This window comes from Staurois parvus, unplaced genomic scaffold (assembly GCF_062004578.1).
Source record: "Staurois parvus isolate SC_StPar_1 unplaced genomic scaffold, SC_StPar_1.0 ptg000235l, whole genome shotgun sequence".
In the NCBI taxonomy this organism is placed as follows: Eukaryota; Metazoa; Chordata; class Amphibia; order Anura; family Ranidae; genus Staurois; species Staurois parvus.
This window is the reverse complement of record NW_028318031.1, coordinates 1341975-1486153: the sequence shown is the minus strand read 5'-3', so window position 1 is coordinate 1486153 and position 144179 is coordinate 1341975. Positions and strand designations below refer to the sequence as shown.

Genomic DNA, 144179 nt, shown 5'->3' with positions numbered 1-144179 from the left:
ACTGTATTTGTGAGAGATCATGCTGAGCCTTCACCACCTCTCAAGGAAGGAGAGGAATGTTGGTACCTCCCATTATTTGGTGTGTGCCATCCTCACAAGCCTGATCAGATCAGAGAGATCTTTAACTTAAGTGGTTAATATTTTATGTATTTTTTATTACAGGTTCTTATGTAGCACCCTCCTAGTTAGCTAGGGGGAGAGCTAGACTCCAATGGTTAGACAGGGGCTGAGCAGTAGCCCAGGTGTATTAGCCAGAGATGGATCAAATTGTGGTCAGGGCTGAGAAGCTCTGCAGGCAAGCCCCTCTGGAATTTCCCCCTGTTCTAAAGCTTTTGGAGGAAGTCCTTAGAGGCAGTGGGTAAATCTGAGGAGTGGCTGGCTGCACTCTTGGAGTCCTAGCCAATCCTCAACAAGAGGTTGGCATGGGGCTGGACACTCTTAAAAAGTGTCGAGACCTGCTCAGTAGCAGGAGTGTGGGAGAGGAGTCGCATGGAAGTGTGAGAGAGGAAGATGTGAGGCTGACAGCAGGAGGCTGCCAGGAGGCCTAATGGGATGGAGCCCAAGAAAGGATCTGAGTGAGTGCACCTGCACCCCCTGGGCGGATAGGGGAAGGAGCACTCTGGTGGGAAACCAGATTACCTCCCTACTAGTGACTGTTCATCTCTAAATGGACAAGAGCTAGATCCCCTGCTCAGGAATACCTCCAGATTGCTGGAGAAGTTCATCTAGGGTCTGGGATGGTATATCAAGGAGATGCTGGCTAGCTCTCCAATAGAGACTGTGCTGCAGAGAAAAAGCTTGTAAATAGTTCCAGGTAGTTTGTCCTCAGTTGTTTGTTCCCTTGGGCATCCTATACCCCCTCCCCTTACCCTATCCTAATTCTAAATCCCCTAAATAAATCTAAAAAACAAGCTCAATCTCCGAGTTGTGACTCTGGATGTAAGTTTGTGTGGAGAATGCAGATTGCCAGGCTGTGCAAGACTATAGGGGGACTCAAATCAACAATTACCAAGGAGGTAGTGCTACACTTATATAGATGTCCTTCTCTGCATCTTAATAATGGCATGACCTGGCCCCCCCCTTTCAGGTAATGACATGACCTCATCCCCATCCCAGTAATGACCTGCACCTTGCACTCAGTAATGACATGACTTGGCCCCCTCTCCCAAGTATTGACAAGACCTGCCCCCCCTCCCCGTATCCCCAGTCCTCAACCCTGTTCAGGAAATGCGGACACACATGGCTTCTCCCCAGCCAATGAGAACGGAGGAGAGGTGTGGACTGGGGAGAAGGCAAACAACTGGAAGCTGATTACTGGTTTGTAGGGCATGGCTAGGGCCACAAGGTGGATTGGAGCTGGACTCCAGCTCTGGCATTTTGTGGGGAAATATAATATGACAACAGGGAGCGGAGCCACGAGCCCCCTGGAGCTAGGGGAGGAGATCACAATTGTGACCCATGCGACACCTGATGCTACGCCTAGGGCCTCACCCACAGGCAGGAAGCTACATGAAATGTTTTACACATGTGCTTTCAACAGGAGTTGATCAAACAATATTTATTTATTATAGGTACTTACAGTATATAGCGCTGTCATTATTACGCAGCACTTTACACATTTTACATTCACATAAGTCCCTGCCATCACGGAGCTTACAATCTAAGGTTCTTAACTCACATCCATACATACAGTACACATACTAGGGCAAGTTTAGACAGGAGCCTATTAACCTATCAGCATTACTTCGGAGTGTGGGAGGAAACCATAGTAGCCACTAGACTTCTATCGAGTGGGGACAGCCACACACTGATCATAATTCAGCCTTTCAGTGTATGGCCAGCTTAAGACATGCTTATGTGGTGTTCCCATATAGTATTTTGGGTGTAGTATAATAACATATATAGGGTGTAGTATAATACATTCATTTAAATCACCACTGTTTTTTTTTTATTTTTTGTTTCAAAAAATGAAAAAAAGACCAAAATGTTTGAAAAATAAAACCCTTTTCTTAGTTTCTGTTATAAAAATGTGCAAATAAGTAGATTTTCTTCTTCACTGATGTGCACTGATATGGCTGCACTGATGGCCTCTGATAAGCTGCATTGATGGGCACTGATGAGGCCCCAGCCCTTCTCACCAACTTGTGACCGAAGGACTAGCCAATCTAAAACCGCGCTGTGACTTGCGTAACAATGCCACTCTCAGCTGCACCCTGCACAAAGATTTTCCAGCTCACTGGACCCCAATCTAGGTACCAGCAGCCTGGGAGCGATTGTTACTGGGTCAGGTTAATTACACAATTAACCCTTCACACTGCCACCACCACCTTTTTAAAGAGAAGGAGAAAACGCACAAATCTTAGCAGTAACACTATGATGTTTGAATAAGCGTCTGTATACACACTGTCACCGCAGACAGATGTATCCAGAGGTTTTAAAACACACAGTAGCACTCTTCAGAGACAGGGATTAGTTTGTCTTAAAGATCTTTAGAAACAGTTCCACACTTTTCAGAAAATAAGATTTATTACTAAAAAGGTCAAAATGGTGCAATAAAAATATTTACAGAAAAGATGTAACCAATATATATATATAAATAGAGAGAGCAATCACACAACAGGATATTTGCAGAAATCCTGGTTTAAGCAGCGATGAAGTGTCTGAACAAAAGGGTGCCTTTTCTCCCAAAGTTGGTTGCTGATGTTAAAAGGGAGAATCTATTCATCTTCTCCCTCTCCAGGCATGACAGCCTTTTTTCTAGGAACCCAGCAGGGTGTCTCCTTAAAGCAGAGAACCAATCACCTCATTTGGGGAGGGGTGTTTAGGCGGGGACCTTAGCAAACAGTGACGTCACCTGGCCCCTTTTATTTGCTGGCTGGAAATCCCGGGCATATAAACAAAGGAGCAGGGATAGTGGCTATTATTGCAAAAATACCAGGTGCGCGAGGAGGATTCTGGGAAGCGCGGTGACGTCATTTCCGGCGTGGCGGCCATATTTGAAACCCCTATATCTATTACCCATGCAAGGCAGGCATAGCATGAGGTGAAGGAGCCATATATGTGCATGTTACATGAAAGATGAAGAAGAATGTGAGTAGATATCTTTCTGTATAATTTACCTATTAAATGCAGTTTTACACTATGGGAGTCTTCTGTTTATGCATGAACCGGAGAGGAATATAGAGTATACAGCGCTTGAAAAGATCCTGAGATATACCAGAGTGGTGTTTGTCCCTTGAGGCAAGGTGCCCCTGTGAGATCTATATAAGGAGGAACTGGAGAAGGAGCTGGGTATAGAGCATACATCGCTGGGGAGGATCCTGCGATATACCAGATTGGTGTTTGTTTCCCAAAGCGAGTTGACCCTGCAGGGTCGATGTAAGGTGAGGGGCCATTGCAGCTAATTTTGGATATACACAGTGTGGACACTTGACAGCACTTGCATGAAGATTGTGTATGAGATACAGTACATATATATATATATGGACATGTTTACACAGAGTGTCGTTTTTTTGAATATTTGTGTTATATAGTTTGTTTGGTCACTTGGTCACTTTGAATATTCCCGTATTGCACTTTATTGAGCAATATTGGTCACTTGGTCACTTTGAATATTCCCGTATTGCACTTTATTGAGCAATATTTGTCACTTGGTCACTTTTATTTCCCGGTGCAATACATGTGTTACACTTTATTTGCAATTTTGCACATTTACATGAAATATATTGATTTATTTATTTATTTTTATGTATTTGTCACGTGGTCACTTTTGATGTTTTCTGGTGGAATACACGTATTTTACTTTATTTGCACTGTTGCACATGTTTATGATATATATTGATTTGAATATTTATTTATTTACATGTATGTTTGTTTAGTATCTAGCGCTGCACTATTTATTTATATATTTAACTACAACTATTGTCAGCCATTGTGGCTGATGGCTTGTAGCTCTCTTGAAAGATGCACTTACACTTTAATGAGGCACAAAGGAAGATATGGTCAGTCAAGAAAAAGGCTCTTAATCAGTTTTGCGGGAACACGGGCTGCATCATTGGCTATAAAGGCTTATACTTTTCCTAGGACAAGGCCAAGGAATAAATGCAGACAAGTGGGAAACACCACCCACCCACAGGGGTACTGGTGGATGGCAAACAGTAAACTAATGAGACAACCAAAAAAGATATTTGTACTCACCATAAAATTGTTTTCTCGGAGTGCATTGAAGGGCACAGCTTGAAGATAATAGGCAATGTAAAATTACTGCTGCCTACAGGAGAAATTAACAATAGGCACAAGAGATGGAAGGCCAGCCCCCTAGACGTTATAACCTCTCCCACCTCATACCTACTCTGCTTGTAGCAAGCACTCCAAAGAAGAAAATGGCATATGGGTGTGTCGGTGGGTAGGTGGGGAGTACGAGGGGAAGACAGGAGAGCTGTGTCCCTTAATTGACTCAGAGATAAGGAATTTAGTGGGAGTACAGAAATCTTATTTTCTCCATCTTCCATTATTGGACTGCTTGATGATATTGAGCAACGAAGGGATGTTCCAAGAAGCGGGTGGGCACACAAAAATAACACAGGCAAACCAGCCCAACAAACCAAGGGCATGAAACAGCTGCCTTGCAGAGGCAGATACACAGACCTTGTAAAATGTAAAAAAAACCCAGGTGAACAGAAAACCCAGTTGCGGTCTGACAGAGAGGCCTGATATTGAAAAGCTCAAGACTTACTGATCTAGTGCAGTGGGCTTTAAGAGGATAGGGAGGCGTTTTAGCACATAACCCATAGGTTTCCATAACAAGCTGTGTACTCCACACCCTCCTTTAGGACATCCTGACACACAAGGATTCTGTTTGCCTAAAGAAATAATGGCCAAGAGGTAACCTTAATTTCCTTACCATGTCCAAACAATGGAGAAAGATTGCTTTGGGGCAAACGGAAACTAGACACAACAAAGGTAACACAAAATTCCTTATTAAGATGAAAAGTAGAGATCACCTTGGTCAAAAAAGGGCTAATTGGTTTCTAAAAAAACCTTGTCTTTCTGTAAAATCAAATGGGGCTTCTTACAGGGAAATGCTGATAACTTGGAAACCCTTCTAGCTAAAGTGGCTGCAAGAAAGGCTAACTTACGGGATAACACCCTCAAGAAAATGTCCCAAATAGGTTCAAATGTGGATCTTTGTAACATGACAAAACTAGGTTAAAATCCTATGGTTAGAGTGGGCCAAACCTGTGGAAAAACAGCCCATTGAATGAAGGTGAAGAAGTGAATGCGTTAGGCTAAACCTTGTTTTACTCCCCACCAAAGGAAAAAAGAGCATGGCCCCTAAAATGGTATGTAGGAGAACACCCAAATATGGTGGAAAGTAGATTTGCAACAGAATCTGCAATCCCTCTCTTGGAATATTGAGGTCTCACACTCACTTGGCATAAAAAAGGTTGCTTATACAGGCATTTGGTATTTTTTATTTCAGCCTGTAAAAGCAACTCTATGCTACCCTACAGTAGGTGTCCATGCACATTTGGGCATTTACAGGCATATTTGTAGAGAAGAGTTTACAGGCACATTAAGCATTTTTTTTTTAATTCTTTTTATTGAGCTTTGATGAAGCAAAAACGCCCACACAGGGGATATGTACGCAGACCAGGAAAGATTGGTTGCACACCTTTCATTACAAAATAAAACACTGAACAAAAAAGGAAAACATTGGATCAAACAACTACCTTTGTGTGTGGCTCACGCCATTATTTCTAGAATCATAAGAAAATGTATTGGTGATCACTGTTGAAGACCGAGTGGAGCCACAAAAACACCTTCTCCATGCTCCAATCAGTAAGGACTCTGAGAAATCTGCACATTATCAGGGATTATCAGACATGGCAGCAGTGGAGTCATCTCAGAGCCAACTACTCAAATTTCTTAGGGCATCCTCTGTCACAGTAGGTGTCTTTATATAGTGATAGGGCAGTGTTGACCAGTTGTTTCCAAAAAGGCACTGTGGGTGAAGTGAGCTTTTTCCATGAAAGGGTGATAACTTTCCTGGCATAGAATAAGAGATGTCCTCATAGGGGACGAATAAAAGACAAACATGGAGGGCATACCAGACTCTGCAATGCCAATCCAGAACTATGAGAATAACTGTCATGCCCTTGATTTTGATCTTTCAAAACAGGTGAATTATAAGCTTCAGTGGAGAAAAGGGAAAAATCAGGGCATTCTACTCCTTATGCCACTACAAATGCAGCTTCTTTGTGAGGCCCCATGTTCTAGAGACCAATGTGCCCAGCTTCTTGTTGAAAGAAGATCCACATCTGACAACCCCCAATATAAAAAAAATATGTCTTGAAACAAGACTTTGTGTGCTCAGTAAATCTAACTGCCAGTTCTCTACTTTGGGAACGTGCATTGCTAGATTGTTGGAACATATTGTTCCACTCCAAGACAGTATAGACCAGCAATGGGCAAACTACGGCCCGGCGGACCTTTTAATCCGGCCCGCGGAGCTAAGCTCCCGCTAGGCTCCTCTCACAGTCCGCCCTGAAGACCGGTGTAGCATGAAAATCTGTCTCCTATGAGGATCTGTCCCCCTCGACGTATCTGCGCATGTGCCGGAGATCGCCGATCGGCTGCTAATGTCTGAAACTGGCACATGCGCATATACGTCGAGGGGGACAGATCCTAATAGGAGACAGATTTTCATGCTACACCAGAACGGAACACGGCGAGAGGAACGCGCGGAGCAAAGGTAAGTGAATTGACACAGGGGGGACTTGGGGACTTAATATGGGGGATGAATTACTATATGGGGGATGAATTACTATGGGGGATGAATTACTATGGGGGACGAATTACTATATGGGGGATGAATTACTATATGGGGGATGAATTACTATATGGGGGATGAATTACTATGGGGGATGAATTACTATATGGGGATGAATTACTATGGGGGATGAATTCCTATGGGGGATGAATTACTATATGGGGGATGAATTACTATGGGGGGGATTAATTACTATGCTTACTATGGGGGAATATTACTATACTTACTATGGATGACACATACACATCATTCATCTACTCTTGGTCCGGCCCCCGGGTCCAATATATGAACCCATTGCGGCCCTCAAGTCAAAAAGTTTGCCCACCCATGGTATAGACACTACTTTTGATGATGCAGCAACACTCCTTGGACCACCCTTATGAATGATTTAAGCTACAGCTGTGGCATATCCCAACTGAACCCAGACCAGAGTAGAATTGAACAAATGTAACTGCTTCAAACTATCAGTCCTAACACTCGCACACAGCTCCACAGGGAAGACCAATGCAAGGTTGGGAACTCAGCTAGCAGCCGCATCAGTCAAAAAGTTCAACTTGCCAAAAAGTTGAGTGTTAATATAGCTGTAGATAAAATCAATGAGTAAAGGGTGAGGAAACACCTTTGTGGAATGTTTTTGTCTATGAGAACTGATCCCAAACTGTGGTAGAAGGAACTGTGGAATCCTTTAAGTATGAAGTGTACTGCACAACCTCAATTTGAAAAGAAACAGATGATTGTAGCTGTATTAGTGCACTTGCGACAGAAACAATTGAGTACTGTCCGTGATACTTTTTTTATTTGCACTAACATACAATTTTGAGGACAAGCTTTCGTGGTATGTCCCCTTTTTCAAGGTCCGAGCAGTACTATTACAATGTTTTAGCAGAATGTTAGAAGTTGGAGATGAGAGAAAAAAAAAAAAGCAGAAAGAAACACAAGCCTACGGTTAAACTAGAGACCCCTTACTAGAGATAAGATACAGCAAAGCAAAAGCAAAGACTGGGGGGGGGGGGGGGACAATCACAAGTCATAAAAATGTCGGATAATGATTGAGGAATCCCATGTCCAAATTAAGGCCCTTATCTCTTGTGTCAAATAGAATTATCATTCTTAGTTCAAAAGTTTTTCTTTCCTGAATGGATTTGAAATTTCCTTTCAGAACTAAAACATTGAGGTCTCCCAAAGTGTGGTCCGGTTGTGCGAAATGGTGTCCCACAGGTGTGCAAAGTTATCTTCTCTATGTTCCTTGATGGTATGTCTGCGCAAATTCATCCCCTCCTGCAACGTCAGTCCTGCTTTGCCAACACAGGATCCCCTGCCACACCCTCTGCACTGTACAAGGCACACAACATCACTAGTCTTTAGTCTGATACCCCTAACTAAAATCTAGTGGAACCAATTGCCTTCAGAAGTCACCAAATTAGTAAATAGAGTGCACCTGTAATTTAATCTCACTATAAATACAGCTGTTCTGTGAAGCCCTTAGAGGTTTGTTAGAGGACTTTAGTGAACAAACAGCATCATCATCAGATATAAAGTTGTGGAGACGTTTAAGGCAGGGTTAGGTTATAAAAAAATATCTCAAGCTTTGAACATCTTGTGGAGCACTGTTCAATCCATCATCTGAAAATGGAAAGAGTATTGCACAACTGCAAACCTACCAATACGTGGCCGTTCACCTAAACCGACAGGCTAGGCAAGGAGAGCATTAATTAGAGAAGCAACCAAGAGGCCCATGGTAACTCTGGAGGAGCTGTAGAGATCCACAGCTCAGGAGGGAGAATCTGTCCACAGGACAACTATTAGTTGTGCACTCCACAAATCTGGCCTTTATAGAAGAGTGGTAAGAAGAAATCCATTGTTGAAAGAAAGCCATAAAAAGTCCCATTTGCAGTTTAAGAGAAGCCATGTGGGGTACACAGCAAACATGTGGAAGAAGGTGCTCTGGTCAGATGAGACCAAAATTTAACTTTTTGGCCTAAAAGCAAGATGCTATGTGTGGCGGAAAACTAACACTGCACATCACCCTGAACACACCATCCCCACCGTGAAACATGGTGGTGGCAGCATCATGTTGTGGGAAGCTTTTCTTCAGTAAAAAATAGGAGTATGTGCCTCCATTGTGAGAACTCTCAAGATTTATAGAGTTAGAACTGCAGATACTCAGGGTGCCGTGATGTGGCTCTGTGGCTTACGTATGTATTTGCAAATGTGTGCTAACTAAACCCCTGTTTTTAAAACGCATGTTCTTAGACAGGTTAATTTGGTTTTTGATAGTTGGCTAACTGGCTGGCAGTTTGAACTGGCTTTCTTATCCCCCTCTTTTGATAAGTTATACTTTTCTATGTTCCTTGCCGACAATAGCCATTATTAGACTGGGGTAGGCTGGCAAGTTGAACTGGATAGTCCTATTTTTTACTTTGTGACGCCTTCCATGTTCACTGTTTAAAAAGTTATAGACCTGGGTAGGTGACCAGTTTTTTCTTTTTTTTCTTTGTAAGCTTTTCTTTAGCACAGACAAGAAAGCTGGTCAGAATTGATGGGAAGATGGATGGAGCCAAATACAGGGCAATCTTAGAAGAAAACTTGTCTAGTCTGCAAAAGACTTGAGACTGGGGAGGAGGTTCACATTCCAGTAGGACAACAACCCTAAACATACAGCCAGAGCTACAATGGAATGGTTTAGATCAAAGCATATTCATGTGTTAGAATTGCCCAGTCAAAGTCCAGACCTAAATCCAATTTAGAATCTGTAGCAAGATTTGAAAATTGCTAATCACAGAATCTCTCTATCCAATCTGACAGAACTTGAGCTATTTTGCAAAGAACAATGGGCAAAAATGTCACTTTCTAGCTGTGCAAAGCTGGTAGACGCATGCCCAAAAAGACTTGCAGCTGTAATTGCAGTGAAAGGTGGTTCTACAAAGTATTGACTAGGGGCAGTAGCATATCATCCATGGGTGCAGGGTGTTTACTGAACAACTCCTGGGGGGGCACTGTGCTTCGACAGATACTGCACCCATGGATGATACATGTTAGGGGCAGTGTCAGAACTACCAGCAGGGCTGAAATGGGGGTATCACTGGTCCTCCTGTCTCTCTATGTAGTATACACTGTGCACTCCTGTCCCTGCAATAAATACCCACTGCCATACACTCTGCACTCCTCCCCCTTTAATAACTACCCACCGCCATACACTCCGTACCCCTCTCCATGCACATGCTACCCACTGTCATATACTCCGCACTGCTCTCCCTGCACATACTACCCACTGTCATATACTCCGCACTCCTCTCCCTACACATACTACCCACCGCCATACACTCCACACTCCTCTCACTGCACATACTACCCACCGCCATACAATCTGTACCCCTCTCCCTGCACATACTACCCACCGCCATACACTCCGTACCCCTCTCCTACACATACTACTCACCACTGTACATTCCCTATTTAAAATGATCACATTCTGCACTATATAAATCATATCAGACTATTTAACCACACCCCCTTTAAGCCATGCCCAATATTTAGCGCAATTTAAGCCATGCCCACTTCTTGCAATGGTGTGCTTCGTGCACCGCATTTCCATTTTTCTTTATGCCTAGGGCCCACTTTTGATTTTGCACATGGGCCCACTGATTTCATGATACGACCCTGCTCAAGGAGGCTGAATACAAATGCAAGCCACACTTTTCATATATTTATTTGTAAAACATTTTGAAAACCATTTATCATTCTCCTTCCACTTCACACTTATGTGCCACTTTGTGTTGGTCTATCACATAAAATCTCAATAAATTACATTTATGTTTTTGGCTGTAACATGACAAAATGTGGAAAATTTCAAGGGGTATGAATACTTTTTCAAGGCACTGTTCAACATGTCATGGCCTTGGTCCCAACATACACAAGGGGGATCTTCAGACAATATGGGCCTGGCCTTAAATGTGAAATCCTTTGATAGCTGGAACACAGCTTGAGTTACACATACTCATTACATGTGAAGGCCCAGGACATGATATTATTATTATACAGGATTTATATAGCGCCAACAGTTTGCGCAGCGCTTTACAATATAAGGGAGACAGTACAATTACGATACATTTCTGTACAGAAGGAATGTGAGGGCCCTGCTCATGGAGCTTACAATCTATTCAGCAAGGAATCAATAGTCAATACCAGCAGTGCACTCACTGGGGGTGCATGGCTGCCACAGAGAGAACACCAGTATGGGAAAACGGGAAAAGAAAAACTGGTGAACTAAAGTGACTTCCAAGATTTAATGTATCTGGCATGAATCTACCAGCAGCTGTTGATAATGAAATTCTTCCGGGAAATTCCAGCAGAGAGGACGTAGACATCGATTCTCTGTAGACACTAAGTGAAACTGAGTGGGTGGGAGGGGTTATATCTCCCTAGGGACCTGGCCTTCATTTCTTGTGCCTAGAGTCTATTTCCTTTATAGGCAGCTGTATAACCCTACATTGCTAAATATCATTAAGCTGTGTCCATCAATGGAGAAATACACCCTTGATGGCCCAATGCTGATGATCCAGACCAGACTGGAGTAGCCAGAATCCATCCCACTGAGCACTGCCTGACAGGTGAATGGAACAATCCAGAGACTGCAACCTCATGTCCCATGCCACCTGAATGGTGAGCAGTAATGGTCTGGGGTGAAAATGAGGAAATTGGACTGTTTTTGAAGAGGCCTCAATCAGACCCAAGACCCTGATGCAAAACACAGTGTTGGTTCACTCCCAGAAACATGGAAGTCCAAACATGGAAGGGAAGAGTCTAGAGACTAAACAGTCTATCAGACTCAGATAATCCAAGCCAATGGATGGTTCAAGCACTGGCACACAAATTAATAAGGAAGACACACATAGGAGTTAAACGCAGTTCATTGCTAAGGCACCCTGGGTTGCAATACCAAAAAGTATGCAAGTGAAATCAAACTCACAATCCCAATGCAAGGCTGGAGGGATAGTGGCCTTCTGACTAGGCCTCAATAGGCCACAGTATCCAAGCGAGACATCACCAGTGGAACGACTGGGAAACAAGCTGAGTGAAAGGTCATTCAGGGTGAGTTCACCATAGGCCATTGTGCAAACAGTATACAAGTGAGACAGGACAACATGGATCATTCGCAGATCAACTGCAGAACAGCAGGGTTAAAAGCTTGATTGGTCATACTACTTATGTGGGTCACAGGAGTGCACTAAAGTCCACTGTTGGCTGACATCACAGAGCCAGTGTATGAATGTATCCCAATAATGTCAGTCACCACTTTGTGCTCAGTCCAGACCCAAGAAATGAGCGATCAGCAGTCACGTGATCGTAATTTTTTTGTGGCTTAGAGCAGGCAGGGGACAGCTAAAGCATCTGATCGATGTTGCAACCATTTAGGTGAATATGTACAGTGTATTTATTTTTTACTTCCCGCACTTCTTTCATAGCTGTGTATGCAGAACACTACTGACAAGGTTCACTCCAGAACAATAGGGGCTAATAGCCATGTATGACTAGTTCACTGTAGTCCACTGTACAAACTGTATACAATGAGACATTACCCACAAGGGTTGCTTACAAGCCAATGCAGAGCAGGAGGAGTTAAAGACTGTCCATGACTAGGTCACCAGAGGCTGTTGAATCGCAATACATATTGAGACATTTTCTTTTTTACTAAAAATTAATAACTCACTGCATAACAGAAGGGGCTATTGGCCATGCATGACTGGTTCACCATAGGCCACTGTACAACCAGAAAAAAAATACCAATGAAACTCACAGACCACTGGAGAGCAGGAGGGCCTAAGATTGTTTGTGACTAGGTCACCAAAAGCCACTTTTCAAAAGCACATAGTGAGACATTGCTAACAAGGTTACTCACAGAGCACTGCCTCACAGGAGGGATTAAGGGCAGTCCGTATGCCTCTGTACAAACAGAATAAAGAAAGATATCACAAACAAGGTTACCCACCAATTACTGCAGATCAGAAGGGGTTAATGGCCATCTGTGACTTGGTCACCATATGCTGCTAAGCCAGGGGTGGGCAAACTTTTTGACTTGAGGGCCGCAATGGGTTCATATATTGGACCTGGGGGCCGGACCAAGAGTAGATGAATGATGTGTATGTGTCATCCATAGTAAGTATAGTAATATTCCCCCATAGTAAGCATAGTAATTAATCCCCCATATAGTAATTCATCCCCCATATAGTAATTCATCCCCCATAGTAATTCATTCCCCATATAGTAATTCATCCCCCCTATAGTAATTCATCCCCCCTATAGTAATTCATTCCCCATATTAATTCATCCCTCATATAGTATTTCATCCCCCACAGTACTATTCCCCCCCAAGTAGTAAGCCAAGTCCCCCCTCTGTCAATTCACTTACCTTTGCTCCGTGCGTTCCTCTCGCTGTGTTCCCGTGCCGTTCCGGTCTTCAGGGCGGACTGTGAGAGGAGCCTAGCTCCCCTCACGTTCGTCACACTGCCCCGCCTACACACATCCTGACAGCCAATGTATCACGCTCCGCGGGCCGGATTAAAAGGTCCGCCGGGCCGTAGTTTGCCCATTGCTGTGCTAAGCCATAGTGAGACTTTCCCCACCATGTTATTCACAGATTACAGCAGAGCCACAGGGGTTAAAAGCTGACTGTGAACAATGGGGTCAATTCGCTAAGAGTTAAATAAGGACTGCAAAAAATGCAGTAAAATAATGTATTTGGTAAATGTTTTGCAAATATGCAATTCAATAAGAATTACGCGGTAAATAACTTGTGGTAAAATATCATTATTGTGGTAATTTTCATGAGGTAATTTACCGCATGGTAGCTGGTTGATAAATAATTTCAGAACTTTTTCCACCTTTAATGTGACCTATAAACTGTACAACTCAATTGAAAAACAAACAAATCTTTTAGGGGGAGGGGGGGAATATACATAAAACACTAAAATAATGTGGTTGCATAAGTGTGCACAGCCTCTTATAACTGGGGATGTAGCTGTGTTCAGAATTAAGCAATCACATTCAAAATCGTGTTAAATAGGAGTCAGTACACACCTGCCATTATTTAAAGTGCCTCTGATTAACCCCAAATTAAGTTCAACTGCCCTAGTAGGTCTTTCCTGACATTTTATTAGTCGCATCCTACAGCAAAAGCCATGGTCCGCGGAGAGCTTCCAAGGCATCAGAGGGATCTCATTCTTAAAAGGTATCAGTCAGGAGAAGGGTACAAAAGAATTTCCTGCTTCAGGCGAAGTTATTGCGTTTTATCTGGGCCAATAAGCAACCCAGAGTATCCAGAAATATGCTCTTTGCTCATAGATTTCAGGGTGGTCTTGAGGTGCCTAATGTAACTAAGTATTATCAGATTGCCCCGCTGTCTATGTTGCACGCTTCCTCTGACGTTCCTCTCTGGGTCCTGCAGGAACTATCTAATTGTGCCCCTATCGCACCGCCGACGCTTCTATGGCTTCCCCCTGCCCTGCGCCCTACGGTGCTGAGTCCGATGTTGCTCCATGGCTTACAAGTCTGGGACTCGGTACGTTACTCCAGTGGCCTGATGTCACCCTTTCTGCCTTTGCTCCCCATTGTTAACAACCTCTTTTCCCGCCGGGTTTAGATCACCCAAGGGCATTTTCTTGGTGGGTGGCTAATGGTTTTTCGCAGGTGCGACACTTTTTGGTTTTTCGGTCCTTCCCTACCTGGAATTTTCTTCGGGAGTCCCGGGATGCTCCCCCGGCGGAATTTTTTCGATACCTTCAATTGCAGCACTGGCTGCTCTCGCTGAGGGGCACTTCTGCTTTCCCATACCAGAAATATGCCTTTGAACAGCTTTGACAGCAGCGTCCGGGCGCCCCGGGCCTTATCTCCCTTCTTTATGCGGCTCTGAACAGACGCTCGTTGCATACTTCTCTTTCATATGTTGTTCAGTGGGAGCGCGACCTGGGAGTGGCTGTGGATCAGGAGGACTGGAATAAGGCCTGGTCACTCATAGCTAAATGCTCCTTCAATACGACCACGCTGGAGGCAACCTATAAGGTATTATTTCGGTGGTATTGGGTTCCGTCTCATTTGGCCCAGGCTAATCCTGCTTGTAGTGATCAATGTTTTCGGGGTTGTGGCCATCGTGGCGATGTGTTGCATATCTGGTGGTCATGCCCGAGACTGGTTCATTTTTGGTCTCGTGTGTTTGGCCTCCTTTTCACTTTGTTCCATCTCCCTATACGCCGGGATGCTCGGTATGCCTTGCTTCATTGCCCCATACCGGGCCTCTTGGCTCATCAGCAGAAATTGACTTCCTATTTGTTTTTATCGGCAACTCGAACAATTGCTCAGGCCTGGAAGAGCCCGGTTGTCCTTTTTCAGGGGTGCAGGATCGTATGACCGCTATGATGCTCAACGAACAGATGTCGAGTATATGCAACGACTCCCAACATAAATATTTGTAAATATGGGAGCCGTGGTGGCAATATGCCTTTCCCATGCTTCCCCCGGCTAGTATGGGGATGTAATGGCGTTTGGCATTGGCGTTCGATGTTGGCGTTCTTGGACCCCTGCTTTTTGTTTTGTTTTTTTCTTTTTTCTCTCTTTTTCTGTTAGTTTTTGGTGTGACAGTGGACAGCTGCATTTAGTTGTTATAGTCTGAGTTACATTAATGTTATTGTAACTTCTGTGCCATTGCTAGCCCCTGCGTGGGCGTACCTTTTCCTTTTGTCTTGTTGGAGTTAGAGCACTGTTTTCTCTATTATGCTTATTTTTTTTTCTATTATCGGTGCAATTGATAGCCCCTGTGTGGGCGTGTTTTGATGCCTCTGTTTATGCTGTTTATAATTAAAATTAATAAAAACCATTGAAATATAAAAGAATTTCCAAGGCATTAGATATACCATGGAACACAGTGAAGACAGTCATCAAGTGGAGAAAATATAGCACAACTGTGACATAACCAAGAACTGGACGTCCCTCCAAAATTGATGAAAAGACGAGAAGAAAACTGGTCTGGGAGACTGCCAAGAGGCCTACAGAAACATTAAAGGAGCTGCAGGAATATCTTGCAAGTACTGGATGTGTGGTACATGTGACAACAATCTCCTGTATTCTTCATATGTCTGGGATATGCGGTAGAGTGTCAAGATGGAAGCCTTTTCTTACATCCAAGCCCAGATGAATTTTGCAAAAACACATCTGAAGTCTTCCAAAAACCATGTGGGAAAATGTGTTCTGGTCTGATGAAACCAAGGTTGAACTTTTTGGCCATAATTCCAAAAGATATGTTTGGCGCAAAAATAGCACTGCACATCACCAAAAGAACACCATACTTACAGTGAAGCATGGTGGTGGCAGCATCATGCTTTGGGGCTGTTTTTCTTCAGCTGGAACTGGGGCCTTAGTCAAGGTAGAGGGAATTATGAACAGTTCCAAATACCAGTCAATGTTGGCACAAAACCTCCAGGCTTCTGCTAGAAAGCTGAACATGAAGAGGAACTTAATCTTTCAGCATGACAACGACCCAAAGCATGCATCCAAATCAACAAAGGAATGGCTTCACCAGAAGAAGATTAAAGTTTTGGAATAGCCCAGCCAGAGCCCAGACCTGAATCAGATCGAAAATCTGTGGGTGATTTGAAGGGGGCTGTGCACAGGAGATGCCCTCGCAATCTGACAGATTTGGAGTGTTTTTGCAAGGAAGAGTGGGCAAATATTACCAAGTCAAGATGTGCCATGCTGATAGACCTATACCAAAAAGACTGAGTACTGTAATAAAATCAAAAGGTGCTTCAACAAAGTATTAGTTTAAGGGTGTGCACACTTATGCAACCATATTATTTTAGTTTTTTATTTTTACTTCCCTCCACCTAAAAGATTTGTTTTTCAAATTGAGTTGTGCAGTTTATAGGTCACATTAAAGGTGGAAAATGTTCTGAAATTATTTGTCTGTCTCTTTTTTTACATCACATAAACTTGACATTTTAACAGGGATGTGTAGACTTTTTATATCCACTTGTAATAGATCAGGAACCTCAATCGGGTTCAGGTTTGGATGTCTGCTGCTGTTCCTAATTTTGAGAAATGGATTGCACGTGCACGCTGGAAAATGATCACACTGACAACATCTGCTCAGTTCGACCACTTCCTCATCTCTATTTATTGCAGGGCGGTGCTTAACCTTTTATACACAGAGAACAACAGAGCATACGTCACTATTATATAAAAACGGTCACAATCTAAAAGGCACATATTGGTTGGCTGAAATACAGAAAGAGTGCAGGAACTTGATGCTTGAGGCTTGGTTGCCGCTTGTTATCTCTTTACTCCCTCACATATCCAGGGCGTAGTTACAAGATCTTCACAGCTTGACGGGAAGGGTTGAGAACATTGCTGAACAGACATTTTTGAGTTAAGGACTACAAAGTCCAGCAGACAAAAAATATACACACAACACACACACACACATATATATATACAGTGGGGATCGAACGTTTGGGCACCCCAGCTAAAAATTTGTATTAATGTGCATAAAGAAGCCAAGGAAAGATGGAAAAATCTCCAAAAGGCATCAAATTACAGATTAGACATTCTTATAATATGTCAACAAAAGTTAGATTTTATTTCCATCATTTACACTTTCAAAATAACAGAAAACAAAAAAATGGCATCTGCAAAAGTTTGGGCACCCTGCAGAATTTATAGCATGCACTGCCCCGTTTGCAAAGCTGAGACCTGCCAGTGTCATGGATTGTTCTCAATCATCATCTGGGAAGACCAGGTTATGTCAATCTCAAAGGTTTTAAATGCCCAGACTCATCTGACCTTGCCCCAACAATCAGCACCATGGGTTCTTCTAAGCAGTTGTCTAGAAAACTGAAACTGAAAATAGTTGACGCTCACAAAGCTGGAGAAGGCTATAAGAAGATAGCAAAGCGTTTTCAGGTGTCAATATCCTCTGTTCGGAATGTAATTAAGAAATGGCAGTCATCAGGAACAGTGGAAGTTAAAGCAACATCTGGAAGACCAAGAAAAATATCAGACAGAACAGCTCGCAGGATTGTGAGAAAAACAATTCAAAACCCACGTTTGACTGCACGATCCCTCCAGAAAGATCTGGCAGACACTGGAGTTGTGGTACACTATTCCACTATAAAGAGATACTTGTACAAATATGGTCTTCATGGAAGAGTCATCAGAAGAAAACCGCTTCTACGTCCTCACCACAAAAATCATGGTTTGAACTTTGCAAATGAACATATAGACAAGCCTGATGCATTTTGGAAACAAGTTCTGTGGACCGATGAGGTTAAAATTTAACTTTTTGGCCGGAATGAGCAAAGGTACGTTTGGAGAAGAAGGGGCACAGAATTTAATGAAAAGAACCTCTGTCCAACTGGTAAGCATGGGGCTGGATCAATCATGCTTTGGGGTTGTGTTGCAGCCAGTGGCACAGGGAACATCTCACGAGTAGAAGGAAAAATGGATTCAATAAAATTTCAGCAAATTTTGGATGGTAACTTGATGCCATCTGTGAAAAAGCTGAAGTTAAAGAAAGGATGGCCTCTACAAATGGATAATGATCCTAAACACACCTTGAAACCCACAGGGGAATTACATCAAGAGGCGTAAACTGAAGGTTTTGCCATGGCCTTCACAATCTCCTGACCTCAACATAATTGAAAATCTATGGATAGACCTTAAAAGAGCAGTGCGTGACAGACAGCCCAGAAATCTCAAAGAACTGGAAGACCTTTGTAAGGAAGAATGGGCAAAGATACCTCAAACAAGAATTGAAAGACTCTTGGCTGGCTACAAAAAGCGTTTACAAGCTGTGATACTTGCCAAAGGGGGCAGTACAAGATATTAACTCTGCAGGGTGCCCAAACTTTTGCAGATGCCATTTTTTTGTTTTCTGTTATTTTGAAAGTGTAAATGATGGAAATAAAAATCTCCTTTTGAAGATTTTTCCATCTTTCCTTCTTTCCTTGGCTTCTTTATGCACATTAATACAAATTTGTAGCTGGGGTGCCCAAACTTTCGATCCCCACTGTATATATATATATATATATATATATATATATATATATTCATACTAAATATTTAGAGATATGAAAATGTATAAAAGTAGATATGTATAAAATGTATAGAAAATTGTATATATTCAACAGGAAACCAAATAGGCATTTTACCATATCCATCACAGTCCCCCCTTAAAATGACTATTTTACTCTGTCCCTATAAAACCTAGCTCATCTGTCTTTATGTACCTTGGAACTCTTTTATGCTGTACGTTAGACAGGTGATGACTATTTCATCACCCCCCTTGCCTTAGACTTTGTACATAAGGAAGTCAGATGCTATCCCTACAAGATTGTGAGATTACTATTGGCGGGGAGGGACCGTAGAGAGGTGAAGGGTTTATCCTCTTCCATCGTAAGGGGGTCCTCCTCTTCTTGATGGAGAAATGTAGGTGTGCTGTTGTCTACAGCTTTGCTCATTACCTTCTTTACAAATGGTAGAATACAGCATACACTTGCAAGAAAAAGTATGTGAACCCCTTGGGATTACGTGGAGTTTTGCATGAACTGGGCATAAAATGTGCTCTGAACGTCATCTAAGTCACAACAATAGAAGAACACAGTCTGCTGAACATAATACTACACAAACATTAGATGTTGCCATGGTTTAATTGCACATAACATGTAAGCATTCACAGTGCAGGGAGGAAAAAGTATGTGAACCTTTGGACTTAATAACTGGTTGACCCTCCTTTGGTAGCAATAGCCTCAACCAAATGTTTCCTGTAGTTGCAGATCAGACCTGCACAATGATCCGGAGTAATTTTGGACCACTCCTCTTCACAAAACTGTTTCAGTGTAGCAATATTCGTGGGATGTCTGGTGTGAATCGCTCTCTTAAGGTCATGCCACAGCATTTCAATCGGGTTGAGGTCAGGACTCTGACTGGGCCACTCCAGAAGGCGTATTCTGTGCTGTTGCAGCCATTGTTTTGTTGAATTACTTGTATGCTTTGGGTCATTGTCCTGTTGCATCACCCATCCTCTGCGGACCTTCAGTTGGCGGACAGATGGTCGTACGTTTTCCTGCAAAATGTCTTGATAAACTCTGGAATTAATTTTCCCGTCAATGACAACAATCCGTCCAGGCCCTGAGGCAGCAAAGCAGCCCCAAACCATGATGCTCCCTCCGCCATGTTTTACAGTGGGGATGAGGTTTTGATGTTGGTGTGCTGTGCCTTTTTTCTCCACACATAGTGTTGTGTGTTCTTCCCAAACAACTCAATCTTGGTTTCATCTGTCCACAGTATATTTTGCCAGTAGTGCTGTGGAACATCCAGGTGCTCTTTTGCAAGCTTCAAACGTGCTGCAATATTCTTTTTGGACAGCAATGGCTTCTTCCGTGGTGTCCTCCCATGTACTCCATTCTTGTTTAATCTTTTCCTTATTGTAGATGTGTCAACAAAAATGTTAGCATGTGCCAGAGATTTCTGTAGATCTTTAGCTGACACTCTGGGATTCTTCTTTACCTCATGCAGCATTCTGCGCTGTGCTCTTGCAGTCATTTTTACAGGACGACCACGCCTAGGGAGAGTAGCAACAGTGCTAAACTTTCTCCATTTGTAGACAGTCTGTCTTACTGTGGACACATGAACATCAAGGCTTGTGGAGATACTTTTGTAACACTTTCCAGCTTCATGCAAGTCAACAATTCTTGATCGTAGGTCTTCTGAGAGCTCTTTTCTGCGAGGCATGGTTCACATCAGACAGTGCTTCTTGAAACCAGTAAACCCAAAACATCACACTGATTGGAGTCAAGATTGGCTCACTCCTGGCTCCAATTAGCTCTGGGAGAAGTCATTAAGCTAGGGCCTCACATACTTTTTCCTCCCTGCACTGTGAATATTTACATGTTATGTGCAATTAAACTATGGCAACATCTAATGTTTGTGTAGTATTATGTTCAGCAGACTGTGTTCTTCCATTATTGGGACTTAGATGACGTTCACAGCACATTTTATGCCCAATTCATGCAAAACTCCATGTAATCCCAAGGGGTTCACATACTTTTTCTTGCAACTGTACATACATAGCTCTATTTAACACACCTTTCCCGAAATTGATCTTCCTCATATCCTTATCAACCATTTTTTTTAAAAACTTCAACCTGGTGATTATTATTCAACTGAGGATTAAATAAGGATTTATTTAAGTCCTGTATGAGTGATGTCCCCACTAGGGGCACGTAAAAGAACCTTTTTTGGCCCTGGGAGTCCAAAAAAATATTTCTTAATATTCAAATTATGGACGTATTTAAGAGTATCGACATAGATATTAAAACCATTAGCTAATTTCGGAGGTGCATTCTTTAATCCCTTATCTAAAACTAAAAGTTCCTCCATGGTGAGTGTGACCAAACGCAAATTAAAAACTCCTTCACCTATGATTCTCTTCTTTTTTGTCTTGTATCCTCCTCTACAACCCCTCCTCTGTCGGGGCTTCTCCGACCTGGGCTCATGTCCCTCCTGTCCCTCTCTAAAAAATCATGGTTGGGATAAGATCTCAAAGGATCAAACCGATTATGGGTAGGTAAAGGACTTCTTACATTAGGGTGATGGTAATTCCCCTGATGGTGAGGGGATCTAGGATTTTTCATAAATGGTGCTCTGAAATAAGGTCTAGAAGGTGCATCATATGTACTTTGATCGTGTCTGGGTGGTGCATTATAGGAATGCTGATCATAATTCGGTGGAGCATTGTAAGGATAATCATGTCTATAATTATCATAATAAGGAAGTGGTTGGTAAGCACCTCCACGGGGAGAATTATGATTATTATATGGCTTCCATTGATTTCCCTTGTTAAATGGTTTCTTATAAGAATGTCCCCCATTCAGTGGTCTCCACCCCTGATTAGGTGTATGATTAGTAGGTCTGTTCACATGGGGGCTCCTAAATCCATTCCTCTGTGGAGTTTGTGATCCCATAGTGTTGGCAAACGTAGTTTGCTTTACAGGAGTGGTGCTAACTGATCCTGCCTCATTATTGGTCAACGTATTCTGCCATTTGAAAACCTGATCCTTTTTAAAATCATTGCAATCTTTATGGAAGTTCTTAATTTTCCTAAATTTAACATCCTGGTCAACTTTTTCAAGATCTTTCTGTAATCTCTTCGTGAGATTAACTATTTCAGGAATATCCTTAAGGGGATTCAATTTGGTTTTAATATCACTAATCTGTATATCTAAATTTTTAAGTTTCCTCTGTTTCCTTTTAAGGAGAAATTTCACCAATTCTAAACCCCTTTCCTGAAAAAAGTTGAACCGTTCATCCACATCTTCCTTTTCCAGTAACCCATCACTAATGGGAACATCCCATCTCAATCTTCTAGGTACTAACTTCTCTTTGAGATATTTTTCATATGTGACCATATCTCACCAGATGGTCACCTTTTTCTCCATAAGGTGGCCCAGCCTCCTGAACTGGGTTTCTATATCACTATTATGGTCATTAATTGGTTTAGAGAAGATATCCTCAATATCAATAGATCTATTATCTATGAACCCAAATATATCCATAATTTGCAGCGGGAGGTAAAATGGCAGAGAAAAATACAAATATAGAGCAAAGATCCTCCTGCGCTCTTATGTAAAAAAGAAAAAGGTTAAACTATTCACAGCAAAGCTGCTGGCATCCCACCTAATACCATATAGGTCATGAGACAAAAAAAATGGAATATGATGCAGAGCTAATAAACACAAATAGATTATGAAAAACAAATAAATAATAAACACAATTATAATAATTGACATAAAAAATGTGACACTAGATGATAGATCTATGCACTAGATCAAAAACGTGACCACATAAGTAATCGTGACCCCAATCCACATGGGGATAATATAAACAGTGACCCCAAGTGCCCTAATGGAACACTACAATAGGAAGCAAACACAACAGTGAATCCCTAATAAGGGATCAAAAATGCAGATAGTCACACAGTAAAAATCACATCAATAAATCACAAGGTGTCACAAAATGTCCAAATAATAGTGCGGTGTTCTTCCTTTCCATGCATGAAGTGGATGCAACGCACCCTCAGTGCGACCCGACAAAAATAGCTGAAGTGGCCTCTCACCTTAAACTTCACGACCCTGCAGGGTCATAAAAGCACATAACTCCCCTCTGGATCCTCAATGTACCGCTCTAATGGCCAGATGATGAAAATAGATGGTAGGCAGGGGCAGGTCAGCAGATGGATAAGCACTCTCAAACCTCACCACTTATATCCATAAAACGACAAGAGAACACAATCCGCATAGTGTAATACTGTTTTAATAATAAGTGGTAAAAAAGCCAGTAATGCACTCACATATTAGAAACTTGTATCAAGGCAGAGTCCACATGAGCGTGGGTATGCAGCATACATCAAGGTAAAATCCACAATGCAGAGTACACAGCATGAAGAAAAAGCGTTTCTCAAATCCAAAAATGGCGCCACGCCGGAAGTACGTCAGTGCCGTCGATGCGTTGCATCATGTGACCTCGTGACTTCATCAGGACATTGTGATTGGTGGATTATACTTCCTAATAAAGGCCATGAGCCGCACCAATCAGAGATGCTGGGTGGTGCTACAGCGGCCATTTTATTGAAGCACATAGTTGCAGACAGTAGTCCAATGCAACTATGGCTAATCACTCCACAGCTACAGAAGGGGAAACTATTCAGAGGGGATATGAAGACTACGTATATACCGTATTTTTCGCTCCATAAGACGCACTTTTTTCCCCCAAAAAAAGGGGGAAAATGGCAGTGCGTCTTATGGAACGAATATGGAGCGGCCGGTCCGGTATTTCCACTGCCGCCGTGTCAGAATACAGGGCCGGCCGCTCAGCCCTGCAGCGGGACCTTATCTGTTCTTCTATCCAGCGCCGCGCTGTCTTCCCAGCTTCTGTAGTGTGGGCACTCGGCTTGACAGCCGGGTGCCCAATGCGCATACGCAGGAAGCGGTGCGCTTTGTGAATGGTAAGGCGGCACCTGGGACACATGGCAGGTCCCAGAAGCCACCAGACCAACCACAAAGCACAGCACTTCTTGCTCATGTGCACTGGGCACCCAGCTGTCAAGCCGAGTGCCCACACTATAGAAGCTGGGCAGACAGCGCGGCGCTGGATAGAAGAACAGGTAAGGTCCCACTGCAGAGCGGACACTAACCAAAGAACAACTCCGCGGAAGAGCGGGTACCTGTCAAATTCAGGTACCCGCTCACCCCCCTCCTCAAAGGTCAGCAGTCATCTCCTGTACTGTCTGCAGTCTCTGGTCATCTCCTGTGCTGTCTGCAGTCTCTGGACATCTGTACTATGTCCGCAATCTCTGGTCATCTCCTGTACTGTCCGCAGTCTCTGGTCATTTCCTGTGCTGTCCGCAGTCTCCGGTCATCTCTTGTACTATGTCCGCAGTCTCTGGTCATCTCCTGTACTATGTCTGCAGTCCACTGGTTTAGAATATTTTTTTTCCTGTTTTCTGCCTCTAAAACCTAGGTGCGTCTTATGGTCAGGTGCGTCTTATGGAGCGAAAAATACGGTACATATCTCTCCCCTCTGGTGTATACCATAGCACAAAAAGCAACATGTCAGGCCTATATAAAACATAGATGGGAATATATAATTAATAAAAGGACTATATATAAAATGCATCTTTAATAAGTATAAAGTATTTAAAAAATATATATTCCCAATAAATTAATATAATAGATAAAATGATGATGATGGCCAAATCAAAAATTAATAGAAAAATAAGATAAAAATCAACTCCAGACATAACGTTAAATATAGAAATAAAAATAAAATATAAAATAGAATATAATTTAGCAATCTTCGTTGGAAGCAGAGGAAATATATCCTGGAATGCCTTGATTTTTCTCTATCCCATAATTACTTTTGGTACAGGAAACAGTTTTAGAAACAAATAAAAGGCGTTGCCATGGGGGCTAGATTCGCTCCCAGTGTGGCCAATCTTTTTATGGCCCACTGGGAGGAGGAGGCAGTTTATGGTGATACCCCACAGCAACTCATCTTATTCAAAAGGTATATAGATGATGTATTTATCATCTGGGATGGTCTGGAACAAGACTTGGTTGACTTTCTGACTAAACTGAATAAGAACGAAAATAATATTAAATTCTCTTGGGAGGTCAGTGGCATTTCTATTCATTTTTTGGATTTATGTATTTATACTAAAAATGGGAGCCTATGTACTAAGACCTTTTTCAAGCAAGTGGATCGTAATGGTTACATTCCATTGGATAGCTGCCACTATCCCCCTGGTTATTAAATATACTGAAAGGACAACGGATTAGACTGAGGAGAAACTGCACTGATGTAAATGAATTTTATGAACAGGCTCAGATTATGGAAGAACGGTTTATCAATAAAGGGTATTCCAAAGATAGTATTATTGATAAAATTAAAGAGGTAGGTAACATTAATAGAAATAATTTTCTTGTGGATAGACAAAAGAAAGAAACTTTTGACAAGCAAATGGCGATTTGCCTTGATTTTACCACTAATTATAAGCAAATTGAAAGAGTATATAAGAAACATTGGTCTATCTTATTGATGGATCCCATCCTCTCTAAATTATTACCTTCGACCCCAAGGTTTATTTATAGAAAGGCTCCCACACTTAGATCTAAGCTTGTTCACAATGTGTTGGACCCTCCTATCAATAATCCTAAACTCACCTTCCTTGATCAGAAAGGGTTTTTCCCTTGTAAAATGTGTTACGCCTGCAGGGCCACTAAAGGACAGAATACTAAAAGGAGTTCCTTTATGGCCACGAGTAATGAAAGGGCCTTTAAGATTAAAGACTTTATATCATGCAGAACAGAGGAGGTCGTATATGTTCTTGAATGTAGTTGTGGCCTAAAATATGTAAGGAGAACAAAACGACCCCTTTGGGTCAGGCTAAGGGAACATATTCAGAATATAAAGAAGGGCTTCCCTAAGCATAGCGTTTCTAAGCATTTCCTGTATCATCATAATAAAGACTCCTCTGGTTTGAGATTTTGGGGAGTGGAGAAATTTCGGAAACATTGGAGAGGGAGTCATAAAGTGAGAACCCTTAGTCAAGCCGAGTCCAAATGGATTTTTAAATATATGGGTTTAAATATTGAGTTCGACTTAAATTGTTTCATTAGTGATTGTTGATTTTATGTTTGTATTTATTGGTCTATTGTTATATGGTGAGTATTTACGCATGGATAAAAAGACGCTTTTTATATATAGTCCTTTTATTAATTATATATTCCCATCTATGTTTATATAGCCCTGAATATTTCTTTTTGTGCCATGGTATACACCAGAGGGGAGAGATATGTTTATACGTTGTCTTCATATCCCCTCTGAATAGTTTTCCCTTCTGTAGCTGTGGAGTGATTAGCCATAGTTGCATTAGACTACTGTCTGCAACTATGTGCTTCAATAAAATGTCCGCCATAGCACCGCCCAGCATCTCTGATGGGTGCGGCTCCCGTCTTTATTAGGAAGTACGATCCACCAATCACAATGTCCTGATGAAGTCACGAGGTCACGTGAAGCAACGCGTCGACGGCGTTGGACGGCATTGACGTACTTCCGGCGTGGTGCCATTTTTGAATTTGAGAAACGCTTTTTCTTCATGCTGTGTACTCTGCATTGTGGATTTTACTCTGATGTATGCTGCATACCCACGCTCATATGGATTCTGCCTTGATACAAGCTTCTAATATGTGAGTGCATTACTGGCTTTTTTACCACTTATTATTAAAACAGTATTATACTATGCGGATTGTGTTCTCTTGTTTTATGGATATGAGTGGTGAGGTTTGAGAGTGCTTATCCATCTGCTGACCTGTCCCTGCCTACCATCTATTTTCATCATCTGGCCATTAGAGCGGTACGTTGAGGATCCAGAGGGGAGTTATGTGCTTTATGACCCTGCAGGGTCATGAAGTTTGAGGTGAGAGGCCACTTCAGCTATTTTTGTCGGGTCGCACTGAGGGTGCGTTGCATCCACTTCATGCATGGAAAGGAAGAACACCGCACTATTATTTGGACACTTTGTGACACCTTGTGATTTATTGATGTGATTTTCACTGTGTGACTATCTGCATTTTTGATCCCTTATTAGGGATTCACTGTTGTGTTTGCTTCCTATTGTAGTGTCCCATTAGGGCACTTGGGGTCACTGTTTATTTTATCCCCATGTGGATTGGGGTCACTATTACTTGTGTGGTCACCTTTTTGATCTAGTGCATAGATCGATCATCTAGTGTCACATTTTTTATGTCAATTATTATCATTGTATTTATTTGTTTTTCATAATCTATTTGTATTTAATAGCGCTGCATCATATTCCCTTTTTTTGTCTCATGGCCTATATGGTATTAGGTAGGATGCAGCAGCTTTGCTATGAATAGTTTCACTTTTTACTTTTTTACATAAGAGCGCAGGAGGATCTTTGTTCTATAAGTGGCAAGAATAGTACCCAATGGGTCTAGTCTGTCCTCCATGTGCTTGAGCTAGGATCCCCTTGGCATGGCCTTGCTTTTCTGACACAAACAGTTTGAAGGGTTTCTCATAATCTGGAAGGTCCAAGGCAGGAGCATTGGATATTGCTTGCTTCAGCAGAATAAAATTGTCCAGGGCCTCATTTGACAAGGTAAATGGCACAGACTTGAGAGCATCATAGAGTGGTTGCATGAAAACCGATGCATCAGGGATCCATGCCCTGCAGTAGGATAAGAGTCCAAGAAAGGCATGCAGTTGTTTAGCTGCTTTTGGTTGGGGAATGTCCTGGATTGCAGCTACATGGTCCGGTGTAATAGGTCTTGTGCCCTTGGAAATACAGTGGCCCAAAAAGATGACTTTCTTGGAATACCATTGTAGTTTGTCTTTGGAGGCCTTACAGCCTTGTTCGGCCAAGTACCAGAGCAGCTTTTCAGACGCGTCTGCTGCTAAGGGCAGGGTGTCAGCACACCGCAAGAGGTCATCGACATATTGGAGCAGGGTCACAGTAGGATTCTCTGCCTGCCACGTGCTTAAGATCCCTGCTATTGCTTGAGCAAATTGGCTGGGTGAATTTTGGGCTCCTTGTGGCACGACTGTCCAGGTGTACTGCCGGCCCTCATGGGTGAAGGCAAAAAGGTACTGGCTATCTTGGGCAAGAGGCACACTGAAGAAAGCATTAGCCAGGTCCACCACTGTGAAGTACTCAGCCTCTGGAGGTACATCTGATAATAAGGTATGTGGATTGGCACAATTGGGGTAACCAACACCATGGCTTCGTTAACTGCTTGCAGATCCTGCACCATTCTGTACCAGTCTGATTCCCCCTTTGGTGTTTTCTTCTTGACAGGGAAAAGGGGTGTGTTACACGGTGAGGTGCAGGGGACCAAAGCTCCGTTCTGGACTAGAGCAACTACATGTTTTGATATAGCTGCTGACTGCACCAGTTTAAGTGGGTATTGTGGCTTTTGGGGCAATGATGCGCCCTCTTTGAGCTTGACTGAAACCGGTGGCACCTTCAAGTGACCAATGTCTTTGGGTCCTGTGGACCAAAAGCATGTAGGGATTCTATCAAGTACTTGCTGTAGTATTGCACCTGGGGTTATTGCTTCATGTAATGTCATCATGAGGGGTAAGGAGCACAAAGCAGAGGAGTCCTCTAAGGATAGGGGAGTATGTAGTTTCACTTCCCCTTCAGGTGTGAAAATGATTGAAGCCTGCAGTCTGGACAGCACGTCAGCTCCTAGCAGATTTAAGGGACATGTAGAGGACACCACAAATCTGGAAAGCAAATCAGGAAATGTCCCCACTTGGAGTGGCTCTGTAAGTGGGCTGGAACGGGGCACCCCATCCACACCCACGCAGGAAACGTCAATAGTGGAAAGGAAAGAATCAGCAGGCAGGTCCTCAGCACGCTCCTGGCTGCATCCGGGTCAACGAGAAAGGTGGCAGGTTTTCTTGTATGGGTAATGTGACCTTTGCAAGGGGTCCCCCAGTCCCGTTTGAGGACACTGCCATAAGGGGTGACACGGGTTTGCTCATTTCCTAGCGAGAGTTGGCGCGTGGTGGTTGATGTTCACGCTGCCCTTCCCGGGGTTCCCGTCTTGTCTGGGATGTCTTGGGGCTCTGCATTCTCTTCTAAAGTGTCCCCGTTTCCCACAGTTATAACAGGTGATCCTTTCCCTGATATTGGGCAGTGGTGGTGGATGAGTGTAGGTAGGATCTTCGTCATTGACCACCATGAAGGGCGTTGTTTTTTTCCCTTTTTGGTTTTCTATGCCTCTGGCCACCAACAGTAAATCGGACATCTTCATAGAGCGGTACTCCATCAGGCATTTTCTGATATCCTCTCTGAGCCCTGAGACAAAAAGCAGTTGAGAGCATGTGTGTCTTTTCATAGTGAGAGAAGCCCAGATCATCAAAGGCCTGTATGAGTCTGGCATGATACTTCTCCCCTTTATCTTGGGTAATGTCTTGGATCGTGGTGGTCTGATCCACCAATTTCTCCTTTGTTCAGTTGTGGAGCTGGGCACAGAACTCCATACCTGAGGAATAGGAAGTAGCACTTGTCAGGCAGGCATCATTGAAGGCCGTCTGCATGACCGGCCAAAAGACATGTCCTGCTTTAATTTGGCATAGGCTGATCAAGTCTCTCCAGGCGGCTGAGTAAGTTTCTTGTATCTGCACTACCTTGCGGTAGAAGGGCATTGGCTGTTTCTCTGGGTCAGGCAGACTCGTCACTAAGGCCGCTGCTTGTGATGGGGTAAAAGCGACATACATTACCGGTGCCCCTTCTGGTAATCTTGGATGTCGGGGCTGTCCTGTGTACTGTTCCTGTTTAGGTTGTACTCCACTGTGCGTGGGTTTGGGAGTCAAATCTATCGGCGCCCTTGTCGCTTGCAGCTGTCGATTACTCCATTCAGATGCATCGTCATTCAATTGGACGTCTGGCATGGGTTTGGAAGTCATGCCTATCGACGTCCTTGCCGCTTGTGGCTGTTGATCATGCGACTCGAATGCATTGTCATTCTTATGTCCGGCTTCTGCTGTTGGGAATACGGGAATGTGGTATGAGCCATCCCGGTTTAGAACAGGGAGAACTGGGTATATGCCTTGGTTGGGCCTTCCGGGTGTACCAAAATGGCCACCAGGCAGAAGTGCACTGGGTGGGCAAGAAGTGACAATACAGGTGCAGCAAAATGGCTCCTACCAAAGGACTTAGATAGTGGGAGGAGATACCAAGAGCTCTGCAGAAGAGAAAGTTTTTGGATCCTAGAGGTTTAAATGATGACCTTGTAATTCACACTCTCATCTAGCCACTAGGTAGTGCTGATATAATTAGTTGATCTCTACTTTTATCATACTATTTTCATTCTGCTATTTATTATATTAATCTTATCCACTAATAAATTTATTGTTAGTATCAGTAGTGTGTTGAGTATAAGGAATGTGGTCATCTAATACTAGCCCTGACAATAGCAATCTCTCATCCTACTATACATATTGCAAGTACACATCTGGTCCCTCCAGTAGTTTGGTGTCAACCAGTGACTCCCTAGGACTATTAACATATTGTAAGCCCACGCTTCATCGTTTTTCATATGTGTATAGATATGAATCGGATATAAATTCTATCATATGTTTATTATTATTATTTCTTTGCATATATATCATTTTATATTGTTATAGCTAGATTATATATATCTTTTATACATGTTCTCGATATATATGTAGTATTATTATTATCCACCCTATTAACAAACAACAAAACCAAAACACAAAAAATAATAGATTGCTTCAGGTTTGAGGTGTGAGTGGTGGCCTTTTACGCTTGATCATAGTATCCTAATATTAGGCTTTTTCACGATCAGTAGTATTATCATTTTATTATCCTTTATCAGTACTATGGTGTCAAAGCGTTTATTATCGTGTTCTTTACCTCTATATCTAATGTGCATTTATGTGTATAGAGTCTTAGTTTTATTTTTTATTATTTTATCTTATTGTATTTATTATTCATTTTTATTTTTTATATATGATGCATGGATGACGTTCATGTGGACACATGCGTATATATTTCATATCCACCGGCAACACTACTGTCATATCCATCCAAGGTGATATACGCATATATACAGTCAGGTCCATAAATATTGGGACATCGACACAATTCTAACATTTTTGGCTCTATACACCACCACAATGGATTTGAAATGAAACGAACAAGATGTGCTTTAACTGCAGACTGTCAGCTTTAATTTGAGGGTATTTACATCCAAGTCAGGTGAACAGTGTAGAAATTACAACAGTTTGCATATGTGTCTCCCACTTGTTAAGAGACCAAAAGTAATGGGACAATTGGCTTCTCAGCTGTTCCATGGCCAGGTGTGTGTTATTCCCTCATTATCCCAATTACAATGAGCAGATAAAAGGTCCAGAGTTCATTTCAAGTGTGCTATTTGCATTTGGAATCTGTTGCTGTCAACTCTCAAGATGAGATCGAAAGAGCTGTCACTATCAGTGAAGCAAGCCATCATTAGGCTGAAAAAACAAAACAAACCCATCAGAGAGATAGCAAAAATATTAGGCGTGGCCAAAACAACTGTTTGGAACATTCTTAAAAAGAAGGAACGCACCGGTGAGCTCAGCAACACCAAAAGACTCGGAAGACCACGGGACACAACTGTGGTGGATGACCAAAGAATTCTTTCCCTGGTGAAGAAAACACCCTTCACAACAGTTGGCCAGATCAAAAACACTCACCAGGAGGTAGGTGTATGTGTGTCAAAGTCAACAATCAAGAGAAGACTTCACCAGAGTGAATACAGAGGGTTCACCACAAGATGGAAACCATTGGTGAGCCTCAAAACAGGAAGGCCAGATTAGAGTTTGCCAAACGACATGTAAAAAAGCCTTCACAGTTCTGGAACAACATCCTATGGACAGATGAGACCAAGATCAACTTGTACCAGAGTGATGGGAAGAGAAGAGTATGGAGAAGGAAAGGAACTGCTCATGATCCTAAGCATACCACCTCATCAGTGAAGCATGGTGGTGGTAGTGTCATGGCGTGGGCATGTATGGCTGCCAATGGAACTGGTTCTCTTGTATTTATTGATGATGTGACTGCTGACAAAAGCAGCAGGATGAATTCTGAAGTGTTTCGGGCAATATTATCTGCTCATATTCAGCCAAATGCTTCACAACTCATTGGACGCCGCTTCACAGTGCAGATGGGCAATGACCCAAAGCAGACTGCAAAAGCAACCAAAGAGTTTTTTAAGGGAAAGAAGTGGAATGTTCTGCAATGGCCAAGTCAATCACCTGACCTGAATCCGATTGAGCATGTATTTCACTTGCTGAAGACAAAACTGAAGGGAAAATGCCCCAAGAACAAGCAGGAACTGAAGACAGTTGCAGTAGAGGCCTGGCAGAGCATCACCAGGGATGAAACCCAGCGTCTGGTGATGTCTATGCGTTCCAGACTTCAGGCTGTAATTGACTGCAAAGGATTTGCAAACAAGTATTAAAAAGTGAAAGTTTGATTTATGATTATTATTTTGTCCCATTACTTTTGGTCCCCTAATAAGTGGGAGGCACATATGCAAACTGTTGTAATTCCTACACCGTTCACCTTATTTAGATGTAAATACCCTCAAATTAAAGCTGACAGTCTGCAGTTAAAGCACATCTTGTTTGTTTCATTTCAAATCCATTGTGGTGGTGCATAGAGCCAAAAATGTTAGAATTGTGTCGATGTCCCAATATTTATGGACCTGACTATGTGTAGTATATTATATACACATATTTATATATATATATATATACCGTATTTTCCGGTGTATAAGACGACTGGGCGTATAAGACGACCCCCCTACTTTTCCTGTTAAAATGTAGTGTTTGGGCTATACTCGCCGTATAAGACTACCCCTCTTCCAATGCACACCAGTGGGAAGAATCCTGCCCCATCATTAGTATCAGTGGGAGGAATAGTGCCCAGTCATTGGTGTCAGTGGGAGGAATAGCACCCCATCATTGGTGTCAGTGGGAGGAATAGCACCCCATCATTGGTGTCAGTGGGAGGAATAGCACCCCATCATTGGTGTCAGTGGGAGGAATAGCGTCCCATCATTGGTGTCAGTGGGAGGAATAGCGTCCCATCATTGGTGTCAGTGGGAGGAATAGCACCCCATCATTGGTGTCAGTGGGAGGAATAGCACCCCATCATTGGTGTCAGTGGGAGGAATAGCACCCCATCATTGGTGTCAGTGGGAGGAATAGCGTCCCATCATTGGTGTCAGTGGGAGGAATAGCACCCCATCATTGGTGTCAGTGGGAGGAATAGCACCCCATCATTGGCGTCAGTGGGAGGAATAGCACCCCATCATTGGCGTCAGTGGGAGGAATAGCGTCCCATCATTGGTGTCAGTGGAAGAATAGTACCCCATCATTGGTGTCAGTGGGAGGAATAGCACCCCATCATTGGCGTCAGTGGTAGGAATAGTGCCCCATCATTGGTGTCAGTGTGAGGAATCGTGCCCCATCATTGGTGTCAGTGGGAGGAATAGTGTCCCATCATTGGTGTCAGTGGGGGGTGGAATAGTGCCCCATCATTGGTGTCAGTGGGGGGGGGGAATAGTGTCCCATCGTTGGTGTCAGAGGGGGGGGGGGGAAAGTGCCCCATCGTCGGTGTCAGTGGGAGGAATAATGCCCCATCATTGGTATCAGTGATACCAATGATGGGGCACTATTGCTCCCACTGACACTTGCTGACCCCTGTTCAGTATGGTGCTGCTGCAGCAAGCATATATGGTTGCAGCAGCACCTGTGCACGGCACACTTACCTTCACTTGATTTTCGCGGGGCAGCTCGGCTCCGCCTCCTCCCCGGTGAAGGAGGAGCTGCGCTTCCTGGACCGGATCGTCGTGGGACCGGAGCCAGGTAAGAAACAGCAGCCCCTGCCCACCCCTGTACTTAGTTTCACTTCCGTTGGAAGGGGGGAGCGGCGGCGGCACCGCCCTCCTAAAAAGTGTCAGCATGCCGTATACCGGCGTATAAGACGACCCCCGACTTTTGAGAAGATTTTCAAGGGTCAAAAAGTCATCTTATACGCCGGAAAATACGGTATATATATATATATATATATATATATATATATGCTTATGCTGACGTCTTCCACTATATCACACCTTTGTATTGTGGCAGCCAGGGCCTTTCTGACCACCCCATTTGATTGGACATTATGTGGACTCAACAGCAAGTTCGTCAGAGGGGAATCCCCAGACAGTTCCCCCAACTAGAGCCTCGTTAGAGGGTGGGGGCGGGTGGCAGGTCTGGTATCTTGCCCAATAGAGCGGTGCCGTTGTACGCGTGCGCAGTTGCCGTCAGATGTGTGTGATGCGCGCTCACGTGATCGCGCCAACGGACCTGTTCTCCTCATACTGCGCATGCTCGTCCACTCATGCGCAGTCACGACCACGCTATACTGGCGTGTTTTCCACACATAGGATCAGTCTGCAGCTATAGAGGGAAGCACAAGATCTCCCTCTGTTGCTGATCATTCAATATTACGGATCCAATATTACTGATCCAACATTATCCACCAGAGACATGGATTCTCCATCATCCGATCATGAAGTACATGCAGTTGCCTGGTAATACACATCACACAGCTTTTGGTTGCAGGTTTATATATATATATATATATATATATATATATATATATATATACACACTCACACACACGTTTGTCACTGTATGGTCACCTGTCCATTAAGACATCTATTGACTAATAATTTATTTTTATTTTTACATTATATGCTATATACTCATCCAGCATCATGACAAGCTCTTTGGATGAATTGCCCATTTTATACATCGTTCACTAATGAATCATGTAATAATATTAACTATTTACTATTTATTATTATTTTTTACTATGTATTATCTATCATCATCAGTTCCATTGCTGTTATCTCTCAGTTGATATATTGCATGCATATTAAGTGCTTTATGCAAAATGTGGTTTTATATATTATATATTTTATGTTTTTTATATTATTTCTCTCTGATGGCATTACAAATAGCTATTGTCTGTTGACGATACCTTGGCCCCTCCTACTAACCTGAGACTGCCCAACCCAGCGGGGAGGGCCTATTTTCAGTCCTGGAGTATATATAGGAGAGAGCACTCCCAGTTCAGTTAGCTCTGATAAAAAAAGGACTCCCTTCAAAACGCATCAGCTATACTGAACACCCATTCCCTTGATGGGATTCACGCTATCTTCAAGTCCCTGTGAGGACCTACATGCCTGATTTCATTCACTGTGAGTATATTTTTTACAATTAATACATTTTGGTTACTGAGGTAATGGGCAAGGTTGGTGCGCTTCTCTTTTTCATTTCATTCTGCAGTATTGGTCGGGCTTCCCCAGCCTTGTTTTGGAGCCGCACAGCCCTTTATGCATTGGTGGACGATTTCTCCAGGCCTGGTTCCATCTATTCACCACCTGTCTGAGTCCTAGAGTGCAGGAGAATTCGTCTTTGATTTACTGTGGTGTGTGTTTTTTGGGGCTCTTGCAGCCTGGACTCAGCCTCTGAATACCTCTGACCTAATAGACTTCTATTTCAGCATTTTCAACTGTTACAAGACTCACTAGACTGTACTATTTTAAGACTCACCTAGACTGATCTATCATGGTCTTATCGATTGAAGAAAGGGAAGTCAGGAGAACTTCTCTAGCGAAAGGCTTTACATGCAGTATTAATGCATTTGAACATCAGCCAAAAGGATCTAACAATGAAGAATCTAGTGCGAATACTAATTTAGACATTGCTATGAGGGAAGACAAAATGGTGTCACTCTTTTACAATCTGAAACATGCCTTAGAGAGAGAAATTGTCCAATGGTGGGACATACTATTGTTGCAGAAATATCTAGAAACACACAGGATTCCTGGAGGCCTTAGAATCACTAAACTATGTAGCTTCTTAGATGAAGATCTAGATAGCAGTTGGAAGGAGGAACTCCGCAAATGTAACAGAATTTGGATGAATCTTATAATCCAACAAAGGGAAAGGAATCTAATAAACATTAAATCAGACATCGCCGGTTTACAAGAAGAACTGGCTGCATACACTGATATTCCTACCTTCAATGAATGGGACACCAAGGTCAACGATCAGATTATGCATTTTGAAACACTATTAGTAATAAATCAGACAAATTTGAAAGGGATAGATTAGACTACTCACATGGGTGTGAGTTCAATTGGAAACAGAAGTCTTCCAGTGCTCCTGCTCCACAGTCCAATACCCCATGGAACAATACATACCCACCCAGACCTAAAACCTCAAATAATATATCAGGTCACAATTCACAAGGGCCCTATAAATCTAATTTTCATAAGGGCTCTGAATCTACCTATAATCATTCTAAGACTCACCATTATAACTCCTATACACATAATAGAAATCAACATCCTACAAACAAGGGACATCATTCCACCAAGCAGTCCTATAAACCCACGTACTACAAAACTCATTCGTTACACACTAATCACCCCAATGGCCCAGCACCATCATCCACTAGGAACCACACGGGCACCCATTATAAGGGGTCATTAGCCCACGAAAATATACCATTGGAACCACCATCTCCTTATTATTATTATTATACAGGATTTATATAGCGCCAACAGTTTGCTCAGCGCTTTACAATATTAACGGGAGACAGTACAGCAACAATGCAGTTCAATAAAAGAGGGATAGGAGGGCCCTGCTCCTTGGAGCTTACAATCTAGGAGAAATCTAGTTGGAAACAACATAGAAAGGAAAAACCAGGCATCCAACACACCCAAATGTGTGTTAGATGCTTTGGAAGATTTTTTTAGCAGTGGTAAAACAGGTAAAAACAAGGTGAAAACAGAGGCAAGGACAGTCAAACAGATACAGTATGTATTAAAAGTATTCTTTTACAGTAAAGCCTTTTTCCAATATTTTTCCAGATAGCAACAGAATGGCTTAAAGCAAACTTTACCATGGAAAGATGTGGAACCACAAATAAAACCAACTGACGTGTATGTAAAGGGGACCACAAAAGATATCCAAAGAATATTCATGTATAAAAAAAATTCAGACACCAATGTATGTTGTAGATAAATAGATGCCCCTCTGATTAGAGCTACAGGAACTAAAGAAATAGTGTATAAATAACATTAATTAAAATTAGCATTAATGCAGACTTTTTTCATGCCAGAATTTTCTTTCGATATCATTTTCTTTCGATATCATTTGTGGTGCTTGTTACACTTGTGTTGATTAGCAATTCTGCACTAAGCTACCACACCAGATAAGGATACATATTTTCAAAAAAGTGACTTATTTTCAGTCCAATGGGGTATGAAAATGACAATCATATGGCGGAAATAAAATTCCTTATCCTGGCATTAAATATTCCTGAATTGAACATTATTAATCAGTCTTATTTTTAGATTACTTTTATTCAATGACTTGAAACAAACCACCTATACTTTGTGGAATTAAACTCAAGGGAATGTAGCTGGCACAGTCACTTCTGTGCTTACATCAGCAGTCAGGGGATGAAGATTTCTCTTGGGGTATATTCACACCAGATGTGGTGGGACTGCGTTGGGCGGCTATTCCAGCATATTCCCACCGCATGACAAGGCAAAATGTCTTGCTTTGCGGTGGTGTGTGCTGAAAAGTACTGCATGTGTACTTTCACCATACAACAGGCAATTTAACTTTTTGAAATGTCAAAAAAAAAAAAAAAAAAAAAAAGAACAGTGCGTTGCGCTGGACCTCACTGCATATCAACCACTGCATTGTACTTCAGCGGCTGGTGTGAATGGACCATTACTAATGCATGTTTATGCAAAACCACTGGCTTTGGGGCTGGCCTGATCTAAAAAAAAATTTAATTCACTATAATAGTCACTAAGATATTTTAACTACAAACTATTTCATGAAACTAATTTCTGTGGTTGTTTTGGTTGTGTGTATGATTCAATGCACAAGTTAGGTATATAACTTATAATTATAGAACAGCTCAGAACTATCCCAGTTTTCACCAAGATTCCAACTATGTGTCCAGTCACCAAAACTATATGGGCCCAAAGGGACCATTGGATACTGGATGGTCGTGGTCATATACAGTTGTGACCAAAATTATTCAACCCCCAATGCTGTAAAGGGGTTTAGGGACTATAGTGTACATTTGGAATTGTATTCAGAATCAAATCCTACAAGGACGTTGTAACTACCCAAATGCAACTAAAATGACATCAATTGTTTATGTAATACAGTAGTAAATGGTTCTTATGTGGTTTCTTCATTGCCACAATTATTCAACCCCTTAAAGACTACCACTCTGAAGAACAGAGGTTCATACAGGTGCTTTCCATCAGGTATTGAAAACACCTGTGGATGTCACCGAGCAGCAATCAAGCATAATAAGCACCAATTAGGCAGCTTTAAAATGACTGTGATACTCAGCTCCTTCTAGACATTTACTGGTGTGGTTACAAACATGGTGAAGGCAAGAGAATGGTCCAGGAAGACAAGAGAAGAGGTGATTTCTCTTCACAGGAAGGGCAATGGCTATAAGAAGATTGCAAAGATGTTAAACATACCAAGAGACACCTTAGGAAGCATCATTCGCAAATTCAAGGCAAAGGGCACTGTTGAAACGCTACCTGGTCGTGGCAGAAAGAAGATGCTGACTTCGACTGCTGTGCGCTACCTGAAGCGTAGAGTGGAGAGAAGTCCCCGTGTGACTGCTGAGGAACTGAGAAAAGATTTGTCAGATGTGGGTACAGAAGTTTCAGCCCAGACAATAAGACGCACACTGCGTAATGAAGGCCTCCGTGCCAGAACTCCCAGGCGTACCCCCTTGCTGTCTCCAAAGAATAAGAAGAGTCGACTGCAGTATGCCAAAAGCCATGTGGACAAACCACAAAAGTTGTGGGATAGTGTTCTGTGGACTGATGAAACAAAATTAGAACTGTTTGGGCCCATGGATCAACGCTATGTTTGGAGGAGGAAGAACAAGGCCTATGATGAAAAGAACACCTTGCCTACTGTGAAGCATGGTGGAGGGTCAATCATGCTTTGGGGCTGTTTTGCTTCTGCAGGTACAGGGAAGCTTCAGCGTGTGCAAGGTACCATGAATTCTCTTCAGTACCAGGAGATATTGGATGGAAACGTGATGCAGTCCGTCACACACCTGAGGCTTGGGAGACGTTGGACCTTTCAACAGGACAATGATCCCAAGCATACCTCCAAGTCCACTAGAGCATGGTTGCAGAGGAAAGGCTGGAACATTTTGGAGTGGCCATCGCAGTCACCAGACTTAAATCCGATTGAGAACCTCTGGTGGGACTTAAAGAAAGCAGTTGCAGTGCGCAAGCCTAAGAATGTGACTGAACTGGAGGCCTTTGCCCATGAAGAATGGGCGAAGATACCCGTAGATCGCTGCAAGACACTTGTGTCAAGCTATGCTTCACGTTTAAAAGCTGTTATAACTGTAAAAGGATGCTGTACTAAGTACTAAGATTGAATGTCACTTGGGGGTTGAATAAAACTGATAATGCTGTGAGCACAGAAAAGACATTTGTGGTTATTTCATTATAACTGTTATGTTATATTTGTCTGACCTACAAGTGCCTCTTTAATGTAAATGTAAGCAAGATGACTGAATGATCAAAAGCAATGTCAAACTGGCCAAAACACTCAATTTCAGTGGGGGTTGAATAATTTTGGTCACAACTGTACATTCAGACCAAAATCAATTTAATTTTTTTAAGGGAAGCGGCTGCGTACCATTCATTGTCCGCAGCCCCATTAGATCATACATTACCATCAATCCCCCTAAGGAAAAAGAGAGAAAGCGGACGAGACGAGGAAAGAGAGGGGGAAAGAGACACCAAAAGAGGAAGGAGATAAATATTAGAGTTCCCCTTTCTACTATTAAAATCTACAACCTATCAAAATCAATCTTTTCTGACTCAGAACTTGAACTACTGAAAAAGGGTCTCAATTTTTCCCCTCCCAACCCACCTAACTTGTTTGAACTGTTTGTGGACTTAAATAAGTTCATTCGGAATCTGACAGTTAAGAGATTTTTTCTCCTCAAAAATGATATTACCACGGATAGTGCTAACTGTGTACATCTTCCACTGAATTCTCCCGTGATAGACGTTTCACTTGAAACGTCTATTATAAACATCTTAGAAAACGGAAGGTGTATCTATGGACAGTGAATTAGAATATCTCACCCTCACAGAGATGGCAACGGCCTCCCAGGGAGAAATCATACATACCGGTTTCAAACCCAAATCCACGTTCTATCCGCATTGGGTTAAAGGTCATTATTTACCTACCTTCTATGAGACAGTACTAACGGAATTTAAGAAAATCTGTAACACTAACGCATTCACACGGAGACATTATCTACAACAGGACCCACTAAAAACCTCACTTAAGATTCTCAAAGAGAACAAAGATGTAATAATTAGGCAAGCTGACAAAGGAGGAGGTCTGGTCATTCAAGACCGGGATACTTACATTACTGAAGCCCTGAGACTCCTTAATGACCGTCAAACCTATGAAGTCCTACCCAATGACCCCACAGTTCAAACTCAATCCAAATACAAATCACTTTTAGAAACAGCACTAACAGAAGAAATACTAACCAAAGAAGAATTTCTCTTTCTATTTATAAACATCCTACCACCCCATTCTTTTATCAAATTCACAAAATACACAAGAATAAAGACAATCCCCCTGGTAGACCCATTGTCTCTGGCATAGGTAGCCTGACAAGCAATCTAGGCAGCTATATCGATCACTTTCTTAAAGATATAGTGTCAAATCTTTCATCCTATGTCAAAGATTCCAGTCACATACTGGATATACTAGCAGGCCTTTAAGTGGGGACAGGGGTACAGATGGCTTTCCTTGGATGTGGTATCATTGTACACGTCCATTAAACATGATCATTGTCAGAGCTCCAGGGTATGACCAGAGGTATGTGAACTGACGCAGGTAAACGCAGGCTTCAGATATGATATAAACAATATAATTTATTAACACTAACAATACATAAACGCAGTGCAATACTAAAACATAACACAGTGCAAACGAACCAAACCAAACCACCCACAGATAATACATACAATGCAAGCGTCGTCAGGCAGGGCGGGTCAATAACAATCGGGCAGGTAGGAACAGGGGGTCAGGCAGAGAATGGTCGGGGTCACAAGCCAGGGATAAAACAGGAGAAGTCAGCAGAGGTCCGGATCAACTGGCATGACCGCGGGCACTGGGTCAGACATTGGATCGCCTGGCCCGACAGCGGGCATCGGGTCACCAGGCATGACAGCGGGTACTGGGTCATCAGGTACTGGATCGTCTGGATCGACAGCGGGCATCGAGTCAACTGGCCTAATGGAATCATCAGGCTTGATCAGTTCATCAGGCTGGGTAGAAACATCATGCTGGGTAGAGGCATCAGGCTGAATGGAGGCATCAGGCTGGTTGGAGGCATTAGGCTGGGTGGAGGCATCAGGCTGAAATGTGGGCGCCAAGGCACCAGGCTGCACCACGGAAGGCAGGTTCTCATATGGGAGGCTGACCGGTTTGGATACTGGCAGGATGGTATTGGTTGGAAAGAACTTTCGCCTTTTCCCGGTTTTAGTTACTGGAGCACTGTAAGTAAGCGCAGGTTTGTAAACGGATGGAGCAGCTGGAGACAGAGAAGAGCTGGAGGATGGAACAGGGGAGGGAACAGTTGCTAAAGAGGGCTTCTTTACAGGGTTAAAGGCAGGATAGGTGCAGCGAGTGGGAACAGGGTACGGACATGCTGTAGATAGCAGGGTATACTGGGCTGTAACTGGAGGTGCTGTTGGGAATGCAGGAATAGAGCTTTGAAGAAATAGATTAGAAGCAGGACTGGGTTTTTGCAAGCTGACTGAGGCTGGGTGCAACAAGTCTGACCATGTCTGCAGTATGGGTTGAACAAAGCTCAGCTTACACAAAGCATGTCTGACGAAAGACTGCACTGTGTTTATACAATGCCTTAATACCTGTGGTGAACATGCAGCATAATGCTCCAAGAAGCAATCCACATCATCCTCTAATAACCATACCAGGGACTCTACCTGGTCTGCACTAAATGGTGGCAAAAAGTCATTCCTGCTTTCAGGGGTACCAGATGAAGCCAACTCTACACAAACCTGAATCAAAGGTTGCACCTCAGAGAACTCTGTGCCCTGATCTACTAGAACATGAGCGATCCGTATACATTCTAGCAGTTGATCCCGGGTATACTCACTCAGAGTCTGATAAGCATATTCTCTGTCATCAAAAACCAGCAGCGACAAATACACAACCTCATCAAGATCCATCCTTCCCAGCAACAAGCCAAGATGGCTTCCCTGTGCAGCCACTTCTGGTCAGGATTGGCCTTGGTGTAATGTCAGAGCTGCAGGGTATGACCAGAGGTATGTGAACTGACGCAGGGAAACGCAGGCTTCAGATATGATATAAACAATATAATTTAACACTAACAATACATAAACGCAGTGCAATACTAAAACATAACACAGTGCAAACGAACCAAACCAAACCACCCACAGATAATACATACAATGCAAGCGTCGTCAGGCAGGCTGGGTCAATAACAGTCGGGCAGGTAGGAACAGGGGGTCAGGCAGAGAATGGTTGGGGTCACAAGCCAGGGATAAAACAGGAGAAGTCAGCAGAGGTCCGGATCAGGCATGGTCAACAACAAATCAGTCAGACAGAGCCAGGGACAGGGACAGGGATGCAGGTAACAAGATACAGGGCCCAGGAAAACCACACACCAAGGCAGAGACTGCAGGTCTGGCCATCCCTTAAATACACCTGCATAATCAGCTTCAGGTGTTTGGCTGGCTGCAGGGTTGAGTCTCTGATTGCTGGGAGCACCTGCTGGCCAGCCCTGGTACTGCAGCCCACAAGGCAGGTGAGTCCCACCATTACTGGCAAGTCCATTCCTGACAATCATGGCCTCCGAGCCATTCAGCATTTTCTAGCTAAAGACTCACCACTCCATCACACACAAATCCAATTTCTATACAACTGCATCAAATTTGCCCTAGAACACAATCATTTTTCTTTTCTGGACAAACACTATCGCCAGATCCAGGGCACCGCCATGGGCGCAAGATTTGCTCCTAGCTACGAAAATATCTTTATGGGATACTGGGAAAACAACTATATCTGGACGAATAATCCCTACAGTGCAAACCTTATCCTATACGGATGGGTTCCTGAAACACTGTGGAAACCATCCGTATGATATCTCATTCACTCATGTGATTGACGATGACAATTTAGTGTTTCTAGACCTAGAACTAAGACATGATAGTAATGGCCAGATATGCTCAAAAACACATTTCAAACCTACAGCGGGTAACTCATACTTACACGCCAAGAGCAACCACCATCCCCAATGGATCCGTAATGTTCCCTTTGGACAGTTTTGTAGGTTACAACGCACATGTACTATAAAAAAAAGACTATATAGAACAAAGTCTGATCCTTAAAAAGAAATTTGAGGACAAAGGGTATGATGTACATCACATTGATACAGCTTTCAATAAATATCTAGCCCTTTATGATTGCAATCCCACAGACTATCGATACGGAAACTGGCCCTAACTCTAAGACCACCACTGGCACTTATAACAAGAACGAAGTATGTTTTTGTACTAGATTTAGCAACAAAGCCTGGGACATCAAACACATTCTGTCCAAAAATTGGAACATTTTAAAAAACGATCCAACTCTAGGAAACGCACTTCCTGATAAACGTACACTAATCTTCAGGCAAACCTAGAGATCTTAGGAGCATAACAGCGCCAAGTAGAATACGCAAAACTAATTACCAGTCGACATCCAACCCGAGTCCGTGGTCGGTGATATTTGATCAAAAGGGTAGCTATAGATGCAGTGTTCCCAACTGTGGGACATGTGGAGTCATATGGAGTCATATGGCATCGAAAAAGAGACTTCCTGAGCACAGACGGCAAAAAATATCCCATTAAAAAGTTTATAAACTGTGGGACGTCCTTTGTTATCTATGGCCTAATCTGTCCTTGTGGCCTATTATATGTAGGCCGTACCTCGCGTTGCCTAAGGACATGCATCAGAGAGCATAAAAGCAACATAAAATTGGAAAAAGATAAATACTCAGTCCCCCGCCATTTTAAAGTAAAACATCAGAGTAATCACGATGGATTGAAAGTCTTTGGAATTGAGGCCATTACAAAGGACTTAGATAGTGGGAGGAGATACCAAGAGCTCTGCAGAAGAGAAAGTTTTTGGATCTTTACATTGGGTACCTTGTCTCCTAGAGGTTTAAACAATGACCTTGAAATTCACACTCTCATCTAGCCACTACATAGTGCTGATATAATTAGTTGATCTCTACTTTTATCATAGTATTTTCATTCTGCTATTTATTATATTAATCTTATCCACTAATAAATTTATTGTTAGTATCAGTAGTGTGTTGAGTATAAGGAATGTGGTCATCTATTACTAGCCCTGACAATAACAATCTCTCATCCTACTATACATATTGCAAGTACACATATGGTCCCTCCAGTAGTTTGGTGTCAACCAGTGACTCCCTAGGACTATTAACATATTGTAAGCCCACGCTTCATCGTTTTTCATATGTGTATAGATATGAATCGGATATAAATTCTATCATATCTTTATTATTTCTTTGCATATATATCATTTTAAATTGTTATAGCTAGATTATATATATATATATATATTTTATACATGTTCTCGATATATTTGTAGTATTATTATTATCCACCCTATTAAACAACAAAACCAAAAAACAAAAAATAATAGATTGCTTCAGGTTTGAGTGGTGGCCTTTTACGCTTGATCATAGTATCCTAATATTAGGCTTTTTCACTATCAGTAGTATTATCATTTTAATGTCCTTTATCAGTACTATGGTGTCAAAGCGTTTATTATCGTGTTCTTTACCTCTATATCTAATGTGCATTTATGTGTATAGAGTCTTAGTTTTATTTTTTATTATTTTATTTTATTTCATCTTATTGTATTTATTATTCATTTTTATTTTTTATATATGATGCATGGATGATGTTCATGTGGACACATGCGTATATATTTCATATCCACCGGCAACACTACTGTCATATCCATCCAAGGTGATATACGCATATATATATGTAGTATATTATATACACATATTTATATATATGCTTATGCTGACGTCTTCCACTATATCACACCTTTGTATTGTGGCAGCCAGGGCCTTTCTGACCGCCCCATTTGATTGGACATTATGTGGACTCAACAGCAAGTTCGTCAGAGGGGAATCCCCAGACAGTTCCCCCAACTAGAGCCTCATTAGAGGGTGGGGCGGGTGGCAGGTCTGGCATCTTGCCCAATAGAGCGGTGCCATTGTACGTGTGCGCAGTTGCCGTCAGATGTGTGTGATGCGCGCTCACGTGATCGCGCCAACGGACCTGTTCTCCTCATACTGCGCATGCGCATGTTGGTCCACGCATGCGCAGTCAAGACCACGCTATACTGGCGTGTTTTCCACACATAGGATCAGTCTGCAGCTATAGAGGGAAGCACAAGATCTCCCTCTCCTGCTGATCATTCAATATTACGGATCCAATATTACTGATCCAACATTATCCACCAGAGACATGGATTCTCCATCATCCGATCATGAAGTACATGCAGTTGCCTGGTAATACACATCATACAGCTTCTGGTTGAAGGATTATATATATACATACACACATACATATATATACATATATATATATATACACACACACGTTTGTCACTGTATGATCACCTATCCATTAAGACATCTATTGACTAATAATTTATTTTTACATTATATGCTATATACTTATCCAGCATCATGACAAGCTCTTTGGATGAATTGCCCATTTTATACATCGTTCACTAATGAATCATGTAATAATATTAACTATTTACTATTTATTATTTTTTACTATGTATTATCTATCATCATCAGTTCCATTGCTGTTATCTCTCAGTTGATATATTGCATGCATACTAAGTGGTTTATGCAAAATGTGGTTTTATATATTATATATTTTATGTTTTTTATATTATTTCTCTCTGATGGCATTACAAATAGCTATTGTCTGTTGACGATACCTTGGCCCCTCCTACTAACCTGAGACTGCCCAACCCAGAGGGGAGGACCTATTTTCAGTCCTGGAGTATATATAGGAGAGAGCACTCCCAGTTCAGTTAGCTCTGATGAAGAAGGGACTCCCTTCGAAACGCGTCAACTATACTGAACACCCATTCCCTTGATGGGATTCACGCTATCTTCAAGTCCCTGTGAGGACTTACATGCCTGATTTCATTCGCTGTTTGTGAGTATATTTTTTACAATTAATAAATTTTGGTTACTGAGGTAATGCGCAAGGTTGGTGCGCTTCTCTTTTTCATTTCATTCTGCAGTATTGGTCGGGCTTCCCCAGCCTTGTTTTGGAGCCGCACAGCCCTTTATGCATTGGTGGACGATTTCTCCAGGCCTGGTTCCATCTATTCACCACCTGTCTGAGTCCTAGAGCGCAGGAGAATTCGTCTTTAATTTCCTACCAGGAAGTGTACTGGGCTGGGCAGGAAGTGACAATACAGGTGCAGCAAGATGGCTGCTACAGGAAGTTGTCATGGTGGGTTGTGCTTGGGCTAGGGTGGTGGGAATAAAGTGGGCGTTAGACGAAGGGCAGGGCTGTCCCTCCCCTCCTTTGCTGCAAATTCCATCGTAGGGCGGTGGTTCTGGCACACTTTCATTTTCAACCTTGTGATACACATACATTGTACAATCACCATTTTTCTGAACTTCCTCTATCCATCCTTCTTTATGCAACGCTTTTGCAGTTCTATACCAAGCTTCTGCCACATTCAGCAAACCTTTATCACATAAAACTCCTCTCTGTTCCTTCAATAACACACGCCACTCCTCCGGCTGTAATTGGGCAGCACTGTCCTTCAACTTGTAGCACACCCTTGGGTGGAACTTTGCTAGATATATAGGTTCAGCTCCCACCTGAATTTGGTGACACCTCCAATTATACCCAGAACACTTCGACACTCGGAGAATATTTTTTATGGGTTTTATTGAAGAAGGTAATGTACATAAAAAACAGCTAACACTTATGGGTTTTATTGAAGAAGGTAATGTACATAAAAAACAGCTACCACTTTGCATAACACAGTTAGTAAGAAGTCACAATTCACTCGCCAAAGACTCCAAAAACTGACTAGTATCACACTGACTAGGGTGGCATATGAGAGTGACATTGACACATGAAACAATAACTGTTAATGAGGTTTAGCAGCTTATTGACATTTTCTATAGCAGTACTATCTAGAGCAGAAATGTCCTACCTAACCACTGGCCAGTGGGATGAAACTTAAAGTCTCTCAACGTTGGGGCCCTTTAATCAATGGAAGAGCGCTCACTCTGTGAATTGGAGAGTATTTGTAATCCAGGGGTAACAGGATAGCACAGTCTCCTTTAAGCAGAATCTTCCAGTGAGCATTGCAATAGAACAAAACAACACTTCAACAAAATCTTTACCATACAGGTGAAATCCTGATGTACTGACACTTGCTCGGTATATTTAAAGCAGCAAGCTTCTGTGGAGATTTGGAACTAAAACACACTCTTCAACCACAGCACAAGTTTTCAGGAGACAATCACCAGTAATATACAGAGACAGAGTTCTCTCATCAATCAGCAGCAGGAATAGCTAATTCTGAGCAGCTTGGGCTTTTCAAGATCTGTGTGATCTGTGTGAGAATTAGAGAGCAGGCTTTCTCATGACCATTCTCCAGAGATGAACAACAAATGCAGCAATATCAAAATCCCCTTTCATCACAGAGTACTCACTGCTTCTGGATTGTCCTCTAGATAGCATTAGACAGTAATAGAAATCCGCTCTCTTTCAGCAGCTCCAAACTCTGAGAGACACATGCACGTGAGTGGCTGTAATCCAGAGTGTCGGGCAGGACAATCCTTGATTTGCACACAGTCCTCCTGCAACAATTCCTCTGCTACACACTCCCAACCCAGTTTATGGGTTCCAGCAGCACAGAGAGTGAGACTCTGTGACTTTACACCGGGAGCCCTTGCTCCATGCGGTCCCCTGAAAATGTCTCCTTCCCAATATGTGCTTCTTCTTCCTTTTTCCTCTTTCCTCCCCTCCACAGCCAATCATAAGTTCAGCTGCAACAGTGCTGCTATGGGTGGATCCTTCTCAGCTGTAGCAACAACCAATTAGAGCACAGTCCTGCTTTTCCTGTCTGTCACTCACAAAGAGGGAAAAGAAGAAAAAAAATGCTTTGCAACTGCTGTTTAAGATTTAAAGCAACCAGCACATCTCTACAAACTCACATACTTTCGCTACTTTAGATAACGTTTTAACTGCTTCACTACCTTCTCTCCTCTTCACAATATCACATGCTAGCAGTCCTTTCTCTGGCTTGATTAGTTTCTGGCCCATCTTCCCCTCCTCTCACTCTGTTCTGTTCCTTTACCGCAGTCTCGGCTAGAGGCTTCAGGGGGCAGTGAGTTCAACTAATGGGTTAATATCCCTCCTCCGCTGCTTTTCTGTTCTATCTCCTCTGTACGCTTAATCTCAGAACATACACTCTCGTGTATGCCAAACAGTAATCCACAAATACACTCAGAACAGGATATTACCCCTGCCGCCCCGCGAAGCCTCAGCAGCTGAGCTAACCCTCAGGGGTCTCTCACACCATCAACCCCGAGTCACCGTCCGTAGACGCTTGTTGCAAGGTTCCGTCTTCTCAGGGGCCAACAGCTCACCTGAGTTAGGACACTCAATTGCAACTATACTTTCAGTCTGCTGAGTAGCAGTCCCTCAGGACGACAGACACTGAACAAATAATACACAGCCAGCAGAAATCCAGTGGCAGGTTTGTTAAACAGCCCCAGGTGAGGAATAAAGGTTACCTGCCTCTAGATGATCTCCGGAAGCCGACAAGACCGGCGGCCAGACCAGAACAGACAGAAACAAGTCATACAGTGGTAAGAGTAAATATGCCTACCTGTCAGGGCAGGAGCTGTGGAATGGACAGGCAGGCCTAATGGCAGGGTCACGCACCAACTGACAACAACCACCATTCACAGACCGGAGTCCCTCAGGGCACGGAGTCTAAGCCCCAGGCAGCCTTTCACCAGGGCCCCTGATGATGGGGATGGACTTGACGCAGCCAGGAACCAGGTCGCAGCCCCCGAGAAACCCCAGCTGCCGTAATGGCCGCCGCCAATGGCGTATAGCTGGTGGGAACCAGATAAGAACGATAGCGTAGTTGGACAGGCCGGGTCGATAACAGCGGGACAGACAGTACAGGACGATAGACAAAAATACACGGGTCACAAGCTGGGTTCAGCAACGGGAGGTCAGATAAAGGGATAAGGCAGAGAATAGTCTTAGACAAAGCCGAGTCAGTTTCCAGGAGAGCCACGAGAGTAGAATAAGAGCTTGCAACAATACTATCAAACAGGATACGAATGCAAAGAGCAAGTGCAGACAACAGGCTTAAATGTGCTCAACCACACCCTTCTGGGGGATGGACCGCAGAGGCCTGAAAGCATAAAAGGCTCCCACCATGCTTTGCAGAAACCCAAGATGGATGCCAGCACATGGAGCAGCATAACCTCTGGGGAAAAGGTAGGACCTTGACACTACCGTACTCTTAGGGTTGTGCAGGCCCTCTTGGTCTGTCCCAGCCAGCCACTCAGCCCCTCGATCGCGGTCTCCCTTCGGTCGGAACCTGGGGCCCCACGTATGGGTCGCCAGCTGTAATGGATCTGAGCCTCAATCGGCTTCAGGTTTGGATGTCTGCTGCTGTTCCTAATTTTGAGAAATGGATTGCACATGCACGCTGGAAAATGATCACACTGACAACATCTGCTCAGTTCGACCACTTCCTCATCTCTGTTTATTGCAGGGCGGTGCTTAACCTTTTATACACAGAGAACAATAGAATATACGTCACTAGTATATAAAAACAGTCACAATCTAAAAGGCACGTTTTGGTTGGCTGAAATACAGAAAGAGTGCAGAAACTTGATGCTTGAGGCTTGGTTGCCGCTTGTTATCTCTTTACTCCCTCACATATCCAGGGCGTAGTTACAAGATCTTCACAGCTTGACGGGAAGGGTTGACAACATTGCTGAACAGACATTTTTGAGTTAAGGACTACAAAGCCCAGCAGACAAAAAATATACACACAACACATATATATTCATATAAAATATTTAGAGATATGTAAAAGTATGAAAGTAGATATGTATAAAATGTATAGAAAATTGTATATATTCAACAGGAAACCAAATAGGAATTTTACCATATCCATCAAACACTGTATCTCATGCTTTGTCGTTGTGGGGCCTACTATGTGGGCAAAACTATCTGGCACTTTCGCCAACGTATAAAGCAGGGGTCCTCAAACTTTTTAAACACGGGGCCAGTTCACTGTCCCTCAGACCGTTGGAGGGCCAGACTATAGTTTAAAAAAAAAAAAAACTATGGTCATCTCCTGTACTGTGTCCGCATTTCTTCAGAGACTGCGGACATACAACGGCAATGGGAATACTGAGCCGGCCGCTCTATAAGATGCACAGACATTTCCCCCCAAGTGTGTCTTGTGGAGCAAAATAGTGTCCCATCATTGGTGTCAGTGGGAGGAATAGTGCCCCACCATTGGTGTCAGTGGGAGGAATAGTGCCACACCATTGGTGTCAGTGGGAAGAATCGTGCCCCATCATTGGTGTCAGTGGGAGGAATAGTGCCTCATCATTGGTGTCAGTGGGAGGAATAGTGCTCCATCATTGGTGTCAGTGGGAGGAATTAGTGCCTCATCATTGGTGTCAGTGGGAGGAATAGTGCCTCATCATTGGTGTCAGTGGGAGGAATAGTGCTCCATCATTGGTGTCAGTTTGAAGAATCGTGCCCCATCATTGATGTCAGTGGGAGGAATAGTGCCCCATCATTGGTGTCAGTGGGAGGAATCGTGCCCCATCATTGGTGTCATTGGGAGGAATAGTGTCCCATCATTGGTGTCAGTGGGAGGAATAGTGTCCCATCATTGGTGTCAGTGGGAGGAATAGTACGTCATTGGTGCCAGTGGGAGGAATAGTGCCCCATCATTGGTGTCAGTGGGAGGAATAGTACAAATTGAAATATCAGCGTAAGAACGAGCGCTAGATCTATGTGACAGGAGCAGCTGGCATGAAAAGTAATCACCTCAAAAACCTTCTATAATACACATATATCATACACCATGCCGCGTTTATATAGGACAATTGGTATCCTTAATGAATATCTGTATAGCGTCTCTGTTTGAAAGAAGAAACAGGTATTCCACAATATTACAAATTGGTGATGACTCGTGACAATATATTAGATTATCGTATGGTGACTTCGGTGGTAAGTATAGCTGTAGAATGCACTAACCAGATAGCGCTTAGTATTGCGCATATAGTAGATGGAATTAGGTCATCTGAGGTTGGACATCTAGTATTCAAATCTGTTGATAAACACCTCCAGGAATATTGGTATTGCAGCCAGTATAACCCGAGTGATGCGATCCAAATCCACCAGGGGGAGCCGGCGGTCAAAATGTCATCAGAGATCTACAGTTCCAAATCACAAGAATGTAAAGTGTAGCAGGAATCTCCCAGAAGGTGCCACTGGTTAGTATGTCATCCTCAGGGCTCTTAAAAAGGTGGGCTCAAAGGAAAAAGAGCCCAAGCACAAAAGGTTCCATAGTGTAACACTGCTTTATTAGCATTGTGAATAAAAATATACAATAGTAACACTTACACTATCTATTGCCAATTATCGTCTGGCCAGATGAAGCATCCACGTGGCGAGGTCACTGAGAGCAACTTCCTGACATGTTTGGTGCGATAGCACGTTATCAAAGGAAGCTGGAAGCTGCTCTCAGTGACATTTCTTATATAATATGGGCGGCCCATGCTCACTGGGTAATAGTGACGTCATCCTCTTCCGTTTGCGCATGCGCAGTTCGTCCGCGCGGCGGCGGCCATTTTAAAGGAGTCCAAAATAACATTGACTCCTATGGAAGACATCAGAATTCAATGGGAGAAGCTTAGTAGCTCCCTCTACTCTACTCCCTTACAGACAGCCACTGATTACACAGAGGAATGGGCAAATATAACGTTATATAAACGTCAAAGACTGTTTCAATCTCATTATTCCAATCCTAAAAGGGGGGGGGGGGTTATACCCTCCTATATGATTGACATAATAATTAATTACCGTGTGTAGTATAGTGGTGGAACTACAAGTCCCAGTTCACTGAAGAACTCTATGGCATGCACAAGCCCACAAATATAATAAATATATAGCTATTTGAAGGACCCATGGTAATTCCTAGAAGTCATTCCAATACATGAAAATTAATTTATATAGCGATAAATTAATACTATGATAAAATCGTGAATATATAAGATTCAAAATATAAAAATGTAAAAAATGTGAAAATATAGAACCAGGATAATATTAAATATACAAATAAATAAATACAGAGTATATAGAAAACTCCATAAATATACATAATAAAACATGATAAATAAAAATTGCAGGATACAATGTGGTCCATATTAATTCCATAAAAATATTCTTTCATATATATTACATCTATAATTAGCGATATTAGAAAAAGGAAAAGTTTTGTTTAAAAATAAGTGTGTACATAAGAACTAAAACTGGGATAATCAAATAGCAACAATCACTAAAAAATATGAGATCTATACGTGGCTTTTGAATAAATCACTTATTATTTTTAAACACCCGATTATGATAGTTAAGTGATTTATTCACAAGCGACGTATAGATCTCATATTTTTTAGTGATTGTTGCTATTTGATTATCCCAGTTTTAGTTCTTATGTACACACTTATTTTTAAACAAAACTTTTCCTTTTTCTAATATCGCTAATTATAGATATAATATATATGAAAGAATATTTTTATGGAATTAATATGGACCACATTGTATCCTGCAATTTTTATTTATCATGTTTTATTATGCATATTTATGGAGTTTTCTACATACTCAGTATTTATTTATTTGTATATTTAATATTATCCTGGTTCTATATTTTCACATTTTTTACATTTTTATATTTTGAATCTTATATATTCACGATTTTATCATAGTATTAATTTATCGCTATATAAATTAATTTTCATGTATTGGAATGACTTCTAGGAATTACCATGGGTCCTTCAAATAGCTATATATTTATTATATTTGTGGGCTTGTGCATGCCATAGAGTTCTTCAGTGAACTGGGACTTGTAGTTCCACCACTATACTACACACGGTAATTAATTATTATGTCAATCATATAGGAGGGTATAACCCCCCCCCCTTTAGGATTGGAATAATGAGATTGAAACAGTCTTTGACGTTTATATAACGTTATATTTGCCCATTCCTCTGTGTAATCAGTGGCTGTCTGTAAGGGAGTAGAGTAGAGGGAGCTACTAAGCTTCTCCTATTGAATTCTGATGTTTTCCATAGGAGTCAATGTTATTTTGGACTCCTTTAAAATGGCCGCCGCCGCGCGGACGAACTGCGCATGCGCAAACGGAAGAGGATGACGTCACTATTACCCAGTGAGCATGCGCCGCCCATATTATATAAGAAATGTCACTGAGAGCAGCTTCCAGCTTCCTTTGATAACGTGCTATCGCACCAAACATGTCAGGAAGTTGCTCTCAGTGACCTCGCCACGTGGATGCTTCATCTGGCCAGACGATAATTGGCAATAGATAGTGTAAGTGTTACTATTGTATATTTTTATTCACAATGCTAATAAAGCAGTGTTACACTATGGAACCTTTTGTGCTTGGGCTCTTTTTCCTTTGAGCCCACCTTTTTAAGAGCCCTGAGGATGACATACTAACCAGTGGCACCTTCTGGGAGATTCCTGCTACACTTTACATTCTTGTGATTTGGAACTGTAGATCTCTGATGACATTTTGACCGCCGGCTCCCCCTGGTGGATTTGGATCGCATCACTCAGGTTATACTGGCTGCAATACCAATATTCCTGGAGGAGGAATAGTACGTCATTGGTGCCAGTGGGGGGGGGGTTGGAATAGTGCCCCATCATTGTTGTCAGTGGGGGGAGGAATAGTGCCCCATCGTTGGTGTCGGTGGGGGGAGGAATAGTGCCCCATCGTTGGTGTCGGTGGGGGGAGGAATAGTGCTCCATCGTTGGTGTCGGTGGGGGGAGGAATAGTGCCCCATCGTTGGTGTCGGTGGGGGGAGGAATAGTGCCCCATTGTTGGTATCAGTAGGAGGAATAGTGCCCCATCGTTGGTGTCAGTGGGGGGAGGAATAGTGCCCCATCGTTGGTGTCAGTGGGGGGAGGAATAGTGCCCCATCGTTGGTGTCAGTGGGGGGAGGAATAGTGCCCCATCGTTGGTGTCAGTAGGTGGAATAGTGCCCCATCGTTGGTGTCAGTGGGGGGAGGAATAGTGCCCCATTATTGGTGTCAGTGGGGGGAGGAATAGTGCCCCATCATTGGTGTCAGTGGGAGGAATAATGCCCCATCATTATTATCAGTGACACGAATGATGGGGCACTATTCCTCCCACTGACAGCAATGACACTTAACTAGCCGACCCCTGTTCCAGCATGGTGCTGCTGCAGCCAGCATACCTGGTTGCAGCAGTACCATCTGTACGGCACACTTACCGGGCGATCAGCTGTCCTCCTTTCTTCACTTCGGCCTATCCCTCCCTTGATTTTCGCGGGGCCGCTCGGCTCCGCCTCCTCGCCGGTGATTGGCCGTCTGTGTGCCTTTCCTGAGCTACAGTACTGGCACCCAATCACCGGTGAGGAGGCGGAGCCGAGCGGCAGCACAGACATTGAGTGAGGGAGCGGCCGGAGTGAAGGAGCTGCGCATCCTGGACTGGATCGTCGTGGGACTGGAGCCAGGTAAGAGACAGCAGCCCCCTGCCCGCCCCTGTACTTAGTGTCCCCTGTCGGCGGGCCGGATGAATGTCCTCGGCGGGCCGCATGTGGCCCGCGGGCCATAGTTTGAGGACCCCTGGTATAAAGGATCATATTTACTATATTACAAATGCTAAAATGCTGACCCTCATTAGTTATCACATAGGTATGAAGCACAATTTTGATCTATCATATATGCAGTTCATGGGCCTAGGTAGGCTAAAGAGGGACCCAAGAGGAGGAGATTGGGACAGGTTGGTCCTCCAAAAAGAAACATTTTGGATAGAAAGGCTAGCAGCAAACATAAAGCCGGGTGTCAATGAGATGCTCTTGTATAAATCTTTTTTCTAATGGTCAGTGATGTAGACTTGATGGTTTGTCCTTTATGAATATTCCCCTCTTCCCCCTTTTTTTTTCAGAGGATGTAGCTTGCCCACTATTGGTCGAGATGTGAGGAGCTATCGGGTTCCCCCACATTTCTTGTTGCCGGTGTTAGGACCAGTGTATGTCTCCCTGAGGTAGTGCAGTGTCATCATTGGGGATTTTTCTGCCTCTTTGTGGTGCTGTCCCACCTCATTTTGGGAGGCTCCCTTTAAGTGCTCCACTGCTGGGGGTGGACGGGTGTTTTTCCTGGATAGCTGGGTGAATTGCCTGTTTACTTTCCCTATTGCGGAGCATAGAGTGGTTGGGGTACATGCGTGGCTACTGCTGTGGACGTCTGCTGGAGATTCTCTGTTAGCATCACTGCGCATGTGTGGTGGCCATCTTGGCCTTTCACATGTATGCGTGGTGTATGCCAACTGGGTGGTACCTATGCTTGGACATTTTTACCACTCAAGCATGCACACCATGGCGATATCCAGCCTGAGATGTCACACGCCAGTGATGGCGCTCCATCGGAGGGGGAGTATATATTTGGGCCCGTTCCACTGTACCCCTGGGAGAGCGGTCATACCCACATGCATCCACAGTGACTAACTTTTCTTGGAAATAGGACAAGGGTAAGCTTTATGCTTTTTTTCATTACCGGTGACAGCCTGTTATATGATTTATATTTACTCTTATTTTCATTTTTGCCTCCTTTTTTCCCTCCTTTTCTATACTATGAGTGTGTTGGTACATATTTTTCACATCAGGGGAATTTATCTTATCTATCCAGCTTAATAAGAGGTCATCATACACCATTTCTTCTCTAAAAGATCTCAAACACTCATGTTATCATTATGGCTGAGCGCTGCTTAATTATTTTTCTATTCCTTTTTGAGTTGAACTGAAGGTTTTGGATTTATGGAAGCCATAGCTGTATAGGTGGTCCTAGTTCAACATTTATGTGAGCATAGTGTACTATATGTGTAAAAATAATCTACATGCCCCCCTCGTTTTTTAGATGAATAGTAAATTTAAGGTTCAATGTGTATTACGTTTATAGGCTCTCCTTCCCGTTGTGGCTGTGGTGTGGGCCCTGCTATATGCCCCCCACACCTGCACGTGGGGGATACCCATTTCCTGCATTTCAGGATGAACCACTGGGCGCTTTCCATTCCGTCTGATCTGATCCTATTTTCTGGTGTCTCTGCAGCTGGTACCATCTTCAGACAGATTGGGGATGATTTACTAAAGGCAGATAGACTGTGCACTTTGCAAAGTGCAGTTGTACTTCGCAAGTGCAAGTGCAATTGCTCCAGCACTTCGTAAATGAGCAAAAGCTCTGCTACCGTCCATCATCCAATCATGTGCAAGCAAAAATGCTGTTGGGTATTCTTTTTAAAGTGGAACTTTAACTCATTTACTAAGGTCTGGAGCAACTGCACTTTGCAAAGTGCAGTCTATTTACCTTTAGTAAATCAACCCCATTGTCTGTATGTATCAAGTTCTATCACAGTTCAAACTAATTATGCATATACTGTAAATGTAAATTTTATTTGTTAATATATTGTCTTTTGTATGCTTTATCTGCATTCAGCAGCTTTAATCCTCTTGAAGAAGCAGGTGTCATATGCTGTGAAATATGTAGAGGAACATTTATTATCTACTGCTAAATAGAATCTGATTCAAGTCAATACTTCAGGACTGTTACAATACAATGTAGGGTCAAACTATTGTGCATGACCAATTGTTGCTCCCAGGTTGAGCTTTTTGTTATTTGCTTTGTTTTTTATCATTGTCTATGAATAAAGATTAGAAGGGAGGTTATATACCTCTTATATTTTATAATAGTGTCTTGTGAAATATTTCTTGGGGTACCTCAAATGTCCAGGGGTAATATCTCATTTTCTCCACATACAGTATGTATTAGCATATCGCTATGTGTGCAGGCAAGGAGATGGGAAAGGTCACCCTCTGGCTGGTAGTGGGTAGCAGTTGTACAATTCTTTCACTCTGAGAGAAAGGAGGTAAGAAAATGATGATGGGGTGTGAATCCCTGATTGTTTACCCCCATTTTCCATTCCAACCTGTATGTAAGTTCATGCAGATGCAGTGCAGGTATTATCACTGCAACATCTGACTTTTTTTTTTACCTGCCTAGCTTTTAGATTGTCGCAAATAGGGTTTATTCCATACACATACACACACAGCGTGTTTGAGCTTTAGGGTGCACACCCTAATGCTATAGGCTGCACACACCAATGGGGACATCTTTAGGCCCGAGATCCTCATGCAAAAACAGGTCAGTTAGCTCCTGGCAAGCCGGACATGAAATGGGGTGGAAGCAAAGACTGTAATTTCAATTTGTAACCTCTGCATACTTCATTCTGCACTGTAGCATCTGAAATTTCCTGGCACCAAATTACCACAAAAGCCAACAAAGATATCAAAGTGGGGGGACAAGCGGGGGCGCCTTTCATTGTGAAGGGATCTTGCTCACAGATTTGAGGGTCAAGGACTAACTTCCCCTGCCAGAGATTTTAACATCTTTTGCTTGGGGGGGCCTAGTGAATTTCTTGACGCTGTCTCCAATCAAAGGGTATACACAAGAGACTATTCTTGCTCTGATTTTCTGCAAACATTTGAGCCAAATGGATCCTTCACATACATGCCAAAAAGAGAGGCCCATCAAAACAATAGCGTAGGGCCACAGGGATAAGGTCCAGTTGCTGAGAGAGGGAATATTTCTTTTGGTGGACAGAGGGGAAAGAGAACAAAGTCCTGACAAAGGTTACAGGAAGTCCTGGACTTGAACCGCACCTTGGCTCTATGCTAAACCAGAAAGCTTCCTTGCAAGATAAGGGCATCAGTACAAAAACTCATAACACAGGGGTAATGTCTATAGAAAACAGCACCTTGTGGCTACAAGTGGAGGATTCACATGGTGATTCTGATGTGCAGAGAACCAATTAAACAAAGCGTGATCAGAAACCTCGTCTTTGAAAGTGCCAAGAGCAAACTCTGGTAGAGACCCAGCTACAGCAATGATTTAGCTCATTGAGAACTCAGGATAGAGGAGTAAGAGAGACATGTCGTCAAAGGCAGGGAATGTTAAGTAGGATGAAAAATTGGACCTTGGGTCAGCAAATTTGCCAGCAGATTTACATTTTCCGCATACCATGTTCTTTTTGGAAATGCTGGTGCAATTAGAACCATCAAAATAGCCTGCAGCTTTCTTGTACAAAAGTTGAAGAAGAAGCTGCAGTGGAGGAATGGAGGCATCACTGCAAATGCCCAAGAATCCCTGGTTCTGATGGTCCCCACTGCAAACAAATCCCTGCGAACACCTCCAGGTGATGGGCCCAGATTTAAGTTGTTGACAGCTAACAAGGCCTGCCTACTAATCTTCCACACCAGGCATTAACCAACTGTATGCTGATGAGCAGCCCCCAGACAGGCAGAGCAATACTGTAGAGCCACTTAAAGCACCTCAAGTTCAAGGAAGGTGATTGGTAACCTCTGTTTCTCCAAATGAACATGTTCCCTAAACAGACTGGTTTTCCAGAACCCCTACCACAGCCTAGCAAGCTGGCAATCATCATCAAAACCTTCCAGGCAAGGAATGATTTTGCAGCATCTGCATGGAAATCTACCATTCCAGAGGCAATCTGGTCTTAGGGAGTCCTGTGCACAGGCAAACCCAAGGACTGGTGACACTTGTCCCACTGACACAATATTGAAACTTTGCCTATAACCACATCAAAAAGGTGGCTACCATCTGCCCTGATACCCTCTTGCAAACATAGCTTGAGGGACACTGCAGAGGCCTCACCTGAGACTGTAGGGACAGGAACTCCTTCAGAAGGAACACCCTCCCCTGCACCATATCTAGGACTAAGCTTAACTACTCAAGACGTTGTGGCAGAATCAAGACAGACTGCTGAAGTTTCAGTACTCAAATGAACAGCTCCAGGACCTGCACTGCCTTATGGACATTTAAAGCCAAGCTCTGAATTGATTTTGCTCTGAGAAGCAGATCATCCAGGTACCCCACTATGAGGAAGGTGCAGGTCCTCAATCCCAGAACCAACACCTTAGTAATCACTCCAGAAGCCACAGAAAGCCAAAACACCAATGCCACAAACAAGTAGCAGTCCTCTACTGCAAACTGGTGAGGCTAGGAAATTTGGATGTGTAGGTGGGCATCCTTGATATACACAGACACCAGAAAGTGCCCCTGATGAAGTGAAGCAGGCACTGATTGGGTAGAACCCATGCTGAATTTCTGCACCTGCATGAATTTCAGACCCTTGAGGTCCAGAATTGACTGGACATTTTCATTCAGATTAGGAACCATAAATAGGTTGGAATAAAAGCTGAGAGCTTCTTGTGTAACACTGGAAAACCGGTTGTTTCAAAGGGTTATCTTGCCTGTGCCAAAGAAAACCACTTGCATCTCCAAAGACCATCTGACATCTTGGGAACAGAAGACTGCAAATAAGTGAAAAGGTGTGATGCTTCAAGCAGCTGCCACAAGGCAAATCCAGTGACTTTGGGAGAAGAGGCCTTTGAAAGCAGTTAAAAACTAGGAAGCCCACTGATTAATTTTTTTTATCCGACAGCCCCAGACTCCAACATACAGAGAATGTTTCACTTGACACCTCATCCTCTTGTAAAGTAGAGCACACAGGTTTGTATCCCAGGCATTGCAACCCAATGAGAAACCCTGAAAGCTGTCCATAACCCTCCCTCTCCCTCCCCAATGGCCGCTTGGCAATACATGCTGGGTACATGTGTGCCCAAGCAGGGCATTATTAAAAGTGGCACAGCCCAAATAGAGCACCACACCTGCATGGTCCTGCTTCTTCCAAACACCACTTTTATGGTGTAATGCTCCATTACAGCACAGCCACACGATAACAGAACATTAACCACTTCGACTGCACTATACCAGAAATACTGCTACTTGGGCGGCGCGGGTGTGCAAAATCATACAATATAAATATAACCCCTTTCTGCTAGTCAGTTCCCCCCAGTGTCACAATGACCGCTACAGTCCCACTATAAGTCACTGATTGCTACCATTACTAGTCCACAAAAAATGCTAGTATCTATACCGCCATTTGCAAACTATTTCACATAAACCAATTTACACATATTGGGATTTTTTTTTTTTTTAGACAAGATATGTAGAATACATTTTGGCCCAAATTGACAATTTAACTTTTTTACTGGACATGTTTAATAGCAAAAAGTAAAAAATATTATTTCCTCAGAATTGTCAGGGTTTTTTTCACAGAAAAAAAAAAAAAAAGATTTCATGTGGATGCAGCGTTGTAGGACAGCGCAATCGTCAGTTAAAGTAATGCAGCTCCACAAACATCCATTACCCATGGACTGTAGCTCAAAACTGAAGCCTACCTGAGATTGTGCCTGGGCAAAAAGGGACCTGCTTTTATGGTCAGTATCCATTCATCTGAAAGTGGCAGCATAATAAGTAGAAACCTCAGGTGGGCCCAACCATGGTCAACCTAGAGGGAAAAAAAAGAAAAAAAAAGTGGGTGGTGCCAAGATACACTAGAACAGAAAAGGATGAATAAACCATCCACCAGTATCTCTGGAGCCAGACAAGAGAACTTTGAAGATCTCCCTTACCTTAACAGAACATGGCTCTAAGAATTTACTTATGCCCCATGGCCTAACAAAGCATCCAATGTCATGAAGGAAGGGATATGAACCTTAGCCACACAGCTAGAACATCCACCTGAAAGGGGGCAGAACAGAGGACCGTAAACATTCTATGGTAATCAGCCGCAAAGAGCCATTTCCAAGTAACTTGACCCCCACAAAATCTCTGGCAACACTTAGAAGCCCAGAGCCCTTCAGTGATTTCTTTATACCATTAAAGATGCGGAGAACTCCACTGTGCAAATTTCTTTTGCTACACAGCATCAGCAGAGAGCAAGAGGTCAATGCATTCTCAAGAGATGCTAGTGCAGCTGACAGCATTACTCTGCATTGTCCTTGCCACTTGCCCTGTCACAGGGAGGAGTCCCAAACGTTCCTGGACCTGAAGGTTCTGAAAACCCTTATATCCAGCAGAATCCAACTGAATAAAGTTGGAACAGTGGGATGCCCTGACAAGGAGAAAACCATCTCTTCTGGGGAACAAAGGGGAAACCCAAAGCAACTGGAGTCCCCCAGAGTGGGGGATGAGGGGGGGGGAGAAGAACACCTCATTCAGCAGAATAAGTTGATGGGTCATGGCAGGATTTACTACAGAGACCATTTAGATGTGTCACTCACTTGGAAAGGGAGTCCCAGAATTCCTGGGAAGTTGCATCGTTGTGCAGCAGCACAAGAACAGAGAAAAAGATGACAAAAAGGGGTTAAATTTAACAAAGTGTGCAAAATCTGCAGCAGCTCTGCATAGAAACCAATCAGTGCCCAGGTTTTCGAGTCAAAGGTTCATTGAATAAGCTGAAGTTAGAAGCAGATTGGCTACCATGAACAGCTGCACTGTATTGTGCACTCCCCAGTTTTAGTAAAATCAACCCCAAACAGTTAGTCTGTTGGCTAAAAAGGAGCATCCTTCCACAGGGAGTTGGCCTGTTTCCAGGTAATTTCTTCCCCGCACTATTCCGTGGTTTTGGGGTATCCCGGGCTCCAGAGGCACAATCCGACCTTTGATTGGCGAACGGCTGAGATCCTCTCGTGGTCTCCACAGTGTGGGGCCGGGTGCATACGTGGGCCAGTTAAGGTGTTGTGTGCCTCCTCGGACTCTGTGTTGCCCACTGACTATGGGGAGTACATGGACGTGTTTGACAAGGTGCGCGCCAGTGCCTTACCTCCCCATCGTCCTTACGACTGCGCCATACCCTTGCAACCCGGTGCCACTCCTCCTCGTGGCAGGGTGTATCCTCTCTCGGTTGCGGAGAATCAGGCCATGGAGGAGTACGTTGCGGATGCGCTTTCCCGGGGGCACATTCGCAAGTCTACTTCCCCAGCAGCAGCGGGCTTTTTCTTCGTAAAGAAGGGGCGGTGAGTTGAGGCCTTGCATCGATTATAGGGGTCTCAATCGAATCACCATTAAGAATGCCTACCCTATCCCGTTGATTACCGAGTTGTTCGACCGCCTCAAGGGAGCAACGGTCTTTACTAAACTCGACCTTAGGGCGGCATACAACCTCGTACGGATCAAGGAGGGGGACGAGTGAAAGACCACGTTTAACACCAGAACCGGTCACTATTAATCCCTGGTGATGCCCTTCGGGTTGTGTAACGTGCCCACGGTCTTTCAGGAGTTCATAAATGATGTCTTTCGTGACTTGTTTCAGCAGTGCGTGGTGGTTTACTTGGATGACATCCTGGTTTACTCTGTCTCCATGCAATCTCATATCCAGGATGTCAAGCGGGTGCTGCAACGGTTACATGAGAACGAACATTTTTGTAAGCTCAAAAAGTGTGAATTCCACCGATCCCAGGTTGCCTTTTTGGGCTACATCATTTCCGCGGTGGGATTTTCCATGGACCCTCAGAAGGTTGCGGCGGTTCTGCAGTGGCCTCGTCCCAATGGTCTTTGGCCCATTCAGCGCTTTTTGGGTTTCGCCAACTACTATTGGAAGTTCATCAGGAACTTCTCCACGCTGGCCAAGCCTCTCTCAGATCTAACCAAAAAGGGCAGTAATCCTCACGAGTGGCCATCCGAAGCCATCGTAGCTTTTGAGGCTCTGAAATCCGCCTTCGCTTCGGCTCCGATACTGTCTCATCCCAATCCTGGGTTGCCCTTTGTCCTCGAGGTTGATGCATCTGAGACGGGAGTAGGTGCTCTCCTGTCTCAAGGTCGGTTGCCCGATGGACCCCTACTTCCCTGTGGGTTCTACTCCAGGAAGCTTTCCTCTGCAGAATGCAACTACCAGATTGGGGACAGGGAGTTGTTGGCCATCATTCAGGCTCTCAAGGAATGGAGGCACCTCGAGGGTTCCGCAGTTCCAGTCCTCATTCTTACCAACCACAAGAACCTGACGTATCTCTCGTAGGCCAAGAGATTGACGCCCCGTCAGGCCAGATGGGCCTTGTTCTTGTCGCGTTTCAACTATGTGGTTTCCTATTTGCCTGGCTCCAAGAACGTCAGGGCTGATGCATTGTCGCGGAAATACTCTGAGTTGTCCAGGGAGGACTCTAAGCCGACCTCAGTCATACCTCCGGATCAGATCCTGGCTGCCATTCGCACCAGCCTGACTTCTCCCCTTGGGGAGCAGATTTTGGCGGCTCAAACTGATGCTCCTCCCGAGAGACCAGATGGTAGATGTTTCGTACCTGAGGGATTGCACACCCACCTGCTGCGTGCCTACCAAAACTCCAAGACTGCCGGTCATCCGGGGAGGAACCAGTTGTCCTGAGTCGTCTCTCGTTCATTCTGGTGGCCATCTCTCTGTTCCGACATCGCCTCTTATATAGCGGCATGTTCGGTCTGTGCCTAGAATAAATCTCCTCGGCATCTTCCATTGGGCCTTCTGCAACCCATTCCCAATAGGGAGCGTCCCTGGTCACACCTGGGCATGGATTTTATTGTAGACCTCCCTGTGTCTCGGGGCCATACGGTCATTCTCATGGTCATTGATCGTTTTTCCAAAATGTGCCATTGTGTTCCGCTCAAGAAATTACCAACTGCGCAAGAACTGGCCACGGTTTTTGCCAGGAAGATTTTTCGCCTGCATGGGTTGCCCAGGGTGATTGTCTCGGACCATGGGAATCAGTTTGTGTCCAGGTTCTGGGGTGCCTTCTGCTCCCAGTTGGGTATCAAGCTCTCCTGGTCTTTGGCCTACCACCCGCAGTCCAATGGGGCTGCAGAGTGTTCCAACCAGGCCCTGGAACAATTCCTTCGCTGCTATATCTCGGACCATCAGGACGATTGGGCCGATCTCCTGCCATGGGCGGAGTTTGCCAGGAACTCGGCTGTCAACTCCTCCTCCGAGATGTCTCCCTTCATGGCCAACTATGGGTTCCAACCTGCGGTATTGCCTGAGAGGTTCTCACCACAGGACATTCTGGCTGTGGATAACCATCTTGCTGCCCTGCGTTCTTCATGGGGGCAGATCCAGAAGTTCTTGAAGGACTCAGCACAGCGCCAGAAGTTCCAGGCTGATCGCAGACGGCTGCCCGCTCCTTCATACCAGGTCGAAGATCGGGTGTGGTTGTCTACTCGCAACCTCAATCTTCGGGTGCCTGCACCCAAAATGGCCCCCCGTTTTGTTGGTCCTTTTCGCATCCACCACAAGGTGAACCCGGTTGCCTATGCCCTTGCCCTTCCTCCTGGGATGCGTATCTCTAATGTCTTCCATGTATCCCTGTTGAAGCCTCTGGTCTGTAATCGCTTCACTACCTCTCTGCCTCGGCCCCGTCCCATCCGGGTTGACGGTCATGAGGAGTATGAGGTGAGCCGCATCCTGGACTCTCGATTGGTGTGCGGTCGGGTGCAGTTCCTGGTCCATTGGCGCGGTTATGGTCCCGAGGAGCGTTCCTGGGTTCCTTCCACGGATGTTCATGCTCCTGGCCTCCTCCGCGCTTTTCATGCCCGCTTTCCTCAGAAGCCTTTTGTTGAGCCGCGGAGGGGGAGGGGCCCTTGAGGAGGAGGTACTGTCAAGGTCCTACCTTTCCTTAGAGTTGGTGCTGCTCCACGTGCTGGCATCCATCTTAGGTTTCTGCAAAGCATGGTGGGAGCCTTTTATGCTTTCAGGCCTCTACGGTCCCTCCTCCAGAGGGGTGTGGTTGATCACATTTAAGCCTGTTGTCTGCACTTGCTCTTTGCATTCGTGTCCTGTATGATTGTGTTGCAGCAAGCTCTTGTTCTACTCTCGTTGCTCTCCTGTTAACCGACTCGGCTTTGACTAAGACTATTCTCTGCCTTATCCCTTTATCTGACCTCCCGTTGCTGAACCCGGCTCGTGACCTGTGTATTCTTGCCTACCGTCTTGTACTGTCTGTCCCGCTGTTATCGACCCGGCCTGTCGACTACGCTATCGTTTCCCATCCGGTTCCCACCAGCTATACGCCATTGGCGGCGGCCATTACCGCAGCTGGGGTTACTCAGGGGGCCGCGACCTGGACCCTGGCTGCGTCAAGTCCATCCCCACCATCATGGGCCCTGGTGAAAGGCAGCCTGGGGCTTAGACTCCGCACCCTGAGGGACTCCGGTCTGTGGGCGGTGGTTGTCGTCAGTCGGTGCGTGACCCTACCATTAGGCCTGCCCGTCCATTCCACCGCTCCTGCCCTGACAAAATCAGACCTTCATCAATGATTCAGCACAATATTCTGCTCCTCACTATAGCTAGAAATAGTGTACTGGCCTATCAGAAATAAACTTGTGTTTTACCCCCAAAAAAAGGCAGTAATTTTATACACTGCAACACATTAGTATGTACATGTGAGAAACTATCCAGCAAGTCTACCTAACCACTTTTCTAACCATCCACTTTTTTGCACGTTAAAAATGTGCATTTCTTGAAATTATCTAGACCCCCCCCCCATCCCCTCACCTTATGTTATGGAAAGAGGAATGTGGGATGGGCAATAGTTCAGCAGAGAAACTGGGCACAGCTGACTACACCATTTGGGCCTTGAGTGCAACAAAGGCACTGTTACCAGCCCACAATAGGATGTTGTCAGGCAAGTGCATTTCAGCCAGTCAACACTTGTTCAATACCTTCTGTCAAAACAATGCCTTTGAGCCTCAAAGTCAAACAGTGAAAAATTATCTAGATTACCAAACAGCATTACTTTCATAAAACCACTGCAGATGCCTAAATGCTTCACTCCTTTAAATATGTTGCACAGAAGCCATTCACTCCTCATTTGAGGGGCAACTTTAGGCTAGCAGTGCACTTTCTATCCTTCCCTTGCGAATCCAATCACTGCCACAGGAAGCTGGCAGGGCAGAGCTCAAAGAAGGTACGCAAAACCCATAAAAAGTAAGATCTTGTATGCAGGCATTGGATTTTTGCCAGCAGCTACAGCCTAAGATTTACTACCCACCCCTTTGAAGCTCCAGTGTCTCGATCTGTTACTATCCTTGCATTTATAGAGCCGTCAAAAGCCTCTTTTAAGGTTTCTTCAGTTGTGTCTTCAGAAAGTCCTCTGACAAAAAGGCCCTGATTTACTAAGAATTGAGTCTACCAATTAAATCAATTAAGACCTGTCAGTCTTCTGAGAGGCGTCTAGCAATCACATTGAAAAGCGTCTACTTACCTGTTAGTAAATGTGGAATCGCGTCTGGCACATTTTTAGGTGCAATACCAGATATGTTTGCTAGGTGGCGCACAAGCACGGGCTTTGTCTGGGCGTTTTTCTGTTTGCATATGAGAATACTTAGAATGTAAAATAAAAAGTACACCTATATTCTAATTTATTTTTTTTTTTGCTGTTTCTCCAAAATGATCAGACAACTAATGCATTTAATAATGAATGTCATACATTCTATTTTCAAATGTTAAACATTTTCACACTTATATCTCAAATAATTTGGAATGTCTAGTTCTAAGTTCCCAATATAATGATATAGCTTCCTTCTCTTTATTCATGTAACTATTCTATGTTAAAGTCATAGTGCAGTGCTATAAATGCATGTGATCAATAATGAACGCATGTAAAAACCAAAAAGTGCAAATAATTGCAATAATGATGTAAAATGGTAAATGGTGCTAAAATAAGTTCATATAATCATTCCTGAATAACAAAATGTCCTTCGTGTGAGAGTACCAACTCAGAGAGTGCCTATGAATGGCACGTGTGGTTTATCCGTGATGGACAGTAGTGCGTGAACTCGTGAAAGGTAAACACGAAGGACATTCCATTATTCAGGAATGATTATATGACCTTTTTTTAGCACCATTTACCAGTTTACATCATTATTAATGGATGGCACAGTGGCTTAATGGTTAGCATGTCTGCCTTGCAGTAAATGGGTGATGGGTTTGATTCCTGACCATGACACCTCCTGCATGTTCTCTCTGTGCTTGCTTGGGTTTCCTCCGAGTACTCCAGTTTCCTCCAAAGACATGTTGGTAGGTGAATTGATTCCTTTCCAAATTGGCCCTAGTATGTGTAAGTATGAATGTGAGTTGGGGACCTTAGATTGTACACACCTTGAGGGTTAGGGACTGATGTGAATGTACAATATGTAAAGAAAACAAAACCTCAGCGCCCAGGACTCTCCTATTTAACACACAAATCCCCGTGAGATGCTGCTGTGCACAGGTACAAAGACCAAAAAACTTTTAACAATGAAAACCAGCGCAAACCCACATATTCAATTGCATTACTCAACTTGAAAAATCATTTTTTTGCTAATAAAGATATATATAATAAATTATATATAAATAAATTAATATAAAAATAAAAACATTAAATTAAATTCATAAGTCCAGTGACAAAAAAATCAAGTGATAAAAAATCCAAAAAAAAGTCCCAAAAAAATATATATATATTTAACAGTCCCGTGACAAAAATAAATCAAATTATAATTATCATTGGATTCTTCCATGTTACTGATCCCTTCACCATCCACCAGTGCAGAAATCAACATTAACCGCACTCACCAGATATTAGTGAGTCACACGCCTTTCAGGAATATTAAGGGCTCCTAGACCCCCTTTACTTTTGTGAGACCTCCAAATGCTGTTTCCTCTTATATTTGGGTACCTCTTCTACTTACTCCTCTCACCGAATCCCCTAAAGAAAATCAGGAAAAAGAAAAGACCATAGCGTGATACCGTAGTAATCTCTCCTCCAAATAATCTCTCCAGACCACTCACATTCTTTTGCGGGATATAGCCCGCCTTTTATTCAAAACAACAATGATTTTCTTCCAAAATGATCCACTTTTCAGGTACACCGACTTCTTATAAGAGACCCCACAGTCTAGTGTGCCGCAGGACGGCAGACCTCAGCTACAGACTCATCTACTAGGCTAAGATGGCCCCTTGGAACGCACCGCTCGGCGTGCGCTCCACTCACCGGAAATGACGTCAGACGACGGACCAGGCAACCGGAAGTGCGTCAACGCGTTTCACCCCACCCACAGGGCGTTATCAAGACGCTCATTACCACTTCCAAGCCGCTTATAAAGCATTAGGGGATCCCTCCCACTAATTAATCTGGACACAAAACCTGGACACAGGCATGTCCATCACCGCCATCCATCTGCACACCCATGTGGGGTCCCTTTACAACAAAAACCATTACAATAAATACATTAATTAAAAGACATAATACCTAATTTTAATCTTAAGTCTTCACCCCAAACACAAGGGTAAAGACAGATAAGAATAAATATAAATGAAAATACAAATAAAAATAAATAAAAATAAAAATAAAATACAAAAAATAATAATAATAATAATAATAAAAATAAAAACAAATAAGTAAATAAAAATAAAAATAAATAAAAATAAATATAAATAATAAAAAAAATAAAAATAAAAATAAAACTAAAATAAAAATAAATACAAAAATAAAAATAAATATAAATAAAAAATAAAAATAAATAAAAATAAAATTAAAAATAAAAATAAATGTAAAAATAAAAATAATAAAAATAAAAATAAGATTAGAATAAAAATGAAATAAAAACACCTAATCATGAACACGCATTACGGACTTATAACTGGATATTATCAATTCGACAAAAAGCAATTTATATCAATATCTACATTCAACCCATTAGGATACAATGTACCCATTTGATAAATCCACTTCGTTTCATTTTGGGACACATTTATTACCATATTACCTCCTCTCCAAGGGGCTTCTACTCTGTCTATCCCACAAAATTTCAACGATGCCGGATCTCTGTTATGATACCTTCTAAAATGATATGATAAACTATGATGTTTGAATCCCTTCTTTATGTTCCTAATATGTTCTCCCAATCTGGTGGCAAGTTTCCTAGTTGTTCTCCCTATATACTGGAGTTTACAAGAGCACTCCAGCAGATATGTAACATGCGTACTATCACATGATATAAATTTATTGATCTTATGGGATCCTCCATTATAACAGGATTGAAAATCTTTGTATTGCTTCTTTCTATCCCCTTTCAGGGTTCTACAAGCCAAACCCCTCCCACACTTGAAAAAACCAGCCCTATCCAAAAAAGTAACCAATTTCTTAGGTACATCTGGAACATTTTTAACAAGCCTAGACCTTAAAGTAGATGGTTTTCTATATATAAACAGGGGTTTACTAGGTAACACTTTCCCAAGGGTTTCATCCCTCATTAAAATTGACCAATATTTTTTAATAATGTTTTCAACTAATTTGTAATGCTTAGAATATCCTGTGATGAAAGCCACATCTCCCAACTTCTTTTTACTTTCTTTTTTCTTTAGAAGTTCATCTCTACTGATCTTTCTAACCTGTTCCAATGAAACCGCCAGATTTTCTTCTCCATAGCCTTTCTCCCTAAACCTTTGCAACAACACCTCAGACTGTTCCAAAAAAACACCTTCATCATCACAATTACGTTTGATCCTAATAAGCTGACTCTTAGGGATGGATTTTAGCCAATTTTTATGGTGGCAACTAAAATTTGGGATATATCCATTCCTATCTACTTGCTTGAAATATGTCTTGGTATAAAACCTGTCATTTTTCTTGTAAATTGTCAGATCCAAAAAATCCACTCCCTCCTCACTAATATTTTTAGTAAATGATATGTTAAAAGAATTAATCCCCAAATCTTGGATAAACTCCTCCAGTGTCTCTCTTGTACCTTTCCAAATTATAATAATGTCATCAATAAATCTTCTATACACTAGCAACTCTGTAGTTCTTTGTGAAAAGTGAAGCCATTTTCAAGAAAAGAACTACAGAGTTGCTAGTGTATAGAAGATTTATCGATGACATTATTATAATTTGGAAAGGTACAAGAGAGACACTGGAGGAGTTTATCCAAGAAATGGGGATTAATTCTTTTAACATATCATTTACTAAAAATATTAGTGAGGAGGGAGTGGATTTTTTGGATCTGACAATTTACAAGAAAGATGACAGGTTTTATACCAAGACATATTTCAAGCAAGTAGATAGGAATGGATATATCCCAAATTTTAAATGCCACCATAAAAATTGGCTAAAATCCATCCCTAAGAGTCAGCTTATTAGGATCAAACGTAATTGTGATGATGAAGGTGTTTTTTTGGAACAGTCTGAGGTGTTGTTGCAAAGGTTTAGGGAGAAAGGCTATGGAGAAGAAAATCTGGCGGTTTCATTGGAACAGGTTAGAAAGATCAGTAGAGATGAACTTCTAAAGAAAAAAGAAAGTAAAAAGAAGTTGGGAGATGTGGCTTTCATCACAGGATATTCTAAGCATTACAAATTAGTTGAAAACATTATTAAAAAATATTGGTCAATTTTAATGAGGGATGAAACCCTTGGGAAAGTGTTACCTAGTAAACCCCTGTTTATATATAGAAAACCATCTACTTTAAGGTCTAGGCTTGTTAAAAATGTTCCAGATGTACCTAAGAAATTAGTTACTTTTTTGGATAGGGCTGGTTTTTTCAAGTGTGGGAGGGGTTTGGCTTGTAGAACCCTGAAAGGGGATAGAAAGAAGCAATACAAAGATTTTCAATCCTGTTATAATGGAGGATCCCATAAGATCAATAAATTTATATCATGTGATAGTACGCATGTTACATATCTGCTGGAGTGCTCTTGTAAACTCCAGTATATAGGGAGAACAACTAGGAAACTTGCCACCAGATTGGGAGAACATATTAGGAACATAAAGAAGGGATTCAAACATCATAGTTTATCATATCATTTTAGAAGGTATCATAACAGAGATCCGGCATCGTTGAAATTTTGTGGGATAGACAGAGTAGAAGCCCCTTGGAGAGGAGGTAATATGGTAATAAATGTGTCCCAAAATGAAACGAAGTGGATTTATCAAATGGGTACATTGTATCCTAATGGGTTGAATGTAGATATTGATATAAATTGCTTTTTGTCGAATTGGTAATATCCAGTTATAAGTCCGTAGTGCGTGTTCATGATTAGGTGTTTTTATTTCATTTTTATTCTAATCTTATTTTTATTATTTTTATTTTTACATTTATTTTTATTTTTAATTTTATTTTTATTATTTTTTATTTATATTTATTTTTATTTTTGTATTTATTTTTATTTTTATTTTAGTTTTATTTTTATTTATATTTTTTTATTATTTATATTTATTTTTATTTTTATTTACTTATATTTGTTTTTATTTTTATTATTATTATTTTTTGTATTTTATTTTTATTTTTATTTATTTTTATTTGTATTTTCATTTATATTTATTCTTATCTGTCTTTACCCTTGTGTTTGGGGTGAAGACTTAGGATTAAAATTAGGTATTATGTCTTTTAATTAATGTATTTATTGTAATGGTTTTTGTTGTAAAGGGACCCCACATGGGTGTGCAGATGGATGGCGGTGATGGACATGCCTGTGTCCAGGTTTTGTGTCCAGATTAATTAGTGGGAGGGATCCCCTAATGCTTTATAAGCGGCTTGGAAGTGGTAATGAGCGTCTTGATAACGCCCTGTGGGTGGGGTGAAACGCGTTGACACACTTCCGGTTGCCTGGTCAGTCGTCTGACGTCATTTCCGGTGAGTGGAGCGCACGCCGAGCGGTGCGTTCCAAGGGGCCATCTTAGCCTAGTAGATGAGTCTGTAGCTGAGGTCTGCCGTTCTGCTGCACACTAGACTGTGGGGTCTCTTATAAGAAGTCGGTGTACCTGAAAAGTGGATCATTTTGGAAGAAAATCATTGTTGTTTTGAATAAAAGGCGGGCTATATCCCGCAAAAGAATGTGAGTGGTCTGGAGAGATTATTTGGAGGAGAGATTACTACGGTATCACGCTATGGTCTTTTCTTTTTCCTGATTTTCTTTGGGGGATTCGGTGAGAGGAGTAAGTAGAAGAGGTACCCAAATATAAGAGGAAACAGCATTTGGAGGTCTCACAAAAGTAAAGGGGGTCCAGGAGCCCTTAATATTCCTGAAAGGCGTGTGACTCACTAATATCTGGTGAGTGCGGTTAATGTTGATTTCTGCACTGGTGGATGGTGAAGGGATCAGTAACACGGAAGAATCCAATGATAATTACAATTTGATTTATTTTTGTCACGGGACTGTTAAATATATATATTTTTTTTGGGACTTTTTTTTTGATTTTTTATCACTTGATTTTTTTGTCACTGGACTTATGAATTTAATTTAATGTTTTTATTTTTATATTAATTTATTTATATATAATTTATTATATATATCTTTATTAGCAAAAAAATGATTTTTCAAGTTGAGTAATGCAATTGAATATGTGGGTTTGCGCTGGTTTTCATTGTTAAATGTTGAATGTACAATATATGTGTAAACTGACAGCGCTATATAAGTTTCTGAAATAAATTATTGCACTTTTTGGATTTTACATGCGTTTATGATTGATAACATGCATTTATAGAGCTGCACTATTACTTTAACATATTTCTATTCTGGGACTGTTGCCAATACCCTGAGTGCTAGCCGCTACCTTCATATCTATACCTATATTTATATTTCTCTTGTGTAATACCATTTTATTAGTCTATATAATTTTACCAGCGCTCGCTTTATCATTTTTAAACAATGTAACTATTCTACATTGGAGCTCAAACTCTGTCTCCCACAGTGGCTTAGTGGTTAGAATTCCGAATTTACAGCACTTGGGTCATGGTTTCTAATCCCGCTCATGGCTGCATCCCAGTTTGCATGCTTTCCTTTTATGGATGTGTTTCTGCCAACACTCCAAAGACATGCTGTTAGGTTAATTGGGCATAGTCCATGGCTGAGTTTCTGCCCTTAGATTATAAACTCCTTGACATTTATGAATGTTAAAAAAATGGAGATCAATTTTCTGGGTTGTGTCAGTGACAGGAATATTGATCAATCAATTAAGATTTTGCCTAATGACTAGAAAGTGGAAAGGGGTGACTCTTACCTGCATCCTGTTCTTCTGACAAATGTGCAAGGTTCATGCTGTGTATATATCATTGTAACCTTTTTTTATCTTCTTTTAAACCTGTCTCCTTATACAACTTGACCCCCTCCCCCACCCCATCATCACCTGTCCCATATGCAAATCTATGGATCACCGCCCCACTCTTTTTAACCATTTATTTACTGATCAAGTGAATGTGTCTCATTTTCTATCATCTACAGCTCAGATCTCACATTATTATACGATTGCTGATTGTATCTCACCACTAGTCTGATTGAATTCACAATTCCTGGTCAGTCCCGTTCCCTTACTTCTAATAATCTTTAGGGCCAGTTCACACTACATGTGTTTCAGTTGCTTTTTCGGCATCACAAAGAAGGTTATATGGTTGTCAATGTCATAATTCACATCAGCACTTGCATTTTCAGGGCATTGCAGGTGCTGTAAACAAAGTTGACCACGTTGCATTGTTTATGCACAGAACTGTACTGGAACGCATTGAAACGCCCTTGAATATACTAAAACGCACATGTCCCTAATTAATTTGAATAAAAAGAAAGTGGAAAAAACTAACTGGAAAGGATACAAAAATGCAATGCAACATGTCCAAAACGCATCCAAAAATGTACTGTAACACACTAAACATGCATGCCAAAAGGACATGCAAAAACGAATCAGGAACACATCTAGACTGTTTCTATAGTGTAAACTGGCCCTTAGGACTTGTTCACACCATTGGTGGTGCAGAAACGCATGCAAGAACACACATTTTTCCAGCACAGCAAAGCAATGCAATGCCCTTTGCAGATGTTCACAGGTACCATGATGAAAACGTAATTGCACCTACACACGTCTATTAAAAACAGACCCATTCACAGCCACCAAAACGCATGGCACCACACTACTGTGCGGTTAGGTGCAACACACTTTGAAAATAATATGCCTGCAGTATTTTTGCATGTTCCCACACATCAGGCAGCCCATTGAAATTAATGAGCTGAGGAAAAAAAAGTAAAAAATGCCCCATTCACACAGCTCCTCAGGCCTGTACAGCATGTATGAGGGGGTTGTTCATGTGGCTGGAGCCACCTGTTACACTATGGGGACACAGCAACTGTATAAACACAGGTTTTAATCTGACAGGTGTGAAGGCGTGGGGAAGTGGCCCTGAATGCTCACTGTCTGTGTTCAGGGCTGTACACCTGCACCCATATGCTTGTCAAATTATGACCTGCAGCATTTCCATAGTGTAACATAGGTTGCCTGCCAACGGCGATAGCCACAAAAACAAACCACCGATTCCCACTCTACAGGCCACAGCACCCATGTGAATGAGCCCCAAGACCTCAATTACACACACAGCTTTATTTATGAACTCCGTACAGTTTTATCATTTAGATTTCACAGGAATATAGTTGGGATTATGTCCATTAATAATGTTTTTAGTGTATTTTTACCATAAATATAATTTGGATATTTTCTCTGGCGGTGGGGGGCTGTCAGGTATGCTGTACAGGGCCCCGTGATATCTAACAGTGGCCCTGGGTGTATGCTTGTGTCTGTGCCACCTGTATAGTTAGGAAGAACCTTGAACCTCTGCTATGTACCTCAATGGATCTAGGAATTGGACATGTTTTCAACAGAAAATACAACAATTATTAGTAGTTTCCCCGGCAAATGAAGATCAGCTCCTTGGTGGAGAACAGCGATCTCGCCATGTCCAGATGTGGTCTGGAATTCCACAAAAGAACAATTCACAAAGCTCAAAAATAGACTTGCAAATTACCACTAAACTCTCCTAACCACATTCCCATCCACTCACACTACCACGTCCGGGTGTGTGCAAACGTCCTTCCACAAGCGTCTTGGCATATGACAGCTGCTCTAGTGCCTCCTCCAACAGCCGTCTTGGCGTTTATTTGTGCACCATAGCAATTTTACATGCGGCTCCATTGTGTATATGACATTTGCAAATATATGTTTGCAGTTCTATTGTGGATTTGGCATTGGTGAATGTATGCTTGCAGCTATACTGTGTATGTGGCATTGGCGAATATATATTTGCCGGTAAAGGCCCAAAGTCAACATAAATCGGGGGGTCCAATTTATTACTGTTAAGAGGATTGTAGAAAAAGAATAGCTAGCTGCACATTGAACACAACCTATTCATTGGTACATAACATGGTCTTGTGGTGCAATAGGGGGCTTTTGGTTTGTTAGTTTGGACATACTTGCATATAGCGCTGTCAATTTACGCAGCGCTTTACATATATGTGGTAAATTCACATCAGTCCCTAACCCTCAAGGGGCGTACTATCTAAGGTCCCTAACTTACATTCATACATATACTAGGGCCAATTTTGACAGGATCCAATTAACCTACCAGCATGTCTTTAGAGTGTGGGAGGAAACCGGAGTAGCCGGAAGAAACACAAAAGGCACAGGGAGAAAATGCAAACTCCAGGCAGGAGATGCCATGGTTGGGATTCGAACCAACGACCCTAGTACTGCCAGGTGGAAGTGCTAACCATTTAGCCACTGTGCTACATTCAACTAGAATATGAAATAATCCCCCAAAAAAATACATAGTCCAAATGTTTATTGATCAAATACACATTCCACATTTATTTGGACAGCAACAACAAGTAGGTACATTCAATATCTTGGTGAAAAATAAAAGCAGGATTGATGTTGCTAGAATAGAACGGTCCTGCTCATAAGAGCTTACAATCTAAAAGATTATACTTATAATGAACTGTGCTTTCACAGGTTACAGCAGGAAACAAACGGTTAATATGAATCACTTAGGCTTATCCACAAAACAAGCTGCAGATGAAGATATCAATATAAAAATACATGCATGCCAAAATAAAACACCTCCCACCTCCCCAAATCCCCCACACATACATTTTTCATCATGTTTGTCTGAAAACTGCATTTCATTCTAAATAAAGCAAACTTGGAAGAGCAGAGCAATTGACATGTTAGGATTACAATGCAAAGATAATAAACACACAATCATTGTACAATAACACACCTTAGAAGGAAGAACATGCAAAACATTTACAGCCCACATCCAAACACAGCGTGAGTGTGGCCTGGGGCAACCACAATATCTCTTCCTCTCCAAACCACCACGGACAAGGACTTGCAGAAAATAATGTGGCCTGTACAAGGAGAAAATCAGCCACTACTGCATCTCTTTATATAAGGTAGGCCACACCCACCACTGTCATTCATTTGATCAGAGAAAGTGTTTGCACCTGATTAATTCTTTTCCCACCTGCGTTAACCTTTGGTATACAGGCCCCACAAATCAGAGGGCACAATTCACTACAGATTATCGCATGAGTTAAGGCAGTCACATGACCACATCTCACATGCAATATTGAAAATGTCAATTCACTTTTGCTAGAATGCGGCATTTCCCATAAATCGGAAAAACACTCAGGAAATCAAATATAAAAAGGCCTTACACCCCGGTCACATCAAAGCCGATTTAGAAATTGTGCGACGTACAGTGAAGAAGCTGATTTCCTTGCGATTTGCAAGACATCTGACACAGATATCTATGCAAATTGCCACAAAAGTAGTATATGTACTACTTTAGAAATCAGTGTCGGAAACGCACCCATGTGACTGCTATAATAGCAGACAATAGGGTGCGACTTGCCATACGATTTGCAAGTTGCATGTCATGCAAATCGCATGCCAAGTCGCATCCAGGGTGCACAATTTCAGATGCGATTGGGAATTTAAATTGTACCGGATCTAATGAATGTGGATGTGAGTGTCTTAACGTAAGCGATTTGCTGCAGCACAATTTCAAAAGTAGTTCTTGTCTAACTTTTTCAGCATTTTGTAGCGATTGCACATATAGACTACAATAGAAATCGCAATGCAAAAACACAATTGAAAACGCAATAACTCATTAGTAAATCTACATAAAATACGGTGAAATCTAGTGTGAACCAAGCACGTAATTCAACAAAGGAAATAAATCTTTGAAGGCATGCAGTATCTGCATGCTCGGATAAGGGTCTCTTATGGATTGGGGGGGGGGGGGGGGGAGACTCCATGCCATTATTTTATTAATTTCTTTTTTTAATCCTTATCTCATCCCATCGTTTGACATTCACATAAAATGCAGCTTTAAAGGTGTTTGAACAGACAAGGCCTCATTCTAATTCACATTCTAGGGATCATTTAGACAGAAAGCAAAGATGCTGCCACCAGCACATGTATGTTAGGGTAGTCACACAGAGATCATGCAAATTCATTGCCGTGGCTGGGATTCAAACCGACAACCCTAGCATTGGGAGGCAGCAGTGCTAACCACTAATCCACAGAGCTGTTGAACACTAATCCTGCCTGTATTTCTGTGGTGTGAATCAACCCTAAGTCCCTGGGCAAGGTCAGTGTAACTAGCCAAATATCTCAAATGGGACACAAATGTTGTGCTATGTTGCCAATTCAGATGTATGTTGGTTCTATGTATCCCAATACAAAGGATTGCAATACTAATACAGGCGTACCTCAGTTTACCAATGCCTCGGTTAACGTAATTTTGGGTTTATGAATGAAAATCCATTGAAAATAATGCCTCGGTTTACACAATTGTTAATTTTTTTTTTTCGCAATACAAAGTGTATGTCGGCGCTGATTTTCAAATGCCAGCCTTTTTTTTTTCTTAGAGAGAAAACAGGTGGCGCACAAATCTAGTGCATTATCCAAGGCATCAACAGCAAGGCTCCTACTTTCCATTCATCATACATCTGCATCAAAGGTTGGTCATCAGCTCTGAGGAAAGGGATTCGTCCCCGAAACGCGTCAGCCATTTGACCGCACTGACAGTGAAAACACCTTGCATGCCGTTGTGGCCTTTGTCATTTTTCTATGCTTTTTAGATACATGCCTCGTCTGTGAGTATGTTTTTATTATTCTTTCACTCCTACAATAAACCTTGGATAATGCACTAGGTGTGTGCGCCATCTGTTTTCTCTCTATCCAGTGGCTGATTTCCCCGTCTGAGGAGGGCTGCACCCCTGAAGCATTTCCTTTGGTTGTTGCTGTCCTGGTACCCTTGGCTCCCCTTTTGGCTGTGCATATCCTGAGGCGCTGGAGAGTACATACGATATCCGGATCGGTTGTTTTTTTTTTTTCTTCACTATAGTTCACAAGCTTAGAAGTCACTTTCCCCAAAGTTACAGAAAACTTTTGTATCTTTTAATAAACTCAAAGTAAACATTGTTTCCTTTAGGGAAATAAATTCCAAGAAAACTTCCTCTTTTAGCTGGGGGAGGTGACAGGTGAATTTCTGAGCTATAGTGAAGAGAAAAAAAAAAAAAAAAAAAAAAAGGGAGAATTACATTTAAAAACCAGCACCATAATAAATAAAAAACGGCATGGGTTCCCCCCTCCCATCCACACCAAGCCCTTCGGGTCTGGTATGTATCTTAAGAGGTAACTCCACACCAAAATGTAAAGAAAAAAAAAAAAACGGCGTGGGGTCCCATCCACACCAAGCCCTTTGGGTCTGGCATGGATCTTAAGGGATAGCTCCATGCCAAAATGAAAAAAAAAAAAAATAAAACTGCATGTGGTCACCCCCAAAATCCATACCACATCCTTATCCGAGCATGCAGCCTGGCAGGTCAGGAAAGAGGGGGGGAGGGGGGGACTGCCACATTACCGTGTCTCAATCATGCGTATTGTGCAGCAATCATGGGTTTAAAATCAGGTGGTACAGAAGGCAACATATTGCCTCCTCACCACCCGTAAAACACTCGGATCACTTTTCAGAGGAGCAGCAGTACATGCTGTACTTGTAATTGAGCCCTTGATTGCTTCCAATCTCTACCCCCTTTAACTGAGGCAGCAGCAAAAAGATGTACACATGCAGCAGCAGGAATTAACCCCCCTGTTGCTTTTGGCGAGTACTACTGCCTGCTAATAGTGACACAGTCAAGTAATTGGGGCCACCAAGTGCTCAGCAACTGCATGCTTCTGCTGGGTCTTCGGCTAGGTTCACACCTATGCAGTTTGCGTTTCTGCAGTGCTTTTTGCAGTGTGTTTTTGTACATGCGTTTTTTTTCTAGTTGCTAGGCAGAAAATGCACTACATGCTTTTCTGCATTGTCTCCATTGAAGACTATAGAACCGAAAACTCAACTTTGTGTTAAAAAAAGTCCCTGTCCCTTTCCAAAAATATATATACCTGTGCTTAAATCCCAATAGCTAGTACATGCATTTATCCATCAGGTGCTAAAAGGGATGTAACCACATATTAATTACACACCTTTAGCACCTGATGGATAAATGCATGTACTAGCTATTGGGATTTCAGCACAGGTAGATCTTGTTTGTTGTATTGTGGGTCTGTAGCCAGACCTGAACCTTGTGGCTCTCCCCACTGTGTCTTTTCCCCTATGTTGGCATTATGTCCACAGTAGCATTTGCGTAGGCAGAGCAGAGTAGGACTGGCCATAGAGGGATTACTTGACGCAGTTGGCCAGCTTAAGCATGTATTGCAATATGTGAACTGAATATCCCTATTTATTGCATAGTCTGCTGAAAGGGGTATATACCAGTGTGCAAAGGGCCTTTCAGAATTTCTAGCGACCCTTTCCAAAACCGCACCGGGTGAAAAACATGGAGATGTGAACGCAGGGATGTTTAATTCCTATCGCCCGACAACAGGCAGTTCCGGGCAGGTGTTTTTTCTACCTTCAGCCCTGCTGTGTGGGGCAAGCAACAGGGCTCACCTGTCAGGTGGAAGCACTCAGGCACCCGAATGCTCCCACACAGTGCCAGTCTCACCAACCCCCCCCCCTCCCGGCAGCTAGAGGGCAAGAAGGAAAGCGGACACGTCCACTCCCCTCCCCTTCTTGTCATGACCTAGAAGTGATGTTATGATGTCACTTCCGGGGTCCTCGTTGAGAGATTGACAATTGAATGCGATATGCACTGCATTAAATTCAGGGGAGCAGAGGGGAGACATGCAGGGTCTTTTAGACCTTGGATGCCTCAATAAAAAGAACCTGTCACCAAAAATCATCACCTAGGGGACACTGTGATTGAAAAAAGTAGTTTATTTTAATTGTAAAAAAAGAAAGTTGCACCCAAGCACATAACACCCCCCCCCTTCCCAAAAAATTGAGCCACCCCACATATACACACGTACAAACATAAAAGCTTAGGCTGGGACGCTCATACATGAAAACATTGATTGCGATATACATTACATATCGCCGCACAAGTCAGAATGAGAGCAATAATCCTAGCACCAGATCTCCTCCGTAACACTATACTGATGACCTAGAAGGGGCTTTAAAAGCGTCACCTATAGAAAATTTAGGATACTGAAGTTTGTCACCATTTCACGAGTGCATGCAAAATTTAAGGTTTGACAAGTTGGATATCTATTTACTCGATGCAACCCAGTCTTCTATTTTACAAAAAAATAGGGTAATTTATTGCTTTTTTGTGCCCTAAAATTGACTAACTTGTATTTTTTACTGAAAATTTGCGATATGCGACAAAAAAAGAAAAAAAAAATTGGAATTGCCACTATTTTATTCTCTAAGGTCTCCGATTTCAGTAAATATATCATGTTTCGGGGTTTTGTGTAATCTTCAGGCCTAACATTTTTTTTTAATCTTGTGCAAAAAAAAAAGAAAAAAGCAAAAATGGTTCTGGCAGTGAAAGGGATAAAGGATAAGCCCAACTCCCCTTTCATGATGAGCACCCAATCAGTGCTCATTACACGGCAAGGTCTCTCTGCTAGTCCCCTAGCGCAGTGCTGGAGACAGGCAAGGAGGGGAGGAGATAATATTATTATACAGTATTTATAAAGCGCCAATAGTTCGCTCAGCGCTGTACATTACAGAGGGGGACAGAACATGTGACAGAACAATACCAATACAATGCAAAACATGAGGGGATCGAGGGCCCTGCTCTTTCAAGCTTACAATCTAGGAGGGAGGGGATGGTGGCACAGGAGGAGATAGCTGTGGGGGATGGAGTGGTAGGAAGAGTGGAGGAGGTCGGCAAGTTAGCAGGGGGTGGGGTAGGCTTCCCTGAAGAGATGGGTTTTCAGGGTGCGCCTAAAGGAGAGGAGAGTAGGGGATAATCTGATGGGTTGGGACATGGAGTTCCAGAGGATGGGTGACACCCTGGAGAAGTCCTGGAGGCGGGCATTAGAGATGAGCGAAGAAATGAAAAATTCGATTCGACTGATTCGGCGAATTCGTGGACAATATTCGATTCGAGTCGAATAAATTCGCTGTGAATTTAACTTAAAAAAGGGTGTTTCTAGGCTTCAGAGAGACTTAATATTAGTGCAGAACACTGTACCTTTAATTTAAATGCCCTTGGAGTCTGCTGGGGAAGAGAAATAATACTGTCAGTCAGTATGACATGCAGATGAGTGCCGTCGATCTTAGAATCACCGCACACTTCACTCATTTGGGCAGTCACGGGGCCAAAACCAGAGTGTGGAGCCACAGTGTGGCGGTGGAGGCAGCAGCAATGGGAGGCCATACAGCACCCTATGACAAAAATGGAAACCACCAGCAGTGTGAGGAGACCTGAAAGTGGCACATGGCAGAGTGTGGCGATAGAGACAGCAGCAATGGGAGGCCGTACAGGGACCCATGACACACTCTGGACCTGGCAGCAGCATGAGGAGGCGGTACAGGGGCCCATGACAGATTACGGGCCTGGCAGCAGCATGAGGAGTCGGTACAGGGGCCCATGGCAGATTACGGGCCTGGCAGCAGCAATGGGAGGCCGTACAGGGACCCATGACACACTCTGGACCTGGCAGCAGCATGGGGAGGCGGTACAGGGGCCCATGACAGATTACGGGCCTGGCAGCAGCATGAGGAGTCGGTACGGGGGCCCATGACACACTCTGGACCTGGCAGCAGCATGAGGAGGCGGTACAGGGGCGCATGACAGATTACGAGCCTGGCAGCAGCAACTTGGACAGGAGGACGTTCAGCTTCTGCACCGTCGGGTGCGTGCTCGCAAACTGTTGTCTCTTGGAAACGGATTCCAAGAAAGACTGCTGACGGAATCCGTGAAGAGGAGTAGCAGGAGAAGGAGCATCTGAACGAGCGGAATATGCCAACAAGCGACAACAGTGGCCCATGACAGATTACGGGCCTGGCAGCAGCATGAGGAGTCGGTACGGGGGCCCATGGCAGATTACGGGCCTGGCAGCAGCTATGGGAGGCCCGTAATCTGCCAGCACCCTATGACAAAAAATGGAACCCACCAGCAGTGTGAGGAGACCTGAAAGTGGCACATGGCAGAGTGTGGCGATGGAGACAGCAGCAATGGGAGGCCGTACAGGGACCCATGAGAGACTCTGGACCTGGCAGCAGCATGAGGAGGCGGTATAGGGGCCCATGGCAGATTAGGGGCCTGGCAGCAGCTATGGGAGGCCCGTAATCTGCCAGCACCCTATGACAAAAAATGGAACACACCAGCAGTGTGAGGAGACCTGAAAGTGGCACATGGCAGAGTGTGGCGATGGAGGCAGCAGCAATGGGAGGCCGTACAGGGACCCATGAGAGACTCTGGACTTGGCAGCAGCATGAGGAGGCGGTATAGGGGCCCATGGCAGATTAGGGGCCTGGCAGCAGCTATGGGAGGCCCGTAATCTGCCAGCACCCTATGACAAAAAATGGAACACACCAGCAGTGTGAGGAGACCTGAAAGTGGCACATGTTTGGGGCATGATTCATGGCGGATTTAGTCAGTTGTGTCAGGAACTGGTGGTTTGAAATCCAGACTAATCCACGCCTGATTCATTTTCACAAACGTCAGTCTCTCCACACTTTGGGTGGACAGTCGTGTCCTCCGCGGAGTTGCAATACCTCCTGCCGCACTAAACACGCGCTCCGATGCCACGCTACTGGCCGGGCATGACAGCCTTTCAAGGGCAAATTCAGCTAGTTGGGGCCAAAGGTCAAGTTTCGTTGCCCAGTAGTCAAGGGGATTGTCTACCTCGGTTGGCAGGGTGCTGTCCAAGTAGGCCTAAGCCTGTTGTTTGAGGTCCTGCTCCAGGTCCACCTGATGCTGCTGCTGCTGCTGCGGCTGGTTAGTAGTTTCCTCACTGCGCTGGTGAAGAAAGCTACTCATCATCGACTGCAGACTGAGGCAGCCGCTGCTGGTGGAGCTGCCACTGCTCCTACCACCCCACCCCTCCCCTGCTGCCATGGCAGCGGAACACGAGCGCACAGGGCCCACAGTGTCTGAGGATGGACGTTGGCGCAGACAGGCAGAGACCAGCTGACTACATAGGTGTTTTTTATAGTACGTTATTTTGGCCTCCCTCTCAGCAGGTGTGAAAAAGGCCACCATTTTTGAACGGTAGCGAGGGTCCAACAAGGTGGACAGCCAAAAGTCATCCCTCTGTCTGATGGTTATTATTCGGCTGTCGCTACGCAAGCAACCGAGCATGCTATGGGCCATTTGTGCCAAGGAATGCGAGGGACTCCCTGCCTCCATCTCCACAGCATACTGCCACGGTGCGTCTAGGTCCTCTGTCTCCTCTTCCTCCTCCTCTACCAGATGCTCCTGCTCCTCCACTCCTGTCCGCTGAGTGGAAAAACCACCCATTTCACTCAATAATTCCTGAGCACCAATGTCCTCCTCTACCTCCTCCTCTTCTTCCAGTCCTGCCCCCACAGGGGCCATGTGGCGTTGAGATCTGTGCGCCACGTCTACCGCACCCTGACCAGCCATTGTTAACAGCATTTGTTCCAGGACGTGCAACAGAGGAATGACGTCGTTCATCCCATAGTCCTGCCGACTCACGAATAGCGTGGCCTCCTCAAAGGGCCTGAGCAAGCGCAGGTGTCACGCATGAGCTGCCAATGGCTGACATCTAAGTTACACAGGGAGTACCTTTATCTGCTTTTAACATCAGGAAATCTGTGATGGCCTTTTGCTGTTCGTAAAGGCGGTCTAACATATGTAGGGTTGAATTCCACCTTGTTGCAACGTCACAGCATGAGGAGTCGGTATAGGGGCCCATGGCAGATTAGGGGCCTGGCAGCAGTTATGGGAGGCCCATAATCTGCCAGCACCCTATGACAAAAAATGGAACACACCAGCAGTGTGAGGAGACCTGAAAGTGGCACATGGCAGAGTGTGGCGATGGAGACAGCAGCAATGGGAGGCCGTACAGGGACCCATGAGAGACTCTGGACCTGGCAGCAGCATGAGGAGGCGGTATATAGGGGCCTACGGCAGATTAGGGGCCTGGCAGCAGCTATAGGAGGCCCGTAATCTGCCAGCACCCTATGTCAAAAAATTCAACACACCAGCAGTGTGTGAGGAGACCTGAAAGTGGCACATGGCAGAGTGTGGCGATGGAGACAGCAGCAATGGGAGGCCGTACAGGGACCCATGACAGACTCTGGACTTGGCAGCAGCATGAGGAGGCGGTATATAGGGGCTTATGGCAGATTAGGGGCCTGGCAGCAGCTATAGGAGGCCCGTAATCTGCCAGCACCCTATGTCAAAAAATTCAACACACCAGCAGTGTGAGGAGACCTGAAAGTGGCACATGGCAGAGTGTGGCGATGGAGACAGCAGCAATGGGAGGCCGTACAGGGACCCATGACAGACTCTGAACTTGGCAGCAGCATGAGGAGGCGGTATATAGGGGCCCATGGCAGATTAGGGGCCTGGCAGCAGCTATAGGAGGCCCGTAATCTGCCAGCACCCTATGTCAAAAAATTTAACACACCAGCAGTGTGAAGAGACCTGAAAGTGGCACATGGCAGCAGAGTGTGGCGATGGAGACAGCAGCAATGGGAGGCCGTACAGGGACCCATGAGAGACTCTAGACTTGGCAGCAGCATGAGGAGGCGGTATATAGGGGCCCATGGCAGATTAGGGGCCTGGCAGCAGCTATGTGAGGCCCGTAATCTGCCTGCACCCTATGTCAAAAAATTAAACACACCAGCAGTGTGAAGAGACCTGAAAGTGGCACATGGCATGAGAGACTCTGGACCTGGCAGCAGCAGGAGGAGGCGGTATAGGGGCCCATGGCTGATTAGGGGCCTGGCAGCAGCTATGTGAGGCCCGTTATCTTGCAGCACCCTATGTCAAAAAATTTAACACACCAGCAGTGTGAAGAGACCTGAAAGTGGCACATGGCAGCAGAGTGTGGCGATGGAGACAGCAGCAATGGGAGGCCGTACAGGGACCATGACAGACTCTGGACTTGGCAGCAGCATGAGGAGGCGGTATATAGGGGCCCATGGCAGATTAGGGGCCTGGCAGCAGCTATGTGAGGCCCGTTATCTTGCAGCACCCTATGTCAAAAAATTTAACACACCAGCAGTGTGAAGAGACCTGAAAGTGGCACATGGCAGCAGAGTGTGGCGATGGAGACAGCAGCAATGGGAGGCCGTACAGGGACCCATGAGAGACTCTGGACCTGGCAGCAGCAGGAGGAGGTGGTATATAGGGGCCCATGGCAGATTAGGGGCCTGGCAGCAGCTATGTGAGGCCCGTAATCTGCCTGCACCCTATGTCAAAAAATTTAACACACCAGCAGTGTGAAGAGACCTGAAAGTGGCACATGGCATGAGAGACTCTGGACCTGGCAGCAGCAGGAGGAGGCGGTATAGGGGCCCATGGCTGATTAGGGGCCTGGCAGCAGCTATGTGAGGCCCGTTATCTTGCAGCACCCTATGTCAAAAAATTTAACACACCAGCAGTGTGAAGAGACCTGAAAGTGGCACATGGCAGCAGAGTGTGGCGATGGAGACAGCAGCAATGGGAGGCCGTACAGGGACCATGACAGACTCTGGACTTGGCAGCAGCATGAGGAGGCGGTATATAGGGGCCCATGGCAGATTAGGGGCCTGGCAGCAGCTATGTGAGGCCCGTTATCTTGCAGCACCCTATGTCAAAAAATTTAACACACCAGCAGTGTGAAGAGACCTGAAAGTGGCACATGGCAGCAGAGTGTGGCGATGGAGACAGCAGCAATGGGAGGCCGTACAGGGACCCATGAGAGACTCTGGACCTGGCAGCAGCAGGAGGAGGTGGTATATAGGGGCCCATGGCAGATTAGGGGCCTGGCAGCAGCTATGTGAGGCCCGTAATCTGCCTGCACCCTATGTCAAAAAATTTAACACACCAGCAGTGTGAAGAGACCTGAAAGTGGCACATGGCATGAGAGACTCTGGACCTGGCAGCAGCAGGAGGAGGCGGTATAGGGGCCCATGGCTGATTAGGGGCCTGGCAGCAGCTATGTGAGGCCCGTTATCTTGCAGCACCCTATGTCAAAAAATTTAACACACCAGCAGTGTGAAGAGACCTGAAAGTGGCACATGGCAGCAGAGTGTGGCGATGGAGACAGCAGCAATGGGAGGCCGTACAGGGACCATGACAGACTCTGGACTTGGCAGCAGCATGAGGAGGCGGTATATAGGGGCCCATGGCAGATTAGGGGCCTGGCAGCAGCTATGTGAGGCCCGTTATCTTGCAGCACCCTATGTCAAAAAATTTAACACACCAGCAGTGTGAAGAGACCTGAAAGTGGCACATGGCAGCAGAGTGTGGCGATGGAGACAGCAGCAATGGGAGGCCGTACAGGGACCCATGAGAGACTCTGGACCTGGCAGCAGCAGGAGGAGGTGGTATATAGGGGCCCATGGCAGATTAGGGGCCTGGCAGCAGCTATGTGAGGCCCGTAATCTGCCTGCACCCTATGTCAAAAAATTTAACACACCAGCAGTGTGAAGAGACCTGAAAGTGGCACATGGCAGCAGAGTGTGGCGATGGAGACAGCAGCAATGGGAGGCCGTACAGGGACCATGACAGACTCTGGACTTGGCAGCAGCATGAGGAGGCGGTATATAGGGGCCCATGGCAGATTAGGGGCCTGGCAGCAGCTATGTGAGGCCCGTAATCTGCCTGCACCCTATGTCAAAAAATTTAACACACCAGCAGTGTGAAGAGACCTGAAAGTGGCACATGGCAGCAGAGTGTGGCGATGGAGACAGCAGCAATGGGAGGCCGTACAGGGACCATGACAGACTCTGGACTTGGCAGCAGCATGAGGAGGCGGTATATAGGGGCCCATGGCAGATTAGGGGCCTGGCAGCAGCTATGTGAGGCCCGTAATCTGCCTGCACCCTATGTCAAAAAATTTAACACACCAGCAGTGTGAAGAGACCTGAAAGTGGCACATGGCAGCAGAGTGTGGCGATGGAGACAGCAGCAATGGGAGGCCGTACAGGGACCATGACAGACTCTGGACTTGGCAGCAGCATGAGGAGGCGGTATATAGGGGCCCATGGCAGATTAGGGGCCTGGCAGCAGCTATGTGAGGCCCGTTATCTTGCAGCACCCTATGTCAAAAAATTTAACACACCAGCAGTGTGAAGAGACCTGAAAGTGGCACATGGCAGCAGAGTGTGGCGATGGAGACAGCAGCAATGGGAGGCCGTACAGGGACCCATGAGAGACTCTAGACTTGGCAGCAGCATGAGGAGGCGGTATATAGGGGCCCATGGCAGATTAGGGGCCTGGCAGCAGCTATGTGAGGCCCGTAATCTGCCTGCACCCTATGTCAAAAAATTTAACACACCAGCAGTGTGAAGAGACCTGAAAGTGGCACATGGCAGCAGAGTGTGGCGATGGAGACAGCAGCAATGGGAGGCCGTACAGGGACCATGACAGACTCTGGACTTGGCAGCAGCATGAGGAGGCGGTATATAGGGGCCCATGGCAGATTAGGGGCCTGGCAGCAGCTATGTGAGGCCCGTTATCTTGCAGCACCCTATGTCAAAAAATTTAACACACCAGCAGTGTGAAGAGACCTGAAAGTGGCACATGGCAGCAGAGTGTGGCGATGGAGACAGCAGCAATGGGAGGCCGTACAGGGACCCATGAGAGACTCTAGACTTGGCAGCAGCATGAGGAGGCGGTATATAGGGGCCCATGGCAGATTAGGGGCCTGGCAGCAGCTATGTGAGGCCCGTAATCTGCCTGCACCCTATGTCAAAAAATTTAACACACCAGCAGTGTGAAGAGACCTGAAAGTGGCACATGGCAGCAGAGTGTGGCGATGGAGACAGCAGCAATGGGAGGCCGTACAGGGACCATGACAGACTCTGGACTTGGCAGCAGCATGAGGAGGCGGTATATAGGGGCCCATGGCAGATTAGGGGCCTGGCAGCAGCTATGTGAGGCCCGTTATCTTGCAGCACCCTATGTCAAAAAATTTAACACACCAGCAGTGTGAAGAGACCTGAAAGTGGCACATGGCAGCAGAGTGTGGCGATGGAGACAGCAGCAATGGGAGGCCGTACAGGGACCCATGAGAGACTCTGGACCTGGCAGCAGCAGGAGGAGGCGGTATATAGGGGCCCATGGCAGATTAGGGGCCTGGCAGCAGCTATGTGAGGCCCGTAATCTGCCTGCACCCTATGTCAAAAAATTTAACACACCAGCAGTGTGAAGAGACCTGAAAGTGGCACATGGCAGCAGAGTGTGGCGATGGAGACAGCAGCAATGGGAGGCCGTACAGGGACCCATGACAGACTCTGAACTTGGCAGCAGCATGAGGAGGCGGTATATAGGGGCCCATGGCAGATTAGGGGCCTGGCAGCAGCTATAGGAGGCCCGTAATCTGCCAGCACCCTATGTCAAAAAATTTAACACACCAGCAGTGTGAAGAGACCTGAAAGTGGCACATGGCAGCAGAGTGTGGCGATGGAGACAGCAGCAATGGGAGGCCGTACAGGGACCCATGAGAGACTCTGGACCTGGCAGCAGCAGGAGGAGGTGGTATATAGGGGCCCATGGCAGATTAGGGGCCTGGCAGCAGCTATGTGAGGCCCGTAATCTGCCTGCACCCTATGTCAAAAAATTTAACACACCAGCAGTGTGAAGAGACCTGAAAGTGGCACATGGCATGAGAGACTCTGGACCTGGCAGCAGCAGGAGGAGGCGGTATAGGGGCCCATGGCTGATTAGGGGCCTGGCAGCAGCTATGTGAGGCCCGTTATCTTGCAGCACCCTATGTCAAAAAATTTAACACACCAGCAGTGTGAAGAGACCTGAAAGTGGCACATGGCAGCAGAGTGTGGCGATGGAGACAGCAGCAATGGGAGGCCGTACAGGGACCATGACAGACTCTGGACTTGGCAGCAGCATGAGGAGGCGGTATATAGGGGCCCATGGCAGATTAGGGGCCTGGCAGCAGCTATGTGAGGCCCGTTATCTTGCAGCACCCTATGTCAAAAAATTTAACACACCAGCAGTGTGAAGAGACCTGAAAGTGGCACATGGCAGCAGAGTGTGGCGATGGAGACAGCAGCAATGGGAGGCCGTACAGGGACCCATGAGAGACTCTGGACCTGGCAGCAGCAGGAGGAGGTGGTATATAGGGGCCCATGGCAGATTAGGGGCCTGGCAGCAGCTATGTGAGGCCCGTAATCTGCCTGCACCCTATGTCAAAAAATTTAACACACCAGCAGTGTGAAGAGACCTGAAAGTGGCACATGGCAGCAGAGTGTGGCGATGGAGACAGCAGCAATGGGAGGCCGTACAGGGACCATGACAGACTCTGGACTTGGCAGCAGCATGAGGAGGCGGTATATAGGGGCCCATGGCAGATTAGGGGCCTGGCAGCAGCTATGTGAGGCCCGTAATCTGCCTGCACCCTATGTCAAAAAATTTAACACACCAGCAGTGTGAAGAGACCTGAAAGTGGCACATGGCAGCAGAGTGTGGCGATGGAGACAGCAGCAATGGGAGGCCGTACAGGGACCATGACAGACTCTGGACTTGGCAGCAGCATGAGGAGGCGGTATATAGGGGCCCATGGCAGATTAGGGGCCTGGCAGCAGCTATGTGAGGCCCGTAATCTGCCTGCACCCTATGTCAAAAAATTTAACACACCAGCAGTGTGAAGAGACCTGAAAGTGGCACATGGCAGCAGAGTGTGGCGATGGAGACAGCAGCAATGGGAGGCCGTACAGGGACCATGACAGACTCTGGACTTGGCAGCAGCATGAGGAGGCGGTATATAGGGGCCCATGGCAGATTAGGGGCCTGGCAGCAGCTATGTGAGGCCCGTTATCTTGCAGCACCCTATGTCAAAAAATTTAACACACCAGCAGTGTGAAGAGACCTGAAAGTGGCACATGGCAGCAGAGTGTGGCGATGGAGACAGCAGCAATGGGAGGCCGTACAGGGACCCATGAGAGACTCTGGACCTGGCAGCAGCAGGAGGAGGCGGTATATAGGGGCCCATGGCAGATTAGGGGCCTGGCAGCAGCTATGTGAGGCCCGTAATCTGCCTGCACCCTATGTCAAAAAATTTAACACACCAGCAGTGTGAAGAGACCTGAAAGTGGCACATGGCAGCAGAGTGTGGCGATGGAGACAGCAGCAATGGGAGGCCGTACAGGGACCCATGACAGACTCTGAACTTGGCAGCAGCATGAGGAGGCGGTATATAGGGGCCCATGGCAGATTAGGGGCCTGGCAGCAGCTATAGGAGGCCCGTAATCTGCCAGCACCCTATGTCAAAAAATTTAACACACCAGCAGTGTGAAGAGACCTGAAAGTGGCACATGGCAGCAGAGTGTGGCGATGGAGACAGCAGCAATGGGAGGCCGTACAGGGACCCATGAGAGACTCTAGACTTGGCAGCAGCATGAGGAGGCGGTATATAGGGGCCCATGGCAGATTAGGGGCCTGGCAGCAGCTATGTGAGGCCCGTAATCTGCCTGCACCCTATGTCAAAAAATTAAACACACCAGCAGTGTGAAGAGACCTGAAAGTGGCACATGGCATGAGAGACTCTGGACCTGGCAGCAGCAGGAGGAGGCGGTATAGGGGCCCATGGCTGATTAGGGGCCTGGCAGCAGCTATGTGAGGCCCGTTATCTTGCAGCACCCTATGTCAAAAAATTTAACACACCAGCAGTGTGAAGAGACCTGAAAGTGGCACATGGCAGCAGAGTGTGGCGATGGAGACAGCAGCAATGGGAGGCCGTACAGGGACCATGACAGACTCTGGACTTGGCAGCAGCATGAGGAGTCGGTATATAGGGGCCCATGGCAGATTAGGGGCCTGGCAGCAGCTATGTGAGGCCCGTTATCTTGCAGCACCCTATGTCAAAAAATTTTACACACCAGCAGTGTGAAGAGACCTGAAAGTGGCACATGGCAGCAGAGTGTGGCGATGGAGACAGCAGCAATGGGAGGCCGTACAGGGACCCATGAGAGACTCTGGACCTGGCAGCAGCAGGAGGAGGTGGTATATAGGGGCCCATGGCAGATTAGGGGCCTGGCAGCAGCTATGTGAGGCCCGTAATCTGCCTGCACCCTATGTCAAAAAATTTAACACACCAGCAGTGTGAAGAGACCTGAAAGTGGCACATGGCAGCAGAGTGTGGCGATGGAGACAGCAGCAATGGGAGGCCGTACAGGGACCATGACAGACTCTGGACTTGGCAGCAGCATGAGGAGGCGGTATATAGGGGCCCATGGCAGATTAGGGGCCTGGCAGCAGCTATGTGAGGCCCGTTATCTTGCAGCACCCTATGTCAAAAAATTTAACACACCAGCAGTGTGAAGAGACCTGAAAGTGGCACATGGCAGCAGAGTGTGGCGATGGAGACAGCAGCAATGGGAGGCCGTACAGGGACCCATGAGAGACTCTGGACCTGGCAGCAGCAGGAGGAGGTGGTATATAGGGGCCCATGGCAGATTAGGGGCCTGGCAGCAGCTATGTGAGGCCCGTAATCTGCCTGCACCCTATGTCAAAAAATTTAACACACCAGCAGTGTGAAGAGACCTGAAAGTGGCACATGGCAGCAGAGTGTGGCGATGGAGACAGCAGCAATGGGAGGCCGTACAGGGACCATGACAGACTCTGGACTTGGCAGCAGCATGAGGAGGCGGTATATAGGGGCCCATGGCAGATTAGGGGCCTGGCAGCAGCTATGTGAGGCCCGTTATCTTGCAGCACCCTATGTCAAAAAATTTAACACACCAGCAGTGTGAAGAGACCTGAAAGTGGCACATGGCAGCAGAGTGTGGCGATGGAGACAGCAGCAATGGGAGGCCGTACAGGGACCCATGAGAGACTCTGGACCTGGCAGCAGCAGGAGGAGGCGGTATATAGGGGCCCATGGCAGATTAGGGGCCTGGCAGCAGCTATGTGAGGCCCGTAATCTGCCTGCACCCTATGTCAAAAAATTTAACACACCAGCAGTGTGAAGAGACCTGAAAGTGGCACATGGCAGCAGAGTGTGGCGATGGAGACAGCAGCAATGGGAGGCCGTACAGGGACCATGACAGACTCTGGACTTGGCAGCAGCATGAGGAGGCGGTATATAGGGGCCCATGGCAGATTAGGGGCCTGGCAGCAGCTATGTGAGGCCCGTTATCTTGCAGCACCCTATGTCAAAAAATTTAACACACCAGCAGTGTGAAGAGACCTGAAAGTGGCACATGGCAGCAGAGTGTGGCGATGGAGACAGCAGCAATGGGAGGCCGTACAGGGACCCATGAGAGACTCTGGACCTGGCAGCAGCAGGAGGAGGCGGTATATAGGGGCCCATGGCAGATTAGGGGCCTGGCAGCAGCTATGTGAGGCCCGTAATCTGCCTGCACCCTATGTCAAAAAATTTAACACACCAGCAGTGTGAAGAGACCTGAAAGTGGCACATGGCAGCAGAGTGTGGCGATGGAGACAGCAGCAATGGGAGGCCGTACAGGGACCATGACAGACTCTGGACTTGGCAGCAGCATGAGGAGGCGGTATATAGGGGCCCATGGCAGATTAGGGGCCTGGCAGCAGCTATGTGAGGCCCGTAATCTGCCTGCACCCTATGTCAAAAAATTTAACACACCAGCAGTGTGAAGAGACCTGAAAGTGGCACATGGCAGCAGAGTGTGGCGATGGAGACAGCAGCAATGGGAGGCCGTACAGGGACCCATGAGAGACTCTAGACTTGGCAGCAGCATGAGGAGGCGGTATATAGGGGCCCATGGCAGATTAGGGGCCTGGCAGCAGCTATGTGAGGCCCGTAATCTGCCTGCACCCTATGTCAAAAAATTTAACACACCAGCAGTGTGAAGAGACCTGAAAGTGGCACATGGCAGCAGAGTGTGGCGATGGAGACAGCAGCAATGGGAGGCCGTACAGGGACCCATGAGAGACTCTGGAACTGGCAGCAGCATGAGGAGGCGGTATATAGGGGCCCATGGCAGATTAGGGGCCTGGCAGCAGCTATAGGGGGCCCGTAATCTGCCAGCACCCTATGTCAAAAAATTCAACACACCAGCAGTGTGTGAGGAGACCTGAAAGTGGCACATGGCAGAGTGTGGCGATGGAGACAGCAGCAATGGGAGGCCGTACAGGGACCCATGAGAGACTCTGGACTTGGCAGCAGCATGAGGAGGCGGTATATAGGGGCCCATGGCAGATTAGGGGCCTGGCAGCAGCTATGGGAGGTCCGTAATCTGCCAGCACCCTATGTCACTCTCCTCGCCAGTACTTCTTCGCCTGGCTGCTGAAAAGGCTGATGTCTCCCCCCGTTTCTGACCGCCCTCTGTTAGCTCTTCCTCACTGTACAGTGGGGCTGAGCCCACAGCATGCGATACTTCGCTTGGTGAGGGAACAGCAAAGGACAGGGGCAGGTAGAGGACACGTGATTTCAGTGGGCTTGGTCCCGGGCCATGCCAACTAACGGTTGTGTCTGACGTACCCACCGACCGTTGGCTGTAGGTGTCAGAGGTGACCTGGGAAGAGGAAGACGACCGAGCCAACCAATCAATGACGGCAGGGTTGTCGGTGGAGACACGACCGCTGGATGACACCGGGAGCACTGGCCTCTGGCTGCGAATACTGCTGCCTCGACCCCTTCCTCTGCTGCCACGTCTGCTCGCTCCTAAAACATTGCCTCCTCTGCCACTCCTCTGCATGTTGTCTGACATACTATTTAATTCAACGATTAGGTGTCCCTGAGTAACAATTCTCTGGCACTCAGTAACAATTCTGTCTGTCCCTGAGTATGAATTCTGTGGCCCTGAGTAACAATTGTGTGTCTGTGCAAGTAACAATTCTGTGTCTGTGCAAGTAACAATTTTGTGTCTGTGAGAGTAACAATTCTCTGGCACTCAGTAACAATTCTGTCTGTCCCTGAGTAACAATTCTCTGGCACTCAGTAACAATTCTGTCTGTCCCTGAGTAACAATTCTGTCTGTCCCTGAGTATGAATTCTGTGGCCCTGAGTAAGAATTCTCTGGCACTCAGTAACAATTCTGTCTGTCCCTGAGTATGAATTCTGTGGCCCTGAGTAACAATTGTGTGTCTGTGCAAGTAACAATTCTGTGTCTGTGCAAGTAACAATTTTGTGTCTGTGAGAGTAACAATTCTCTGGCACTCAGTAACAATTCTGTCTGTCCCTGAGTAACAATTCTCTGGCACTCAGTAACAATTCTGTCTGTCCCTGAGTATGAATTCTGTGGCCCTGAGTAACAATTCTGTCTCTGTGCGAGTAACAATTCTGTGTCTGTGCAAGTAACAATTTTGTGTCTGTGAGAGTAACAATTCTCTGGCACTCAGTAACAATTCTGTCTGTCCCTGAGTAACAATTCTCTGGCACTCAGTAACAATTCTGTCTGTCCCTGAGTAACAATTCTCTGGCACTCAGTAACAATTCTGTCTGTCCCTGAGTAACAATTCTCTGGCACTCAGTAACAATTGTGTGTCTGTGCAAGTAACAATTCTGTGTCTGTGCAAGTAACAATTTTGTGTCTGTGAGAGTAACAATTCTCTGGCACTCAGTAACAATTCTGTCTGTCCCTGAGTAACAATTCTCTGGCACTCAGTAACAATTCTGTCTGTCCCTGAGTATGAATTCTGTGGCCCTGAGTAACAATTCTGTCTCTGTGCGAGTAACAATTCTGTGTCTGTGCAAGTAACAATTTTGTGTCTGTGAGAGTAACAATTCTCTGGCACTCAGTAACAATTCTGTCTGTCCCTGAGTAACAATTCTATGGCACTCAGTAACAATTCTGTCTTCCCTGAGTAACAATTCTCTGGCACTCAGTAACAATTCTGTCTGTCCCTGAGTATGAATTCTGTGGCCCTGAGTAACAATTCTGTCTCTGTGCGAGTAACAATTCTGTGTCTGTGCAAGTAACAATTTTGTGTCTGTGAGAGTAACAATTCTCTGGCACTCAGTAACAATTCTGTCTGTCCCTGAGTAACAATTCTCTGGCACTCAGTAACAATTCTGTCTGTCCCTGAGTATGAATTCTGTGGCCCTGAGTAACAATTGTGTGTCTGTGCAAGTAACAATTCTGTGTCTGTGCAAGTAACAATTTTGTGTCTGTGAGAGTAACAATTCTCTGGCACTCAGTAACAATTCTGTCTGTCCCTGAGTAACAATTCTCTGGCACTCAGTAACAATTCTGTCTGTCCCTGAGTATGAATTCTGTGGCCCTGAGTAACAATTCTGTCTCTGTGCGAGTAACAATTCTGTGTCTGTGCAAGTAACAATTTTGTGTCTGTGAGAGTAACAATTCTCTGGCACTCAGTAACAATTCTGTCTGTCCCTGAGTAACAATTCTCTGGCACTCAGTAACAATTCTGTCTGTCCCTGAGTAACAATTCTCTGGCACTCAGTAACAATTCTGTCTGTCCCTGAGTATGAATTCTGTGGCCCTGAGTAACAATTGTGTGTCTGTGCAAGTAACAATTCTGTGTCTGTGCAAGTAACAATTTTGTGTCTGTGAGAGTAACAATTCTCTGGCACTCAGTAACAATTCTGTCTGTCCCTGAGTAACAATTCTCTGGCACTCAGTAACAATTCTGTCTGTCCCTGAGTATGAATTCTGTGGCCCTGAGTAACAATTCTGTCTCTGTGCGAGTAACAATTCTGTGTCTGTGCAAGTAACAATTTTGTGTCTGTGAGAGTAACAATTCTCTGGCACTCAGTAACAATTCTGTCTGTCCCTGAGTAACAATTCTCTGGCACTCAGTAACAATTCTGTCTGTCCCTGAGTATGAATTCTGTGGCCCTGAGTAACAATTGTGTGTCTGTGCAAGTAACAATTCTGTGTCTGTGCAAGTAACAATTTTGTGTCTGTGAGAGTAACAATTCTCTGGCACTCAGTAACAATTCTGTCTGTCCCTGAGTAACAATTCTGTCTGTCCCTGAGTATGAATTCTGTGGCCCTGAGTAAGAATTCTCTGGCACTCAGTAACAATTCTGTCTGTCCCTGAGTATGAATTCTGTGGCCCTGAGTAACAATTGTGTGTCTGTGCAAGTAACAATTCTGTGTCTGTGCAAGTAACAATTTTGTGTCTGTGAGAGTAACAATTCTCTGGCACTCAGTAACAATTCTGTCTGTCCCTGAGTAACAATTCTCTGGCACTCAGTAACAATTCTGTCTGTCCCTGAGTAACAATTCTCTGGCACTCAGTAACAATTCTGTCTGTCCCTGAGTAACAATTCTGTCTGTCCCTGAGAATGAATTCTGTGGCCCTGAGTAAGAATTCTCTGGCACTCAGTAACAATTCTGTCTGTCCCTGAGTAACAATTCTCTGGCACTCAGTAACAATTCTGTCTGTCCCTGAGTAAAAATTCTGTGGCCCTAATAACGTTTCTGTGGCCCTAAGTAACAATTCTCTGGCACTGAGTAACAATTCTGTCTGTCCCTGAGTATGAATTCTGTGGCCCTAACTAGCGTTTCTTTGTCCCTAAATAACGATTCTGTGGCCCTCATTAACAAGTCTGTGTCCCTGAGTAATGGTTCTCTGTCCCTAAGTAACTTCTCTCTGTCCCCAATTCTCGTTTCTGTGGCCCTAACTCTGTCCCTGTCCCTAGTACAGAGCGGTCTGCCTCTGTTCAATGACTGCAGGCAAATGAAGATTTCCAAAATGGCCGCTATATATACCTCGACCATTACACAGTGCTGGCTGGCTGGCTGCTGATTGGCTGATGCGATCACATGTCGTTGAGGAATGCATTATGGGGCAGCGCGCCTTGTCTGCGCGCCTTCCCCGACATCCCCGCTCCGTCGCCGCACATGTCAGCCGCCATTTTCGGAAAAATTTCGATTCGCGCGTCCGAATTAGGCTGTTTTTCGGATTCGGCACGAATCGAAATTTTTCCGAAATTCGACTCGAATTCCACTTCGGATACTTCGATTCGCTCATCTCTAGCGGGCATAGGAGGAGGAGACCAGGGAACTAGAGAGAAGGAGGTCTTGTGAGGAGCGGAGTGTGCGTGCTGGGCGGTACTTGGATATTAGGTCAGTGATGTAGTTCGGGGCAGTATGGTGGACAGCTTTGTACGTCAGCGTTAGGATTTTGGATTTGATCCGTTGCACAATCGGAAGCCAGTGGAGGGATTGGCAGAGGGGGGTGGTGGAGACGGAGCGGTTGGAAAGGTGAATGAGTCTGGCAGCCGTATTCAGGATCGACTGAAGCGGGGATAGCCAGCAGCGAGGCAGGCCAGTGAGGAGGGAGTTGCAGTAGTCGAGTCATGATATGATGAGGGAGTGGATGAGCTGTTTAGTGGTTTCTGGAGTTAGGAACGTGCGGATTTTGGCAATGTTGCGGAGGTGGAGTCTGCACGAGTTTGTTAAAGATTGGACTTGGGGCTGGAAGGATAGGTTGGAGTCCAGAATGACACCAAGTACTCTGGCCTGCGGGGCGGGTTTGATGGTAGCTTTGTTCGATGTGATAGAGAAGTCAATGGGGGGTGGTGTCCGGGCTGGGGGGAAGACAAGAAACTCGGTTTTGGAGAGGTTCAGTTTAAGGAAGAAGTGGAGCGACATTAAGTCTGATATGTCGCTCAGCAGGTGTGTGATTCGGGCGGAGACCGAGGGGGTGAGGTGGGGGGTTGAGAGATAGATTTGTGTGTCGTCGGCATAGAGGTGGTAGTTGAAGCCGTGAGAGTGTATGAGTTGGCCAAGGGAAGAGGTGTAGATGGAGAAGAGAAGGGGCCCGAGGACAGAGCCTTGAGGGACCCCAACAGAGAGGGGGAGTGAGAGGGAGGTGGTAGCATTATAGGTAACGCTGAAAGAGCATTGACAGGTAGGATGAGAGCCAGGAGACAGCAGAATCTCTGAGGCCGAGGGAGTGTAGTTTTTTGAGGAGGATGGGGTGGTCGACTGTGTCGAAGGCCGCAGAGAGGTCAAGGAGTAGGAGCACTGAATAGTGGCCATTAGCTTTGGCAGTTAGCAGGTCGTTGGAGAGTTTGAGTAAGGCAGTTTCGGTGGAGTGTAGGGGACGGAAGACGGACTGTAGGAGATTGAGGAGGTTGTTGTCGTTGAGGTGAGAGCATAGGCGGGTGTATACTTGGCGCTCGAGGAGTTTAGATGTAAATGGGAGCAGGGAGATGGGTCTGAGGTTGTTCGGGTCATTGGGGTCCAGGGAGGGCTTTTTAAGTATGGGGGTGATGTGTGCATGTTTCAGAGGGGAGGGGAAAGTGCCGGAGGAGAGGGAGAGATTGAAGATGTGGGTGAGGGAGCGTAGGATGGAGGGGGAGGGAGGTCAGAGTTGTGAGGGGATAGGGTCGAGGGGGCAGGTGGTGAAGCGGGCATCAGAGAGGATCTTGGAGACTTCCTCGATGGTAGTAAGGTCAAAAGGTGCGGAGTGTTGGGGGAGCTTCAGTATGAGGAATGTAGGGTGGGGTGGAAGAGGAGGTCAGAGCAGTGGTGGGGCCGTGGGAGAGGGGTGATGAGGGGGTAGCTGAGTGAGGGGGAAGGGGGTTGGAGAGAGTTTGAGCAGCGACGAAGTCCCTGCGGGTTATGTCGAGGTGGAGGGGGGATGAGGGGGTAGCTGTGTGAGAGGGGACGGGTTGAGAGGGCGTGTGAGTTGCGGCAATGTCCTTGCAAATTGTGTCAATCTTGTTTTTGAACTGATTGGCATTCTCAAGGGCAGTGAGTGAGGTGCTGGGTGGAGGTGGGGGTGGAGAAGAGTCGGCGAGGATTGGAGGAGAGGGCCTTGATGAGGGTCAGGAAGTAGGCTTGTTTGGCAGCATGGAGGGAGGAGGTGTAGGTGTGGAAGGCAGATTTGTAGCAGGTGAAGGCTTGTTGGGATTTGGTTTTGCGCCATAGTCGCTCCAGGGCACGACTGTCGTTTGAGGGTTTTGGTGTGATCAGTCTGCCAGGGCTGGAGCGGTCGGGGTCTGATGTTGCATGTGGTTAAAGGCGCTAGTGAGTCAAGGGCTGTCGAGAGCGCGTTGTTGTAGGCAGTCATGGCCAAGTCGGGGCAGGACAGGGGGAGGATGCGGTCGTGGAATTGATCAGCTGCAGAGTGGAGGGAGGCAGGGTTAAGGTTGCGGAGGTTACGGCTGGTAGTAGTGTGACATTTGGAGGGGTAGGTGTTGGAGGACGAGGAGATAGAGAAGGTAATCAGGTTGTGCTCAGAGAGAGGGAAGGGGTGTTAGCGAGGTTGTGGGGAGCGCAGCGGTTGGAGAAGACAAGATCAAGGATATTACCGTCAGAGTGGGTGGCGGATTGTATGCACTGTGCAAGTGCAAAGGAGGAGGTTAAGTGGAGGAGACGGGCTGTGTCCGGGTTGTCGAGGTTGACAGGGATGTTGAAATCCCCAAGGATGATGGTGGGTAGCTCAGAGGAGAGGAAGAAGGGTAGCCAGGAGGAGAAGTCATCCAGGAAGCGGGGTATGGATCCAGGAGGCCGGTATATCACAGCAATCTTCAGGGGGGTTAGGGAGAACAGTCGGACACAGTGGGCCTCGAAGGAGGAGAAGGATAGGGAGGGGGGTTTGGGAGGACTCGGAAGGTGCTCAGCGGTGACAGGATGTCAAGGTCCTACCTTTCTTCAGAGCTTGTGCATCTCCATGAGCTGGCCTCCATCTTGGTTTTCTGCAAAGCATGGTGGGAACCTTTATGCCTTCAGGCTTCTGCGGCTCCTCCTCAGAAGGGTGTGGTTGAGCACATTTAAACCTGCTGTCTGCAAGTGTGCTCGGCACTTGTGTCCTGTATGTTGCCCTGTTGCAAGCTCTTGTGTTGTTCCCATTGCTCTCCTGGTAACCGACTCGGCTTGGACAAGACTACTCTCTGCGTTAACCCTTTATCTGACCTCCCGTTGTTGAACCCGGCCCGTGACCTGAGTCTTCTTTGCCTACCGTCTAGTACTGTCTGCTCCATTGTTATTGACCCGGCTTGTCTGACTACTCTACTCGTGATCCCATCTAGCTCCCACCAGCTGTACGCCATTGGCGGCAGTCGTTATCGCAGCTGGGGTCACTCGGGGGCCGCGACCTGGTCTCAGGCTGCGTCAAGTCCATCCCCACCATCAGGGGCCCTGGTGAAGGGTAGCCTGGGGCTTAGACTCCGCGCCCTGAGGGACTCTGGTCTGTGGGTAGTGGCTGTCGTCAGTCGCAGCGTGACCGTACCATAGGCCTGCCTGCCCATTCCATTGTTCCTGCCCTGACACAGGAGCAGACCAACCCCACCACCTTTACGACCGTTGGGCCTGGGTGAGTGGGTCCAGGTGAGACCTCCGTAGGAGAGTGCAGCAGGGGAGGTAGAGTCAGTGGGCTGGATCCAGGTTTCCGTAATCGCTAGGAGGATGAGGGAGCGGGAAGCAAAGAGGTCGTGGATGGCGGTAAGCTTGTTGCACACCGATCGGGCGTTCAGGAGTGCACATGAAAACGGGGGGGGGGATTTTAGGGAGCAGGGGGACAGACACTAAGTTGCGGGGGTTGCGGCGGGACGTGGAGGCGGGAGGGTGTTGTGCGGGTGAGGGAGGTGGTGGAGGGCCAGGATTCGGGGAGATGTCCCCCCGCAGTTATGAGGAGAAGGGTGAGAAAGGTGGCATGGGTGCGGGATGTGCAGGAGCGTGAGAAACTACTAGTGGAGGTGTTCGGGTCAGTGTGAGAGTGGAGTAATAGGAGGAGGTGGTGGGTGCCGTAGAGGGGTGAAGGAAGCAGTGAGGACACAATATACAATTGTTTGGGAGGGGCAGAGGGATATAGTGAATGGATTTTTGGAATGGAGGAGAGGAAAATGAGGAGGAGTGGAAGAGGCATTTTGCGGAGGTGATGAGAGCAATAGTAGGGAGATGATAGCAATGAGGGGGAGATGTACAAGTTTTGGGGTGGAGCAGAGGGGTAAAGAAATGAGATTTGGGAACAGAGGATAGTAATATGGAAAGGAGAAGAGGGGATGTATTGTATAAAAGGTACACGGAGTGGGTCTCAGGTATGTAAGAGAGGTTTCCCAGGGTGTTTGCTTGCAGTCTGTCCAGCATGCAGTCGAGTTTCTTGCTGTTGTTGTGTCTTCCTGCTGCTTAAGTTCTCCTGCTTTAGTTCAACTGCTGTGTTTAACTGCTTCACACTCGTTCAAAGCCGCACTCAATCATAAACAGCACCCCCATCAGTGATCTCCCCCCATGAGCTGATCTAAATTTATAGGGAGATGCTCACATGAGCATTCAACTCCGCCCCAATTAGAAGCTGATAAGGCTCACATGAATAGTGGGGGATGTTTCTTAGGAACCAGGCTACAGTCGTAAACCTGAGTGCACCTAGGAGGTGAGGACTGGTCAACATATACAAATATAAATACACCATTTGTTCAGAATTTAACAGGAGTCAATGCATTTTTCTGGTTAAGAGCGGAGGTAGAAGATAGATGCAGTTACCCAGAGAAGAACAGCAGGAGTCAATGCGTTTTTCTGGTTAAGAGCGGAGGTAGGAGATAGATGCAGTTAGCCAGAGAAGAACAGCAGGAGTCAATGCGTTTTTCTGGTTAAGAGCGGAGGTAGGAGATAGATGCAGTTACCTGTGAAAGTAGAGAAGGCATAATTAAAGTGCTGTGTTTAACTGCTTTGCACTCGTTCAAAGCCGCACTCAATCATAAGCAGCACCCCCATCAGAGACTTGCCCCCCATCAGATAAACAGCGCAATGTTAAAAATATTAAATGTTTAAGTCACCATAAAACCTTTTTATTTTTAAAATATTCCTAATATCCACCTCTGATTTAAATAAGCTTTTGGTTCAATTTGTTTTCAATATCTGGACAAGTAGATTGTCATGAGGGACAAGTAGATTGGGACACCGATTTAGTCCCTTGGACAAGTAGGTTTTTCAAAAAATGTCCACACCCCTGGAATATGTCCCATAGGAAATCATGTTAAATGGACTGCTGTGCATTTCTGCACAAAGCAAAACACTTACCGTATTTTTCGCCGTATAAGACGCACTTTTTCTTCCCCAAAACTGGGGGGGGAAATGTCAGTGCGTCTTATGGAGCGAATATGGAGCGGCCGGTCCGGTATTTCCACCGTGGCCGTGTCAGAATACTGGGCCGGCCGCTCAGCTCTGCAGCGGGACCTTACCTGTTCCTCTATCCAGCGGCGTGCTGTCTTCCCAGCTTCTGTAGTGTGGGCACTGGGCATGACAGCCGGGTGCCAAGTGCGCATGCGCAAGAAGCGGTGCTTTTTGTGAATGGTAAGGCGGTACCTGGGACACATGACAGATCCCAGAAGCCGCCGGACCAATCACAAAGCGCAAGTGCTTCTCGCTCATGCGCACTGGGCACCCGGCTGTCATGCCGAGCGCCATTACAGAAGCCGGGAAGACAGCGTGCGGCTGGATCGAGGAACAGGTAAGATCAAACAAAAACTCTGCGGAAGTAAGAGCGGGTACCTGTCAAATTCAGGTACCCGCTCCCCACCTCCCCAAAGGTCAGCAGTCATCTGTACTGTCCGCAGTCTCTGGTCATCCCTGTGCTGTCCGCAGTCTCTGGTCATCCCTGTGCTGTCCGCAGTCTCTGGTCATCCCTGTGCTGTCCGCAGTCTCTGGTCATCCCTGTGCTGTCCGCAGTCTCTGGTCATCCCTGTGCTGTCCGCAGTCTCTGGTCATCTCCTGTACTGTGTCTGCAGTCCATTAGTTCAGAATTTTTTTTTTCCTGTTTTCTGCCTCTAAAACCTAGGTGCGTCTTATGGTCAGGTGCATCTTATACGGCGAAAAATACGGTAGGTGTGAACCTAGACTAAAGGGTTAAAAACAGGGTGAGGAAGCAACAATGCTGCCTGCTTTAACCCCATTTGCTGTACTGGTCAAGGTTGCAGGGCAATTGCAGAGCAGCCTCATTCACTTGAATGGGTCATGCTTGACAGATGCTACACCCACCAACCATGACCGCTTATAACTCCTGCTGCCACATGTGCACACCCCTTGCCATTGCCGCTAAAGGGGGTGCAGTTAGGGCAGGGGGAAAAAAGATGAAAACCTGCAGTTGGGGTGTGGTGTTTTTTTTGTTTTTTAACTACAAATTTAAATGGACCTTTATCGTTCTGAACACCCTAGAAGGCTGCTTTCACACTGATGTGCTGTGGTTTACATGCACTGCGGTGCAAAGCATCTGTAACTTTCCTGGGTTAACTGCACTTTTCTATAAACTTCTATTATATCTTGCAGGTCTGGTGTGCTTTCTGAAATCCTGCATTCAGGAGTTTTGGTGTGCTTTCAGAAAGTAGGATTGAATAAAAGTATGTGGCCAAGTGCAGCAAACCCACAGGCAAGCTGCAGGTACACTGCACCAGTGTGGGTAAACCGCAGTGCATCAGTACAAAAGCAACCCTATACTATTATGCCCAGTATATTGCTTCACAGTGACTTCAAGATCTCTTTCCTGCTGCTGACACCACTCTGGAGACAGCTGGCCAGGGTAAGAGGTGGAGTGCATTTGGTATCACTTCACATTGGACAGAAGCCAGCACACAGGCGGCATTGGCTTATGCAGCTCTGGATCCCTACTACAGCTCCAACTTCACAAGTAGCCTCTCTGCATTGCACTCTGTAAGCAAGTCCAGACTGCGATCTTCCAGTCACCTGGCCGCGATCTATGGGTTGCTGATCCCCAGGTTAATGCATGAGAATAGTGGTGTACCACATTGCAGCCAAATACAAAAAACAAGCTTACACTCTACTCGACTCATTAACAACTTCAGCTCCGGAAGATTTTACATCCTACATGACTAAGCCATTTGATGCTATACTGAATGACGCGTTACTGTAACTGGTAAATGCACGGTCAACAACGCTGAGCCCAAGAGAAATTTATATACAATTTTTTGTAAACAAAGATCTTTTAGTGACATTCAATCACCACTGGGTTTTTTTTTGCAATATAAATCAAAAGACCAAAAGTTTATTTTTTTCCCTTTCTGCTATTATATGCATATCCAATGAAAATAGTAAAAAAAAAAAAAAAAAAAAAAAAAAAGATAACTTTTGGCCAAACTGTATTATGCTACATGTCTGATGGAAAAGTGTATATCGATAGATTGTAGGTGCTATAACTTTTAAGCAAACCTAGGTTACATATACACACTAAAATTTGTATTTATTTTTGTACCAATGGCAGTGATCAGCAACTTGGGGATTGCAATAGTGTGGCAATCTTGACACTGACACTGGGGGGAACTGACCAACTGCCACTGACATTAATACAGTGATATTATACACTGTCACTGTACTAAAGACACTGGATGGAAGGGGGGGGGGTTACCATCTAGGGCGATCAAGGGGTGTGCCCAACTATGTGTAACGTGTGCTTCTTTTACTACTAGATCTCCAAGTTTCTCATCCTGGATGAGAAACAGATAGATCCCTCTGTTGATAGTCAACACAGTTCTGGGCTGTGATTGTACACTGGTGATCAGCAGGTCCCAGCTGGGATTTCCTCACAGGCTCCCGCTGTGTAAAATCACAGAGGGTGCTGGCCAGGGGATGCCATGCACATGCCCAAAACTCAGAAGTAGGCAGCGATGTACGGTTATGTTGCTTTGCCTACAGTGGCTGCCTGTCTGCAGTACATTATGGGCGGGCACCAAGTGGTTAACTGAGGCCAAGTAGGATTGTAGACAAGTTGTCTACAAAGAAAGGTCGATGAAATACCCTTTGGCATGGTTAAAATTGTAAAACCGAACCATTTAGGCAGACCTGTGATACCAGCCTCTTCATTACAGCTACATTATTCTCACCTGCTTATATATGCAGTGGGGCAAAAATGTAGTCAGCCACCAATTGAGCAAGTTCTCCCACTTAAAAAGATGAGAGAGGCCTGTAATTGGCATCATAGGTAGACCTCAACTATGAGAGACAAAATGAGTAAAACAAAATCCAGACAATCACATTGGCTGATTTGGAAAGAATTTATTTGCAAATTATGGTGGAAAAGAAGTATTTGGTCACCTACAAACAAGATTTCTGGCTCACACAGACCTGTACCTTCTTCTTTAAGAGGCTCCTCTGTCCTGCACTCATTACCTGTATCAATGGCACCTGTTTGAGCTTGTTATCAGTATAAAAGACACCTGTCCACAACCTCAAACAGTCACACTCCAAACTCCACTATGGTGAAGACCAAAGAGCTGTCGAAGGACACCAGAAACACAATTGTAGACCTGCACCAGGGTGGGAAGACTGAATCTGCAATAGGCAAGCAGCTTGGTGTGAACAAATCAACTGTGGGAGCAATAATTAGAAAATGGAAGACATACAAGACCACTGATAATCTCCCTCGATCTGGGGCTCCATGCAAGATCTCACCCCGTGGGGTCAAAATGATCACAAGAACGGTGAGCAAAAATCCCAGGACCACACGGGGGGACCTAGTGAATGACCTGCAGAGAGCTGGGACCAACGTAACAAAGGCTACCATCAGTAACACACTACGTTGTCAGGGACTCAGATCCTGCAGTGCCAGACGTGTCCCCCTGCTTAAGCCAGTACATGTCTGGGCCCGTCTGACGTTTGCTAGAGAGCATTTGGATGATCCAGAAGAGGATTGGGAGAATGTCATATGGTCAGATGAAACCAAAATAGAACTGTTTGGTAGAAACACAACTCGTCGTGTTTGGAGGAGAGAGAATGCTGAGTTGCATCCAAAGAACACCATACCTACTGTGAAGCATGGGGGTGGCAACATCATGCTTTGGGGCTGTTTCACCGCAAAGGGACCAGGACGACTGATCCATGTACAGGACAGAATGAATGGGGCCATGTATCGTGAGATTTTGAGTGCAAACCTCCTTCCATCAGCAAGGGCATTGAAGATGAAACGTGGCTGAGTCTTCCAACATGACAATGATCCCAAACATACCGCCAGGGCAACGAAGGAGTGGCTTCGTAAGAAACATTTCAAGGTCCTGGAGTGGCCTAGCCAGTCTGCAGATCTCAACCCCCTAGAAAACCTTTGGAGGGAGTTGAAAGTCCGTGTTGCCCAGCGACAGCCCCAAAACATCACTGCTCTAGAGGAGATCTGCATGGAGGAATGGGCCAACATACCAGCAACAGTGTGTGCCAACCTTGTGAAGACTTACAGGAAACGTTTGACCTCTGTCATTGCCAACAAAGGATATATAACAAAGTATTGAGATGAACTTTTGATATTGACCAAATACTTATTTTCCACCATAATTTGCAAATAAATTCTTCCAAATCAGCCAATGAGATTGTCTGGATTTTTTTTTCTCATTTTGTCTCTCATAGTTGAGGTCTACCTATGATGACAATTACAGGCCTCTCTCATCTTTTTAAGTGGGAGAACTTGCACACTTGGTGGCTAAATACTTTTTTGCCCCACTGTAAATCCATCTTATGCACAGGAGACCAGTATCTTCTATGACCTTTACTGTACACAATAGAATTTCAGAAAGACAGATAGGGTATGACCAGAACCCCGATTGTTCTCCAATATATTTAAAAAAAGCTGGTGTAGGTCTCTAGATGCATTGGCATTACCAACAGTCCCAAAAAGTCCTTGCTAGCCTGTAGTCCAAGCAGGCCAAATAATGGAATATTGCAGTCAGTAGAAAATGTAAGCGCTTTATAAGCACTAGTAACATTACACTGTATAATCAAAAGAAAGCCTGGAGACTGCCTCTAAAGGAATGAAGATATTCTCACATATTAACATGATATACATGTATAGAGAACCATGCCACAGCTGAATATATTCAAGAAACAGAATTCAAAGATCATTTTACTACACATATACAGTTGTGTTCAAAATAATAGCAGTGTGTTGAAAAAAGTGAATAAAGCTCAACATCCTTCTAATAGCTTTTATTTCCATACACACAAATGCATTGGGAACACTACACATTCAAAATCAAATCAAAACATGAAGAAAAATATATCAGATTTGTGTTGTTCCGCTTAAAAAATTGAAGAAAAGTGAATATTAGACGGTTCAAAAAAATAGCAGTGTTTGTATTCTTCTTTACAAGCTCAAACATTCACTATATAAACTGAAAAATGTTTGAAGATTTTGCTTTCCTTTGGATCACTTAATTAATATTTAGTTGTATAAGCACTGTTTCTGAGAACTGCTGTACATCTGTGTTGCATGGAGTCAACCAACTTCTGGCACCTGTGAACAGGTATTCCAGCCCAGGATGATTGGCCTACATTCCACAGTTCTTCTCTGTTTCTTGGTTTTGCCTCAGAAACTGCATTTTTGATGTCACCCCACAAGTTTTCTATTGGATTAAGATCCGGGGATTGGGCTAGCCACTCCATAACGTCAATCTTGTTGGTCTGGAACCAAGATGTTGCACGTTTACTGGTGTGTTTGGGGTCGTTGTCTTGTTGGAACACCCATTTCAAGGGCATTTCCTCTTCAGCATAAGGCAGCATGACCTCTTCAAATATTCTGATGTATTCACACTAACCCATGATCCCTGGTATGCGATAAATAGGTCCAACACCGTAGTACGAGAAACATCCCCATATCATGATGCTTGCGCAACCATGCTTCGCTGTCTTCCCAGTGTACTGTGGCTTGAATTCAGTGTTTGGGGGTCGTCTGACAAACGGTCTCCGGCCACTAGACCCAAAAAGAACAATCTTACTTTCATCAGTCCACAAAATGTTGCGCCATTTCTCTTTAGGCCAGTCAATGTGCTCTTTGGCAAATTGTAACCTCTTCAGCACATGTCTTTTTTTCAACAGTGGGACTTTGCGGGGGCTTTTTGCAGATAGCTTGGCTTCACATAGGCGTCTTCTAATTGTAACAGTACTCACAGGTAACTTTAGACCTTCTTTGATCTTCCTGGAGCTGATTGTTGGCTGAGTCCTTGCCATTTTGGCTATTCTTCTATCCATTCGAATGGTAGTTTTTCGCTTTCTTCCACGTCTTTCAGGTTTTGGTTGCCATTTTAAAGCATTTGCGATCATTTTAGCTGAGCAGCCTATCATTTTCTGCACTTCTTTATATGTTTTCCCCTCTCCAATCAACTTTTTAATCAAGGTACGCCGTTCTTCTGAACAATGTCTGGAACGACCCATTTTCCTCAGAATTTCAGAGAGAAATGCACTGTAAACAGCATGTACAACATTTGCTGCCTTCCTTCCTTAAATAAGGGCAATAATTGCCACCTGTTTTTCAAAGAATGAATGATCTCACTAATAGAACTCCACACTGCTATGATTTTGAACCAAAAACAGTGATTGATCAGGTTAGCAATGTCTGACTGCTATTATTTTGAACACAACTGTATGTATTTTGTAGTGCACTGTATTAAATTCTTGTGCAATTCTAAAGTCTGCTACCACACACTGGCAGTAATAAATGGGCAACTCAATGCAATAAAGCGTGGGTAAATCCATTTAATCTCATTAAAGTGGTAGTGAACTTGTTTTTTTTAACTTCTACCTACAGGTAAGCTTATAAGCCTTACCTGTAGATAAAATGATATGTCCTAAACGTGCACTGTTTAGAAGATATCCATTTTTAAAGCCGACCCATGCCAATCCTTCGGAGTACTGTGCCGTAGCCCGGGACTCCCACACGCATGAGTGACACCATCATGGCCCGGCCTATCAGACGGAACCTGAAAAGGAAGACCAGGTGAAGACAGAAGCCTCTGCAGCAGTGACAGTGCCCCACCGGAGGGCTTAGTTTTAAGATAATCTTTACATAATGTGATAGTATGCAGTGCATACTAGCATATTATGACATTAACTTGCAGGGATCACTTTTCTCCTGCGGTTTACTAACACTTTAAAATGTGCAAATTCTTTTGCAGGCAGTCAAAGACAGCATGGATCTACTTACCCTTTACTAGCACCATCTTTTGAAGTTGGAAGACGGATGTCTTTGGCATTTTCAAAAATCTCTTGCAATTCCTCTGAAGTTGTGCTATAGGGGATGTTCTTAACAAACAGAGTTTCGTGCATCTCTCTCTAAGATTAGAAGCGAGTCTTATGAAGTTACACACATTTCATTTAAGTATTAAAAATATTTTCATTAAAATTTTGTTCAGATAACCCATCTGGAAAAATAAGCAGCTCCAGGACCACCACCTTGGAGTTCTGCTACATTCAGTTTAGACCAGCCCCACTTTGAAAATTCAACGATTTTCACTGCAGACTATAATGCAGGTATAGCTCTAGAAAACTACTGAAATGCAACGTTTATTTAAACTCACAGAACAAACCTTTTGTGAAGGGCTAACTGAACACATCAGGCCTACATTTCTACGACTTTGGAACATGCACCACGAAGAAGCTACTATTATCTTCCTCTAGTACTGCAAACTTTACTTATGAGGAAACTGAAGCTATTGTTGAAACAAGGATGCAAATATAGGCTTGACTGAACCCCAACCTTCCTTATCTGCTCACTTTATTAAAACTGGTGAGTAAGTATTAAAAACAGTGTGTCAGCATAACAACCAGGCTGCCAACATCTTTTTGGTCCCCCCAATAACAGCATCACTATAAAGGGAACAAAGAGTGAGCAGTAATTGACTTTAATTTACAGAGAGTTTCACAATCCATGCCTTAAAGTCAATTAGAATCCAAAAGATACACAGGACCTGTTCTTGCTTGCTATTAGGCTAGATGTGTACATTTAATATATAATCATATTATGAAAATGTAAAAACTAGCCAACGGATCAATTTAAAAACAAAAGTACTATATGGGAGGACAAACAGATCCTATCTTATGTTCTTTGCATTTTTTGTTTTCTCTGCAGGAGTGTTGGCTTTCTCTACTTTCATCGCAAAACAAAGAACCTTCTTTCCATTTAATTTCAGGGCTTTTTCCACTTCCTCCGCAGTAGCAAACTCCACATAGCCAAACCTCCTGCAGCAGAGATGGAAAAGTGAAGGAGCTGCAGCACAACAAACAAACAAGAGATCCCTGTGCTCAAATCCCAACCGCTAGTGCATGCATTTATCTATCAGGTGCTAAAGGGGTGTAACCACATATTAACACTAGAAATTCTGAGGACCCTCTGCACACTGGTATATACCCTTTCAAGCAGACTAAGCAATAAATAGGGATATTTAGTTCACACATATTGCAATACATGCTTAAGCTGGCCAACTGTGTCAAAGTAATCCCTCTATGGCCAGTCCTACTCTGCTCTGCCTACGCAAATGCTACTGTGGACACAATGCTAGCATAGGGGAAAAGACACAATGGGGAGAGCTACAAGGTTCAGGTCTGGCTACAGACCCACAATACAACAAACAAGATCTACCTGTGCTGAAATCCCAATAGCTAGTACATGCATTTATCCATCAGGTGCTAAAGGTGTGTAATTAATATGTGGTTACATCCCTTTTAGCACCTGATGGATAAATGCATGTACAAGCTATTGGGATTTAAGCACAGGTATATATATTTTTGGAAAGGGTCAGGGACATTTTTTTTTAACACAAAGTTGAGTTTTCGGTTCTATAGTCTTCAATGGAGACAATGCAGAAAAGCATGTAGTGCATTTTTTTAATGCATTTTTTTGTTTTAATCTGCATAGCAAATAGAAAAAAAAACGTATGTACAAAAACACACCGCAAAAAGCACTGCAGAAACGCAAACTGCATAGGTGTGGACCTAGCCGTAGACCCAGCAGAAGCATGCAGTTGCAGAGCAAGTGAAGGAGCTGCAGCACAGGGCGCCTATTCAGCACGTTATCTTAAGAAATACTTACTTGGAGGCTCCAATCTGAACATCCTGCACTGGCAAGTTCTTCTTAGAAAAAAAACTCCCTCAGAGCATTTTTAAGTTCATCATAATCTTTTGCAGAATTCAGATTTGCAACAAATACTGACAAATCTAACAAAAGGAGTAAAAAAAAAGAAAAAAAGATTTTAACCAGAAATACCAAATACACATTAGCAAATATGGCATGAACTTTGAAATGATGGCCAACATTGAATAGAATTAGCATGTAAAGCAGGAATTTCAGCTTCATTATCTGTCCCAGAGACCCAAGGGAACGCTATTATGCTACTATACGAACACAACTAAAAGCAGAGATATACACACACCGATTTAACAGTTTCACATAAATGACATTCAGAGCATCCCATGAGAAAAACTGTCACAGTTACCTGCATCTTTCAACTAAACTGTCAAGCCATTTAATGGTTGGTGTTATAACCAATCACACGCGCAGCACCATGGCAACTGCAGAACAGAGGCTAAAGCTGGCCATACATTACACAACTTTCCTATTCAATTTCCTTTAGATTTACCTTCAACTAAGACACGCAAGAGCCTTCCTGACTGCATACAAACTGAAAGTTTAGGTTTGACCGCATATGTTTTGGAAAATCTAAAGGAAATTGACACTTGCAGACTTAATACTACTGACAAGAGAAAACTCAACTGAAATTTTCTTGACACTTGTACCCCTGAAGGGCCATTATATTGCCAGGTGAGAATTCTCAAATTTTCTCAACTGGAATGCACACAGCCAATATGGATTTCCTGACATTTTCGTTAATCTCTGCATCTGGATATGCATAGTACACGACAAAGGTCTATAGGTGCCAGAAAACCAAGAGTCCAGCATACATCCAGCGCCCCGAATAACGTTTCCTAAACACATCACTTCCAGAGCCAATTTTTTAAAATTTTGTGCACATTTGTACATAAAAATGCACATGAAACCCTGAAAATATTTTAAGAAGGTAAAAAAATTTTTTTACTGTATGAACTTTTTTTTTTTTTTTAATTATTTTTCAGCGAAAAACTAATGAAAACAAATGCTCAATTTCCTGGTAAAGTATAAAAAAAAAAAACAAAAAAAAAAAAAAACAGCTGTAATGGCTTGGCATTTTTACATGCCACTGTTGTACCAGTAAGAGCAGGAGCAAAAATGGGTTAAAAAGTTTTATATAAACTCGCTTAGAAATTCCCCTTGCATTTTATATATAGAAAAAAAAAAAAAAAAAAAAAAAAAAGGGGGGGGGGGAGGGAGGGTGGAACACTTGTAAAATGTCATCTTATTTAACCACCTCCCGTCCGGCCGCTGTATATAAACGGCTGGACGGTGGCAGTGCAGGGTCGGGTGGCCGTTTATAAACGGCCTCCCCACTCCCCACTTGTGCACGCTCCCTGGGAGCTCGCAGCACCGTGATCCGGTGCCTGCTGTGCTGGGTCACTGATCGTCGTACAGGACCTCTGTGTGAGGTCCCGATCATGTGATCACTGATTGGCCAATCAGTGATCACATGCAGAGTAGTAAGCAAGATGTCACTTCTGACATCAGTGCTTACTACGTGTGAAATCTGTGAATGATCACAACACCCTTGTACCATGTGACAAGCTGTGACCAATCACAGCTCACGCAGTAGTTTTCAATGGCTGCAAGAATGCAGCCAGAGAGAATGAGAAATTATTGCTTTTACAGCCTTTATGCATGTAAAAGCAATCAGTGTAAAAAAAAAAAAAAAAAAAAAAAAAAAAAAAAAAAAGGGGACACTCTACTCCTAGAGTGACAGTATGTAAAAAAACAAATATAAAAAAATAAAATAGTAAAAAAAAAACGTTTAAACATTATAATTTTGGTTATAAACTAATTTGGGATTTTTTTTTTACTAAAAAGATAACGGAATACATTTTGACCAAGATTTATGATGAAATATATATTTTCAAAATTTTATAAGAAAACACTTTTTTTCAAAATTTTTGGACTTTCATTTACATAGCAAAAAAAATAAAAATCCCAGTAGTGAATAAATACCACCAAAATAAAGCTTTATCTGTCTAAAAAATTCATATGGGTACAGTGTTGCATGATTAAATAACAATATGAATGGGTCCCCACCTTATAAAATCCCCACCCTATATTTAGTGACAATCAAATCTTTAAAAAATAAATCTCCAAAATATACAAATATACAAGCAAATAGTGTTGAAATTAAAATAAAGTAAATAAAGTCTTTTCCACAAATATAGTAAAATTAATACCCAGTGTCATTTAAAGTCCAAAATGTAAATAAATAAAGCAATGCCCAAAGTCCAACTTGATATTTCTTTAAAGATGTTGAGCTTTTCCTCTGGCTCCCAAAGGTTGGAAAATGCCTCAGAGAAAAACAAACTCACAATAGTGCATTATCTCAATGACAATATTCCATATCGCTCTATATTTAGTGCAAAAAGTGTGCAAAACCAAAAGCAAAAATAAACCAACACTGTGCAAAATCAGTGATGTGCTTCACTCTGTGCCCAACACAACTCCAGTGATGTGTCACCTCTACTGAAATCAGCAAGTATACCCTTCCCAGAAATCTTGGGGAAAAACGCCTTGTATATCAATAGAAGGTATCACCAGAAAACGCTTCTTCTCCTCTCCTCTACTCCTGAAACTTTCCACTTTGATTACCTTCCCCTCATGGTCCCACATGAGCCTTGCCCAGATCTCATACAGAGTCCTCCAAGACGCATATAGGTGAAAAGCAATGATATAATAGTGTGACACCGTATGGTAAATGGAACAACACCTTTTAATCAATCTGCTTACATCAAACACATAAAAAACGAGCGTGATAGATGTATTCCCTGTTCAAGGGATTACCAGGCAGCTTCCAGGTGGATTGCTCTGCGGTTTCCAAGACCTAAGATGGCCACCGTACCACTTCCGGTTCCTGCTCTGCGTCCTTTAAAGGAAGTGACGTCGGACGCAGAGCAGGAAGCGGTATGGCGGCCATCTTAGGTCTTGGAAACCGCAGAGCGATCCCCTTCAGAGAATTCCCTTCACTTCCTTCAATGTTGCCTCAACATGAAGAGGAGATATCTTTCCAATGTGAAGGATATCCTCTCAGACAGTTGTCACAGGAAAAGGTGCCCCCATTAGAAAAAGGTCTCCTGCATTCATGTTTTGGTGGCAACAAAATGTTGAATCTCTACAACGGCAGACGGCACAACCCACAGAGCGCCGCCTCTTTCTCTATGATTTGCCTCCTGTTCTCCTCCCCCTAGGTGGAGACCCGCCCCTTCCATCACGGCAGATGAGGATTCTGACCCCGCCTCTTCTCCGCCCCCTCGAAGAGTTCTACACCATACTCCTCCCCCCAGGCGGAGTTTCGGTCTTTTCCCCACTCTCATTTAGAGAGGTACCACGCCCCCACATTTATGGAGGTGAAAGCCACCCCCTCTAAAAAGTTCAATGGGAGGACATAGAGATGCCGCCCCAAAGCTTTGTCGCCCCGCCCCCATGCTCTGCCACCACGCCCCCATTTTCTGAGTGGTAGGTTGCAAAGTCCCCGCCCCTCTCATTTGCATAAACGTTGCAGAGGATTGTGGGTATGTCGGTGTGTGATCCGGGGATGGGGGCTGAGCGGTTGTGTGTAATGTATGAGTACTGTATTCGGTGTAGGAGGTATACATTATTAATAATAATACATCTACACATACATCACAGCAGACACGTCTAGGAATAAAGGGAATGAGATGGACGGGCTCTCCATGATGTGGCCCTCACAGATCCTGGAAGGGTTTATATAGCCCAGGACACACCATAGGAATTAGGTGAAGGAAGGCTCACTACCAAGGCTGTGCGAACACCTTGGGGGGATGGTGAGGCCAGAACCAATCACTGGTGAGTCCACCCAGACCACATGACATGAGAAGAGCAACAAGCGAACAATTGAAGAAAAGAAGAGATGTTGTCATGTGGGACCTTGGAAGGAGACTCCTGATTGGCTGGCAGAGCAAGTCTGATTCAGACTACTCTCCCTTCCCTCACCAAAGTTTTACTTTATCACAGCATGTGAGGGTGCTGCACGACCCGATTCAGACTACTTTCCCCTCCCCCACCCTCATTATTCATCACAGCATGTGAGGGTGCTACATGACCCATTCAGACTACTTTCCCCTCCCCCACCCTCATTATTCATCACGGCATGTGGGGGCGCTACATGACCCGATTCAGACTACTTTCCCCTCCCCCACCCTCATTATCCACTTGCCTACCAGGCACCTATACCCCCTTCCTTACCAGGCCAATTTTCAGCTTTCAGCGCTGCCGCACTTTGATTGACAATTGCGCGGTCATGCAACATTGTACCCATATGAAATTTTGATCATTTTTTTCTCACAAATAGAGCTTTCTTTTGGTGGTATTTAATTGCCACTGGGCGCTTTACTTTTTGCGCTATAAATAAAAAAGTGCAAAAAATTTGAAAAAAAAAAAGTTTCTTTGTTTCTATTATAAAATTTTTCAAACAGGCATTTTTTCTCCTTCACTGATGTGCGTTGATGAGGCAGCACTGATAGGCGGCACTGATAGGCAGCACTAAAGGGCACTGATAGGCAGTACTAATGAGGTGGCACGGATAGGCGGCACTGATAGACAGCGCTGATAGGCGGCACTGATAGGTGACACTGATGATGGGTACTGATAGACGGCACTGACTGGCATCACTGCTGGGCACTGACTGGCGGCACTGACTGGCACAACCCCTGGGCACTGATTGGTGGCACTGACTGGCAGCACTGCTGGGCTGCACTGGTGGGTGGCACTGCTGGGCAGCACAGGTGGGTGGCACTGGTGGGCACAGGTGGGTGGGCACAGGTGGGTGGCACTGCTGGGCACATGTAGGTGGCACTTCTGGGCACAGGTAGGTGGCACTGCAGAGTGGCACAGGTGGGTGCACTGCTGGGCACAGGTGGGTGCACTGCTGGGCACAGGTGGGTGATCTGCTGGGCACAGGTGGGCGGAGCTAGTGGGCGCACTGCTGGGCACAGGTGGGTGGAACTTGCGGGTGGCACTGCTGGGCACCAATCATCAGGGCACTGATCATCAGTGCCCTGATGATCGGTGCCGATCCCCGCTCTGACAACTGCCGGTTCTCGGCAGTACTTTCCTCACGATCTGACAGCGTGAGGAAAGTGCAGCCGAGAACCGGCACTTGCATTTCCCTCTGATCAGCGTGTCATTGGACACTGCTGATCAGGTGGTAAAAGGCCGCTGTGATTGGCCTTTTACCACATCACGTGATCAGCTGTGTCCGTAGGACACAGCGATCACGGAGATCGCCGGGTGCGCGCCCCCTGGGGCGCGCAGGAGAGCGCGTTCTGGGGGGACGTCATATGACGTCCACCCAGAACTGGCCGGCCGCAGTGAAGCCGTCATTCGGCTATCTGCGGTCGGCAGGTAGTTATTCATCACGGCATGTGGGGGCGCTACATGACCCGATTCAGACTACTCTCCCCTCCCACACCATCATTACACTCCGCCACGGCATGTGGGGGCGCTACACCACCCGATTCAAACTACTCTCCCCTCCCACACCATCATTACACTCCGCCACGGCATGTGGCTGCGCTACACCACCTGATTCAGACTACTCTCCCACCCTCATTACACTCCGCCACGGCTTGTGTGGGCGCCACACGACCCGATTCAGACTACTCTCCCCTCCCCCACCCTCATTATACTCCGCCACAGCCCGTGGGGGTGCCACACGACCCGATTCAGACTACTCTCCCCTCCCTCATTATACTCCGCCACAGCTTGGGGGGGCGCTACAGAACCCAATTCAGGCTACTCTCCCCTCCCCCACCCTCATTAATCCCCGCCACAGCCAGTGTGAGCGCCACATGACCCGATTCAGACTACTCTCCCCTCCCCATCCTCATTATACTGCACCACGCCCACTCTCCCCTCCCCCACCCTCATTAATCCCCGCCACAGCCAGTGTGAGCGCCACATGACCCGATTCAAACTACTCTCCCCTCCCCATCCTCATTATACTCCGCCATGGCTTGTGGGGGCGCCACACAACCCAATTCAAACTACTCTCCCCTCTCCATCCTCATTATACTCCGCCATGGCTTGTGGGGGCGCTACCCAACCTTCCGGTACGAACACTTTCCCCCCCTTCCGGTCCGGACACTTTCACCCCCTGCAAGCCCGGACACTTTCACCCCCTTCCAGTCCGGACACTTTCACCCCCTTCCAGTCCGGACACTTTCAACCCCTGCAAGCCCGGACACTTTCAACCCCTGCAAGCCCGGACACTTTCACCCCCTGCAAGCCCGGACACTTTCACCCCCTGCAAGCCCGGACACTTTCAACCCCTGCAAGCCCGGACACTTTCACCCCCTGCAAGCCCGGACACTTTCACCCCTGCAAGCCCGGACACTTTCACCCCCTGCAAGTCCGGACACTTTCACCCCCTGCAAGCCCGGACACTTTCACCCCCTGCAAGCCCGGACACTTTCACCCCCTGCAAGCCCGGACACTTTCACCCCCTGCAAGCCCGGACACTTTCAACCCCTGCAAGCCCGGACACTTTCACCCCCTGCAAGCCCGGACACTTTCACCCCCTGCAAGTCCGGACACTTTCACCCCCTGCAAGCCCGGACACTTTCAACCCTTCCAGTCCGGACACTTTCAACCCTTCCAGTCCGGACACTTTCAACCCTTCCAGTCCGGAAACTTTCACCCCTGCAAGTCCGGACACTTTCACCCCCTGCAAGTCCGGACACTTTCACCCCCTGCAAGTCCGGACACTTTGTCCCCCTTCTAGTCTGGACACTTCGCCCCCAGGCCAATTTTCAGTGCTGTCACACTTTGAATGACAATTGCACGGTCATGCAACACTGTACCCATATGAATATTTTAGCATTTTTTTAGACAGATAAAACTTTATTTTGGTGGTATTTATTCACCACTAGGATTTAAATTTTTTTGCTCTATAAATGAAAAAGTCCAAAAATTTTGAAAAAAAGTGTTTTTCTTATAAAATGTTACAAATAAATATTTCATCATAAATCTTGGCCAAAATTTATTCCGTTATCTTTTTAGTAAAACAAAAAAAAAATAACCCAAATTAGTTTATAACCAAAAATTATAATTTTTCTCAATTTATTTTTGTTTTTATTATTTACATACTGTCACCCTAGCAGTACAGGGTCACCATGGTGACACTGTACTACTTGTGGGGGGTGATGAAGATGTTTTTTTTTTTTTTTTTACACTGAATGCTCTTACTCCCATAAATCTGTAAAAGCAATCATTTCTCCTCTCTGGCTGCATTCCTGCAGCCATTGAGAAATACTGTGTGAGCGGTGATTGGTCACAGCTTGTCACATGGTACAAGGCTGTTGTGAATGGCCCTATACCATGTGACCTCTGTGATAATTCACAGATTTCACACCTAGTAAGCAATAATGTCAGAAGTGACATCTTGCTTACTACTCTGCATTTGATCGCTGATTTGCCACTCACTGATCACATGATCACACAGAGATCCCATACAGTGATCGCAGTGCCGCTCACTCCTAGCAGCGCTCCCATCTGGTCGTTTATAGACATGGTCCGGAAGGGAAGAGGTTAACGGGTTAATTTGCTGCATGTACGCGCCCTAAACTGAACTTCACTGTATTTTTCATGGAAATTTTAGCTTTGCGCTAATGTCGTGGGACGCAGAAACTTGGATCGGCCGCCATCTTGTTCTCCGAGGTCTTTGCTTTCAGGAAACACATCATGGTGGGAGGTTTCATCTGACCTATCAGGACTAAAACGCAAATCCAGCTCCGGCGGGGGAAAGGGTTCATCCTGATTGGTGGTTATATGTGTCAGGGCTCCGCCCCTGCGGTACGGTGCACTCACCTGACTGTCCGCAGCTTGTAGGAGGAACGCGGAGGAGGACAGGGGTCTCCGGAGGAAGGGGGAGCCCCAGACACATCTCTAGAGACAGAGAGAGAGGGAGAGGAATTAGTGAGAGGTCACAGAGTATACCCTGCATGAGGAGCTCCGCCTTCACTGGGAACATGCTGCTTCCTCCAGAAGAAGGCTCTGTGTACACAGAATGGAGAGGCAGTGAGGGGGCACCGCCCTATTCACTGTCTACCACACCGGAGTCTCACCTCTGCCGCTGCAAACAGCTGCATGAGCGCCAGTGTAGCGGCAAGATCTGTCTCCCATGAAGCAACTGCTCATGTCCCGGTTTTAGGCATAAGAAGCCGATCGCGGTCTGTAGTACGGAGCTGCCACAGTTAACCCCTTTTAGGCTGGATTACACTTACACGCATCGCTGAAGCTGATCCCTCTGATCACTAGGCGCCGACGACGCTCCCGCAAGATGGTTCTAAGCTGCGTATTGGGGAGCATCAAGGATCGGAGAGAGGGCAGTTACACTGGGGAGGGGGGTTGTTACATGGGGAGTACAGTCACATGTGAGGAGTACAGTGACATGGGGGGAGTGAATGACATGTGGAGGGGATCAGTGACATGTGTGGGCCATAACATGTGTGGAGGGGCAGTGACATGGGGGGGAGCATGACATGCGGAGGACAGTGACATGTGGGGGGCCAGTGACATGAGGGGGGTGAATGACATGGGGAGGACAGTGACATGTGGGGGGAGGACGGGGGCATGACATGGGTAGGACAGTGACATGTGGGGGGAGGACAGGGGGGGCGTGACATTGGGAGGACAGTGACATGTGGTGGGGTCAGTGACATGAGAGGGGGAAGTGACATGGGGAGGACAGTGATATGTGGGGGCCGTGACCTGGGGAGGACAGTGACATTTGGGGGGGGGTCAGTGGCATGGGGAGGACAGCGATATGAGAGGGGGAAGTGACATGGGGAGGACAGTGACGTGAGAGAGGCAAGTGACATGGGGAGTACATTGACATTGGGGGGGCAATGACATGGGGAGGACAGTGACATTGGAGGGGGGGGGCATAACATGGGGAGGACAGTAGTGAAGTGCTACATACCATAACCTTATAATAAAAATTATTTTAAAGTGCAACAATGTGCGCCAACATATGGTGCCAAACCTACAAATACATACAAAACCACTCAAATCATTTTCATAAATAAATTTCATAAATCACACTTAAAGTGATACGTGCAAAAAAAAGTGACCAAATTATGTGTATATACCAAATATACACATATATTTCACTCTCCGATAAATACTAATATGTGCAATAAATGATTAAACAACCCCTATCACAAATTATATACCAAACTTAAAGTGATAAGTGCAAAACAGTGTCCAAACTGACACAAAATGAGTATAAAATCACAAAAAGTGGTGGTGTGAACCTCCTGCGCTCCTAATCTTAAATATATATCCTGTTATGAGAAGCTGCTAATATTAAATCATATACCTGTGATCTGTGGTTTAACTGGTTGCCGACCAGCCACAGTGTTTTTACTGCGGCAAGGCGGCACCTCTGCGCAGAGCGACGTTAAAAAACAGCGCTCTGCAAAACAGGTAGGGGGCGCGCACAAGGCGCGTGCCCACCCTACCCGCCTCGCTGATTGTGGTTTCCATCACCGGGTTTTGGCGGGTCACAACCCTCCGAGTCTCGGCGATTACAGGCAATCACTAACAGAGAGCATGGCTGCAGTGTTTACACTGCAAGTCTGCTATCTGTCAGTTCCGAGCACACAGCTGATCCTGAGAGAAGAGTTTATCTCTCCAGATCAGTGTCCTGTGAAGCATCCTAACCCCCCCCCCAGTAAAACACTCCCCTCACACAGTTAACCCTTTCAATACCTAAAAAAAAGTTAACCCCTTCCTCCCCAGTGCCATTAGTACAGTGTCAGTGTTTTTATTTTGCACTGATCACTGTATTGGTGTCACTGGGGATGTCAGTGACCCCAAGTCAATTCCCAAAGTGTCAAAATGTCCGCCGCAGTCCCGCAATCCCGCCGTAGGTCGCTGATCACTGTCATAAATTGCTAATCACCACCATAAGTCTCTGATCGCCATTATTAGTATAATAAAAAAAAAATCCCAGTATCTTTCCCGCCATTTGTAGACGCTATAACTTTCACGTAAACCAATTAATTTACACGTATTGGGACTTTTTTTTAGCAGAGACATGTCGCAGAATACATTTTGGCACAAATTTATGACTAAATTTGATTTTTACATTTTTTACTGGACATGTTTTATAGCAAAAAGTCCAAAACATTGTTTTTTTTTCTCAAAATTGTCAGCCTTTTTTTTTATAGCGCAAAAAATAAAAAATGCACAGGCGATGAAATACCACCAAAAGAAAGCTCAATTTGCGGGGAAAAAAGGATGTAAATTTAATTTGGGTGCAGTGTTGCATGACTGCGCAATTGTCAGTTAAAATAACACAGCAACGTGACACAAACCGCTTCTGTGACCGCCCTATAGCAGAAATACTACTACAGTGCGGCATGGGTGCGCAAAATCACAAATATATATACGTGATTCGTGCTCCCGTGGATTTCACGCCCCTCCCAGGTAGCGTCAGATTGCCCATCAGTACACCAGTCATCATATTTAACCCCTTGATTGCCAGGAGCACGCTCATGCACAATAAACCTCCATTGCTAGTATAGTGTCTGAACGGGTCAATATCTTTGATTAGATCAGCATTATACCAGCATTCACATTAGTATAGCGTCCCCAAAAACGCAGCGTTAGCAGGATCAGCCCCGGCACCTGCCAACACCTGCGTTTAGCCCCTACGCTTACCCCCCCTTCTCCCCCAGCAAGTGCAGTGTCAGTAGGTCACTGTCACTTGATACATTGCACACAAAACCGCAGTGTTCGCAGAATCAGGCCTGATCTCTGTTAGCACTCGCCGGTAAATTTTGATGACTCTCATATGCAGCAGAGTGCCAGTAGTAGTGCCACGCTACCTTTTGGTGTACATCTTGGTCTTTCACATACCTCCTTGATTTTTGGAGCTGTTTTTCACGGAATATCTGTATGCGTTGATTGTGGATCAAAGCAGTTTATATGCACAACAATTTATTGCCGCCAACCCAAATTCAAACCTTGCCAGACCATTCGCATGGAAACTAATTACGGTTTTCGAATTTACATTTTTTTGGGTATAACCCTCAACGTGGGTATTACTAAAAGAAATGAATTGCGGTTGTATTGGTCCGCAGACCCGATTCATCAAATACCTGTGTTCTCTGCTGCCATGGCCAGGCATAGATATGAGAGTATAATGTGTTTTATGCATTTCAGTGACAATACACTCTATCATCCTCGGGGTAACCCTGAATTTGACCGGCTCCACAAAATTCAGCCCCTCGCAAATCACCTTAACCAAAAATTTGCAGATGTCTATACTCCCCAGCAAAACATCTGCGTTGATGGGTCCCTCATTAATTTTTCTGGCTGCCTTGCAGTCAAACAATTTCTCCCCAGCAAGCGTGCCAGATATGGGGTCAAGATGTAGAAGACCTGTGAGAGGGCAACAGGCTAAACTTATAAGTTTTGGATTTACGAGGGAAAAGATTGTCACGTGGAGCCCCCTGGATGCCCAGACTACATGGGGAGCAGTGGCAAGATAGTTTGGGACTTGGTGTCATCCTTTTTCCATATGGGGTACCACTTATACAGTACGTGGACAGTTTTTATTTAAGCGTGCCACTATTTAGACATTTGTTCAATCTTGGAACTGGCGCTTGTGGCAAAGTGTGACCTAATGTGTGCCCACCATTAGAAGTGGGTGGATGCAGAGTGGTATATTCTAATGGTGGGCATACCACACACTTTTTCTGGCAGAGATTTCTACTCATTTTTTCATTCGGTCCACAGGCTGCATAAAAAAAAAAAAAAGAACATAGTATATATACCCAACAAGGACTAGCGACGTACTGGTACATTACTGGACTTTGAATGGTTATACCAGGATGATGCCTACAGCTGCAGGCATCATCCTGGTATCGTTTTTTTCAGCCGGCGATCGGCTTTTATGTAAAAGCAATCCTAGTGGCTAATTAGCTGCAGAATTGCTTTTACAAGCAGCGGGAGATGATGCCCCCTTCCCCTGCTGCCTTCCACTGCCTTCTCGGGCAGTCCTGTGCCATCGGGGGAACCTGAGAACGCAGCCGGTGTTTCTGCCAGCTAACCATAGAGCTGATTGGAGACCAGAGTGGTGCCAATCATCTCTATAGTCTAACAATTCGGAAGCTACAAGCATTTCATCACGTCAGTTTCGCAGGATATAAACAGCGCCATTTGTAAATTGAAAAAGCATCTGATCACACCAATTTTGGTTTGATTAGATAATGTAAGGGCAGAGGAGATATCCAGAGTCTGATAGACCCCAGATTTCTCAAAAAAGAATATTTGACAATGCCCATTGAAGTTATAGTGGATATTTACATTCCCTGTTATAGCATTAAAAGTGCTAAAAAAAAAAAAAATGAAAGGTACAATGTGAAAATAATAAAAAAAAATCAAAATAACTAAAAAAAAACAAATCGCCCTTCCCATGCGCGCACACCTGTGTGCACAAGCCTTGACCCTGTTCCGTTATGTAAACAGCGGTTGCACCATGCATGTGAGGTATTGCCGTGAACGTCAGATCAAGAGCAGTAATTCTAACACTAGACCTCTTCTGTAAATCTAAAATGGTAGCTTTTAAAGGCTTTTAAAGTGTTGCCTATGGATATTAAAAATGTTTGCAGTTTGTCGCCATTGCACGGGGCATGCGCAGTTTGAAAGCATGTCATGTTTGGTATCTATTTACTCAGCATACCATTATCTTTTATATTTTACCAAATAATTGACCAATATATTGTGTTTTTGTGCATTAAAAGTAAAAAAAGTGTATTTTTTTTTTAAATTTGCATTTGAAAAATCGCTGCGCGAGTACTATGTGCCATAATAAATTGTAGTGCCCACCATTTTATTCACTAGGGTGTCTGCTTTAAAATAATATATAATGTTTAAATTAATTTCCTAGCAAAAAATACTGATTTTTTTGTCATGTGAACAAAAAGTGTCAGAAAAGGTTTGGTCTTCAGGTGGTTAGAAGAGTGAGTGATGTGTGGCATAAACTTCTAATGCTGGGCATAGAATGCCCCCACCCCCCAAAACTACCCCTTTTTGGAAAGTAGACACCCCAAACTTTTTGCTGAGAGGCATGTTGAATCAATAGAAGAATTTATTTTTTTATCTCAAGTTTTTAGAAAATGACAAAAAAAAATATTTTTGTTTTACACAAAATTGTCATTTAAATGATTTACTGCTCACACATGCCATGGGTATATGTGGAATTACTCCCCAAAATACATTCTGCTACTTCTCACGAGTATGGGGGTACCACAAGTGAGAGACATCTTGGCAGTCTAGTACAGGACCACAAAATCCAATAAGCACCTTCAGACTTTTAAAGGGCTTTATTTCCTCATTACACTTCCAGACTACCTATCACAGTTTTGAAGGTCCTGAAATGCCAGGATAGCACCTAACCCCTCAAATGACCCCTTTTTGGAAAGTAGACAACCCAAGAAATTTGATAAAAAGCATGATAAGTATTTTGCAGATCACATTTGTTGCCACAAGTTTTTGGAAAATGAAGAAAAAAACAAGAATACATTTTTTCTATTCTTTTTTTATACTTCAATATTTTTATTGAAAGATCGGTATACAACAGTATACATAGAAATATAGATAATATTCACCGACATGGTGAGATGGAGTACATAAGCATATTCTTAGAACATAGAGGCTCACAAGAAATATATAAAAAATATCCTTAGTCAACCACATTGTATACAACGGACACCATCACCACCAGACGGGAAACTTTACATCTATCATTGAATATAGGCAAGTATCTTATAGATTTACTAAAAGTATCAAAGATCAGTTTAGAGAAGGAAAAGAAATAAGGATGAAGACTAGAAAAGGCAGAAAAAGGCCTAAAGGTAAGAGAGAAAGATTAGAGAGAAAAAAAAGGAAAAAAAAAAAAAAGAAAGGGGGGGAGGGGGTTTCAGCTGTAGCACCATTAACTAACAGAAATATATCTGATCCATGGTTCCCATGTCACCTCAAATCTGGCCACATCATTGTTGACAATACTTGTGAGTTTATCATTTACCATTATCCAATTGAGTTTTTGTTTAACCCCATCCAATGGGATCAGTGATTGTCTCCAACTTCTAGCTATGGTGATGCGAGCTGCCAATAAGAGGTAGAGAATCAATTTAATCGATTTTTTGGGAACATCAGAGGGTAGCAAGTGAAATAACGCCACTTCAGGTGATTGTCGGATATTAACTCCTGTTACCGAATAGATAAAATTAAACATTCGGATCCAAAACCTATTTCCCACCAGACATTTCCACCATATACGGAACATAGTGCCTTCTTGTCTACAATGTCGAAAGCAAGTAGGTGACACCGACGGGTACATTTTAGCTAGGCGCGTGGGAACCAGATACCAACGAAGTAGCGTTTTATAGTTGGATACGATAAGAACAGTATTAATCGAGATCTTTGATAAAGAATGGGCCACATCTCACCAAGTATCCAGGTCTAATGAGCTATTCAAATCTCGTTCCCATAGAGTCATATAAGATAATTTTGTGAGTGGATCAACAAGGGAAGCATAGACAATGGATAAACGACCCCTCATCATCCCAGTCGCTCCACAGGAGACCTCCAACGGACTGAGTGTGCAAGGTTCTGTGATTAATTTGAGTTTACTACCGATAAATGAGATAAGTTGATAATAATGAAATAATTCCCCAGGTTTTTGGTTTGTTTAAGAAAAAAAATATCCCAGAGGTGATTAAATACCGCCAAAAGAAAGCTCTATCTGTCTCAAAAAAATGATAAAAATTTCATATGGGTACAATGTTGCATGACCGCGCAATTGTCATTCAAAGTGTAACAGTGCTGAAAGCTGGTAATTGGCCTGGGCAGGAAGGGGGTATAAGTGCCCTGTAGGCTAGTGGTTAAAGATTTTTACCACTGCCTGCGGCAACTCACCATCACCTTTTGTACTGCAAGTGCGCTACTACACCGACCCTTATTGCTCCTTCCTTTTGGTCTGACCTTCCAGCCAGGGTTCCCGGAGTACAGTGTATGCTGTGGAGGGTGTCTACCAATTGGGGTATCTCCAGATGCTAGATGTAACCTAGGGGTCTCCCTTTGTGTAGCGCTGCCTCCTTCTCTGTCTCCTTCAGGTCACCCGGAGCTTCAGTCACTGCCACACAGGCAGTCTCATGGACACTCCGACGTCCTTCCATCATTCGGAGGTTGCCTCCTCCTATCTCCGCTCCACTGGGCCCACAGGGCTCTTCCAGCAACCTACTCCTATTCCCCGCCGGTTCCACAACTCGTGTGTGGACACCTGGCACGCACCACTCAGGGTCCTCCGCTGTTATCAGTCTCCAAGGGGGTATGGAATCAGTGGACGGGTCAGCACACAAACCGCAGCACAGGCAGCACGGGCAGGTCTCAGGTAGGCTCTAGGGCTTATCCATCGTGATGCTCATCTTCTGCAAGCTTTTTAAACTCATAGCAATTCTAGCACTAGACCTCCTCTGTAAATCTAAAGTGGTAACCTATAAAAGCTTTTAAAGAGCCCCCTATGAATAGTAAAATTTACAATTGTCACCGTTGCACGGGAATGAGCAGTTTTAAAACATGACATGTTTGGTATCTATTTACTGAGTGTAAAATCATCTTCTATATGTTAAAAAAATTGGTTTATGTATTGTATTTTTTGGCAATAAAATTAAGAAAAATTATTTTCCAAAAATTGCATTTGAAAAACCGCTGTGCAAATACTGTGTGAAACAATAAAATGTCAAAACCACAAATTTATTCTCTAAGGCCTCTGCATTAAAAAAAATAATAATTTATATATATATATATATATATATATATATATATATATATATATATATATATATATATATATATAGTATTTTTTTGCTATAAAATGTCTTAGAACCCCCAAACACTAATTTTAAAATGTGAACAAAAAGTGCCAGAAATGGCCTGGAGCTGAAGTGAATATAGCACTATTTTGGTTGGCCCCTCAAATAAAATCTCACAGGGGGACAGCTCAGGTGTTTTTTTAGGAGTAGCTTGTACAGAATATAGGGCTTTCCCATAATTTTCCTATTTCTGTTTTAACCACTTGCCAATCAGCAATTCAACTTTTACTGCTGGTCGGTGGCTGAGTTATTCCCCCAGGATGTACCCATACATCACAGGGGAACTTCCTGGTTTACAGGCGCACATGCACCCTGCTGCTTGCGCTGTGGTTGGACACAGCACAAATTTGTCAGCAGGTTCACAGAGTGCTGCTATCAGAATACATATGTTGGCAGCACTGCAGGGGAAGATTTCTTCATCCGCAGTTAAAAAAAAAAAAATAGAACGTATATACCTAAAACACTACGAGCATGGGGTGGCCAGGTGCTGGTAGCTCCTATGTTCGAGATATACGGTACTTTTTTTTCTGGCAAATTTCTTCATCCAAATCAATTGATATGAATGGAGCAATCTGTTCTTTTTTTCATTCAGCCCACATTACACATATGCCCAACATTTAGTTTTCAAGCGATGGGTGGAAGTGTGGCAGAAGTTGCTAATGTTGGGCATACACATTTTTTGACAGAGATTTCTTCATCCACATTGATGTGAATTAAGAAATCTGATAGGTAAGAACATTATATGTATACCCAACAATAGGAGTGTGGCAGAAACACCTAATGCTGACCATACATGTAATGTTTTTACAGGCCCTACAATGCCAGGACAGTTCAAACACCCCCCAAATGTGCCATTTTTTGAAAGTAGACACCCAAAGGTATTGAGAGGCATGTGGAGCCCATGGAAATTTTTATTTTTTGACACGTTTTTGGAATTTTTTTTTTTTTTTCTACACAAAGTTGTCACTTTAATGAGATATTTCTCACACATGCCATGGGTATATGTGGAATTACACCCCAAAACACATTCTGCTACTTCTCCTGAGTATAGGGATACCACATGACTTTTTGGGAGCCTAGCTGCTTATGCGGGCCCAAAACCAATGACCACCTTCAGGCTTTCAAAGGGCGTGATTTCCTCAGTTCACTTCCTGACTACCTATCACAATTTAGGAGGTCTTGAAATGCCAGGAAAATACAACAAAAATGTTTACACAAAATTGTCTTTTTAATGAAATATTTCTCACATATGCCATGGCTATAGGTGATAACTGTAATTTCCAGACTACTTATAACAGTTTCAGAGGCTCTAAATTGCCAGGATAGTACAAACACTCCCTGAATTAGCTCTTTTTGGAAAGTAGACAATCCAAGGTCTTTGCTAAGAGGCATGGTGAATATTTTGCAGATTTCATTTGTTGTCAACAGTTTTTTGGAAAATGAAGAGAGAAAACAAAAATGCACTATCCTGGCATTTTAGGGCCTCCAAAACTTTAATAGGTAGTCAAAAAATAAAATGCGCACGTTACTCCCTCTGAAAGCCTGAAGTTGTTCTTTTGATTTTGGGCCCCTGTACACGGCTAGGCTCCAAAAAAGTCTCACATGTGGTATCCCCACACTCAGGAGAAGTAGCAGAATATATTTTGGGGTGTAATGCCACGTATATCCATGATATGTGTGAGAAACATCTCAGTAAAGTGAAAAAGCTTCCACGGGCTCAACATGTCTCTTTTTCATTTTCCAAAAATGTGTGACAAAAATAAGTTCTTCCAAAGACTCAACATGCCTTTCAGCAAATACCCTGGGGTGTCTACTTTCTAAACAAGGGTCATTTGGGGGGTGTTTATACTGTCCTGGCATTTTAAGGCCTCAGAAAATGTGATAGGTAGTCAGGAAATCCAATGTGTAATTCCATTCCAATGTATATATAGTAGACACTATAACTTTCACACAAACCACTTAATATACACCTATATAGAATTCTTTTTACCAAAGACATGTAGAATACGTTGTGGCCTAAATTTCTGAAGAAATTTGATTTTATTGAATATGTTTTATAACAACATTGTTTTTTTTCTAAACTTTTTTGTTTATATATTAAAATAAACAAGTAGTGATCAAGCACCACCAAAAGGCTAACTATGGCGGCAGGTGAGAGGGCGATGTGAAACGCTCTCCACAGGATAGCCACCCTCCCTCCCCAAATGTTCCCCGAGTAATGCTGCGAAGGTGCCCGGGCAAAAACTCACAGGTGAGAGGGGGCTCCCGAAGAAAACTGGAGAGGATGGAGCTGCAGGAGTCCACGACTGCGGGACGGTCGAAACCGCCCGCCCGAGGCTGCTGGGAGTCCAGGTGACGCGGTGCGGTCACGTGATCTCCTGAAAGGGAGCTCTGGGAGACTGTCAGGGCTCCCGGGTGACCAGAGGTGTGTGACTGACGCAGGGAAACGCAGACTTCAGATATGTGATAAACAATATAATTTATTAACACTAACAATACAAACATAAACGCAGTGCAATACTAAAACATAACACAGTGCAAACAAACCAAACCAACCACCCACAGATAACAGTACATACAATGCAAGCGTCGTCAGGCAGGCCGGGTCAATATCAATAGGGCAGGTAGGTACAGGGGGAGCAAGCGGAGATTGGTCGGGGTCACAGGCCAGGTTCAGCAGGTAGCAAGCAGCATAGTACAGAGGGTCAGGCAGAGGGATGGTCAGGGTCACAAGCCAGGGATCAGAACAGGTAGCAAGCAGCGTGGTACAGAGGGTCAGGCAGAGGGATGGTCAGGAGCGAGCCGGGATCAGAGCAGGAGAAGTCAGCAGCGGTTCAGATCAGGCAGGGTCAGCAAAGGAACAGAAACAGGATGCAGGACAGATACAGGGCCCAGGACAAAAACAACACCAAGGCAGAGTCTGTGGGTCTGGCCATCCCTTAAATACCCCAGCATAATCAGTTCCAGGTGTTAGCTGGCTGCAAAGTTGAGTCTCTGATTGCTGGGAGCACCCGCTGGCCAGCCCTGGTACTGCAGATCAAAAGGCAGGTGAGTCCCACCATTGCTGGCCAGTCCATTCCTGACAGAGACAGAGAAGCCGGCCGGTTTCCCGAGACAGGGGGAGAAGCCGGCTTCCTCACTGACAGGACACGTGGTACCGGCTCAGCGTCTCGGTGAGAGGAGAAGGGGAGAGATTTGGCTGATCTCCAGTGGAGCCGGAGAGACGCCAGCTTGGGAGAAAGGAGACCCTGTCTGCCAGATACCTGTGAGAGAGGTAGACAGAGGAGGAAGAAGGAGACCCGGGGAGACCCCCCCCCTCCTTTAATTGAGGGGAAGAGGAGTAGAGCCAGAACAGAGGACAGAGATCCTAAAGGACAACCTCCCTGGAAAAGCAGCTGGAATGTGGGTGAGTGAGAGTGGCTGGACTGTATACTAAATCTGTGTTATGGACAGTTTATTAAAGCAGCAGAAGTATTTATAGAAAAAAAAAAGGGGGGAAATACCAAGTAGATCGAAGAAATTAGAACCTCTCTAAAGGACCCATTACAGCATATACCAGGGGTGGGCAAACTTTTTGACTTGAGGGCCGCAATGGGTTCATATATTGGACCCGGGGGCCGGACCAAGAGTAGATGAATGATGTGTATGTGTCATCCATAGTAAGTATAGTAATATTCCCCCATAGTAAGCATAGTAATTAATCCCCCATATAGTAATTCATCCCCCATAGTAATTCACCCCCCATATAGTAATTAATCCCCCATATAGTAATTCATCCCCCATAGTAATTCATCCCCCATATAGTAATTCATCCCCCATAGTAATTCATCCCCCATATAGTAATTCATCCCCCATAGTAATTCATCCCCCATAGTAATTCGTCCCCCATATAGTAATTCATCCCCCATATAGTAATTCATCCCCCATAGTAATTCATCCCCCATAGTAATTCATCCCCCATATAGTAATTCATCCCCCATAGTAATTCATCCCCCATATAGTAATTCATCCCCCATAGTAATTCATCCCCCATAGTAATTCATCCCCCATATAGTAATTCATCCCCCATATAGTAATTCATCCCCCATAGTAATTCATCCCCCATATAGTAATTCATCCCCCATATAGTAATTCATCCCCCATAGTAATTCATCCCCCATATAGTAATTCATCCCCCATAGTAATTCATCCCCCATAGTAATTCGTCCCCCATATAGTAATTCATCCCCCATATAGTAATTCATCCCCCATAGTAATTCATCCCCCATATAGTAATTCATCCCCCATAGTAATTCATCCCCCATATAGTAATTCATCCCCCATAGTAATTCATCCCCCATATAGTAATTCATCCCCCATAGTAATTCATCCCCCATATAGTAATTCATCCCCCATATAGTAATTCATCCCCCATAGTAATTCATCCCCCATATAGTAATTCATCCCCCATAGTAATTCATCCCCCATATAGTAATTCATCCCCCATAGTAATTCATCCCCCATATAGTAATTCATCCCCCCTATAGTAATTCATCTCCCATATTAAGTCCCCAAGTCCCCCCTGTGTCAATTCACTTACCTTTGCTCCGCGCGTTCCTCTCGCCTTGTTCCCGCGCCGTTCCGGTGTAGCATGAAAATCTGTCTCCTACGAGGATCTGTCCCCCTCGACGTATCTGTACATGTGCCAGTTTCAGGCATTAGCAGCCGATCGGCGATCTCCGGCACATGCGCAGATACGTCGAGGGGGACAGATCCTCATAGGAGACAGATTTTCATGCTACACCGGTCTTCAGGGCGGACTGTGAGAGGAGCCTAGCGGGAGCCTAGCTCCACGGGCCGGATTAAAAGGTCCGCCGGGCCGTAGTTTGCCCATTGCTGGCATATACCCTAAAGCCTTAAAGAAGAGGGTTTGGACACATATAGAAAAAATGAAGAGTAAAAATAGCAAAGGGAGTGGTTCCAAGCATTCCCAATCTGGAACAATTAGAAAATTTACGTCTCAAGGTAATGTGACCCCAGAAAGAACTCAGGGGGTAGCTGAAAAAAGTATAATGGAAAACAGTATGGATAAGAGTGCCAGATCTACTGGGGAAATGGATAATAATAGCCAACAAATAATAGGAGGAATAGAGCTAAGAGAAAATGAAGGAGAACTACAAATCCCAAATAAAAAGGAAATGGCAGAAATGTTTGGAAATTTGGAAAAATCAATTAAACAAGAGATGGGAATTATTCGGAAAGACTTGGGACATCTTTTGTCCAGAGTAGAAGAAACAGAAGAAAAAATTAAAAAACATGCTCAAGCCATTCCTGAACTGAGAAATCAGATAATGGAGATTAGGCAAGAACAGAAAAAGTTGGGATATAAATTGGAGATACAAGGTAACATGTATAGGAAAAATAACTTCAGGATAAAGGGAATCCCGGAGCTTGCACAAGAAGAAGATTTAAGAGAGACAATACAAAAAATTCTAAACTCCATCATGGGTAGACCTAGAACTGAGACATTTGTATTGGACAATATATACAGGTTAGGAAGGTTCCAACGAGATCGGATGGAAGGGAGACCGAGAGACGTAGTGGTACACTTTAATAAAAATGAAGAGAGAGAAGAAGTATGGAAGAAGATAAAAGGAAGAGCTAGTATTGAGTATGAAGGAACTTGACACCTGAGACATTATCGAGAAAAAGATCATTGAGACCACTAATAGAACAGATGAAAAAACAAAATATACAATATAGATGGAGTAGCTCGATGTGTCTAATCGGATGGAAGAATGGAGTTACTGCATACCTGAGATTTCCAGAGGAATTAAGAGACTTTTTTGATAAACTTAATATTCAAAGAATAGAGATTCCAGGTTGGGAGGAAGAAGAAGAAGAGGGAGGGATATATGCTGAGGGAAAAGAGGAGTGGCAGCAAGTTAGAAGAAGGAATAGAGAATGAATAGTTAGGGGAACATCGGGGGAAATGGAGGGTAGGTGAACCGTACAAGGTTAGAGTTCTACCTCAGGGTCAAGATCCAAATGTGGCATTTGGCTCACAAAAGGATTAGATGGAAATAAAATAGGCCCAATGGGGGAGGGGGGAGACGGAGGGGGTGTGGGGGGGGACGGGAGGGGAGATGGGGGAGGGGGGGTGGATGGTAGGGAGGGGGGAGGAGAGAGGGGCGGGGTGTAGTGGGATAGGGGGAGGAGAATGGTATAGGGGGAAGTTTTTGAATAGTCCCGGGAAGAGATTTAAACTATTTAAAGAATTACAACATAGAGAAGCTTTGGTAGTTTTTTTACAGGAGACACATCTTGAGATTAAGTCAAATATAAAATTAAACGCCAGAAATTATCCAACATGGTTCTATGCGGATTCCCCAATTAAGAGAGCTAAGGGGGGTGGCAACTGGGTTTGCTAAAAACGCAAGGTGGGAGATGGAGGAGAGAGAAACGGATCCTGAGGGGAGATTCTTGTTTTTGAGAGGTAGATTGCAAGAAATGGAATGTACAATAGCGAATATCTACTGCCCAAATAAAAAAACAGAGGTATACCTGAAAGGGATACTAAGAAAATTGATGGATTTCAAAAAGGGAAGATTGATAATAGCAGGGGATTTGAATCTATGTTTGGATCCACAGATGGACACAACCTCTTCTGTGCAGAGAGAGGGAGGTAGGTCTCTGAGAAATTTAAAGAAAGAGATACACGAATGTCAATTAGTGGACATATGGAGAATAATGCATGGAAAGGAAAGAGACTATACCTTCTTCTCTAATGCACACGAGATATACTCGAGATTAGATTATATAATGGTAGACCATCAACTTATTGAGAGGGTGGTTAAAGTAGAAATAGAGACAATGACACTCTCAGACCATGCCCCAGTTATAATGAAAGTAAGATGGGGGAGGAAGTTAACAAGGGGGATAGGATGGAGGTTAAATGAGGCTCTTCTACAAGACCAAGAGATTGATCAGAAGATCAGAAAGGAGATGGAAAGATTTTTTCAGGAGAATGAAACAGGGGATGTGTCAGTGGCCACAGTTTGGGAGTCCCATAAGGCATATATTAGAGGTATACTGATTGCGTTAGGGGCAAAAAAGAAAAGGGAAAGAAGTAAGAAATTAACGGGGCTTTTAAAAGAAATATATGACCTGGAACAGATCCATAAAAATAGAACAACAAGCAAGATAAGACAGAAGGTAATAAAAAAGAAGAAAGAATTGGAGTTATTAATGGAGGAAGAGAGGGGGAGAGTACTTAATAAAGTAGCAGGAGAGAGGTATAGATGGGGAGATCGACCAGGAAAATATTTAATGAAAGCCCTAAGGAAAAAGAAAAATAGAAATTATATAGAAAAAATAAGAAATCCCAAGGGAGAAATGGCTCACTCCACTAAAGAGATCGTGAAGGTGTTCAAGGAATATTATAGTAAGTTGTATAATATTAATTCCCAGGATGTTGAGAATGAAGGTGAAAATGAGAGTAGAGAAAAAAGAAGAACATACTTAAAAAATGCAGGACTACCAAAGGTAGATGAAGAATTATTGAAATCCCTGGAAGTAGAAATCACGCAGGAGGAAATAAAAATAGCATTAAAAAATACTAAGGTGGGGAAAAGTCCAGGCCCAGATGGATATACCATGAGGTATTATAAAAAATATAGTGAACTGCTAATACCTAAATTGAAAGATTATATGAATGCCCTGGGTGGAGAAATGGAGGTTAGACAGGAATCCCTACAAGCCCATGTAACACTTATACATAAGGAAGGGAAGGACGCTACTCAATGCTCCAGTTATAGACCAATTGCACTGCTAAATATAGATACGAAGTTATACGCAAAGGTCCTAGCAAATAGAATGAAAGATTTAATGCCAGATTGGATCCATGGAGATCAGGTGGGCTTTGTGTTGGGAAGAGAGGGTAGAGATAATGGAATCAGAACTATGCTATTGATCCAGAAAGCTAGGAAGGGGAAAACCCCGGTAGTGGTGCTCTCGATTGATGCTGAAAAGGCTTTCGATAGAGTAAACTGGAGCTTTATGATGGATACCCTAGAGATCATGGGAGTAGGTAGTAGGATGAGGGAGTGGATAGGAAAGTTATATAGAGCGCCCTCTGCGCTAATCTTGGTAAATGGTGAAAAATCTGACCCCATAGAGATGTCAAATGGGACAAGACAGGGATGTCCATTGTCCCCATTGCTATATGTGTTATCATTGGAATCTTTGTTGGAAACAATCAGGAAGAACGCAGACATAAAGGGAATACAGATAGGGGAAACTGAACATAAAGTGGCAGCCTTTGCGGACGACTTGTTGTTTTATGTGGGAAATCCTAGGATAACACTCCCGAACTTAATAAAAAGCTTAAAGGAGTATGGGAAATTATCAAACTTAAAAATCAACCCAACAAAAACTGAGATCTTAAATGTAAATCTTCCGAATAGTGAGAAAGAAAAGATACAAAAAGAATTTCCTTTTATATGGAGAGATAAAGTGATAAAATATTTGGGGGTTAAACTAACTGCTTCATATGCAAAATTGTATAAATTAAATTATATTGCTCTTCTAAATGAGATCAAAGAGGAATTGAAGAAATTGGGAGGAGGAAACCCATCTTGGTTAGGACTAGAGATGAGCGAAGTATTCAAAAATTCGATTCGACTGATTCGGCGAATTCGTGGAAAATATTCGATTCGAGTCGAATATATTCTCTGTGAATTTAACTTAAAAAAGGGTGTTTCTAGGCTTCAGAGAGACTTAATATTAGTGCAGAACACTGTACCTTTAATTTAAATGCCCTTGGAGTCTGCTGGGGAAGAGAAATAATACTGTCAGTCAGTATGACATGCAGATGAGTGCCGTCGATCTTAGAATCACCGCACACTTCACTCATTTGGGCAGTCACGGGGCCAAAACCAGTGTTTGGAGCCACAGTGTGGCGGTGGAGGCAGCAGCAATGGGAGGCCATACAGCAACCTATGGCAAAATGGAAACCAGCAGGAGTGTGAGGAGACCTGAAAGTGGCACATGGCAGAGTGGGAGCAATGGGAGGCGGTACAGGGACCCATGTCACACTGTGGACACAGCAGCAGCGTGATGAGGCGGTACGGGGGCCCATGGCAGATTTGGGGCCTGGCAGCACCTATAGGAGGCCTGTAATCTGCCAGCAACGTATGACAAAATGGAAACCAGCAGGAGTGTGAGGAGACCTGAAAGTGGCACATGGCAGAGTGGGAGCAATGGGAGGCGGTACAGGGACCCATGTCACACTGTGGACCCAGCAGCAGCGTGACCAGGCGGTACCAGGGCCCATGGCAGATTACAGGCCTGGCAGCAGCAATGGGAGGCCCGTAATCTGCCAGCACCCTATGATAAAAAATGGAACACACCAGCAGTGTGTGAGGAGACCTGAAAGTGGCACATGGCAGAGCGTGGCGATGGAGACAGCAGCAATGGGAGGCCGTACAGGGACCCATGAGAGACTGTGGACCTGGCAGCAGCATGAGGAGGCGGTATAGGGGCCCATGGCAGATTAGGGGCCTGGCAGCAGCTATGGGAGGCCCGTAATCTGCCAGCACCCTATGTCAAAAAATTCAACACACCAGCAGTGTGAGGAGACCTGAAAGTGGCACATGGCAGAGTGTGGCGATGGAGACAGCAGCAATGGGAGGCCGTACAGGGACCCATGAAAGACTCTGGACTTGCCAGCAGCATGAGGAGGCGGTATATAGGGGCCCATGGCAGATTAGCGGCCTGGCAGCAGCTATGGGAGGCCCGTAATCTGCCAGCACCCTATGACAAAAAATGGAACACACCAGCAGTGTGAGGAGACCTGAAAGTGGCACATGTTTGGGGCATGATTCATGGCGGATTTAGTCAGTTGTGTCAGGAACTAGTGGTTTGAAATCCAGACAAATCCACGCCTGATTCATTTTCACAACCGTGAGTCTCTCCACACTTTGGGTGGACAGTCGTGTCCTCCGCGGAGTTGCAATACCTCCTGCCGCACTAAACACGCGCTCCGATGCCACGCTACTGGCCGGGCATGACAGCCTTTCAAGGGCAAATTCAGCTAGTTGGGGCCAAAGGTCAAGTTTCGTTGCCCAGTAGTCAAGGGGATTGTCTACCTCGGTTGGCAGGGTGCTGTCCAAGTAGGCCCAAGCCTGTTGTTTGAGGTCCTGCTCCAGGTCCACCTGATGCTGCTGCTGCTGCGGCTGGTTAGTAGTTTCCTCACTGCGGTGGTGAAGAAAGCTACTCATCATCGACTGCAGACTGAGGCAGCCGCTGCTGGTGGAGCTGCCACTGCTCCTACCACCCCACCCCTCCCCTGCTGCCATGGCAGCGGAACGCGAGCGCACAGGGCCCACAGTGTCTGAGGATGGACGTTGGCGCACAAAGGCAGAGACCAACTGACTACATAGGTGGTTTTTATAGTACGTTATTTTGGCCTCCCTCTCAGCAGGTGTGAAAAAGGCCACCATTTTTGAACGGTGGCGAGGGTCCAACAACGTGGACAGCCAAAAGTCATCCCTCTGTCTGATGGTTATTATTCGGCTGTCGCTACGCAAGCAACTGAGCATGCTATGGGCCATTTGTGCCAAGGAATGCGAGGGACTCCCTGCCTCCATCTCCACAGCATACTGCCACGGTGCGTCTGGGTCCTCTGTCTCCTCCTCCTCTACCAGATGCTCCTGCTCCTCCACTCCTGTCCGCTGAGTGGAAAAACCACCCATTTCACTCAATAATTCCTGAGCACCAATGTCCTCCTCTACCTCCTCCTCTTCTTCCTGTCCTGCCCCCACAGGGGTCATGTGGCGTTGAGATCTGTGCGCCACGTCTACCGCACCCTGACCAGCCATTGTTAACAGCATTTGTTCCAGGACGTGCAACAGAGGAATGACGTCGTTCATCCCATAGTCCTGCCGACTCACGAATAGCGTGGCCTCCTCAAAGGGCCTGAGCAAGCGGCAGGTGTCACGCATGAGCTGCCAATGGCTGACATCGAAGTTACACAGGGGAGTACCTTTATCCGCTTGTAACATCAGGAAATCGGTGATGGCCTTTCGCTGTTCGTAAAGGCGGTCTAACATGTGTAGGGTTGAATTCCACCTTGTTGCAACGTCGCAGATCAGGCGATGCTGTGCAATTCCGTTCTGCCGCTGCAGCTCAAGGAGGGTGTGCTTTGCGGTGTAGGAATGGCTGAAATGCATGCAAAGTTTACGTGACATTTTAAGGATGTCTTGCAGTGGGATGGTGGATTTTAGGAACCGCTTGACAACCAGATTGAACACGTGAGCCATGCATGGCGCATGGCACAACCTTACTTGACACAGAGCAGACACCATGTTCTTTCCGTTGTCGGTCAACATGGTTCCGATTTTCAGTTTGCGCGGAGACAGCCATCTGTCGATTTCTCTGTTCATTACACTGAGAAGTTCCTCCCCTGTGTGACTACGTTCGCCTGGACCTGGCAGCAGCATGAGGAGGCGGTATAGGGGCCCATGGCAGATTAGGGGCCTGGCAGCAGCTATGGGAGGCCCGTAATCTGCCAGCACCCTATGACAAAAAATGGAACACACCAGCAGTGTGAGGAGACCTGAAAGTGGCACATGTTTGGGGCATGATTCATGGCGGATTTAGTCAGTTGTGTCAGGAACTAGTGGTTTGAAATCCAGACAAATCCACGCCTGATTCATTTTCACAACCGTGAGTCTCTCCACACTTTGGGTGGACAGTCGTGTCCTCCGCGGAGTTGCAATACCTCCTGCCGCACTAAACACGCGCTCCGATGCCACGCTACTGGCCGGGCATGACAGCCTTTCAAGGGCAAATTCAGCTAGTTGGGGCCAAAGGTCAAGTTTCGTTGCCCAGTAGTCAAGGGGATTGTCTACCTCGGTTGGCAGGGTGCTGTCCAAGTAGGCCCAAGCCTGTTGTTTGAGGTCCTGCTCCAGGTCCACCTGATGCTGCTGCTGCTGCGGCTGGTTAGTAGTTTCCTCACTGCGGTGGTGAAGAAAGCTACTCATCATCGACTGCAGACTGAGGCAGCCGCTGCTGGTGGAGCTGCCACTGCTCCTACCACCCCACCCCTCCCCTGCTGCCATGGCAGCGGAACGCGAGCGCACAGGGCCCACAGTGTCTGAGGATGGACGTTGGCGCACAAAGGCAGAGACCAACTGACTACATAGGTGGTTTTTATAGTACGTTATTTTGGCCTCCCTCTCAGCAGGTGTGAAAAAGGCCACCATTTTTGAACGGTGGCGAGGGTCCAACAACGTGGACAGCCAAAAGTCATCCCTCTGTCTGATGGTTATTATTCGGCTGTCGCTACGCAAGCAACTGAGCATGCTATGGGCCATTTGTGCCAAGGAATGCGAGGGACTCCCTGCCTCCATCTCCACAGCATACTGCCACGGTGCGTCTGGGTCCTCTGTCTCCTCCTCCTCTACCAGATGCTCCTGCTCCTCCACTCCTGTCCGCTGAGTGGAAAAACCACCCATTTCACTCAATAATTCCTGAGCACCAATGTCCTCCTCTACCTCCTCCTCTTCTTCCTGTCCTGCCCCCACAGGGGTCATGTGGCGTTGAGATCTGTGCGCCACGTCTACCGCACCCTGACCAGCCATTGTTAACAGCATTTGTTCCAGGACGTGCAACAGAGGAATGACGTCGTTCATCCCATAGTCCTGCCGACTCACGAATAGCGTGGCCTCCTCAAAGGGCCTGAGCAAGCGGCAGGTGTCACGCATGAGCTGCCAATGGCTGACATCGAAGTTACACAGGGGAGTACCTTTATCCGCTTGTAACATCAGGAAATCGGTGATGGCCTTTCGCTGTTCGTAAAGGCGGTCTAACATGTGTAGGGTTGAATTCCACCTTGTTGCAACGTCGCAGATCAGGCGATGCTGTGCAATTCCGTTCTGCCGCTGCAGCTCAAGGAGGGTGTGCTTTGCGGTGTAGGAATGGCTGAAATGCATGCAAAGTTTACGTGACATTTTAAGGATGTCTTGCAGTGGGATGGTGGATTTTAGGAACCGCTTGACAACCAGATTGAACACGTGAGCCATGCATGGCGCATGGCACAACCTTACTTGACACAGAGCAGACACCATGTTCTTTCCGTTGTCGGTCAACATGGTTCCGATTTTCAGTTTGCGCGGAGACAGCCATCTGTCGATTTCTCTGTTCATTACACTGAGAAGTTCCTCCCCTGTGTGACTACGTTCGCCTGGACCTGGCAGCAGCATGAGGAGGCGGTATAGGGGCCCATGGCAGATTAGGGGCCTGGCAGCAGCTATGGGAGGCCCGTAATCTGCCAGCACCCTATGTCAAAAAATTGAACACACCAGCAGTGTGTGAGGAGACCTGAAAGTGGCACATGGCAGAGTGTGGCGATGGAGACAGCAGCAATGGGAGGCCGTACAGGGACCCATGAGAGACTCTGGACCTGGCAGCAGCATGAGGAGGCGGTATATAGGGGCCTATGGCAGATTAGGGGCCTGGCAGCAGCTATAGGAGGCCCGTAATCTGCCAGCACCCTATGTCAAAAAATTCAACACACCAGCAGTGTGAGGAGACCTGAAAGTGGCACATGGCATGAGAGACTGTGGACCTGGCAGCAGCATGAGGAGGCGGTATAGGGGCCCATGGCAGATTAGGGGCCTGGCAGCAGCTATGGGAGGCCCGTAATCTGCCAGCACCCTATGTCAAAAAATTCAACACACCAGCAGTGTGTGAGGAGACCTGAAAGTGGCACATGGCAGAGTGTGGCGATGGAGACAGCAGCAATGGGAGGCCGTACAGGGACCCATGAGAGACTCTGGACTTGGCAGCAGCATGAGGAGGCGGTATATAGGGGCCCATGGCAGATTAGGGGCCTGGCAGCAGCTATGGGAGGCCCGTAATCTGCCAGCACCCTATGTCAAAAAATTCAACACACCAGCAGTGTGTGAGGAGACCTGAAAGTGGCACATGGCAGAGTGTGGCGATGGAGACAGCAGCAATGGGAGGCCGTACAGGGACCCATGAGAGACTCTGGACCTGGCAGCAGCATGAGGAGGCGGTATATAGGGGCCTATGGCAGATTAGGGGCCTGGCAGCAGCTATGGGAGGCCCGTAATCTGCCAGCACCCTATGTCAAAAAATTGAACACACCAGCAGTGTGTGAGGAGACCTGAAAGTGGTACATGGCAGAGTGTGGCGATGGAGACAGCAGCAATGGGAGGCCGTACAGGGACCCATGAGAGACTCTGGACCTGGCAGCAGCATGAGGAGGCGGTATATAGGGGCCTATGGCAGATTAGGGGCCTGGCAGCAGCTATAGGAGGCCCGTAATCTGCCAGCACCCTATGTCAAAAAATTGAACACACCAGCAGTGTGTGAGGAGACCTGAAAGTGGCACATGGCAGAGTGTGGCGATGGAGACAGCAGCAATGGGAGGCCGTACAGGGACCCATGAGAGACTCTGGACCTGGCAGCAGCATGAGGAGGCGGTATATAGGGGCCTATGGCAGATTAGGGGCCTGGCAGCAGCTATGGGAGGCCCGTAATCTGCCAGCACCCTATGTCAAAAAATTGAACACACCAGCATTGTGTGAGGAGACCTGAAAGTGGCACATGGCAGAGTGTGGCGATGGAGACAGCAGCAATGGGAGGCCGTACAGGGACCCATGAGAGACTCTGGACCTGGCAGCAGCATGAGGAGGCGGTATATAGGGGCCTATGGCAGATTAGGGGCCTGGCAGCAGCTATAGGAGGCCCGTAATCTGCCAGCACCCTATGTCAAAAAATTCAACACACCAGCAGTGTGTGAGGAGACCTGAAAGTGGCACATGGCAGAGTGTGGCAATGGAGACAGCAGCAATGGGAGGCCGTACAGGGACCCATGAGAGACTCTGGACCTGGCAGCAGCATGAGGAGGCGGTATATAGGGGCCGATGGCAGATTAGGGGCCTAGCAGCAGCTATGGGAGGCCCGTAATCTGCCAGCACCCTATGTCAAAAAATTCAACACACCAGCAGTGTGTGAGGAGACCTGAAAGTGGCACATGGCAGAGTGTGGCGATGGAGACAGCAGCAATGGGAGGCCGTACAGGGACCCATGAGAGACTCTGGACCTGGCAGCAGCATGAGGAGGCGGTATATAGGGGCCTATGGCAGATTAGGGGCCTGGCAGCAGCTATAGGAGGCTCGTAATCTGCCAGCACCCTATGTCAAAAAATTCAACACACCAGCAGTGTGAGGAGACCTGAAAGTGGCACATGGCATGAGAGACTGTGGACCTGGCAGCAGCATGAGGAGGCGGTATATAGGGGCCTATGGCAGATTAGGGGCCTGGCAGCAGCTATAGGAGGCCCGTAATCTGCCAGCACCCTATGTCAAAAAATTCAACACACCAGCAGTGTGTGAGGAGACCTGAAAGTGGCACATGGCAGAGTGTGGCGATGGAGACAGCAGCAATGGGAGGCCGTACAGGGACCCATGAGAGACTCTGGACCTGGCAGCAGCATGAGGAGGCGGTATATAGGGGCCTATGGCAGATTAGGGGCCTGGCAGCAGCTATAGGAGGCCTGTAATCTGCCAGCACCCTATGTCAAAAAATTCAACACACCAGCAGTGTGTGAGGAGACCTGAAAGTGGCACATGGCAGAGTGTGGCGATGGAGACAGCAGCAATGGGAGGCCGTAGAGGGACCCATGAGAGACTCTGGACCTGGCAGCAGCATGAGGAGGCGGTATATAGGGGCCTATGGCAGATTAGGGGCCTGGCAGCAGCTATGGGAGGCCCGTAATCTGCCAGCACCCTATGTCAAAAAATTGAACACACCAGCAGTGTGTGAGGAGACCTGAAAGTGGCACATGGCAGAGTGTGGCGATGGAGACAGCAGCAATGGGAGGCCGTACAGGGACCCATGAGAGACTCTGGACCTGGCAGCAGCATGAGGAGGCGGTATATAGGGGCCTATGGCAGATTAGGGGCCTGGCAGCAGCTATAGGAGGCCCGTAATCTGCCAGCACCCTATGTCAAAAAATTCAACACACCAGCAGTGTGAGGAGACCTGAAAGTGGCACATGGCATGAGAGACTGTGGACCTGGCAGCAGCATGAGGAGGCGGTATATAGGGGCCTATGGCAGATTAGGGGCCTGGCAGCAGCTATAGGAGGCCCGTAATCTGCCAGCACCCTATGTCAAAAAATTCAACACACCAGCAGTGTGTGAGGAGACCTGAAAGTGGCACATGGCAGAGTGTGGCGATAGAGACAGCAGCAATGGGAGGCCGTACAGGGACCCATGAGAGACTCTGGACCTGGCAGCAGCATGAGGAGGCGGTATATAGGGGCCTATGGCAGATTAGGGGCCTGGCAGCAGCTATGGGAGGCCCGTAATCTGCCAGCACCCTATGTCAAAAAATTGAACACACCAGCAGTGTGTGAGGAGACCTGAAAGTGGCACATGGCAGAGTGTGGCGATGGAGACAGCAGCAATGGGAGGCCGTACAGGGACCCATGAGAGACTCTGGACCTGGCAGCAGCATGAGGAGGCGGTATATAGGGGCCTATGGCAGATTAGGGGCCTGGCAGCAGCTATGGGAGGCCCGTAATCTGCCAGCACCCTATGACAAAAAATGGAACACACCAGCAGTGTGTGAGGAGACCTGAAAGTGGCACATGTTTGAGGCATGATTCATGGCGGATTTAGTCAGTTGTGTCAGGAACTGGTGGTTTGAAATCCAGACTAATCCACGCCTGATTCATTTTCAC

At 45.0% G+C, this 144179-nt stretch overlaps 1 long non-coding RNA gene across 1 annotated transcript; it reads right to left on the bottom strand.

Annotated features, from left to right (window-relative positions):
* Nucleotides 1-49963: 49963 nt before the first annotated feature.
* LOC149460072 (uncharacterized) lies at nucleotides 49964-114335 on the bottom strand. The gene is made up of 5 exons (XR_016313149.1): nucleotides 114246-114335; nucleotides 111426-111550; nucleotides 109542-109669; nucleotides 60831-60940; nucleotides 49964-50224 (listed from the first exon to the last, which is right to left on the bottom strand). It is a non-coding gene; the product is annotated as an uncharacterized LOC149460072 (long non-coding RNA).
* Nucleotides 114336-144179: the final 29844 nt, after the last annotated feature.